Source organism: Limanda limanda, chromosome 3 (genome assembly GCF_963576545.1).
Source record: "Limanda limanda chromosome 3, fLimLim1.1, whole genome shotgun sequence".
Taxonomy (NCBI): Eukaryota; Metazoa; Chordata; class Actinopteri; order Pleuronectiformes; family Pleuronectidae; genus Limanda; species Limanda limanda.
Genome location: NC_083638.1, coordinates 27,720,512 through 27,864,690, shown reverse-complemented (window position 1 = coordinate 27,864,690; position 144,179 = coordinate 27,720,512). Strand labels below are relative to the sequence as shown.

The window sequence follows — 144,179 nt, the reverse complement described above, 5'->3', positions numbered from 1 at the left end:
ATGTAGAATATACAATATCAAGAGCAGATCAAAAAAGGCAAAACTCGTTGGCTGGCTTTTCGTAGCTTACTCAACTGACTGACATGAAGTGCCAACAAAACAGATTTTCTGCCTTTGAAATGTATTTCTTTTGCTTGTTTTTCTGTACTAGTCAAGTAGCTCTGCAGGATTAAACCTAATGTCAACGAAGTCTACACAGTACTGGAGCAGACAAAATCTACAGGAGACAGTGACAATGTTGGAAACAACTCTTGAGTCAACCAGATTCTTATAATTCTGATGTTTTCCTTGGATGCAGACCTCAACTTGTATAAGTTGTTAACTAAAATACAAAAAATCCTCCAACAAGAAAAACAGATTGGCAGGCCGTGATTAAAGAATTATCAGAACAATAGAACAACAGCAAAGTAATGTATTACTTGTGACGGTTAAGTGTTAACTTTGTGTGTATATGTGTGAGTGAGTGATTGAGGAAAAGCAGAAGAGGGACAGAGTGAGAGAATGGGAGGGGGAAAGGAGAAGGAAAGAGCAATTTGTACATCTCCGCCCACAGCAGCGCCAGCTCTGTGATGTGAGGGTCAGAGTGTGACTAACCTACTAGCTCTGGCTGGGTTGCCCTTTCTGTCTGGCTGCACCTGTTTCACCACATTAAACACTTCACATGTTCCTCGGGGTCCCAGCTCTATACTGTTCTTTACACTCGTGCACACAGCCTGGGAACAAACGCTCGCACACACACAGAGGGGAACGTAGGGCTACTATAAAATGGAGTGAGAATGAAGGTCGAGAATAATAAAGATGATGTATTGAGTAAAGGTTATCCTGTCTCCAAGATGCTAATTGTTCTGTCAAGAGTATTCATTTGCCAGGATTCCCAAAGGGCATTCATCCATTTTGTTTGTTCCAAGCAGATGGGTTCTCTTTCTCCCCTGTGTGTGTGTGTGTGTGTATGTGTGTGCTTGTGTGTTAGCTCCTTGGTGATTTGTGATTTTATTTACTCGTGTGCTCTGTGTTTGTGGTGTGCACATATGAGCATGTGTCTGCGACCAAAGAGTGCAAGTTCACATCTGCAAATGTTTGAATCCAGCAAACCAATTACACAACTCAAAGAAAAAGGCGAGTCTGCAACACTCACTGAAAAGTTTGTCATGATGGACTGAACTTTTCTCAGCGTAGACATGACAATGATGATACTTGAGCCTCCTGAGTACCACGCCACTTAGTGTATGACCAGTATGACCTCCAAAAATGGACACAGCCAACATAAGAGAAATATTAGAAACTTAAAAAAGCAGAAAAACAATGGCAATTAAATTAAATTAAATGTTTCCTTTGAGGTTTCGATTTCAATTTATCTACACAATTTCAAAAAAAGATATACTATTGTAACCATGGCAACAACGGTCCTCAAAGCGTGACCCTTGTTCTCATTTTGGTGCCTGAACCTAACCAAACCATGACACTGCCACAATCCTGACCGCATGTTAACTGTTGGGAAAACAATGACAAATGAATGAACAATTTGATGGAATGCACACAGTGGGACAAAAGCATATCACAAATACTATAAAAAAGGAATGTTATTAATTACTGGGATGTTGAAAAGAATACCTGGAGTAATATCAATACCGACAAAATTAAGATGTGATGGCTAAGGGATGGCACTGGTATGTTCCTAGGGGTTTCACTGGTCAAATGGTCCATATCCAAGAATAAGGAAATATTACCCATAGTGGTCACTTGGAAAAACAGCAGTTGAGGACACATCAGATCTATCGGGAGCGATGTGGAGACTATAACGTTTCATAAAACAGGACAAATGCCACATAACATTTGGTTTATTTCCACAAAGTTGACGTCCTCCGTTTGAGGTTTTACTGGTGCTTCTTTAACTATGTCAAGTGGCTGTATCCTCGGCTTCTGCACCAGTTTATGTCACACAACCAGAGAAAAAGAGCCACCAACTGTTTCTCTTGACATCACTCACTTCTAATATTTGCGAACGCGGTGGATGGAAATATTTTGGTGAAGTTCACAGTTTGCACCACATTTGGACGAAAACCTGCCTTTAACAGCGACTAAAGTTTGTGGCAGTGACAACATGTCGACATCCATGTAGAGGAAACTTAGGAAATCAGGTACGAGCGTGTCAGGTTCATTCATATTTTGTCAAAAAGGTCTTAACTCAAAGTCCACAAACTTGGTTTCTGTTTTTACATTTACTGAGGTTTATAATAGAGCAGCTGATATAAAATGAGTTGTAATTCCTATTCCTGCCTTCTTTTATTCAGAGCTCTTGAGCTCAGTGACACCATCTGATCTGTTGAGTGGTATAATTTAGAAATATAAAACAACAGGTGCTTCATTGAAACATATTTGATTCACTCTTCTCTCACTTTTGCATTTTCATCTTATCTCTTTTCAACATGAGTCTTCAAGAACAAAAGCTAACCTATCAGCCTTGTCCAGGAACTGAAAAAGACTCAGAGCATTATTCTGTAGCTTCCTCCGTAAAGCTTTCTCCTCTTTCTCCTAAACTGTCCATTATTGCTCAGGCTCTTTTTTTCAGAACTTTAGAAGATCACTTGCCAGTCAAACCAAAAAATCCAATGACTTATTTGGACTTTGAGTTAAATTCTGTTGACCGGCACTGCTCATTATATTCAATGATGGAAATATCCAAATGTATGTCTTTTATTTCCTGAGCATGTTGAAGTTTGACCAAATTCCTTTCATGTGAGGTGAGGTGATGTCTGGATAAGAAAAATATTTGAAACCTGAAGGCAGGAAGAAGAAAAAACACCACTTCCCTCTTTAAAGGTCAATAGAATATATACATGTGCTCTACATGTATATAAATCTCGTGGATACTTGAAGGAAAAGTGTGCAGATTAATGACAGTAAGACATAAGGTTGAGTCTTCACTTTGACGGCCGAACGTTCAGAGGCAGGGATGGAATAAATGGCTCTCGGTGGGAACAGTGGGCTAGTACCTTTGCCACAGGCTGGCTTTCAGTTAAAGAGCCTCCGCTGTCAGTGTGGCCAGTAATGAGGGGCACACAGAGACACAGCTCACACTTACTCTCTACAGTCTTAAGGTTAAATGATATGACAGGCTCTAACTAAGTCTTTTTTGCCTTAAAGGTCAGCTGAATATTTTATTGCCAGCCCAGCCTGGCAGTGTATTGAAATGGTAATGTAAATACCACTACAGGACAGCTTCAGTGAGGGAGGTCCCCTGAAAGGTCAGCCAGTCTCCCAACTGCTGCCTCACACACACACACACACACACACACACACACACACACACACACACACACTACATGTAGATGCGCAGCACAAAGGCACATAAGGGAACACAAAAACAAATTAACTTGTGCGTTCGTATGCGTGTACACTTTTATCAGTTTTTCTAATTTTCATTTCTATTACAATCTGTATTAAACTTCAGTGACTGGTTCATTTCTCGGCATCATTAGAGCGCAAGATAATTTCCTGCCCAGAGTCCGGTCACGGACATGAAATGAAAATGAAAAAAAAAGAAAAATACTCTCATTGGCTGGCGCAAAAAGATGTGTAAGTTTAAGGCCAATATCCGAGGTGAGGCAGTCCTTTAATGCAAGTGTGGCGAGGGAGGGAGAGAGAGAGAAGGGGGGATGAGGTTTGCAGAAAGTAATCCTGAAGTAATTTTAAAAGCCACATTTCATCACAGTGGGAAGGTTTCAGTGGTTGGCAGGGCAAGGGTAAGGGGATGCAAATACAGGCTCAAATTACTTGTAGGTGTTTATGTGCTGTTGCATTATTTGCTGGAGCTGCTTGATCTTAGTGGTTCATTCAGTCTGACGGGAAGAAACGATGACAGGCTCTAAATACTGGAGCAACAAGCTAGGCTATTAACTGGAGTCTGGAAATTGGAAAAAAATACGTTTGGGTCCTGAACGCACAATGGAGAGTGAGTTGTTGCCATACATGAATACAATTTTGAGTTTGCAAATGTACAAAGATGTGCAAAATGTATTCAGTAAACCTTCATTTTGCTTTTGCAGATTGTATTAAATTTGCAATGATAAAAATAATCAAAGTCTGTTGACCATATATGATATTCCATGAAATTGCATCACAAATGCATATATACTGTTTTTTGGGGGTATGTAGGACAAAATGTTGAATATCTCTTCTGAATATGAATATGGTGTTCTGCACAATTTAGGTGACCAACTACAAGTAGGTGTTTTGGACTTGTAATCAACGATATAAGCCGAAAATGAGGTTATCCTGAGGCTGAAGGTAAATCTGATTGGCTACTGGCTTGTATGACAGTACTATTAAAGCCATGTGGACCTCTCTGCCTTTTTAAACTTAATGCTCATTTAAGAATATGGGACAAGAAGGAAAATATTTCTTGTATGTTCTACTGCACAAATTAATGCCTACCACCAGTTGATGTTATTGGATGTTAGTGAGCAACAGCAGATGTTAGGGACATGTCTACCTAGGAGTCATCAGGGGTTTCGGCCTGTTAAACACAAGACACTGTCTTCTAAGGCACGCCCACCACAGGTTGATCACCTCCAAGTGCATTAGGAGATGTATACGACTAAGGGTTGGTTGGACACCGAGATGTTGATTTTTTTCATGGATGAATCCAAGTATACATGGATTCACAATGATTAGAAGAATTATCACCCTGGCTTTAATACATTTATTTAGACATTAATTCATTCAGTCGTAATTTTTTACAGTGTATTGGATTTGCAAAGAAAATACTATAAAACATTTCTTATACAGACTTACAGGTGTATTTAATCACACAATCTCATAAACGGTATGTCTCCATGCACTGCAGCTCTGAGCCTGTGATATATACATGAAGAGTGGATAAGGAGTAGACAGTAACGTGGTCGGTTTGTCAATAGACGGGGAATCATTAAAGTTTTACAGCCACATTTTAATCCTCTGAAAATGAAAGCTGCTGCCACCTCCTCCACACACACACACACACACACACACACACACACACACACACACACACACACACACACACACACACACACACACACACACACACACACACACACAGAGCTCTCCATTCTCCATCTTGCTCTTCATCCCTCACCTCCCTCCATTTGATTTTGTCTGGGGTCAGCAAAGCTTCCTTTGCTCTCTTCCTCATGGATGCATTCCAGACTGAGTTTCCACATATGCTAGGTGGAAGGGAAAGTTGCTGACGCTGGTGTAACAATGTGGAGCCCTGTAGAGCACATCTGTGATTTCAGCCCTCGCTGAAACCATGCAGTGCAGCAGAAATTAACCTCCTCTTGTACACACTGGTGGAAGGCTAGAATAACTGTAATGTATCCAGAACTATTTTTCAGTTACCACCAAGTTTGTCCATCTTTTTTACATTAATCCTTGTAGCTGCACTTGTAGAACTGGATCACTGTGAAGGAGGGCTGCCATGTTCTCTGGATGAATCCCTGGAGTCAGTTAAGGACATCGTTCACCTTCAGGAATCATTTAATTGAGTTTCAGAAGTAAAACTGTAACTGATTGCATTATAAACACAAACCTGAGCTTCCCAGCAAGCCTCTTGTCTCTTTGGTATCTATTCACGTATACAGCAGAATCACAGAGCAACTGGGAGGTGAGCACGATTACACTGGATTTATGGTCACACAGTTCCATGTGTAAGATTTAGGGGAAAGGGATCTATTGACCGAAATTGAATATAAAATAATCCTAGTGATGTTTTCATGATTATGTTTAATCTTTATTATTAAAATTCTCTTGACAGGTTTTCTTTCATGCTTGGAGGGGGAGGGTGAGGGGGGGGGGGGGGTGTCCAGCTGCAACATGAAACTACACCACTTTATGTCACTAAGTTCTACACACTGCAAGTTTAAAATCTAGCGGAAATGTTGCTTTTTTAATATTGTTTTGCCTCATAAATCTGCATGTGCACACAACTATGATAAATCAATAATCACCTATTCAAGATCAAATGGTAATTTACAAAGGACAATTGATGTGGCATTGACCGCCTTTAGTTTCACCTTTAAATGAGTGCTTTTGATTCTATCTGAATTGTAATCTGTCAACCTGTCCGATTTATCTAAAACTGTGGAGCAGAGTAACAGCACCCTTTTGTCCCTGCTTGTGTTTGATCACTAGTGGTGCTGCGGAGCGATGCTTTCATGAATGATCCTGGATTTGCTAATTCTGCCAAGTAGGTGCCCTTCTTTGTTTGTCTGTTAATTTTTAGCAAGATTGCGCAAAAACCACTGAGAGGATTACCTTGAAACTTTGTGGAAGGACACAGCACGAAACCCATCATATTTTCAGGCGCCTTCTTTTCAATGTTTTCCTTGATTTCTCAGGTAATACCAAATATATCTTGATGAAATAAATCAGGCAATTTGGTGCAGATCCAAATAAGAATCCTGATCTAGGGAATTTAAATGTTATTTCACAAGGGTTTTTGGGCCTTGGTGGAGGCATGAGCTCTATTGGTTTGTTTCCTGGTTGCATATTCTCCCCATTTTCTTCAGATACTCGGTATCCCTCCCATTGTCTTAACACATGCAGATTGGGGTTAGGTGGATTTAAGACTCTGAATTGTCTGTAGGTGTGAATGTGAGTGTGATTTGTGGATTTCCTCTGTGCATTGGTCCTGCAATATACTGCCAAACTGTCACCACGTATACACACACTGTCACCACACACTAAAAAATTGCTAGTGTGGATATGTTGCTGTTGATGGATCCACTGGTTCACCACAAACTTAAAAAAACTGTGCAGAACACTGCTGTAGTCCCCTGCGTTCATAAGTACAATTCACACTTTTTTATATTTATAATTTACAAGAAACAGTAATATATAAAAAAAAGTAATCAGCACAGCTTCATTGTTTAATAATACGCTAGTACAGGTAACGCATTGAAAACATTATTTACTTGTGATAACAATGAGTGTCCAAGTAACAACAGCACCCAAACCTCTTCCCACTTGTGCTTCCACACAGCAGCTCTCTTGCCACACATATTCAGATCAAAATGACAAATAGGAATGGGCTGAAAACAAAGAGTTTGCCGCCCAAGAACTTCATGAACCTATTTGTAACCAGGGCTTTGTCCATTGGAATAATGATCCCAGAGAGAGGCTGGGACATCTCCCCAGGCCGGGATCCATATCCCTGTTAAGGCCGCCACTGCCACAGCTAAACACGTGCCAGGAGCAAGAAAATAACCCCGTGCCCTCTGTCACGTCTCACACATTATTCAAACTCGCACCATGGGCTTCATCAATCTTCTGAGTGAAGGCGAGGTTGTTTGTTATTTTTTAAGCTCCCAAAACTTGACTTTATCAAATCTGATAAGTTCATTTAACTTTGGGGGAGACAGAGCACATGGTCGAGCAGAGACAGCGGTTTGGTTAATATGGAAATAAATAGCAAATATCTAATTCCAACAGGAAAGTAAAAGTAAAAGAAGGAAGTACATTTTAGAGGAATGGCCTGATGCAAATGTTTTGTTTATGCACATAGTAATGTGGTTTTCAGGAAAGACGAGGCACTTAAATATTAGCAAATTTGATAGATGGTCTCATCCGCTGGGCTCCCTATAAACCAAACGCAGAAAATTGAATTACATACTGTAGGTTTTTGTCTTTATTTCCATAATATGGAACATTTAATGGAATTACTTCACTAAGAGCAGGATTTTCATTTATCATTTGAAAGTCAGATGGGTGCATTGTAGGGAAACTTGCTGACAAAATTGAAACACATAAAAGTGAAACACAAGGCTGTTTCACCCCATTTAATTAGAGGCAGCAGTCGAGGACAGAGCGAGAGAGGAAGCATGAAGACATTCACAGTGTGCTTGCAGACGAATATTAATAATCACCCCTCTCTTTTTTTTTAACAGTGCTGTGTAAAATTAAGACTAAATACTCTGCTTGATCTCTATTATGTCGCTATCATTTATGTTGGGGCAAACACACTGGCAGACAAAGCTATTGGATTTATAATGCATCAAGCTAATATGGAAGCACAGTCTAGTCATTAAAGCCAAGGCCAAAGCTTTGACATATTGATCACGCAAGGATAGTTCATGGTTAATGCGTCTGCCTCATCCTCCAGCATTCTCTGCGTGTATAAATTCGATCAGTTTTAATTGAATTGTTTGAGATTTAAGTGAATTTTGTTGTTTTCTGTCAGCACAACTTTGCTAAGGTATAGTGCAAAAATGATTAGAGGGCGAGAGGTGATGTCAGAGGAAGGAGAGAGGGTTATTGATTTTGGTTATTTTGCAAAAGGGAGTGTTTGAGGAGGGTTTTAATATTTGAATTGCCCTTGGTTGAATTTGATCTTTTTCTGCATAGTTTACTGTGTGTACATGTACAAAAGAATATGTTTAACGCAATCATACAGAGTTAATAATGTAACACTAGTAAGGCACTTATGGCCCAGCACTACAACGACATCGCATTAAACTCGATATGGAATTTACTTTTGGATCTGCACCAAATTACACCGATTTATGAATATCAATACTTTAAACATATCGGATTTTGTTTTTCATTGAAAGATCCATGAATTATTTCCTCCATTGAAAATGTACAAAAAACATCAAATGTTAAAAATGTTAGAAAAAGTGAAAGAAAGATTCCCCTGATCCCGATCTGCACCAACATGTAATGGGTTCTTTCCTGACCCATACAACATTCTTCCAGGATTTATGTTAATCCATCAATTGATTTTTGCATAATCCTGCAAACATACAGACAAACAAACATATAAACTAACACAGACGTAAACATAAATTCCTTGGTGGAGGTAATAACGCAAGTTCAGCACAAATCTCCATGTTCCACTATTGTTATGTGGGTATTAGGTGTGGGATTCATGGAGATTAACCATTGGTGACTCTAATTCTCTAGTAGATGGGAATGTACCTATAAATTTGAGATTATGGGGAGTTTTCTTACAAATCAAGAGGATATTACAGTCCTGGTGAGGATCGCACAGTCACACACAATCCAATATGAAATACTCACCTTATACACCTTGACTTGAGGACTGTGAGAATTTTTTTCTCAATATGCCAATATGCCAATTTTTCCTTGCTTACATGTGGTAATGATGACTGCAGACACAAGCCACTGCTCTAAGTGATGACTCTTTGGCAACTCTAATCATATTTTTTGTCATAAAATGTATCCAGAACTTTGAACTGCACACATACACGGTGATGTCTTAATTGCAGCGTGCTAACTGCTCTATTCTGACAGGTACTTCAGTTCTGCCCTGCCGCCTGTTGCAACAATTCAGGGCACATCCTGCAGTCGTCAAAGTAATCATTTCGTATTTCCCCCCCCAACACACACACACACACACACACACACACACAAACACACTCATAGCGCTGCATTTACAGACACTGTGCCATGTAGACCTGCAAGAACACAATTAGAATTTAATTGTAAGGCTAAACTCTTTGTGCTCCGGTATGTGTCTCTTACCCTTGGACAATGATCACAGCGATGAGTGTTGCAATTCAGTCTAAAATCAGCATTTGTTGGAGTTCTTTTCACACCGTCCCCAGCCACACACCCCCAACTCCCCCCCAGCTTTGGACAAACCATGGGACTCATCCCATTTATTCTAAAAAGCAATCAAACTGCAATTATCACAGCTTCATGACATGTTATTAGTGTCTGGAGAGTGTTACTTGCTTCCCTCTCACTTTCTATCCAGCCCATTAGAGACGAGAATTTCTTTCTTTAAAAAAGGCACAAACTGAGATGATTTGCTGACTCAATCACAGACTCACTTCATTTTGAACCAAACTACAACTAAAGTCATGAAAGGGAGTTGATATGAGCTTCTGCTGTAACATAGATTTAAACATGTACCTCTAAATGGGCAAATTTCAAGTGTCCAAAACATTGACTAAGGAAAAAAACTTCCATCAACTAGTTTTATGCAGATGTCTGTTCAATGATATCACATGCAAGAAAGAAAATAAAGACGGAAAAGTCACGTGGATGCAGTTGTATGCGGTATTCAACTGAGTTTTCTACATCAGATATCATTTGTTTGTTTCTGCTCTCACCATGTGGTATTTTTGTTGACTACCTTCTTATCCTTTATGTGTTGCTCCTTCAGGCAAAGTGGAGGAATGTACTGTAGCTGTCGGGTGGAGCAGCAAACTGAGGCTGTGAAGCATGTCACTTCATCTGTAAAATAGTTTTCGATCAGTACTCATATTTCCTGTGCTGCTTTTCTTCCATCCAATGTCCTCACTGCACCTACCCAGCTAAAGTAATGATTGAGTTCTTAACTTATCAATTCTGCTTGAATTGTCAACACTAGAAGTTGCCAGTGTTAAGAGCAAGAACATGAGATAATACAGATCTCAGAGTTCAATTTGAAATGATGCACTGTTCCGCTGCAAGGAGTTAGTTTAACTGCTGTGTGTTTACAAAATATCAATGCATGGAATATTACTGTGGAAGGTCTCAGCAGATGGTTCGATCTTGGAGCTGACTTTATAAAGGTTAAAGGTTAGGGTCAAGGGAACACATTCTCCACGATGTCACCACAAATAACAGCGCTACAGAGACAAAAGTTAATTTCCCAATAAAAATCAACGTCATTATGAAGACAGATAGTTACATCATATGGGTTTTTTGATGACAAGAAACAGAATTGAACCCAAGAGCATGACAATCTGCAGTGCAGAAAAGGTGGTTTATTCATCAGAGATCAAAAAAATTGGCAGGGGTCGAAACCAGGATATCAGTCCGTACAGCAAACAAATCCGAAGGGACAGGCCAAAGGGAATCCAATATCTGAAAGGGGTAGTAATCAGGTCAGGAACAGGCAGGCAGAATACAGGAGCTGAATGCTGGAGAGCTAGGCAGGAACACACTAGACGATCTGGCAGGGAGTGAATGCAACTAACCAGAATATATACAGAGAGGAACTAATGAGGGAGCAGGTGAGTGGGTGGGTGGGGAGACTCAGAAAACAACATAACATGCCTCCATACTGCTCGTGTGGTGTCATCCAAGTGTCCGGACATTCATATTTGACTCGAAACAGAGTCATCTACACCATGTGTAGCTAAGTCTGCTAGCTCAGCCTCTGCCGGTGGACTTGTAGGCTTCAAACATGGTGTAAATTAACTCGCTATAAATATAAATATAAATGTCAGGGCTTGTGGACACTTGGATGACACCACACCAGCAGTATGTAGGCATGTTCTGTTTTCACTGTTGCTTTATTGCGTCTGAAATATAGGTCACTATTAACTTCAATTGTATCGGATTTGGCTGCTACAAAGTTTACTTCTGATACTCCAGAAGTGTTTTGTGGACTCAAACACAGCTCCCACACCTCCATCGGAATATTGGTGAGTAGATGATGAGTGAATTCACATTTTTCTGTAAATTATCACTATAAAAAATACCAAAGCCATAGTTTAAGCTCAATGTACCAAATAGCCATTATTCCATACAAATATTTATGTTAAAATGTTGTGTAACAATAGTAAAGGACATTGGTGGGGAAGCTGAATACCTTTTTTTTTATTCACCTGTAATGGCCATTCTAATTTCAGCCTTGGCACTGAACTCTTTGGCTGGCACTTTGCCCAGAGCATAATCGCTGATGCAGAAAAGATGTGAATGTGACTTTTAAAAGATGAAGCACTTATCTGGCTGAGGCTACACAAGCAGATATGAATGGATTCATGGTAATTTTTACATTTAATATCTGCTTCTTTTCATGCAACTTCCATGTCTACTTTTTTCCCCTTGGATTTAGTATCCACAATAAGCATTCATCGTGCCACCATCAATCCAGAAGTTTGGTCATGGTTAAGAGCTGCTTCTTCAAAACGGTTTGACCTTAGAAAACCTGGATAAGAGTCTTTGCAGCTTTTTGGAAACTTTGAGCGAAGAGGGGAATGGGTTTCAGAAGAACACATTTTTCTTCATCACCAACACTGTTAAATTTATACTCGATGATCACCATCACATTCCTATTACTCAAAACAGCCTGCCCAATTGGCATCTGTTGAGTGGGAGCCCCACTTTGAGTAGTTTAGAGGGTCCTGTGTGCCTTTACTGCAGCCTTGAACTGTGAAGTAGAGAGCATGTTTTATTCAGCTTTCAAACTGAGGTGGAATCAGGTTCCCTTCACTTCCATCTGCAGCTAGCCAGAGATTGATGCACAATTAAGGGAGCAGGGTTTCAATGTAGTGGAAAACATTTCTCACTCTCTAACCCCCTTTCTTTTCTCACCTCCGTTTCTCCCAAAATCAGCAATGTCTCCTGCTTGTCTACCTATCTTTTACCTCTCACACACCCATCACTGTAGATGGTTTCAGGCTGACTGGGGTTACTTGGGGAAAAGGGTCTGTGAGTGCACGCTGCTCATGTTGAAAGGAAACGGAATCAAGAGTGTCCATTACCTGAGAGAGAGAGAGAGAGAGAGAGAGAGAGAGAAAGGGGCTCTGGGTGTGGGGTACATCAAGAGTATAGGGGAGGAGGAATGGAGCCGAAGCGAGACAGGAAAGGTGGAGAAATGGTTTGGAGAGATGAGGAGAGGAGTGCTGTTGTCCCCAGGGACATAATTAGGTGCAAGAAGGCTAATCACTGGACATAAAATACAACCTCTCTTCCTGTATTAACACATAACCTCGTCCGTTCACTGCCGGGGGGGACTGAGGACCCCATAATCATTTATCCGGTGTCATATCACTTCCAAAGAGCCTTTGCAGAGGCCTGGGATGAAGTAGTTTGAATCATCTGCATCAAAAGTATCTGGGAATCAAACGTATTTCATGGGTTGAAGAAAAAAAAAAGTGAGATGGAGTAAGAAAGAAGAAAGGGTGGGTGGGTGGGTGGGTGGGTGGGGACCTATAAGAGCTGGCAAATTAGCAAGCCTCAGATGTTCCATCTTCCTATGAATGAGTTTTGTGTCTCAGTTCCTGTGCACCCCCGCTGTTTCAGCTATGTGTTAGGTATCAGACATTTGCCAGCTCACCGGGGTGTGTTCACTCGTCTCCGGTGGCCGTATTGGAAAATAAATGGCGTTGGGGGGTGAGAACATATTTGCAATGATTAAAACATGCAGCGGTTATGAAAGATTTAAATCACATTTTTGAACTTTCAATCCGTTTCGTCACTTCACAGGAAATTAATCGATTTTAATGATGCATGGACTCGAGATGAGTCAATCAAGTGTTGGAGATGAGCTGCTGTTGACCTGAATACTGTCTGCTGTCAGGGTCAACATAGCAGGGAAAGTGTAAACCTGATTCAAGCAGCTTTCTGTGTGTAGACAGCAACATTTGGCCTGCAATAACCTTAGCCCTCGCCCCCTCTCTCTCCCCCCCCCCTCCCCTTGATATCCCTCCCTCTCTGTGTCTGCTTCATTCTCTAGATACTTCTCTCCCCAGCTATCTTTTCCACTATCTCACCTCGCGGTGACTCCCTGTCCCTCGGCCCTGCCGCGTCTTTCACTCTCCTCCTCGTAAAATACAATATTTATCTCACTCTGTTTGAGTTCACTCACCCTTATCATTGGGTGTGCTCCCCCTGGCTCTGAGGTGGATTAGTCTAGGACTCATTGACATTACATTGGTCATGAAATATGCATATCACGATCAAAGGTGATGGCAAGAGAGAAGGCATCTCTACAAGAGCTCACAACCTGGAGTTGATGTTCCCCCTCATACCATAAGCACCAGCGGATCACATTGTGCACAGCTGAGATGTTACAAAATTATTAATAACTTAATAATAGCACATAAGTTGAGCAGTTTACATTTTGTGTGCAGTGCAAAAGGAGAAAGATTGAAAGAAAGAAAGATGATTCCATTCAGCCAGTTCCCATACATGTGCTCATAGTACTTTGATTTGATTTTAATGGCATTGATCGTTTATAACAGCCCAGCCGGAGGATAGGTGCAGTTATCTTTTTTTTTACCTGAGGCTTTGGACAGAGACGACTGCCAACGCTTTCATTTCCCACATCAAAGCATCTTTTAGGAGAATTATTAGGTTCAAACAAATAGGATTATAAGCTAAGGAACATCAATACATGCGCAGAACCATTGAAAATAGTTTATCAAATTTTGTATACATCTGCCAATACAAGGCCTGACAAGTAAAGAATGGACCACTGTGAGAGTTCATAGTCTCTTTTAATGTTCTGTCTGTACAGAATGTTAAGACAAAACTTAGAGAGAGGATGGAAACATAATCAACAAGCCGTGAATTCTCCAGACAATAACGGGCTCTACTCACACATCGGACATTACACAGCCTTTGTGCTTGGGACCTGCCAGGAAAAGTCTGTTTAATGTCTAGTTCAACTGATGCCAGCATTTGACGCTACGTAAACAGCTACTCTGGTTAATGTCTAGAAAGTTTCAGGTTTGCACTACATGTGTGAAAGCAGCTTCAGCCTGGAATGGCAGTCAGCAGAGTGCACATCTTCGCCGAGGCCTAACAGTCCTGTTTAATCCAATCAAGCTGCACTAAATTTCACACGCTCACAAATATCAGTTTTCTAAATATGTAGAATTTGTTTTTCATCTCGAAGAATTAATCCCTGGGTAAATGGTTAAACTGGATAAGCGACAACATGTACTGGGTTCTGCCCTGACCGATACTGCATCCCTCCACCAAGTTCCATGGAAACCTGTTCAGTCGTTTTTGTGTAACCTCGCTTACAAACATACAACAACAACCGATCAACAAACGGAAAGGGGTGAAGACAGAACCTGCTCTGCGTAGGTAATAAAAAGAAGACCAACGATGACTATTGATTTTGAGCAGGAAGAGTCGTCCCCTGTGTTTCCTGGGTCTATTCTCCTGCTAACATGAACTTTGTTTCTCTAAGTACCTGGGTTGTACTAATGGTCATGATGAGCTGCCACAGATGACCTATGGGCTTAATTTTTACAGAAGCAGCTTTCAGCACTAGTAGTGTTCAAAACAGCGATCAGCGCAGCTGGGGTCAATGTTCAACAAATTTGAGCGTTGCTCCCCTTTGAGTCATGCTCTCATTGTGGCTCACAAAATGAAGCCTCCAACGATAGAACCATTTCTGTGATTCCGTCTTCAATATTGAATTGTTTTTTGTGGACATGTGGACTGCCTATTACTCTTGTTTAAATTCAGTCGGCGTCACATAATAGTCAAAGAAAGAATAAAGGCCTTTTTTGATTTACTTTCCTTACAGTCAAAACCTTCTCTCTATGGAAGGGTTGGCCTACATAGCAAACTGCACCCATCTGTCACATAAGTAAGTTAAACTGAAAGCAAAAGGCAGTTCTGAGCAGCTCTCTGGCAAAGAGCTTTGCACAAACAGACACTACAAACAGTTTGGAGTGACAGTGCTGGTCTAAGTCATTCTGGCCTCGCCATAGTTCTTCTATCGATTTTTGTCTTTTCTTCTTTCAGATGCTACTTTAACAATGACACATGGCTTCTATAGGACTTTAGGAGGCATTGAATACATTGGTTTCTGAATAAGATTTAAATGATGCTGAAGAGCACCCTGCTACACACTTAGTTAATGAGCCAGTGTCTAGTGATTAGTTCCTAGTATCTGTGCACTACTGTACATGCTGACCGCTAGCGAATCCTTCCCGATTACCTCAGAATCTGCTGCTCAATGGCACATATCCAATAACTAATCATTACTTGCTTATTATGTACAGATTAGTTACTTTTCTGTGTTCCCTCCAGTAAATTGCTGCATCATACTGAGCCGTACAGGGGAACGCATCATTACCTCATGATTTCCCTTATTTCCATTACTTACAGTTTTTTTTAGCCTCCCCCAAGAGGAGTGCCACCAGCTCTCATTCTTTGTGAACTTATTTGCTTTATTTTGAAGTGTTGCCAACAGAACACAAACATGAAAATGATAAATTATCATGTCTCAAAATATTGTACCGTTATTAAACAATCTACTAGAAACCAGGAGTTTTCATGGCAACTGTGAGAGTCTTCAAGCTCAGTGAGCGATCAGGAGTAACATGCTGTTTTGACATTTCATAATCTAATTAAGGTCTATTATGACAAACCAAAGGCTCCTTGTCTCAGCTTTGTCGGATGAATGACAGAAACAAAACAAGTTTGAAAGCAAAATATTGGTTGATTCTTATGAAAGCAATTCGAAAATGAAGACTGATTAAAACATGATTGTCGGCTACAAGTGGAACATTCATGTGTGGTAATTGGGATTTAACCTAAGTAAAATACAGAGATACACACACTGAACTTGTCTGTCTTTGACACACTGTGGTAAACACTGCACTTCCTACTACTTTACTATAATGAGATCAAATGCCATGTAGACAATCAACAAATCCCATCCCCAATTTATTTTTTGAAGGATAAGGTACAGATTCCCCTGAATTTGAAATGAATAACAGTTGGTTACTCTTTGTGTTGTAGTTTGTAAAATTCTAAATGCTGCCGTTAAATTCTGAACAGACATTTATATTCAATATGTTGTCGGACTTTCTGCTCTTTCTAGGCATTCCCTTCGCAGCAGGTGAAGTAATCTTAAGTGCATATTCAATCCAATCCAATTAATAATAACAATTAGAAGAACTTAATTTAGAAGAGTGCTTTAACTTTCCAATTTAAGGTACAAAGTGCTGCACAACAGAAAACCAACGGCTAAAATACAGATAATAACAATAATAATAATAGATAAAACCAGAATAACCTGGCACCTTAAGTAAATTCAGGGATATGCCTTTTGACAGCATGTGGTGTGTTATATTGAAGTTCATTATTCCAGAGTTTGTCCAAAGCATCCTCTCACTTTCCACACTCACTACCCCCAAACTCTGAGTGAGGATTCCGCCCTTGGTCATATCAACCATAAGGGACAAACAACTTTTAATAATGTAAATTCCCTTCAACCAGATTCTCCAAACAGATAAAAGGACGAATGCAAAAAGGTGAGACCTCAAGTTAGTGATTCTTATAGGGGGCCGTGGATCAGCGGAAACAAACTGAAGCAAAAATATCTCATAACCCTTTTATGTCGATACAGCAAACTTGTCCGCATACGGTTGCCCACACATCCAGCAGATGCGGAACAACATTGGCATTTATTCAGATCCAGTTTTGAGTTGAATGTCAGTTGCTATGTGCCGGGCAAGTAGCAAACATTGTTTTTTTTGGGCCTGAAAAAAACAGTTGCCTTCAGCCGCTGAGAACCATGCTGCGTGAGTGGTGAGAGTGGCCCAAGACAAAAATACAAGGAAAAATAAAACGAAAGTTGGGGCTCTTCAAAACCTAAACACTGAGTTAAGACAAGATAAAAATAAGAAGATGGCTGACGGGGGAGCTGCAAAGGTGAGACATACATGTGGGTCTGTCATTACAGGGGACCCCTGTCACACTGCATGTACTGATCTGATCCATTATTAATATAGACATACTGATAAGAAAGAAGTCTCTAACAGCAGCACGTGTTTTCTTGTAAACCCATGAGGGTTGGACACACTGTGTGCAAGACATGAAAAAATATGGTTTTCACATAGATAGATAGATACTTGATCCCGAGGGAAATTTAGGAATAACAACCGCACCACAGTGTAGCCTTAAATGAAACATTGGTTATTGAAAGACTTTGGGACATTTTCGAGCATACAGAGACATTGGAATAAGATTTTAAAAAGGATATAATATGATCATGGTAAAACGCCTCGTCTACTCAGGATTCTTTCTCTGAAAAGATAATGAAAAGAGGAATCCCACGATGCCGTGAAGTTACTGTTAAGTAACCAGCTGTAATAACGTCAAACAGAGCGGTGTCAAACAAAGATTATCCACACAGACAGTCCCATGCATCTGCTCAGGAGACGGGCTCTGTCGTCCAGCAGGGTGAAGATTCCTTCATCCTGTGTGCAGCTGTGAAGGGGCCAGCCGGCTCAGGAAACGGATTTAGGTTCCAGACGTCATTTGGCTGAAGCCGAAACAGCGGTGCACCGTGGAAACGACGGGACAGTTATGGTGCAATTCTGGCAGCTGTGCTGTCCACAAACAGAGGTGCTAATTAATGCTAACTGCAAGATGGGGGTCAATTACACACTACGTGGTGCGTGATTAGGACCGTTGAGTTAGTGAGTGTTGCATCAAAACAACAGTTATCATCTCTGCTGAAATCTCAACACACACACACGCACTGGTCTTGAATTAAAAGGTGTAATAGGATTGATTTTCTCTTCTTTCCTCTTCCTTCCACATAAAGCGATTGTAATGTTTTCTCCAGGGGAGGGCCAGAGGTGTAACTCAAAACCAATAATTTAACAATTACTTGCATTTGTGCACAGATTTCTGGCTTTCAAAACTTACTTTCCTGCCCGCACTTGTTTGGAATAATAACTTTACACCCACTACAATGCCAGAACAATAAAGTTCCTATGAGCTTCCACCTCCACCCACCTGCATTTCCACCTGCTCAGCAGCTGTGGGTGCTGGAACAAACAAAGACTAAGTAAACAGATACATTGTCTTCCCTTACTAACTGTGTCTGTTGGATTTGTCACGCTGGTTTGCTTTCTCCTCTACATTACTAAAACATGTCTCTATTGTCATTTTAATTACAGGTCATATGCTGAGGAAACGGGCCGCAAATAAAAGTAAAGCTCTTACTGGATGTCAAAGTTTGCGAAACTACCGTTGGAAACATTGTCCCTCATGTCAACACAACTTTGAAAACTGCTTGCCGAATGAGTCCGACTGGCAGCTGGGACCATATGGTGTTTACGGGGTTTGGCGGTTCAGTGACCAATGGTGCAAACACAAGATTGGTTAGACCATTACACTGATTCTCTTTCTGCACAGAATATGGGCCCCTGGAATTCTATGTCTTTAACAAACTTTGAGAGGGTGAGCCTTTAATCATGGATGATTTTCATTATCCTTTGTTTAGGCCGGTCCAGTTATTCCACTACGTACATCTTCACCTGATCGCATTGTTTACTTTGATTTTCTTTTGTAGTGATGTTGTGGAACATTTCTCGCAGCAACCTCAGAAGATCAAAGTGGACTAAATTAGACATGTAAACACTGTTTGATGGAACTTAATTATAAAAAAGTTACCGTTAAGGTTATCCTGCCTGAATAAGTTCAATCATAATGAGGGGAATAATTTCATATAATAAAGAAATTGGTTTATTTGTAAATTCTCTTGGGACTTTGTTATCGAGAGGAAAGGTAAGAAAACCGTTTGTCTCAGAGAAATTTCACGGTGTATTATTTTTAATACAGTTTGGAGAGGCTAATGAAGTAACTTGAATTAATACAAAGTCTTGCTGAACAATGCTGTAAATTAGATTAAAGATATATAAATAATTATAGTCATTGTTAGGTTCCAGATTCGTGGTTTGACCTTCATATGATGAGATGTTTATTTGTTGTGCTATATTTTCCTTCTGGGCAAAAAGAGACCCCTAATTCACCACGTTTCAGTTAGATACTGTTGGATAAGTTAGTACAAAGTTTGGGAGCATTCACAATCACAAACGGATCAGGACTATAAAGTGACTGTTCACACAAATCACAGAAATGTATATGAATGTGTATGTACATGCAGCCAGTTGGAATTTTCGTCGCTGACGAAACATTGAGATATAAAATAAACGATGAATGAGGTAAAAAGAGAAATCACGTGCTTCTATGATGAGGGAGATTTTTTTTCTTTGTTTTAAGACTAAGTTGATTTCATTTGATGTAGCATCCTCCAGTGAAGCTTTAAGGTTTGCGCATTTCTTGCTCACCAGTTCTTTCTGTGGACTCAAATTAAAAAGACAAATCAAGCCAAAGTAAAATAAATTATATGTCCAAAACAAATTTTATTGTAAAAATGTCCAAAAAGAGTTCAAACGTCAAAAAAGTAATTTATTCATTAATTTATAGCGGAGGTCCTAACAGTTATAGGTACATGGTCTGTTTTGCCTGGCAAAAGTGTTCCTATCAAAATGTGCATTATACTCTTTAAGGATGTGGCTATTAAAACAGGTAACAACAGGGAGTCAATTATACGCAGTAACTACCATATGGCCTATGGAAGAGATTTGCAATGACTCATTTTGCAAATGTAATTTTTGTATGTATTTGGAGCTGGATTCTGCTACTGTAGTAAACATATAAATAATTCATTATTTACTACCATTGAAGAGTGTCCTCCTATGAAAATCTAGTTTTACAAGCCTCATTACTTATGTTGATACTGTTCTTACATGGTGCATATGAGAAATTTGTGTTTAATCAAATTACCGGAAACTAATTGGCGCACAGCAAACCTGGGGCCCGGTAGAATTCCACCTTCAGGCAAAATATAATTAATCTGCCAAGCCGTATGCTGTGTGTTTGATGGGCCCTTGAAGGGGTCCAGATACACAATACAAAGGGAGAGGAACAGGGAGTCAGCTGGGATCCACAGCTCATTTTTGCTGTAGGGCCCCCTAAAGGGTTTAATCTAGCCGCGAGAACAGTACAATGGTAAATAGGAAAAAAAAAGATGAAAATATTATTGGGTGGGACGGTTTCAACCCATGATATTCATATCTCAAAATCCAGAGGAGAAAGACGCTTTCTCAATTTGTATGCACCAAAGTTTGTTTGTAATTGGGGGCATCTCTGCCAGGCAACAGTAATTACAGTTTCTCCACCAAGAGAGCCAGAGCCACAGGCCTGCCTTCTGAAATCTGGCACATATCAGCAGGCAACAACAAGTGCAAGGTTGTCACCCGAGGGACACTTCCATTACGTGACAAAAGTGAGAAGATAATTTGATTTACTGTTTAGTTAGGCAACCTCTGTCAGACCTGCAGACATACACAGCAGTGGGGGAACATGGAGATTGACTACAAATGAGCCGCTGACCTCCCGGGGTCGCACATTCCAGAAAACAATTTGTGCTAACATTTAGCGGGAGCTATCGGTGGGTAAAATGTGTTCCATGGCTGATTTTTGACTAATGGATCAGGTACATACAGATAGCAGCTACCAGGTTTAACATGACTTCTAATCCCAGAGGGCAAATGTATCTGAAACACCAACAGCACGTTTGGAAAAAGGTGGATGCATGTTGCAATGTGGAATCATGTGATAAGATTTCTGATATTTCTGATTTCTGACATTAAATGTGTTTCATGTTTGTGACTACTATATTAATCAACAATAACATTATCCCTGTGTGTGTGTGTGTGAACTACAGGCGCTATATATAGACATAGTATTTTATATCTTTGACTTCACTGAGCCACAGTTAGTAATTGATTCGATCAAAAGCTTTTGTTATTTGTGAAAAACCTCAATATCAGATAAAGTGAACAGAAGTCTAATCTTTCCAGATTAACAAAGAGGAGATTGTTCAAAGAGGAATAAAGATAGGAATAAGGATTAGAGGCAAGAAAAGGGGGAATTGCACGATATCTTATCTTTGCTAATAAAAATAAAATAAAAAACAATCACGGATGAGTGTGATTGCAACACAACATCACAATTTACATCCCAAACTAACACAGTTACGTATTTTTCATGCAAAATTTGTTTTTCCCTTCGTACATAATTTCTGTGCGACTAGAATAACTAACTACGATTAATACACAAGCCTTATTTTTTCCTTTGATAAGAAACAGATGATGATGATGAATGTGATGAAGAAAGTGATTCATTGTGACCATATTTTACTATATTTATATGACTACTATGTTCCTATCAGTGTGACATAGTCGATTATATCCTCCTAAAAGTTTTGTTTGTCCCAACTTCATGATGTCAAACTCACACGGCTCACTGTTATGATAATATATTAATATATATACTCTCAGCAAGCAACATAAACTTTAAGAGATGAAACGTCGCCTTTCAATATCTGAGACATTTTCAAGCCAAGGAGGAGCTGCTGGAAAGGGAACTTGATAAGCATGTGACATTTTTTTTTCTTTTGAAGTTGATGCATTTTCTTATCTAGTTGCTGCTTTTCAGGTGCACTGTAAAGGTATAATAAATAGAATTTTGAGTGGGTTAAACCTCCATTTTCTTTCCGCAGCATCAAGGAAAACAGAGGAAACTGACTGAAATAGTATTCAAGGAGTGCAGGGTGAGAATATGCTCAGTGACTAAGTGAAGAACAGTCTGGGTGATATAACGGTACAGGGTGGCTGTTGTCTTTATCACACTGTTTTATGACACATAAATCTGCCAGATGTATTCAGAGAGATTCAGATCTTTCGACCTGCTGTTGTGAGGACCGCTACAGTTGTGCTTCCTCCTCTTAGACTCTCTTGGCGAGTTTTTTTCTGTGATGATCAAGGATTTTTATTTTCTGTTATGCATTGTTGCACCTCACTCTTGTGGTGTATTCACTTTCAGTCAAACTGCTTTTGGTGAAGCCGTTGAACATCACAATAAGCAGAACTGTATTGCAGGGTACACTGCTGGTATCTCTTTTAGACAGGGTACTCTTGGGGCAATTTACAGTAGCACAGGATTTCCATGAAGCTGGGGGACTCAAGCCAGATTTAAAAAGGAGCAGTTCAAATCTGAGTTACAAATGCCGAGGCTGGAGTTTTGTACCTACAGGTCTACATCAACCAAATGCAACCAACAACATCTTTTGTTAGATCCTCCATGACGTAACAAACTCCTGAGTCTTTCAGACTCTATACACAGACTTTCTTTATAAATGCAGGATCAAAAACCTGAGCTCAAATAACATTGATGACATACTGTACCTATGACATCATCTGGGTACATTTCTAAAGCTATTTAATGAAAGCAGGCGGGCAGCGGGTGAGAATCAAAGTATTTATTTTTTTAATCTGGAGAAATCAGATATGAAAGTGATTATGTTGTATTTTTAACATCTCAATCAGCTTCTTGTCCTTCTTCGTCTCTTGGTTTATTGCAAACAACAAGATGCATAATTCAGCTTTTATGACGCCTTGTCAGCTGCAAAGATTTATTTTATTGTGAAAGCCTGTGACACCACCTTTGACCCCTTCATCTCAACGCAAATAAAGCTGGAGCAATCAAATGAATCACATAAAGAAAGAAGTAGCCGGTGATTAATATGTTTTCAGTGGTTTTGCTGCTTGTAAAAAGTGCCACAGTGTATTAGCATTTGATAGCCGCAAGCTAATTATAACGTGGCAGAGGAAACAAATAATGAAAGCTGCAGGAGCACAGGTGCTGCGACAATTCACAGAAACACAGGCTATAACCTTTTTGATGATTGAGTGTGTCTCTAGCATGTGTGTTTAATCATGGGTGACAGGTCAGGTGGCGTGTCATATGTTAACGGGTCTGGATTTGACTTGAAGGTAATGGTATGTATTGGGTTGGGTCCAGTACAGAGCTTACGGCTGTGGGCGGGTGCAGTTAAATAAAAATTAACCCGTTCGGTGGATTGGTCCTTTAACAACATAATTTTATCATTGTATCTGCATGTTGTGTTTTCATTGACACCATAGTTGAATAAGAAACCACACCCATTCACAAATATTTATAAAAATATATTTCACAAAGTAGGAAACAATACAGGGTATCTTAGATTACAGTACAGGGAGTAAATAATTGAACATACACATTTATAAGCATTAAAGCACAGTAGAAAATATGATCTGCATGTAGGACTATTCCATATATATTGTTTAGTCTACCGAGAACTGCCATATAACTGTATCAGTACAAACTGAGTATGCACGCAGCTGTAGTGCCATTGAGATTCTCATTATGTGCAAGAGCTAACGTGCAGAGACAAAACCTACCACCTCATTGAAAGCTAATGACGTTAGCAGTAACTCTATGTACAGTACAAGTCTTTTTTATCTGATATCATACAGTGTAAGCACAATATGCACATGGTCGGGATTCGTATCTTCATTTTTCTTGGGCTAATGCAACCTTGCTAAATGAGATTTGATGTTCTGAGGGAGTCACATACTACAAGTAGCTAGTATCAATTTGACTATTGTGCTCAGACGGTCACTGTCTGTACCCCAAAATATATTATGAGACATATTTTACAGAGAATTAGCACGTTATCAGAAAGGTCCCATTTCCTGCAGTCCCAATTAGTTGATCATGTGCATTGTTACAGTAACGTAGAGCTCTTGTTGCCTGCTCACATCTAGTCTATGTCATCAACTGCAGTAAATTCATGATAAGGATTGGCTGTAATGAAATAGTGTTCTAATGGTCGAAAAACAGCTTAATGTGAAATCATCTAAACACACTCACTGGAAATTGTCAGCACAGAAAAAAATGATTTAAGAACAAATATACAAAAACTCAACAGTAATGAAGAATCAACACGTCTCTTGTCAAAAAACAGTAGATTACAATTGTATTTAATGTTGCTTCTGTAAAAAGAAGGCCTCAGAGTTTCTACATTTCTCTTTTTTGTCTTCATTTCAGTCTTTAATAGGCTAATAACACTTGCGACCCACACCTGAAGCATGTAAATACAAAGGGTTGTATAAAGCGAGCCTCTCTGGGCTTTATAAATGTGGCCACCAGAGAACATATCAAATGATAACAAATTCACCTTAAAGCCAATACTGGTTTGTCTTTTTTTCAAATCATACGTACATTCATTATTGTAATGTAGACCATATATTGCTTTTTCTTCATCGTTTCGTTTCTGGTCACTGGTCAGTGCTGCGGCTTCGGCAGCCAGACATAAAACAAAGGGTCCCTCTGCAGCTTCTGCAGTCCAGCGTGCAGTCCATTGTGAATGGAGTGTAGTGTCCACTCAAGCTTCAGAGAACACAATAATACCCATTATTTCCTTTGATTGGGCAACAGCAAAACCAGGGTTCTTCTGCTACTGGCAGTCACAGAATGACTAATACCCAAAATACTGCTAGACACTCCACAACGGAATCTAAGTAACACCCCACAAGAATCATGGATCTCCTAATAAAGACATTGTTTGGCTCAACAATTACAATGCGCTTGACGTAGTGGATGACGACTGCTATACCTCACTCTAATAAGAATACAAAAAAGTGGCTTCCCTTGATATTAACTTTTTTTATTTTTTTGTCTTTTTAAACACTTGTTTCTAAAAGCCAGCAAATCCCCTAGCGTTTAATAGACAAGTATGTGGACAGAAAAAGGAAATCTCAAAGGTCTTTTTTTCTAACAAACCAAAGGTCAGGTCTCGCGGTCACTCTCGCCCACTGAGTAGAGCTCCCCAAGTCTTCTGAAGCGTGGACCCCACTCTCTAAGATAGTCATAGTTCTGGTCTGAGTCTGATGATGCCGTCTCCAGTGAGCTGAGGGAGCCAGCAATGGATCCACGGCCCTCGTATCCATAGATCTGTATGGAGTCATATGGCGGTGCTGTGGCGTCATTATCTGCCTCGTGGAGCCGCACGTTGATGAATTCATCCACATCCACGCCGTTGGGGCCTGAGTGCTGCCCAGCTCGGGGCATGAACTGCAGGTCGGGCTTGATGTCCTTGCGTGGCAAGTAACCATTGATGCCGTCTGGGTTCTGCAGTGTGGCGATGTCGAAGGCCTCCGTGTCCTCCTCGCCGCCTCCTTCGTCGTCGTAACGGATGATGTTCTCTCTCACATCCTCATCATCCTTGATTATCAAAGGTTCATTCTTGTGTCTCCTCAAGGTGACAAATAGTACTACTATTACTGTGAGAAAGAAAGGCAGAAAAAGGGAAGACAGAAAGATAGAAACAAAGACACAAGGAAGAAGTCCAGGTCAAGCTGTGGATTGTCAGTCTGTACAAATATATGAAGGTCATCATCCACATCTGTAAATGGAATAATTATGAAACAAAAATATACCTCACCTAACAGCAGTATGATGCAGGCCAGGATGGCAATGAGAGCTCCCATACTGAGGCCGATAGGTAAGACGTAGGCCTCCACGTTGCAAGACTGCACAATGCCGTCCTTGCTGCACCCACAGACCCGAATGGTCAGGGTGTTGGTGCTGCTCATTGGTGGATTCCCATTGTCTGTCACAATGATTGGCAGGAAGTACACCTCCTGTTTCTGTCGTCGGAAAGTGTCATGCTTGGCTAGAACACTGATTGAATTGTCTGTTGGAGAGAGGTAAAGACAGAGATGGATTTTGGTGAGAATGTGGTAGAAAGCCATTCATATTCATGGTGGCAACACACTGAAGTCCCATATGTTAAATTGTGTGAAGATCAGTGCAGGATGAGGCTAAACTCATTTCACATCAATCGTCACTAAGGGTTTTTAGCCTTCTCGTATAGTAGATGGATTTTAGCCACCTTCTCTTTTTCTTGACAACCCAATTTGGAAATTCCGAAGAAAGGCATGTCCGATTTTGCGCTGCCCTTTGAAAGCTGGAGAAATGAGGAGACCATGGCAGGCGACACTGACTTAGGAGATGGCACATGTCGACCCAGAAAGGTGCCAGCTGCTCTTTGATGGCACTTCTGTGAAGCTGTCTGCTCATTAGCCGGCTCTTCTTACCCTGCTCAAATTATCAAACACTTGCATTCCCATAAGATTCTACTCCTGCTGATCTTATGGAAAATGTACAAGATTTCTGATAGTCTAACCTTTGCCTCACAGCAGGTGGTTACAATGTCATGAAGGGAGGAACATGGATCTGCTGATATATACGCTGTGGAGAGACAGGCTATGTTGAAACTGGCCGAGTTCACAGAGCAAACTCAATAGAATGCTTCATGATAAAAAGTTTGCTTTGCACAATCTGTAATTGATGGGAACATAGGCTCAGATTTATTTTCTTACGAGTGCTGCCACAAAGTGGTTCGCTTTGCTTTGCGAGTACCAATGTGTCCCATTTCATTTGGGCCACTCAGTAGTGCAAGTATCAATGACAGTAAAGCGTCAGGGCTTGTCCTCAAATAAGGGTCATCTTCTCTTTTTCTGGCAACTATTGATAATAAAAAAAAATAGAATTAAACATTTCTTGCTACAGCTAGAAAACTGCTATGTCGATAACCTTCAAACAGAATGAACTCACCCCGAGTCTCCAGACTGCTTTTTTACTATCTTTTATATATTAGGGCACATTAACAGTGTTTCATCTAGTGACTGATGGGTTCTGGTGAAAACACTGTGTACATTGAAATATTAATTCTCACCATGAGAAAAGAAAAGGCTCATTTGAATAAGCCTTCTGCTATAAATAATGTAAAATGTGGGAGGCTCCAAATGACAGGAGTGACAGCAGAAGTGACAAAACAGTGTGATAACTTTCCGAACTTCAGAAGTCCCTGAAGATTGTGAGTGACTACACACAGTTAATTTATAAATGCCAAACAAGTAGGACTTAAATGGCACTTATTAACATAATACCAATGGATTGGAAGAAGCATACAAATGCTCACTATTGTTAAGGTGAATTTGAATCAATTACTGCCTACTAATGGATGAATATTACAACCTCTTACCACACTAAGTGTGTCTGATTTCTTTACACCACTCATTGAGTGCATGTGGTAACATCTGCAGTTTTATTGTGCAAGTTCAAATGAAAGTGGCGCAGTTTTCCCTGTGAATGCCAAACATAAACCTGAAATAATTGCTCTCATGTGTTCTTATTTATCAACCACTCAAACAGCTTAAGAGAATGTGCTGATGCCATATCACATATTTCAGCAAGTTGCTTTTCCATTCTAACTCCAAAAGTTTTTCCTTTTTGCAGTCAAACATAATTATAAATCTTAATTTGCCTTCCAAACCTCTGACCAGGAAGGCTGGGTACTTTTTGTATTATTATGTTTTCTTTCGCGACACTAACACAATTAAAGCAAAGCTATGGAAATTGTAACAGAAAAAAAGACTATCCCAATTAAAATGTTATTTGAGTTATAGTGATATTTGCAGGATGTGTGTAGCACCAGACTTTTGGTTCAAAGACTGATTTACAGTACAGACCCAATGTGGTGCCTTCAGGAAACTAAGAAATGTCTCTCTTCTGTCTTTTGGTGCAAATCACAAGCCTATGTGCTGTAAAAGAGACAACACGATTCCACTTCTCCTTCAAAATGAGTCTTATTGGCTTTTAGTACACAGCAGCCACTGCTGCCACAAGTTACAATTACAGGAACATGCAAAAACATGACATTTTTTGCAACATTAGCATTAGTAGGGACGAGTCATTGTCACTGACTCAGTAATGTCAGTGACAGAGCAAAGGTTTGCTGTCACGGGACACAGCAAGGTACTGTCACCCCAGACCAAGACTACAGCTGCAAATCCATTCAGTTTATTGATTTGAACAAGGATTTGCAGGTTTTCATGAAACCTGGTGGAAGAATGTGGAATTGGTCATGCAAGACACCATTACATTTTGGTGTAGACCCTGATCAGGAGTGGCCCCTAGGAATTTGCAGTTTTTTCAAAATTGTCACTGTTTCCCAAAGGACTATATGTTGAAAAAAAAAAAATCTGCCACATTTAGGAAAAAAAAGATATTTGAGTGTGTAGCTTGATTAAAATGTAAAGTTACTGTTGGGCCTCTGCAGAGGTTTTCTCTCTAGTGAGTGCAAATCAAGTCACTTATGAGTTAATTTTTCAATTTATACAAGGGAAATTGTTTAATTTCTGACATTACACTCACTGTTAGTACTCACAATGGAATACTCTCCTGCAGCGCACATGCCAGACTCTTCAATATCTGACGCTGGTCAGAAACTCAGAAAATGTTCCCCCCCGAGGGCAACCCCCTAACCTCTTCATTGTGCGATCCCTACAATTAGATTGATCATCGCAAACAACGTCAGCACACAGAGGTTCACATGCACCTGCTGCTCTTCAATGAAGTGTCTCCCACAGCTGCCCGTTCAGATAGAAATAGACACTGAAGTGCTGGGGGATATGGTACGATGGGCTTCTTTCCTCTGTTTGGTATTATCACTAAGTGGTTGTTCGTGGTATGTAATATACAGAGCTGAACCACAACACATAATTACTTTGGTTTCAGGCAAGTGAAAATGCGACGTTTTTGCTTTTCGAACTAATGTAGAGCTACTTGTGAATCTGTTTGTCAGTATTATCATTTTAGGAAACTATTAAATGTCCTTTAAACAAAAGGGCAGGGTTCAGGCACCCTCTTGTATTTCCATGTTGATCCAGCAAATCTGAGCATGTTATGTCCTTATAGCCTTTCATTTGGACTCAAGATTTTCTGAAAATGTTTTTGTATGTTACAGGAAATAGATTTTATTTTCCTATAATCATCGTTTTATGTCTCAGATGGGGTCTCAGTATACCTAGCCAAGCTATTCTTTGAATTCCCTGCTGTTATTGCACGTCTCCTCCTACTTGCTAATGTACCTATATAAAAAGTTAAAGGTTTTTGTTTTTTTGTCTAAAGATATAGTCAAGTTGATGACCTGATTTTTAAGGACTCCTTCCTCCTCCTGCAGTAAGTTAGCCTGCAGGCTCTGTGTCGAAACAGAAGGCCAGTACCATATGAAGATTTCTTGCCTTGAGCTGAAAACATTACACAACGTCATGATGAGCACACAGCCTGTTCAAAGCATTGTATGGAGAGGGTTGAAGGAGAGTAGGAATTGGATGAACACAAGAGGGAAACGGCAAATAAACCGATGAGAGTATTTAGTAGATAAATTTAGTACCATCTGCCAGGCTGCAACAGCTCGTAGGAAGTCATCCTACATTGAGCTGCAAGACTACCAGGAAAAGCCATTTGGATCCCATTCATTTAGTTTCCCTCAAAACGCACTGGGGAGTAAAAAGAAGCCGGTGTCCAGACAATTTCACATCTGCTAATTGTGAGCTACACTGATCCACCAGATTTCATCTCCAGTACGGCTAACATGCCGCGGGTAAGAGATTGGACTGGAAAGCCATTGGAGAAATTTAGAGAAACTTCAGTCAATCTGCCACAAAAGAGCTGCTGCTGCTCCGTGTTCCTTCTTTCTTTTGTCTCCTACCTTGGTTGTTTTTGATGGTGAAGTTGGGGTTGTTGAGCATCTCCGGGACGAGTCGGTAGTCAAAGTAATGGCCTTGTATCGGGTCGTCTTTGTCCACTGCGCTGACAGTCTGGATCACCTGTGTTGAAAACAGAGAGACCAGGAGATTTACAGAGGAGGATTCAGAGCCATTAGAGGAGGCAGCCTATTCATTACTTTGTTTTTGCCACCCAGGATTGCCTCAGTGTAATACTGGCTGGATCACACCCGATGAAATATATGCCCTATTCATTCCTGGAGTTTGAGATTATTATCAATGAGGTCCTGTCTAGTCTGGCACACTTTCCAGCTCCTGGCTCTATCTGTTAATCTGTCATCATAGGTCTTATCGGGCCGTATGTCTTTATGATTGATTGGAAATTAGAATTCAGGCCCTGCAGGACAGTTTCTCTTTTTTCAGTTCCTCCCTTTTTTTCCCTCCACCTTTCAATAAAGCTCCCTATTGTACGTACGCAGGTCCCCTGAATGAGGTCGATTGATGAGAAGGAGAATGCTAAGTACTTATCCAGGAATTTTGGCTAAGGGACGTATTGTGCCATCTGGAGGAAGACATGAAAGACAGTCTTGAATTATGATCCACTCTGATCAATCCTGACTGCTCTCATTCCCCCTTTGCTCTGCGCACACAGTGTCAGGGGAGGACTGTTGCAGGGAAACAGGACCGCACTCCCACCTCTGTAGTTTCCCAGTGAAATAAATAGGCTATAATTCACTGTGGCCAATCATTAGAGGGGAGGAAAGAGAGTGAAAGAAAGGAAGAGAGAGAGCAGAGGAAAGTGATAGATCACTTACCTGTCCGGGTTTTCCATTTTCACACAGAAAGGCCTCGTATTCAGTGGCAAATTCGGGGGCATTGTCGTTTATGTCCATAACTCTGATGGCAACAATTGCCCTTGATATCTGACTGTGATTTCCTATAATAGATAGATAGATAGATAGATAGATAGATAGATAGATAGATAGATAGATAGATAGATAGATAGATAGATAGATAGATAGATAGATAGATAGATAGATAGATAGATAGATAGATAGATAGATAGATAGATAGATAGATAGATAGATAGATAGATAGATAGATAGATAGATAGATAGATAGATAGATAGATAGATAGATAGATAGATAGATAGATAGATAGATAGATAGATAGATAGATAGATAGATAGATAGATAGATAGATAGAAGAAAAGCAAAAAAGACAAAGATAAAAGACAGTGAGCAAAACATATAACCGGGAGAAAAGTATACAAAAAGAACAAGGTTACGCATGAACTCCCAGGTAAATTCTGTGACCTAGTTTTAATTTCCTTTATTTTCCATCTTTATTTCTCCCTTCATTTCCTGAGCTGATGGGAGGACAGATGATAAGCCACATCAATCTACGTTTCAGCTGGTATCAGCGATGCAAAACAGGATTCGAGTCAACCGAAAAGAAGAGGGAGAGAGAGAAAAAAAATCCATTCAAAGTGCCTTTTGAAAATCCCCTGTACACTGCAATGTTTAAAACATGAGGGTTAAAGCATGCATATTAATGAGTCATTGGTAACTGAAGTCTAAAAAGACAATAAAAGGCTATTTAGTAAGATTAGATTAGTTGATTAGAATTATTCATAGGTGGTAATTGACAGTCCCTTTCGAGAGTCCACATACACTGTTGTATTTATTAATCAGAGGTGCCAGATGCCAACTTTTAAAGCAATTATCAATTAATGTGGACACAACAAGGCTGTGTCACTACGGTGGTAAGGTTTTATGGAGGGCCTTGCAGACACATTATAGGACTTTATATGACATGTGATGACCATAAATACATCGTTTTGATGTTCTGGACATAAACCTATGATCTCCCAAGGAGGGAGGCTCTCATATGGAAAACAGTCGATATTTAATCAAATTAATCTGGATGGCCATAGGGTTTAAAACTGGTTTGAAAACTAAACAGTGTTTAAATGGTCATTATAAAATACAATTTCCTATGATCAATTAAATCAGCTGTTCGAAGACATCATATTTATCGAAGATATCCTAAGAGAAAATTGGAGAGAAAAGAGAAGAGCAAATGGATGTAAACGTATCTGCTTGAAAATGCCATATAACTGTATTTCTCTTACAAGCAAATAGTCATGTTCTATTTTTCTTCTTTTGAATAAAAACAGCACATGCAGACAAGATGTCCCAGGAAACAAAAGACCTCCGGCGGACCTGGCGACGGGTTGAGAAAGAGGTAAGCAGTGAGGGGACTGGAAATTGACAGTCTGATAGACAGCGTAGATGGATTAGGGCAGAGGGAGAGCGCGAGACCGAGTCCAACCTTCTGCAAAAGTGACTTTCCCCCAGCAGCAGCAGACAGGGAATAGAATCTGATTAGTCAGATGTCAACTGATGCGAGGCGGCAGAACGCGTCCCCGTTTGGGTGGCAAATGGCATCGGGACAGAACTGGGGGAACACATATATTCCTCTTCACGCCAGAGAAGACACCGGCTTCCCCTCCCCGCTTGTGAAGAATAGCAAATCTGCCATATTTATTTTGGCAAATTCCTATTAGGTGTTCCCAGAGACGCCACTATCTCCAGCCACAGTTACTTTGCCAAGAGGCATGAAAACACACTTTAAATGTATGGGTGGCAGACATGACAAGGCATCCGGCTTATCAAACGAGACACGTTCAATTCCTCCAACGGGCTGCTACCATGGTGGGATTTGTCTGCGCTGCACGGCCAACAAACAATGTTTGGTCGTTCATTTGTTCTGACAATTAATCTGTGTTTCCTATGATTAAGGAAGGAAAGGGATTGATATAGGAAGAGACAGAGAGACAAGGAGAGAGAGAGAGCGGAAAAAAGGACAGTGGAAAAAGAAGTTCCAAGCTGTGTAAATTTCTATTCCAATAGCCTTAAGGGGTACATTAAGCTTTATCACGACATACAGCCCCCCCGAAACAATCTGTATGCAAATAAAGCCTTACATATGGTTTGAGCTGTTGTATGTGGTGGCTGAAGCTCTGCCGGCAAGATTTTTCTCCGTAGTCAGTGAGTTTTGCGGTTCGCAGATGTTCTTTAATCTGTAATGGATGCTGGCATTGGGGCAATCCACTCCGGAGCATGTCTTTAAAACTGTTTATTTGATACGTCTTAATGTTCTTGCACTTCCACAAATTGACTACTGAGCTGTTTAATTCAATCAAAACTCAGCAAATTAACGTATTTAATGCCTCCCTGGATTCAAATGCTAATTGTTTGTGCCATACTGTTGGAGCGATTAAAAAGGGGGCTGGTTTACAAAGCGCTGCACTGAACAGAGGATTGTGTGCAGCAGGTCAGTGATTCCTTTGACTGAGCCCAACCATGGAGTAGCTCAGAGGAAGAAGATATCGCTACGTGTCCTCCCGCAGCTCTCGATTTTTTAAAACATGCGTGCCAACGAATGTCAGCCGCGCGCCGATTTCCAAAATAGGACATTACAATTCATGAGGAACCATGTGCGCAGCAGGGCGGGAGAGCAGCTTTAGTCTGAGGTTACTTACGGACTTCTGTGGCGGTTACTGTGATGTTGTGCCACATGTCTGTCTCCCGGTCCAGCGGCTTGGCCAGCGTGATCTTCCCGTCGTCCACGTTGATGTTAAACTGGCGCTCCAGGTCCGTGTGCCGATCGATGAAGTATCTGCAAAGACAACAGATCAACTGAAATTTGAGCCAAAACTCGTTTCCCGACGGCGAAAGCATCTTTAGTCGGACCCTCGGGTGCTGTGGCTAACAGACCCACATCCATCAGGAGGAACCTATAGATTAGTGCACATTTAAAGAGTCGGAAATCAATGATCATCATCTGAGGAACAACAGGCTTCACATGAGCAGCAGGGGGCATTAGAGCCCGATTAGGTCCAAGAAGCCCCCCCCCCCCCCCCCCTGTCTCAATCATATTGACGTCCCCTTCCTGCAAAAAAAAAGACCACTCGAACATGTCATGTCAGGGTGAGAGATGGGGTGTTGTTAACCCTGTTTGGGCTCTGTCAACACTCAATGGCTCCCAGAGGCTTTGCATTAATGAGTTAGGACAGCATTGTGTGGAATGGGTGTATGTGTGTGTTTGCGTGTGTGTGTGTGTGTGTGTGTGTGTGTGTGTGTGTGTGTGTGTGTGTGTGTGTGCTGGTGAATGTAATGGAAGTGATTCAGTGACTGTCATGTGTGACCTTGCATAACAGGAGACAAAATGATTGTTATCTTATTGCAATTTATATGTACTTGTCAATAAAGCAGCTCATGTCTGAAATGATTAAAAACTGTTTCAAAGTCAAATTTGAAAAAAAAACATATCTTTTCTTGATTCTATTTCTGTGCGACCCTGCCTGTGACACACTGATTCTTTTTATTACATGTTTTTGGGGACTTGTACGGTCTCGAAAATACGGTGGCAAGACATAAAACTACCCTGTAAGAAACTCCAGCAGCGGGCATGAAATTGGAATGCACATAAAAGGGAATTTTCCGATGCAACTCGGAGCTGTGAAATCGCTCTTTCATGTTGCAACACGCGCAGCGCCAAATTCTTGGGACGAGCCCACACAGAAAGGGAGTTAAAAAAAGAAATCTGTCATTACGGGTCACCTTTGGTTTCACACATTTCATTAGCCTTTATGTGCGGCTGTCACAAACATCCTCCTCGACCAAAACACAAGGACGCTGTGATTCACGTGAGCTAATTACACCCGTGTGGCGCACAAGTGTTTCCATACCTCCAGGACAAACTGTCCCTGTTCCTCTCTCTCTCTCCATCGCGCTCGGTCTGGCTCGCTTTCACATCCTCCCTCACAATCTCTTCCCCTCTTACTCACTAACAGAAACTTTTCTTTTTTCTTTTCCATCCAGCTGGGTCTCGAGCTTCTACCCAATCCAATCACCCCATCCATTTTATTCCTTCTTTTTATGTCAGACCAGACCCTGCTCCCCACACACAGACATCCCTCAGCCACCAGGCGCCCTGCTCACCCCGTCTCCCTCCCTTCCTAACTCTGGGTCCCGCAGTGGAACCGCTCATCCCTATCAGTGCCGACCTGTTGGCAGGAGCCCTGGAGTATTTATATTAGAGAAAGAAGAGCGAGACAGGGAGGAAGGAAAGCCGTACAGAGAGGTGAAAAGGGAGACTAGAGAAAGAGCAACAGAAAAAGACAAAGTCACAACAACAACAATTGATAGGAAGGCGAGTGCTGCTTGGAAGGGAATGAAATAAATAAACCACTGGCCCAGATTCCAATTGTTGGGGAGATGTACCGAGCCGTGACATTTCCATTTTTGAGATGAAATGGTGTAAAATCCTCTAGACGCCGGGCTGGGAGAGGTCCACGAGGACCCCCCCCCCCCCCCCCCCCCCGCCCCCCTCCTTTCTCTTTCTCTCCTGCCCTGCAGACGCAGAGCACTTTCAAGACAGGCAGACAGCAGCAAACCACCTGGGAGCGGCCTCTCTCCTGCAGACAGAGTGGATCCCAGTCAGACTCTGACAGCCTCACGTGGAAGCGGGAGACAGACCCTGAAATGTTCTGCCACCTGTCACTCAAACTGACAGCGTGATGTGAAAAGAATTAAAAGCAAATAAAAAAAAATGATATCCAGCACTGTATACGTGCACAGCGTTTCCTGAGTGTGATGTGTGCAAATGCGTGCGCGTGTCCGTGTGTGTCTGTACTTTTCACGAGCCTTTAAACGTCATTGGACTGACCTCGAGTCTAACAGTTAAACATCACGTAGACTCTGTTTGTGCCAAATATCTCACAGCAGAGTACCTCTGATGCAACTGGCATCTAGGAACAGTCTGCCTCCATAAATAACAAACATAATATGCTGCCCAGAGTGTGTCAGTGTGACATAAAGTCCTCCGTGCATAAAAAAACAAAAGTATAGGCTGTAATCAGTGAGATTGCTCTTCTGTTTTTATTCTTTCATTTATGATTCCATATGACATTGCATTGATGTGGTGTCTGTGCACTGCCTTTGACACAGATGACTTGTCACTCAAACCGGGACCCGGAATTCTTCTCTGTTAGAGTGTTGGTGATCACTTGTGGCCATCGAAGGTTTTCTCATCACATATCGGGTATTAAGTGGTTTTCTCCACTTTCTCACACAATCCATCAAATACCAGAAGTTATGGGGCGTGAGCTGCCGCCCCAATGAGGCTACACGCCGGTGCAGCGGCCCAGTTTGGATTCCGACCTGTGGCCCGGTGCTGCGTGTTGTCCCCCACTTTCTCTGCCCCCCTTTAACCGCTAGGTCTCTCAAAATATAATCCAAAAGCCCCCAAAAAATACATAGTTATAGAAGTTATAGCCGGCATTGCTGTTGTTTCTGGCGCATGTTAATCACACAAAGCAACAGTGAGCATGTGTAAAGTGAGATATGAAGTCTGTTTCCCACTCTCCATTCAACATGTACACACAGATACACAGAAAACAGAGTTTTTGAAAATCTGCACTGGAAATTTGGCATTCTTTGTTGTCCTGACTTAAAACGCTGTTTGCATGTGGACCAGAGACCCAAACGCAGAGGAAAATATCGGTGGAGAATTTTTTTTTATTGATATCTGGCCAGATTGATTAATGTCAGGAAGAGACAACGGCTTCAAATTTGCTTAAAGGAGGCACGAGTGTGATTGCTAACACATTTATCATCAGTTTAAACACCAGCTGTATGTCCTGTATTAAAGTTATAAAAAAACAAGGTAACTTTATAAATGTGTAAACCTCATTGGATCACTGTTATCATGTATAGTAAGAAACGGCTGCATTAGAGGCCAGTGCCAATATGAGTTTCCAGGAGCATGAGATACAATATATGCATTAATAACCCTTCATGTTTTTCTGGTAAAACCACATGAGGAGGTTAAATGAATAACAGTTCGCTACGATTCACATCTGGAAGGTAAAATGCATCATGGGACATGTATTTTTTTTTTTTTTTTTCGGGCTCTCTGCGCTCACAAAAGTTTCAGAAATTGCGGTTCTGACATCGTCTGACAACCCGAGTGAGGTAAGTGACATTAAAGCGAGCACAGCTGTAGCAGTTACCTGGATCAAAACAATGAAAACAACTCAGATTCAGACGAGTGTCAGCCTGCCCGCTAAGCTGCTCGCCCAGGCCCAGGCTGAGAGACGTGTGTGAGGAGCAAGGTTCTGCTGAGTAAGAGCCAGTATCACTGCAAGCGAGAGGTAAAGACTGACCTGATGCAACAGTGTTACACGAACGCTAAATTGTTTATTTCTCAGCCTCTGATGCTGCTCTACGTTTAGGATCTTAGGACCCTAGATGGAGCCAGGACAAAGGCATATACATCCAATGAAAAAAATGATTTGATTCTCAGGTTAACAGTTGCTCTGGTCAACAGGCAGACAGGATGACAGAAAATCCAAACCTTAAAAGACGAAAGAGCTAAACAAAAGCATGAGGTCAAACTGAGGAGAAGAACTGACAAAAAAGGACCAGGAGCACAGAGACCAGATACACAAGGGAGACAGATGTAATTGGACATGGGTGAAACCCATCAGTACGGGGGCAGACGATCGAAAAAGCAGAGAAACTAGACAAAGACAGCAAGTTCAACAACCGACAGATACACAAGGTAAGTATGATCAAGAGGCTGCCGATCACACCAGAAGCTGATAGAAACGGGAAAACATCTAAATAACAAAACATGTTTGTTTAATACAAATTTAAATGAACTCACATTTTAGGAGGATGTGTATCAGTAGCAGACAAGAGTTGATTAAAAAGACTTGGATTGTAAATTACACACTAGGGACGCTGGAAGTCAGTCAGAGTTGAAGTATATATAATATATTCACTTATTACTAATAATTTCAATGAACAACATTTTATATCAAATATTATTTTTTTGGCCATTTTGACCGACAATTACCAACAAAAATTCACGATCCTTTCAGTTCAAGTCATCTTTGTCACATTTGTGCATCACATAGGTTCCACAAAAAATATAACAGTATACAAAATAAAAATTGGTTGATGTTAGGCATGCTACTATGTAGAGAGTTTTAAAAAATGATTTTTGAAAACCCTTTTTCCCTCGTAGCCGCCTCAGCTAATGTGTAGATTCAGTGGAAGCAGATTAACAAAACTCCTGAGCGTATTAAATTGATTAGAGGTGTGTTTCACGGCTTGTAAATTTCCATTTCCATTAGTGAAAATATTCTTTTTCTTCCATTAAACGTTACATTTAAAATTGAGAAAATATGCGTGAAAAATAAAGTCATTAGTGCTCTCTGGTGGTGAAATTCTAAAAGTAAAATAAATAAATAAAATAAAATAAATGTTTTTTATACATTTCTTTTTATTGACTAGCATATATACTCTCATATTTAAACATTGCACAATATCAACCAAATATATTGCTCAGGTTCCAAAGTACGAACCATTGATTGAACTGCTGTCGCAGTCGTTTCACATATGTGTGATAGCGGGTGCTGGGTTTTGTGTCCGTTAGAGTTAAATATGTGCGATTGTGTGCGTCTGAATGACTGAGTGCCTGTGCAAGCTCGGGAAAGAAGAGGTGAAAAGCTCAAGAACAAGTTGTTTTTTTTTACACAGAGAACAAAATGCCTGTGTGACATTCCCGCTTGTTATTAGGTCAGTAATTCCTCCGGGAGCATCACTGATGTAGAACTAATTTTTGCTGTCCCCTGAATGCTGACCAGTGGTGTTTTAAAGCGACTTTTATTCAGGTTGGATCTCAGGCCTTTTTTAACAGGGCGGTGATTTTCCGTTAGAGTCCGAAGTAAAAAAAAGATTATCAAAAATAAAAAATAGGGGAGTAGGGGCCCCGTGCCTCCCTGACATTAAATTTCCATTAATTCCAAAGCCATCGCTTTTACATGAGTGCTTGTATTACCATGTGCAGTATGTGAGCTGTCAGCTGTGCTAAAACAACATAAGAAAGCCTGCAGAAAGAAACAAGCTTTACCGAATTCTATTACATCCCCACAGATCCAAACAATAAAAAAAAGAAAAGAATAAGGAAAGAGAACAAAGACAAAGCTGTAAACCCCAAAAAATTGTAAAATCTGGCACTGCTTGTCAAATTATCTATATTTTGGAAAAAAGAATAGAGCCACAGCTATTCCATGAAATCCAGCCGTTCGTGCCAGACAGCTCCAGTGACTGCCAGATGTCACATTGCTTTTTATTTGTGATCAGTCAGGTAGAAAACGACAGAACACAGGCTCCAGAGAGAAGCAATACTGACGGAGTAATTCATGGAGTGCACCTGAAATGTTGTTGGTTGGATGAATTAAGTACAGCTAAGGGGCTGTTTGTCTCCAGAGTGCAGAGGACGCGGGAGCCCACCAGAGCATTCGCCCCGAGTGGTTTTTCAACTCAGACTGGTTTGGTCTGGTCCGGCTGGAGGGGCTGATTGAGACGGGAGAGCGATTCTAATCAGAGCGCCCGACTTGAGAGCTTGTCCAGATGGTGATCAGCTCACACTGATGCTGCTATTACTGCCACCACTCCTTCACTTTCGATCTATTCTGCAGCTTGCTTTATGGGAGGCCCTTCTCCTTCCAATTTGTTAACCACCAAGTAGAAGATAAAAGAGAGAAGGAAAAAAAAGGCTGAGAAAAAGGACAGAAGGCGGAAGAGGAAAATTGCAGGATGATTAGTTTAATTTTCAGCTACTACAAGTGTGAAGACCAGCACCCTGCATGTGCTGCAACTGCTGTTTCCTTGACAAACCTTTAACAAATATATATATATATATATATATAAAGGCCTATTACTGATGAAGTTAGCAGTTTCACAGACAGAAGGTGTATTTTCAATAATACAGCATTGTTTATGTATTTAGAGCAGCAGCAATAAGATAGTCATCTAAAATAAAAAAAAACATTTGCAAATGATTGCAAAATCCTGTATTTCTTTCCTATAATTTTTAATAAAAATATATTTGCAGCTTCTCCAGTTGGACGATATGACAATCTTTTTCTTATTTGTATCACATTGTGGTGGTCGACTGACTTTTAAATAAAACATTTTTAGCCTGAAAGAAAATAAAAAACTGTGTTGCCTCAACTAAAGAATTCTTATTTTAGTCCAACTGAAGCAATATCAAGCTTATTTCATTAGAAAATTACTTTTTACAAATTCGTTCAATTACATTTTCTATCCATAGGCTACTGGACTTTTGTTTTTAAGTTACAAAAGTGTCTTTGAACAGTGTGTCAGGTCAAACAAAAGAAAACAACTTTCACTCTGGGAAATTGTGATTTCCACAATTTTCTGAACAAATTATTTATAGAATACTCTACAAGATTGTTCAATAATGCATATAATTGTTAGTTCCCTGTGTGTTCAACAAACTAAGTTTGTAAAGTATAAATATTAGGTTTATTGACTGGCGGAGCTTTACACTGGATTCTCCATTATTTACAACAGTCTTGTGAGCTTGTAAGAGGCCTTATTGTGGCTGCAGCCTTCTGCTGGCCAGTATATGTGCAGGATTAAAATCTTCCAGACTGTAATCATTTTATCACCCGAGAGCTCAGAGTTAAAGCCCGGCCCCAAGTAAAAATCAAACAGTCTTTTGGTGAGGGTGATGCATCATATTAAGCCCCTTCATGACAATAGTTTGTTTCATCTCATCCCCCCACAAAGAACACACTTGACATCTGTGATAGATCACGCTCATTTTGAAGATTTGCAGGGGGGGGGGGGGATTGAGGGTCTGGTAAAAAAAAAAGAGAAAATCACAGATATAAAACAATTTGTTGTGACAAAATGCAAACTGGCAAGTACAAGTCTGGTTGTGTGTGTTATCTCTGGGCAGTTATTTTCGCTGACGATCAGCAGTTTTGACTGGAGCTGGCAGTTTACTAAAGCAACATTCTATTAGTTACTTCTTGTCGTTCGTTGTCTTTCTCTTGGAGAATGAAATTGAAAGTTTGAGAATGCAGCTCTTTAGCACATTTGGAGGGGGGAAAAAAGAGTCTCTATTCTGTTTCAGCAGGGAATTCATTCAGGGCCTGACAGTCACGCAAAGCCCCTGAGCTACAATTCATTCTGAAAATAACAACCCCTCCACAAAATTATAAAATTGGTGATTAAAAGCATAATGAACACAGAGTGTTAAGTGAATGACCTCAGGAGAAATGTGCAATAAAAGGAATGGAGAGAATAAGACTGCCACAAAAAGGCAAATAACCTGGTGCAATGAAACCACCGAAGACTACGTTTGCTCTGTATCTCCCTCAGAACATTTAACAAGTGCCGGGATATGGCAGGATGTTGATATCTGGACAGTTTCCTAGCAGAGAGTTTGTGCGGAGAACATGTCAGCAGGAGGCTGCCGTCTGTATGCACACTCATTCATTATTTAGTCGCATTTTTTTGTCAATAATGATGCACTGAAGGAGGATAACAAGAACGAACACAAACATAACAGCTAACACTGCACATTCAGACGAATAGATGCTATTTTGAGATGATCAAATTTAATGATGCACTGGAGTTAACAAAACTTATTTTCTAAAAGTGGTAACGTTCGCTTTGTCTCTAAAACACTTGCATCGACAAACACGGGAGCGCAGTGACATGATATAAGAATAGAGAGGGGGCAGAAGATGTCATTTGTGAAATAGATGAAACATTTCTCTCTTTAATGGGGGTGGGACATTGTGCAACCTCGGGGCTGAATTCCTCCTGGCAATCTCATCACTAAACATGAGGATGCCACCAGAAAAAAGAAATAAAAAAAGAAAAATAACGCAAAGCGAACCAGCCCTGCTCTACAGCATCAGCCAATCTATGAAACCCAGCCCGCTCCCTGCTCGCCATGCAATTACACACAACCTGTTGAGTGTTGTCCCGGGAATGCGGTCAGCAAGTCGCTGGAGAATTAATGAAATGCCAAGATGGAGGGAGAGAAATTGCCTCTATAACCTATCCTCAAGGTGCCCTTGTGGTATTTCCAAGAATGAGTCACACACAAGAGGAGAAAACAGCAGGTCTGGTAACACAGTGCAGGAGAAAGTTGTGCTGCCTTCAACTCATACTCTTTTGTCTTTTTTTTTTCTCCCCTTTGTACATCTGTGGAAATAAGAGCACTCATCGAGTCACTTCCTCACTGCCAAAGACACAAAGCACAGTCTCCAAAGGTCACAGGCAGGCATAAAGGGATTTAATTGCATGCCTCAGTGTCGAACCTTTTATTAAAACAACTCATTATAGCCTGAAAAGACTAATTTGTTAACCTATTCTCTCCATCACTTCTTAGAGTTACACTAAAGAGCTTTTTTTCCCGTCTCAAGTTCTAGATTGCTCTGGTCAATGAACAGCAAATGGTTAATGAGGGAGAGTGGAGTGGTTCTCAGAAGCTTCACTGTTAACAGCGTTCACACTCATACCTGACAAGGCTCCCCGGGCCGTCCGGATCCCGGGCGGTCACTGTGCCTATGACCGTGTTGATGGGGGCGTTCTCATTCACCTCCAGTACGTAGATGGGTTTGGAGAAGACTGGAGGCTCGTCGGAGTCTTCCACCACGATCTTCACCGTGGCGGTGTCTTTGAAGGGGCCGCTGCTGCCGCTGCTGGGCTCGGTCTGCATGTTGCCGGCCTCCACTCGGAGTGTGTACGCCCTTTTGGTCTCGTAATCTAACGGCTGCATGTGGGGACACACACAGGAACGACACATCACACACATGTAATATACCGAGAAGCTCGTCAGTATGTATTCATAATGCACTCACACTCCTCATGTTTTACTTTACAGAATAAACACTTGAGCAGCTCATAAACTATGATGCTTTGTTATAGATTACAGGGTCACACACATTTTCATGACATTTTAGCGGATCCTGTCACCATGATAACCTTAAATCAGCTTGAGAGACGACAAAAGGAAGAAAGAAGAAGAAATCTTGTGATCTTCTCTAGCTATTTGAGGGATCTGGGTGATCACCAGACAGGAAGGATGTAAGGAAAGACACTTTCAAGTTTCACTCAAGGAAGACCTAGTTATTTTGAAGTTTGACCCTCGATGGGCCTACAGGTAGGGAAGGATCTTGGTCTCTTCTGCTTTGATGGAAAAGAGTCTCAGGCTGGTCCACCATTTTATAACCAACATAAATAAAGTGGGAAAAGTTATGAGATTATTTATTTCTATAAACAGATTCCATATGTGAATATGCAAAGTCTGGAGTCAAAATGTTTCTGGCCTGGAAGCCGTTACATTACTGTTTTAGTTTGACCAATCACGATTGAGCAGTCTTTGGTTGCTCGCAGGTAATTAGACTGTTTGGACTGGGACACAACTACTACTGGCTTTTTGATATATATATAGTGAAAAGCCAAAATGTGACCTGGACCCAAAACACCAACAAAGAGTATTGCTGTTTGTTGTTTGTGTAGAGAGACGTTTGATACAACATCGTTGGACCGTAAACAGTGTACGGAACAAACAGAGTCTCGGCCTGGATACCTGCTGTCTACAGCTGAGGCCCTGAAACAACACTGAAAAGGCCAATGCACACCATTAAAAATACAGTGGCCTGGTGCGTAGGAGTCAGAGAACATGGTGGTGAGAGAAGAGGAAACCAAAACACTGTCCTGTACTTGCAAAAAAACGTTATTAAGTGTACAGCGTTTGGGTCCAGTGGTGCTTCAACCCCCTTTGGTTTACCTGATGAAGGTCCACAGCGCCAAAAAGCTTTACACTTAATAATGTTTTTTTGCAAGTACAGAACAGGGTGAGGGTTTCCTTTTCTCGGAGGCCCCAACATATTGACAGTTGCCACCACAGACCTATTTGTCAGCAGATGATAGGTGATCGATTTTAAGATTACAGTAAAACAATGCTTTGGGAATACACAGTGTGTCTGATATTGTTTCTGAAATGCTTCTATACTTGTTCTTTTTCTTTATGAAACAGGTAACGGAGTATTTTTTACAACTAAATAAGACTTTACGTGGTACCGAACTATTTTCTTTCAAAAATCAGGCCAAGATAATAGTTTAAAGAAGCTGAAACTGTAAAAGGAAACACACTGGGTTTTAATCTTTGGAGACGGAGTTTGTGAAAGACTGTGATCACGTCACGTCAAACAGAAATTATTTGATCATCATTGTGATTTCTAGTCAATTGATCATGATAATTATAATTGTCAGAGCTGCACAACCTGAAAAATATTTCCCAGCTTTTATCGGCATGAAAGAACACAAATCTCGCTGCTAATGCTCTCAGTGACAGCAGATTATCAGAGCTTTCACACAGCTATCACAACCGGCTCGCATTAAATAAATGAGAACAGGTACTTATTCAAAACGATAAAAAAGAAGGTGTAATTTTCCCAAAAGAGGAGTAAAAACATTTTGTGCGGTACATGCGGCTGTGTGACTGACAGATCTGTTTAATCCCTGTTTTCACTCGCTATACAGTCGTATTTCCTTTAAAGATGGCTCGTCATTAATATTTAAGAGAAAGAGGAGAGCCACAATTTTACTCTCTTGGCATCTCCGAGGACACCCCAGACTGTCACAATTTCATTCTGTATCACCTCTGGTCGCTCTCATACTACTAGAATAATGGGATCACAGTCACTTCCACACTCCATAACCAGGATTTATAGGGAAATCAAAAGTGGGCCTTGCCGCTTGAGGGGATGAGGAGCTGGCTTGGGGAAAAAGAAGGACTAAGAGGAGGGAGATGAACAGAACAAGAAATGTATTGAGTTAGTCAAAGAGGGCCAGAGCAAGAGGAGTCGTCCCGGAGGTCCAGCGCTGAGAGCTCTGGGACCAGCCGGGGCAGGTGGGTGGAGGGGCGTCCGGGGGTCCGGCTGTCTCAGCAGTCGGAGGAGGGGGGGGCGGGAGCTGGAGAGACGACCCAGGGCTCTGACTCGCACACTCCCACACTCCTGGCATCAGGACACGAGTAGACAGACCTAAGCCCCTGAAGCCTCTCCAAGCCCCACTCCTCCACGCTCCGAGAAGCTATTGGGAACACTTTCATTATTAACCTCCCCCCCTTCATCTCCTCCTCCCCCTCCTGCTCACTCCTGACACCCAACCCGCCTTCCAATCCTTCCTCTCCTCGCTCTCGCTCTCTCTCTCTCTCGCTCTTTCTCTGATTGCGCTGTGCCGTCTGTGCTGAGAAAGTACAGAGTGTGGCCGGACCGCGAGCCAATGGATTACACTTCAATTCAGAGGGTGGCGGAGAGGAAGAGGCTGTGGAAGTTTGACGCTGGAAAAACTGAGACAATTAACTCACTATTAATAAATAAGATGTATATGCATTTGCTATCTTTTTCTTACTTTCTTCCTCCTGTGCGTTCGTAGTTCCTTCCTTCCTTCCTTCCTTCCTTCCTTCCTTCCTTCCTTCCTTCCTTCCTTCCTTCCTTCCTTCCTTCCTTCCTTCCTTCCTTCCTTCCTTCCTTCCTTCCTTCCTTCCTTCCTTCCTTCCTTCCTTCTTTTGTTCCTTCCTTCCTTCCTTCCTTCCTTCTTTTGTTCCTTCCATCCTTATTTCCTTCCTTCCTTCCTTCCTTCCTTCCTTCCTTCCTTCCTTCCTTCCTTCCTTCCTTCCTTCCTTCCTTCCTTCCTTCCTTCCTTCCTTCCTTCCTTCCTTCCTTCCTTCCTTCCTTCCTTCCTTCCTTCCTTCCTTCCTTCCTTCCTTCCTTCCTTCCTTCCTTCCTTCCTTCCAACCTTCTTCCTTCTTGTCCTCCTTCCTTTCTTCATTAGTAGCTTTGCAGGCTAAAGGCTGCTGATCCAAAGATAGCAATTGCATTTGCTATCTTTTTATTTCTTTCTTTCTTCCTCCTGTGCGTTCGTAATTCCTTCCTTCCTTCCTTCCTTCCTTCCTTCCTTCCTTCCTTCCTTCCTTCCTTCCTTCCTTCCTTCCTTCCTTCCTTCCTTCCTTCCTTCCTTCCTTCCTTCCTTCCTTCCTTCCTTCCTTCCTTCCTTCCTTCCTTCCTTCCTTCCTTCCTTCCTTCCTTCCTTCCAACCTTCTTTCCTTCTCCTCCTCCTTCCTTTCTTCATTAGTAGCTTCACGAGCTAAAGGCTGCTGATCCAGAGTCAAATGATTAAGTGGGTTAGTTCCATTAACTGACCAGTTTCACGTTGCACAGGTTTGCAGGAGGTGTTCCTGTTAACTGATTTCCCCTGCTGCACTTATACTAATATAGGAATGATCTCCACATATAATTCATGTGGGAACACAGCCTCACATTGCTCGGCATTTCACTTGTCAAAATCCTCCAGTGTTGTTCCGACCTGACAGCATGCAGAAACAACTCATTATATTTGTTTCCAGTGTCCTAACAGAGAGCTGACAGGGGAGGGGGGGGCGGATGACTCACTGTTACTGGCATATTTAATAACACCAAATCCACTTAAATGCTTTGAGGGAAACATTTTGGCAAACAGCTTCTTTGATGGGCCCAGTTAAGTTTGATTAGAAATAATTCTCAATATCAATTAGAAAACCAAATGAAGCATCTACAGCAGGCGCCCAAACGCTGTGTGTTATCCTCGCCATGGAATCTGAATGCAAGTCATATTTCTGACCCGTTCGAATGATTAATTCAATAAACGCACACACTGCTTTGAATGAGTAATCCAGAGAGAGTCACTTTGATTTGTATTAGTATGCATGGCCGTACGGCATTGTTGATTGTTAAGAGACTCGAAAGTGTAAAGACAAAGTGGTAGAGTCGTCTTTCTGGAGTCAAGGTTACACAGCCAGTTTACAGTCTTGTATCTTCCCTGAGTCCACTAGGCTGTACTGAATAAGGTTAAACCTCTAAACAGACACAACATACTTAGACTCAGCGACAAAAGGACATGCTTACACATGCTAACCTCTGCCCCTCGAACATACACACAAATACACAACCCTACTGTGTCATTCTTCTGTCCCTCTCAAGCGTTAGCATCAAATCAGTATGTACACAGGCCATTTAGAGACTTCAAAGTTTAGTGTTAGCTGCAGGGGTGAAAGCTCAGCATCCCACTAACATCCCTCGACAGGCCTGGGGGCTGGCAGATAAAAAGCTTAAACCCAAACAGCAAAGAATCTCTGCCCTGGTTAGCGCCTCTCCAGGCTCCGTCAGATCAATATGTTTTAACCTTGCCGCAAAGGATCTTATAATAATTTGAATTCCAGCGTCAGATGGCAGTTTATAGACACGTACAGCTGTTAACAGGGCCGGGGCGTGTTGGAGAAAGAGTTACTGACTCCTTTCTTCTGTCACCTTGGTTGTTGGATAAGAATGGTGCCGATTCAGAACAAAGGGAAAAGGCACAACAAGCTGCTGCTTTCAATTTGTCTAAACGTGAGACGCTGCAGTTTAGAAGGATGTGAAATACACTCGCTGTGCAAATGTCTTGTTACTTTCTGCAAACATTATCATCTCTCTTGCGTTAGCCGTGTAGGCAATCATCGCAGGGCCACCGAGAGAAAGTAGAGCAGACATTGGGGCGATGAGGGGGCTCTCGGCGGGACATGGAAGGGGGATGTTGCCTAAAAGACTAACACGTTTGACATTTGCTTTGTCAACAGCTGGAGGTTTCATGACTTTGTGTGGAGTTTGTTCTCCAGCGCTGGTGTTTTGTTCAGTGGCAGTGAACTGCAGTCCCGGCAGATTGCCTTGCGCTCTTCTACATTCCACCTCCCACACAGTTCATTGTTCACACTTTGACAAAGTCACACCACATGTCCTTGGGGTAATGTCGTTTTACATCACCACACAATGGCGTTCCAAATGTTGAGTGATGTATAGCTGCTCTCTCCAGACACTGAGCCAACCATGACTCAAGACATGAGATCGCCCATCCATCAATAATGTGTATGATTCAATGAATGCAAACATCCTCTACCTAGTAGAGCTTCTAGGTCCTTCTAGGTAGAGGGTGCTTCTAGACTTAAACAGAACACATACATATAACTTTTTTTTTTATAAACTACAGTCAACACTTACTAACAATACTAGCAATAGTAACAATAAATATGACAATTTTCATAAAAATAAAAGAAAGCACTATATTTTCAAAGATAAATTCTTTGCTCAAAGATTTAGAGCTAACAGTAAACAAAAAAAATGTCTTCAATGTGCACCTGCATGCATGTTGGACATGTACTTGGGGTAAACTGTGGCACCTCCATTGCCCCTGATCTGAAACAATTCTAGATCCAGCACTGGGCCTGGCATAATCAGTGTGTCTTGGCCTCTGTCATACTTTGAAATTCATCTGACGATTACAACGCTGCTAATTCCAACACTTGTTTCACCAACATCACATTGCATCATGTCATTACGTGCTAATGTGTTTGCCCCGAGGTAAAAACTAAAAAATTAGCCTTCATGACGGGAATGTTTGCCTCAGGACGGGTTTACCTGGGAATATCTTGATTAACAAATTTTATGTGTTTTGTCTGCTCTTTATCGGAACAACCAATGCCAGTGTACCCTTGAGCAAGGCAATTATCTAGCAACAGCTCTGATGAAGTTTTGTTCACAGTAAAAACTCCAGAACAGATATAGGAACGGCCCATCTGCTGTTATGTGTTTGTGTGTGTGCGAGTGTGTCAGCAAAACAGAATTTAAAATGACGGCTGAACACATTTACAATATGTATGTTTGCCTTAAGCTAGGAACGCTTCAGCTAATCAAGAGCATAATGTGAAAATAAGAGTAGGTTGTACGAAAACAACCACTCTGCACTTCTTATTTTTCACATAGGATTTGCCAGATTTGTTTGGAAGTCTGCAAAGTGGAAGTCCAGCTCGAAAAAAGTCCATAGTGTCACAAGGGAATTTAAATTGAATCTGACCATTTTTTCTGTCGTATGTTTTTCAAATGGACAAAAATAGGTTTTCAGGAATATTTACAGAAAAGCAAACGTTCCTTTAGCGCCCAAGCCACTGCGGGGGGGTTAGGCCACAGTGTTTTAATATTAAATGCTATGCTTTAAAGTGAAGCCTTCTCTCAAATTCTAAGGCACAGGATTTCACTAGAAGTGTTTCAGAAGAAGTGGGCAGAGAAGTTTGGGCCTTTTTAGAGCAGGCACATTAGTAGACCGTATTTGCCTATATTTTAAAGTCATGAGCTGTGGCTTGTTGAAGTAGCTGCTACGACTTTTTAAGTGTGTTTCTAGCAAACTATGGTGAATGCACCTCACAGCTCCTGCACCTTATAACCCACAGGCCTTGTCTGTCAGTGACTTACAAAGAGAGAGCTTGAAGAGCCACCGTCCAATGAGTTTCACGGACATACCTTTTTCAATCGGAGAATCCCCTCTTGCGTCTGCGCGTCCGTTACAATCTCAAACGTGCCTTGCTCGTCTCCCTCGATTATGCTGTATGTTGACTTGGCATTCTCACCGATGTCCCTATCGTTTGCCTTCACCTTGCCTCCCATCTTTCCTATCGGTAGGTTTTCCGGAATCACAAACTCATACAGACCTGGGGAGAAAGAGACAGAGCTCTTTGGTTTCCATAAATGTTGATCAAATTAGACTGAAAGCATATTACAGTACTGCATCATCATTAGACATTACAACATCGAGAGGAATTAGTTTCCGAGGAGCCTGTTTGATGAAATTTACTAAATAACATTTATTTTTCCCAATAATGACCAATCAGAGGTTGAGTCATTTAGAGCAGCAGTAATTTGTTTATGCTCATAATTTGATTGGGGATGTTTGAGGTACTGAAGTTACTTACTTTTGGAAAACTTTGGTGGATTGTCGTTGATGTCCATTAGCGTGATGGTGACTGTCGTAGTTCCTGACAAGCCCCCCATGTGACCCCCCATGTCCTTGGCCTGGATGACCACCAGGTATTCCTCTCTCATCTCGCGATCCATCTCATGGAGGGCAATCTTTATGGTTCCTAGAGGTGGGAACAGTTCATTACACATTAATGCAATTATACACATGACTGATATACTCTGCACATCATTTTAATGATGCACATGCGAGTATGCACAAGCACGCACAAGAAAAAAGCGAGGCGTACAGTAACCTTGACGCCCACCTTCTCCCTGGGTTACTACATGCATTATTTCAGACCATGACTTCACAAAACAAGGACTCCATACCAAGCAGAGATAAAGAATTCTCCGCAGGTTCCTTCTGTGAGAAAGCACAGTCTGTGTGAGCATAGCAAGGTGGTCATGACTGAGCTAGTTCCAGCACGGAGAATCAGCTGTGTTTGTTTTCAAATTGCGTTGTTTCGCTGTCTGCAGTCATTTGTATTCTGATTGAGTGTGAATTATGCTGTCTGTCTTGTATAATCTTGAATATTGTATGCAGAATGGACCTTATTGACTCTGCCACAGCGCTGAATATAAAAAGGGCTCAGCACCGGCATATAGGGATAATCCACTCAGGAAACAGAGGCCCGCAGGATCATCAAATGAATATAAAACCCCTCATAAAAGCCAGGCTTTGGCATGACACCCTGCCTTGGTCCTGAGCTGCCTCAGACAATGAGAATATGTTTGGCTATGATGAAAAACATATGAGCGGATAGGACGCTGTCTGTCACTGCATTTTCTATCGATTTTTCCTTTGAGATGTGGCACAATTTCAGGGTTTGTTTTGCTTTCACACGCACCACTGATGATGTGACAACCGAACAATGTAAAAGGAGAGAAGGTGGATATTTTAGTCAAAATAATGACCTAACTTCGGTGCAGGAGACTATTGTAGGAGGGAGAAGCAATAACCTTTGTGTTCAGATTTTTTTATAAATATGTATCTTATCCAATATAACAAGCTTTTTTATTTATGTTTCACCAGGCTTGGGGCATTTCTTTCCTCCACCATAAGAATTTAATGGTGTTATTAGCTTCATTCCCTATTAGAGTTGATCACATTGCAGCCATAGACCAGAAGCATGTGAACAATGTAAATATGTAATATTTAATGTTTTATATATTGCCAAAAACAGCTATTTATTGACATACATAATGTACAATCCATAAGCACTTTGTGGGGGACAGCATACTATTATATGGACATTTTTTGTCAGCTATTTATTCATGCTGCCAATCTTATGTTCTATCACCTCACAAAAGATTTTCTATGGATTCACATCTGGTGACTGGGGAGGTCACTGAACTCACAGGTGTGTTCATGTTCAGATGGTATATTGTGGCTATAAATTGATGCACGTGGTCAGCAACCCCATTCAGAGAAGCTGTGACATTTAAACAATGATTGATAGGTGTTCAGGGCCCAAAGTGTGCCAGGAAAACACTCCCCACACCAACACACTGCCACCATGTGATACTCTATCCAATGGAGCCTCAGATGTATGCTCTGCTGTTGTAGTTTCTCCACCCCAAGGCTCAACATGGTGATGATTTTCTGCTCATCACAGTTGTAAAGAGTAGTTATCTGAGTTCCTGGATCCTTTCTGTCAGCTTGAGCTCGACCAGCAATTCGCCTCTGACCTGTCAACAAGACGTTTCAGTCCACAGAACTGCTGCCCTACTGGCTGTGTTTTATTTTCACAAAATTCTGACTAAACTCTAGGGACTGTTGTGTGTGTGTGAAAATCCCAGGAGATCCGCAGCTTCACAAATACTCAAACCAACATGTCTGGCAGGAACATTCCCAGTCCTGATGTTGAAATTGTACTTAAACCAGAGTTTCTGACCTCTATCTTTACGATTGTGCTGCCACATGATTTTCGGAGTGAATAATTGCATGAATACACAAGTGTACAGATGTTCCTAAAAAAGTGCTCTGAACATCCCCTGTATTAAAGCTGCACTCTGTGACACCACAAAAATAATTAATTTTCTGTATTGGACTAATTGAAATGTCATTGGTCTGAAATACATTTTTAATTTTAAATTTGAATAATTATCTAGTATCATGGTGGTTGACTCTTTCCAGCCGTCCAACCAGAACATAGGACTATTTTTAGTTTAATTATCCAAGACATAGACAGGCTAAAAGGCATGTGCTTTAACTACATGCCAGAAGCCCAGAGAGGTTTAATTAAGCAGCTCTTGGAGAAAGAACACCTCACAGTAAAATGCATATTCTTTGAGCACTCTTGTAAATGTTACAGGACCAGTGTATAGGGCTTAGTGGCCACTAGTGGTGATGTTGCAGATTGAAACTTGATACCTCTCCACTCCCCCCTGCCTTCTTAATGGTTGGGAGAATCTTAAGAGGATTTGCTTTAAAAAAAGAAAAGGCCCTCTACTGAACCAGTATTTGGTTTGTCCGCTCTGGACGACTTCAGGGGAAGAACCCAGTCTTGTTCTTAAAACTTGTTAACAAACACAAGAATACTTACTTTGACTTGATTATACACTAACGAAAACCTAGATTATAGATATATTATATTAAATTTCTGTCCTTGGATACCAATAAATATACAGATTCTCAAAAAATGTGATTATGTTGGTTTTATTCGATTTCAGTGCAGGTAAAATTCTTTTAGCAGCACTCAATTCTACTATTAGTACACAGGACACAAAAAGAAAGTCTGAAGGACAAAGTGAGCGAACATCGACACAGCATCAGAAGTAGAACGTATTCATTGTAAAACAATGCCCAGTTACATAAAGAACTACCTTCCTATTCATATTTCTGCTCTGCTCACAGGAAACTTGCTGTGCAGAAGCAATGTTTAGACTCAACATATTATATTGTGTCACTAGTCGAAGCAGTAAATACTAATCGTGGTTCTGATTTAACCGAGGTAAGCTTACCTCCCCTCCACTAACACAAACAAATGAGTCCATAAATAAAATGAGCAACAAAAACAAGTCACACACACACACGCGCAACATTCTTCAGTTATCCTCCTAGAAGCAGCGCTCTCATCTCTGTTGATCATCGTTAATTATTCAAATTAATTCCTAATCACTGAAAAGGGAGGATAGACAAACACTAATTTCCATAGAAATTTGCCTCGATTTTTTTTTTCCACCGGCCATTAACCAAGTGATGAATTGGGGCATGATGTTTATTTATTTGTCGAATGCTTTTCATTTCCAATGTGGCGTTGTAAGTGTCAAATGCATTCTAATGGTTGTTTTCCCCTTACCTTTTATTTTTCATTAACATTCATTAAAACATCTGGCTCACTTGAATGAGCCATCTGCATGTGCTCGGCAAACACACAGAGCATGAATGCTAATCCTTAAACTGTCCGTTCAGCTCGTCTTCCACACACATGTTCCTGCTGCAGATGCTCCGGGTTCGCGGCGACTACAGAGGCGGTGGCGAGCGCCAAATTCTACGTGTTGAACTGAGTGCTCGTCCTAATTATGTACATAAATTTGGCGACTGCCTTTCTTCCAGCTTGTTTATTGTGTGCTGTTTTCCAAACTGTGAGCAGCCGATTTCCATCTCATTTCTTATTAATGTAATTTCACTATTATTTAATCATATTGCTTACAGACACATGTTAAAAAGTCAGCTGGAAAAGCAATTAAAGATCCAATCTGGAATCTGTTTGGAGATAACTTTATGCATGATGACGCTGCTGAGGAGTTTGCCTTGTGAAAGAAGGAAGTAATTATTATTATTTTGAATTCAGAACCCATTGGTGTTACACAGCAGCGTGTGAGTACTGGCCCCATTTATGCATTCAGGACGACCAGTCAGCTGATGAAAACACAGAGTGAAGCAAAGCTCAGCTCATATGAGTCCTATAATTTCTTAGTTTCAATAATGAATACCATGCAGCCCATTATTGAATCTCGGTGATATTGAGTATATCACTGACGATCAGATGACCTAGTTAAACCAGGGCAAACATAATGGAGGAGCCTTTGTATGTGTCTCCATGTATTCCAGTGATAGAGGCATATATTCTTTCCTCAGCCCACCTGCATGAGCATGTGTAGCCTGTACTTCCAGTTGTGAAAGGCTTAATGTGCGTATGAGCCTCATTCAGCTCAATCCCCACTAGATCATTATAAGGGCCAAGGTGGTTTTATTATGCAGATTCCAATAACCCGTGTGTAATATTCTTTGTATGAAATCATTTCCATACGTGGTGTCCTTAACTGTTGTCTGATTAAACCTGGTAAATATCTCTGTGAGGCCTTATTAAAATTACAGCCTGCCACTAAGACACGACAACAGACCTATTTCTTTTTCCCTCTGCTGTGTGGGTGCTTATATTTTTCTTATTCAATATTTTTGCTTTCTTACCATATCGTTGCATTATTTCACATTTTCCTTAAAGCTACACACGTTGAGTTTTAACTATAGCGCCCCAAGTAACACACGTTTTCTGTGTGTGTGTGTGTGTGTGTACTGTTTATGTTTTGAAACTCAGAGTTAGTGTGCAGCTGTGGAGGAACGGGGTAGAGAAGGGAGCGAGCCTGCGAGCCTGACTTAACAGCAGCATCATGCAGCGATAATCTAAAAGCATTTCTAAAAAACAGATGGGCTGAGTTACCTGAAGTCCTGTTGTTGTTGTTACACAACTTTTCAAGCCATAACCAACACTGTCAGCTCCCTTTTAGCGTGCATTTTGTAAATCTGTCCCCCCACAGGCTCGCTGCAATGGTGGGGAGGTTACATAATAGCGTCTGCATATACATAACAGTTAACTACACTCATTAACATAGTTGCCATGTGGTCTACTGATAAGTGCTTTTTTTTTCTTTTTACCACAAACCCCTTTTGTGTCCTTTCGGAATCATACGCATTTTAAAACCTAATGCACCACAACAGAGAGAGATGACCTCAGGTGGGCCAGCAGGTGGGGAAGCTGTTGCATTTCTACCTGCTGGAATCTCGGCAACTTGTAGCACCTGCAGGCGGGCCCCCCCCCCCCCCCCCACTCGCTGGCTGATGTCACCTCAGCCTCTGTCTTTCATTGAAATCCACTGTCCTGGCAGCCTTCATCAGCTGCCAACACTCAGACAACATTAGAAATTCATACAAACTGAACCATGCATATTAATGATATTTTAATGAATTATAAAGAATTTGTTTTAAAAAAGATCCTTTAAGCAGGAGGACTGTGCAGCGCGAGTGCCAGCGGGATATGGTTTCCGTAGATATACAGCGGAACGTTCATGTATATTCATGTAATCAGGATGTAGATGGCTTGTTGATGTTTCAGCTCGTGTTTAGATGTCACAGTTTACCGAGTAGCCCTCCGACTTCAGAGCCAAAATGGCAGACCTGATTTCCTCGTAGATCACAACCTTGCGTCTTGGACATTTTGTTTATATGGTTCTAAATTACCTCGCCAGTTACAGCGCGGTGGCAACATAATCGATGTCTGGATTATGTTCACGGGGAACATCATTTTTGAATGAATGATGGCTCGCATTGATTATCAGCAAGAGAGTGGCCAGGAAGTGGCTGGGGGGGGTGACAGGCAAACAAAGCTCTCTTCTCGCCCCTTTCACACAACCTGTGCGTGGCGTGACGGCTTTTTATTACGCTCCACTATTCTGTGTTAAAGGTACACACACCTATTAGTTGCATTGTTTCTTTTTTGCAGAGAGCCGCCGTTGTCACACCTGCTTGTCGGAAAGGCAGAGCCGGCATGGCTGACATGCCTCTGACTCTGGAGCTCCGCCATGCTATCTGAAATCACACACTGTGGCGGCAATATGTCGGCTCGTATTGCAGGGCTTGCAATAATTAACCAGGTGATGAATTGGGACGCGATGCTTATTTATTCATTAAATGCGTTTCATTTCCAATGTGGAGTTCTAATCATTTCCCACTGCTCAAAGTGGCCACAGCTGCAATCCAAACATCCAGGTTATATTGCTGGAGGTCCTGAAAGCTTAAAACAGGCTTCAGAGGTGAGGTCAGAGGTCACACTACACATTTACATCAACGTATAATAAGTCAGACACCTCTAAGGTAATGTTATTCGTGACTGTCATTTCGATGTACTTACCTCGAGGCTTGGTCAAACCCTGATAGCCCACTACTTGACCTGAGGTGACCTTGTAAGCTCATTTATCTCAGTCGAGGCAGGTAATGAAAAAGGACAATGTTTAAATACTAAAAGGTTCTGGCCTAATGTGCTTGGCCCCTGTCTGGAAGAAAAAGACTATTGAAATAATCCTTAGATGTAATCACTGTCTCACTGTAAAGCCAATTTCTTCCCTTTTCTTCCCATTATGGGCGTGGCGTCCATTGATTACATTTTGTAATACATTATGTTCTCCATTGGTTAGAAACAGACAAAGCATTTGCACACTGTATTAATAGCTCTCATTAAATTTAATGAAGCAAAGTTTCGATCTCGCAGAGATCTTCTTCGGGCTTTGTCAGGCAAACAATGAATAACAGCACAAAGAGCTCTGTTGGACAGTCTGCCCCACAGAGGTGTCGTCCTTTTGTGTCTCCTTTTTTAAAAGTCATACAGGATTATATTGGCCCCCTCTATTGTTGAGTGCAAAATCCTAAAACACCAAACTACTGTACTTACCAAGATTAGCGTCTACAGAGAAATATGGTTGCCCCTCTAATATACTGTAGACCAGTCTTGCGCTGTTTCCATACACTGGATCGTCGGCATCTGTGGCTGTTACCCGGGTAACTGTGGTACCTGTGGAACATAGAGAGACAACGTTATTAACTGTGACGCCATAGGAACCTATTCTTCGCTGGGGACTTAGATGAGACTATTTCGCTCTGTGTGCTTTTGATTTGTTCAAATGTCCAGTCTCATCTGTGCCATACTTTGTTGTGCTGCTCTAAATAAAAGCAGTGTAGAGTGAGTTTCATGTGTTTTTTTTTTTATTTTTGAAAGCAAGGGGCTGTATGAAAATCCTAATGATGGAGAGAGCATGCAGCAATCGCTTGTGCCCTATTGTTCATCACACTCTTGCTTTGATGGAGAAAATCGTAAAAACCCTCCCCCCTTGTATTCAAAATAATAAAACAGGGCTGAATTGGTACAGCTTGTTCAATCATAAAATATGAATGTGCATTAAGAATTTGAATCTGTGTACTATTTTAAACTTAATATGTAAATGTAATAATACATTTCACAATATCCAACAATTTCCCATGATAAATTATTGCAAATAGCCCATCCCAAAGATTGCAGCCATTCTATTTTTGAAACGAGAGCCACTGATTATTTATTACCGTCGTCAGTGAGTAAATGAGCTTGGCACAGGTGGACGCTGTGTGAAATAAAAAGGCTGAAATAAAACCTAATCTTTTCAATGCCCCTCTCCTTCGCTTATGGAAATAAAATCCTACTCTTACCCCCTTCCGCAAAATACAAACTAGACAACCCCTCTCCCCGTAATAACTTTGAGCAGTGCTGAACCGGAACGAAAAAGTAACCAATTGAACGTTTCAGTCTTCTTGAGCCGAACAACATGATATTAAACCCGGCATGTGTAGCTGGTAATGTGTCGTCCTTTGCCCTTAATTCTTCTCCCGATTGTGTGTGTGTGTACAGTTCTGTCGTCAAAGTGTCAATTGCTTGTGGCAAATGTGACATGACTCCAGATGAAATATGTTATAACGGGCGTCTGGCCTAACTGAGCAAACCAGTCATGTCAGCGCTGATTAGTCATCTAGCCTCTCGTAATGCTAGCCTCTGCTGGGTACGTTAGCTTGTGTGCAAATCAACATGACAGTGATGGATGTGGCACACACTTATTATAACGCAGCAGGAACCGGAACCGTATCTACTAATGGCCAAATTATGCTTTTACAAGATCTCCACCGCCGCTGGTGTTGGATAGGTAAAGAATGTGAACAATGTGCACAGCAGCAGGTGTATTGTGTCACCTGAAAACCCTGTTAAAGGCTACAAGGCAATCAAATGAACAATATAGCTGTTTTCAGACCTGCACTGAACCTCCTGAGGGGCTGTATGAGAGAACAAAAGTATCCGAGTGAGAGCCTCAGGACTTTCTCCGGAGGTTCTCCTGCCAGCCCCAAGTCAAACTCCAGATAATGACCAGATTCGACAGATGCAGAGATGAAAAAGACTAAACAAAAATGAAACAAATATTTGAGCATGGAACAGTGGAGCCACACACGAAGAATACACTGACGGAGATGTCAAGAGAGCTTTCGGTGATAAGTGCCGATGTCGATGTGTAAATAAAAACATGTGATCTCCGCTGCAGAATTGATACATTACATCCCGCCTCTCCTGCTGAGTTTTTCGCATGTGAAAGGAAAACTCCGGAGAAAGTCCAGACCCCAAACTTACGGACATTTATCTCTTAAAACCGCTTGTCTCTCTGAGCCCCACACATCAATACACAAAGGAAACACTTTTGCCAGCGTAGAGAGATTTGTCCAATTAAAAGTTTAGCTGTGTTAATGTAGGTGTTGGTACGAGTATTTAAAACATGCTAATTTAATATCACCACTCCTTTAACACCAGAGCAATCAGCTAATACTCCCACAGCAACAATACTGTACGTAGCAGCAACAAGGTTTTTTATTGAAGCAGCTCTATGAGGTTTGCAGGAAATGTATGCAGGGACCTTAATCAATATACTAAGTCTCAAACGCTCAAGGCAAATCAGAAAATAGATTAGTGTCAGTTCAATCCGCCATTGACAGCTCCATTACAAGGTATCAGGGAAAAACTGAATATAAAGTGACTATTAACTAATTAAACATATCCCTTTTAGTTCACAGTGACCCGGCTCCTCATCTGTCTCAGTGTGAGGGAGCGTGTGTCAGGGGGAGAGGGGGAAAAAGACGGCGAGAAAAGATGCTGACACGCTGACAGTGAGCCACGCGCTAGCAGGAGGCTACAGATGGTATGGTAATTGTTTCAGGGAAAGATGTTTAGAGGTGTTCTGACAACAAAGGGAGATGTCCCTCGTCGCAGACGGCGCAGGTCCTGCCACAGGCTTCAAAGTCTGTCCACCGCAGAGTGCCAAACAAAATAATAAAGGCTTGTAGTACCAAGTACCAAGTGCGAGTTTTAGCTGTGACACTGTGATTCAGAGGCTCCTGTCGTGAATTTAAACATGAAAATAAAAAATGCAGTGCCAGATGTGACAGAAACACAGTCCCTGCAAAGCACACAGTACTAACAGTGTGTAACCCACAAATCAGACATCTGTATTCTGTTGGCATATCGGCTTTTGCCGGCTCTACAAGCACCGAGACAACCCCCAGCTGACCGGCTGACGAATGTGGAGCACAATGATGACTAAAGATACATCTAACCTATATGGAATTCAAAACAAACTCAGGGAATACATATTTTATTAAGAAAAAAAGAGAGAACGAACATTTCAGCTCAGTGTAACCACCGCAAAACACAGAGGGCCTTTCATAAACAGGACTTCGCCGAAGATGTTTTTTCAGATCCGCATGGTGTGTTTGAACTTGTCTCCCTCTTTATGCCGTCAGCTACATGTGTCCACCGCTGATTAATAGTCACCACACTGTGTCTGTGGTCCTGTAACAGCAACACAAAGCAAAAGCCACCTTTACTCTCCAACCGGAGAAGGAGTTTCACTGTTGCAACCCAATTATTTCACAGTGAAAGAGCCTCAAGTGCTCCTCTGAGACAGAGGTGTTCTAGTAATTCATACTCTTATGATGACCTATGCTGTTATGTTGCCAGAGCTTACTTTGTAAATTTCCTACCTCTTGTTACAACCCATGCCTGCTGCAGTGTTTGGATCACAGCGGATCAATGAGCTCTTTTTGTTCCTGCGTTCCTGCCGTCTCTCAGAAAAAAAAAAGTGGACATTATAACTTGATGTCAGCTGCTGATAGACCTGAAATATTTTCTGCTTTAATCCATAAACTCACTCGCAATTTGCATGTGAGTATGTTATTACATTTCACTAATAGGCATTAGCGCCGCACCTCACTGCAATGACTCTACAGGCAAATAGAGTGCATGGGGTTTGGTGGAAATATCACATCAATACACCAGATGCTGGTATATAACACCTGAGTCGACTGTTCATAGCTCTGCCTGAACAAAACGTACATGGAAACTTCTCAGAAATGTGTTAAATAAGTAAATAGAATGTCCAATAAATCGGCTGAAAGAATGGAAGGAAACTTAATTGTATGACTTTTATCCAACAGATGTGTGCAATAATCCAAATTGGTGTACTCATGCAGAAACTCTGGAAAGCAAATTATACCCTGCCATAGGTGTTTGCCAATTGTCAAATGAATAAAATGAGAGACAGCTAAGGAAATTGCACGTCTTTTTTTCTGAGATACAGAGCCTTATCTTTCTTAAAGTTAAATTACTACCACTACATAGGGAGAAGGCAGCCATCTACGCATCCCTAATTATGAAAAGTACCTTCGTACTTCTAAAAGGTGTCGGACTATTGCAAACGGCCTTTATAAATCCAGTTACACTATGGATTGGAGTGGGGGTAGTGGAGGGTAGGAAAAAAAAAAAATCTTCATAAAAACAGTTGAACCAGTGAAGCATGAAATGGCTCCCTCTTTCTTCCCCTCCCACAGGGGTAAAATGCTCCTCACCGCCCATGATAAAAAAAATGAGGGATTAGGAAAGCCAGTGTTTTGGTCCTGTTTCAAGATTAGTTCATCCTTCCCCTTGATAATGCACAGAAATTCCAGGGACACTGCAGAAATGGAAGCAGCTGTAGGGCCATAAGCTCAATTGTAGGAGGAATATTGTCTCTGGCTTTTTATTTGAAGCCTGTAGCATTGTGGCAGTTACAATAATAGCATCACAACACCGATAAACTTCCAGGGATAGAAAAAGCTGAATGGCTCCTTCATAACAAAAGCTGCGCATGGAGGAATTAGCCATGTAAAAAGCCTACAATGGAACATATCTTCACATGGAACGCACATGTAGTCATGTGCGCCCTCCGGCTTTGGCAGCATACCTGGAAAGTGTTACTTACAGCCTATTCTTGGTCAACCCTGTTCGAGATGCAGAAGTACAGTCAGGGCAATCATGCTATTTCCAGACTAAATGGATTCGTCTCACTTGCCCAGACACTGAGAGATTGCATGTATCCTTCTCCTGGGAGAACCACTCTCCCTCTGTTGGTTCGGGCAGTAACCCACAGGGTGACACGCATCAAGCATGTATGAAAATACAGCCTGCTTTTACGCTTGTCTTCCCACACTAAATGTAATCTCATTAATCACGTCCGGAAGTTCACAGGATTTAATAGCATGCCGATAATTCAAACACACATCATTTTCAAAGGTGCCATTACTGTATATGGGCCACTTACATCAAATTTACAGCTGTAGTTTTTCGGTTGAAGGGCCTGTGGCTCATGATCGGGCCCCCGGAATAAAGACATGGGGGTCTAGCTTTCTATTTTTATCAGGTGACACAAACAATAGGCCACACACTTCCTATTTACTCTGTACACTGGCTCAGTGATAGGAAATCAATAGGAATCTCCGCTGGACCAGAGAGGGGATAAATTGGGGGATGCAGCCCAATGTGACACACCACGGCTGGGGAAGGACATTGCAGCTTATTTCTGTGACACACAAACCCGCCACACAGCTTCATCTGCGTATAGCCTGCTTATTTCCAGAGAAGTATTGCAAGGATAATGAAACAGTGGAAGGTCATAAAGATGTAGGTTTGAGCCGGAGCGAGATGCTCATATGCAGACACTTAATGTTCAATGCAGGGTGGCAGGGAGAGGAAATTAATTCGAAAAATTAAATACCACACCAGTCCGCGGCTTTATCTACAGCTAGATATTTTTGGAGGACTTGTCGGGAGGAAATCTCCACCATTAAAAATGCAACGTTTTATTTGACAAACATGAGCATGATAAAATGTGCAAATGTAAAAAAAATGTTAGATGTTAAACCCAGCTGGTGGCATAAAAAATGCTGCAGGATGATGAAGAGAGAATGAGGAACACTGCGTTTTCTTGCCAAATTAACACCGTTGTTTGAAACGGTGAAAGGAGACATGCGATGAGCTCCTCCACAATTAGGTGAATCAAAAATAAAAGATGAAACAAAACCTCATACGACCGCAGAATGCAAAAAACTGCATGCACACGACTATTAGAAAGTCCTCATTATAACATTGACACACACAAAGCTTTTTATTTTCTAGTTTATCTAACAAAACTATGAGCTCCCCTGTCACACAGATGCACCCCCAACCCACACTATTGCCCAGAATTCACCCTTAGCATGCTTAGCACATGTCAGCAAACTGCACCACAGGGAGGTCCTCCCAGCTCAAGCACCATCATACCTATAATCACTCAAAAAGACTGTGTCATTACAGTTCATTTACTATCGCTGGGATGCCACACTGTCTACAATATCCCTCCGTCCAACATGCAAGGCAGCTGTGTAACATCTCAGCTCTGCTCAGCTCAGACCAGCTCAGAAGCGTGAAGGGTATAAGACAGGGGGCATTCATATGTATGCGGGCGCTCAGCCATAGAGAAGGGATATAACCGAGGCATGGGGAGAGCTGTGGGTTGCATCAGGCGTGGGGCTAACAGTGCCCTGCTGTGAGCCCTACCCGGGTAAAACAATACTGTTTATGTCTGACTGGCTTTACACTGCAGGGGTTGAAAGAGAGAGGCAGGAACGCTGGGATAAATAGAGAGAGGGGGGCAGAGGGGTAGAGATGCAGGAGTGTGCATAACAGCGCAGAATTGTGGGTGGTTTGTTTCTACTGTAGGGTAAGCACAAAGCAGATATTAGATGAAACAAAGTTTTTCTTGGAAGAAAAATAGGGGATGAGTGGATCACACACACACACACACATACACACCCGGTCTCGTAGCCTAGAGCTTTTAGTCAACAGCGGGTGAGAGCAGCTAAAGAAGTAAAATGTTGTTGTCTCAGAAGAAGTGAAGCTCTTTTTGATAATTTCTTTAAGAAATAAATTATTAAATTTGCTTTCACAAAATATCAGCTCGTTACATACAAACTACTTGGTGGTTAAAATTTGTACACTGCTCTAAAAGCTACCATAACGTCAATGTCTTGTGTCACTCCCTTCTCCCTCAGTAGATTCCAAGCTTTGACCTCTGGAAACCACTAGCTAGTGCACATAATGTAGCATTTACAGGCTTAAGAGGCAGGCGTTCATTTAAGGGGACTGTGGAGACCAAAGCAGAGCTAAAATGAGAGAGAACAGATTCAATTGACTACATTTATTGAGGCACTACTGCAAAATGAATGCTTATGGTGGCTCCATGTCTACTGGATGTGTAAATTGGCAAAAACTTGCTAACAAGTTTTGCCAGATCAAGGTTTTCACATAACAAACTGTTATGGTATTATTAAGAGCTTGCTGCTCTGCCCTAAGTGGTCAAAGTAATCACTTCATTCCAATAGAAAAGTAAAGACGCAAGTCACAAAAATAAAAAAATCTGTTCCGCTTCATTTGAGCAATCTATGAATCCTTCACTCCACCGGTGTCAAAGTCTTGTCACTACCACGACAAACTACGAAAAGCTTGATACCAAACAAGTGAAGGATGTTTGTGAGCTTGTTTGTCAAGATGCACCGTGCACTGTGTCTAATGCTAAGTTTATGCTGTGGCAGAATTGATATTTTTCACACAGTTTGTGTCTCTCCTCACCGTCTCTGATGCGTTGGCCACACATGGCTCATTTCTAAATCTGTTTCTATGTTCACTGTCTGAAATGCAGAAAGACTGCAGAGCCCCTCACTGCCATTATAATGTTTACCCTCAGGTAAATTTGACAATGTATTGGAAAAATCTTCAGCGTGGATGTCTTCACCCTCCATCTGCTGTCAGTGGTAATTTGATTACTATGAACAAAAATAGACTTTTTGACTTTGGAGTGACATGATTAAATGTGGAAAGATAGTCTATTATTCAGAAATTGCAAACCTCCGAATACATCCATTGGCCAGTTAGACAAGTGTTCGACGAAGCCATGTAATAAATTATGTATACTGCATGCTTACTGTCCGTCTGTCGGTCAGAGAACAATTTTTTTCTGTTCTCCTAGCGATCACTTTTCTTTCAACAGCACATTGCAAACTAATTCAATAAAGACGAGCACTGTGAAATTGTATAATGCATCCCCTGACAGTTTAGAGGAGTCCAGCATTCACCTAGCCACTGTTCAACACCATCACACTTTCTAGGTCACGAAGACGGCGTGCCAAAGCCTTTTTCTAAAATGGCTGGTCTATGGGTCTGGACTGTCCCCTGATAGCGCCATTGCGGTGACAGGAAAGTGATTATGTATTGATCATGATCACATAGACACTGGTGTAGCTCTCTCTCCTGTCTGTGGGCAGAGAGGATAATAGCTCATGATCAGACAGGGAGACTGACAGCACATCTCTCCAGGCAGTGCCGCCAGCACTATTTTGGGCCTTTTTTTTCACCAACTATTTGATTGAAATGCATGTTCACACACACGGGGTACAATGCAAGAATTAAGATTAGCACTACATTCGTGTTGTCGAATACAAAGTGTATTGCTGTGCTGTAGTGTAGCAGGGCCAAAGCTCTTGATAACACAGAAACGGTTGTAACGAGGTGGGGAAACAAGCGTGTCGAGGCTTCCTTTCATCCATCCATCCATCCCCGTCCGTCTTTTCTCTCAGAGGAGAAGATGACACACTTGGAGGACCGCCAGTTGATTTTCCTACAGTAGTCAAAGCCAGTTTTAGATTCCAGTGCTGCAGATGGGCATTTATGGCAACACTGCAGATGGGCATTAAGGGAAACCCTTAAACAAATAAGCATGCTCGTAAGCAACTGGCACACGTGAACCTTTTGTAATTTGCCAGCACAGTCTCAAACCTCCCACCCCTTCATTTGTCACCATTTACACAAAACACTCATGATCTACAGCCCCGGCGCTGACTAAAAGTAGAGGCCCTCACGTAGACCCTCCTGTATGATGATGTTTTATGTTTATATCAGGAAGATGTTAGTATTTCAGATTACAGGGGGCCACTGTAAATAATTGCGCAGCAGGGAAAAACATGGTCTCCCTCCGCCCATCAGTCTTCATAACAGAACTAATGCATACTCGTGCTAAACTGCATGTTTCATCTGGTCTGCAGCTGAGATACAGGGCAAATGAATGAGAAACACCCAGAGGAGGGCAAAAAGAGATGAGGAAATACGTGTTTATATCAGGCCGTAACACACTTTTCAAAATTAGACTTACAACACAGGCCAGTGGAGGTCTTACAGAAGGGAAAAAATATATATATCTTCAAGATGAGATATGGTTGTCAGCATCCAAGAAATTGTTCCCCAGAGCCACAGATGGATAAGGGATGCTGCGCTTCTGAAGAGCAAGGGGACCATCACACATAGGCACTTACATTGTCATTGTTGTACTACAATTACTAGTATTTCATTAGACAGAGAGGAAGCCGTCACAGAGAAACAGGGGACAGTGTGTGTGTCTGTCTATAATTGTGTGTGTACAATACGTGTGCGTGTGTGTGTGTGTGTGTGTTTGTGTGTGTGTGTGTGTGCGTGGGTGTGTATGCGAGGGTACATGACATTGTTTTTTATAGAGTCGGCTACTGAGTCTGTTGCCTTGACAAGGCGTTTACAGGAACGGCAGGAACAAAATAATTAAGAGGGTCCTTTGTTCCCCACTGATGGCCGTGACATATGTCACCATTTTAAAGGGTTGTGTCATTGATTCACTTTAATTAGTTCATAGGAAATGTGTGCAACATGCAGATAGAGTTCAGGACTGGGAGCCGAGGACGGAAAATTGGGCACTTCACATGTTTAATTGCTCCCAAGGCATTTACAATGGCAAGGTAATAACAAAGAATCAGGCAAAGTATATTTTCTAATGAACAACTTCATCATGGCTAAATGAAGAAAATGGAGCCTAATTTGAGAACTCTGCCACAGGAGCAGGGGTGTTTAATGTGAATTATGCATCCTCGATTAAAAAGAAAAAAGGCAAAAAAAGAAGTTTCAGCATAATGCAAAACTGTGGTAGGAAATGAACTTGCGGTTCATATTTACTACATCAGCACGCGCTCATGAGAGTGGAAACCAGAGATCAAAGTTATTAGTTAATACCAGAAATGAATTACTTATGTATACACTCGAGCCAAAATGCCCGTAACGAGGCGTGCAGCCCAATACTGTTCCAGCCGAGCCGCTCGGTGGCCAAGAGCAGAAAACCCCCAGTGTGTGTGTTTACTCCTTTCTGTGTGTGTGTGTATGTGTGAATGCAGAGCCACTGTGCACGCTACCACAGGCGGTATGAAAGGAAACAAAACAGGATTATGGCCATGCCAAGCATCGAGAGGAAACCCATTACAAAATGAACAATGTGTTATGATAGATTGGATCCAGTAATACCATATGCTTTTGCTGGAGTTACATTTTTTTTCATTACAAAACACACACAGAACAAAGTCTATGTTGAGGTTAATCTGACAGAATCATGACAGAGAAAAACACCATGGAAAGATACTAGTGGACAAAATTCCCACTATAAAAATGTATATGTATATCAAGAATGGAATTAGAAAGTATCATGTTTTGCCTACTTAAAGATTCATGTTCAGACATACACTGCTCTACTTGCCTCCTGGTCTCAGTAGAGTGGTTCTTCAGCAAGAGGAAGAGAAAGGAAGAACGCTATCAACCTACAGTGCAACAGGGAGTAAAGTGCATTCATTTTCCAAAAATAAAGTTGATCTTGGCTTGTAATAATCTTAAAAACCCAGATAACTGATTTTCTCACTCAGCTTCCTACTCTAGTTAATGATAGAGTCAAAGATGAACACCTCACCCTCAGGAGATGATGACCCATCCCTGCCTCTGATTGGCCTACTTGGATTTTTTCATTATTCTGAATCATGGGTGTTGGAGTTCTGCAAATCCGTAGATTGGTTCAGACATTTTTTGTATTTTTTAAAATAAACATCTTCCCCAAACTTGAAATACAAAAATAAGTATGCAATATATATTTTATTATTGTGTTACTTATCAAATGAAATAGGTAGTAGGTAGGAGTAGATATTCCTCCATTTAAAGGCTGGAGGGAAATAGAGCAGTAAAAGTAATATTTGTCAGTGTTAGACTAAATAATTGCTTTTTTTTAAATCAAAAATTCGAACTTGAATTGTTGCATCATTTATTTCATAGTACTTAGAAAAATGTACTAAATCACTACTACACTAAAGTTAAAGTTCAAGTTTATTGGTTAATGTAGTCAGTAAAGTGGAAAGTGTTGGCCGAGAAATCACAGGTCAGCTCAGCAGTGCAATAAGAGCAATAATTCAATTTAAATAAAATAAAGACAAGAAGTAAAATTAAATACTATAACACTTAGAGGATGCAAGTGAAAAAGCAGAGTGAACAAACAAAGGATAAATCTCTGATCTGACTAGTCTTACAAAGGCAGATCCATCTCCCCAGCTCTGTATCCGTGTTGCAGAATGGTATGGCTACAAACATCATTCTGCTGAGTTTGCAGAAGGTGGATGCAAACACTCTCACTATATCTGCTAATTCCCTTCAAATGAAAAACAGAAAACCCTGTCGACTGTATGATAGCACAATCGAGTTCTTGCTATTTTCAGCGTGTAGGTTGCAGCCCGGAGGTTGTTGGTTGTTTCCTGTAGAGTATTTTGAAAATGGAAAGAGGCCAAAGGTGGAAAGAAGGAGAACACCATGAGGCACAGTGGCAGGCTTATACCTGCAGCCTACATCCGCTGAGTCAGGCTGTGATCTGAGTAACATGACCTGTTTGTGACTACAATTTGACTAAAAATAAAAACAACACATGAGAGAAGGACTAAATTCAAACAAAAATTTGTAAAAAATCTCTTAATATTAGGTAGATTTCATAATACCCTGAGGTGTTTTACAAAAATATTTGTAACCAAAAGTGGTGGATAGTCAATCCTTCTTTTTTTTTTTTTTTTGCAAACAACCTGGAGCAAGCACAATCAAATGTGTCCGCACTCTGGATCGTCTCTCAGCAGTGACTCCACCAGACTGGTGTCGTGCAAATACATTTTGTCGGCCAATTATATATTTTTCTATTCTTGCAGCCTGCAGAACTACAATAAAACCTCAAGCCTCTCAATGACAGTGGTAGCACACAGCCTGTGGCCCACGGCTCCAGCAATTGGCCCATCTAAAAGCAACGTGTGACAGAGGTCCTTCACCTCCCACACAACTGCATTAAGACGCTGAACTCCACTGAATCCAGCCATACTGCAGGTTTTAGCGACGAGCACCTCCTAAGTAATACACTCTGTCATCTGACAGGCGTCCTGGAGTGAGAAGGGTTAAAGCATTTTTTTTTTTCCCCCAGAGGAATGTTGAAACGTAGTACGTCTACGTGACTGGTGACTTAATGTCTCCGTCAGCCGGCGAGAGCGGTGCTATGCTGCCGCCTGACAAGCAATCCATCACGGAGAACACACAGACAGAAAGCGGCATGCCGCCACATAAAGTGTCCGCGCGGCAGACATGCCAACACACACATGCACCTGTATCCGTGATGGAGATAGACACACACTCCTCCTCTTGTTAACGTGGAACCACTCATAAAACACCGGAAGACAGACAGAACGCACTCCAGATTTGGAGCAAACACCTAACACAGCCTTAAACTCTCCAAGTGGGCGGCCAGCCCGGGAAAAAAGAGAGGGGGAGTGACAGGAGAGAACGACAGAAATAGTGGAGTGTGGATTTACTCCCCTAGTAATCCCAAGGTTTGTTTACACCAGAAGTGAGGTGAAATTTTAAAGGGCTATCTCTGCAGCGTGCTGGAGAGCAGATTCACCCAATTACACAGCAGCCCCCAGTGTGACATAGTAAACCTGCTGTAGGATTGACTGTGTTTGTGTTTGTCTGGTGCCTCCATGTGTGTGTCTGTGTGTATGGACACCAGACTGTGACTGTGGTAAAACCACAAACTGGCTAAATCCATAGTGCAGTGTTGAGAGCTGCCAGTGTTCCCATCCACAAACAGCCAGAGCAGAAGAAGCCTGTGTAATGGCACAAATCCGCCCGCTGCATGACAGCAGGACAGGAGGGTGAAGCTCAGGGAGCAACCATAACCGAATGAGGTATCAGTCTTCAATATAATACATAAAACAAAACAATTCGATTTAAAGTAATACCTGAACAAGAAAGAAAAAGAAGAAAAAGATTACAAACTAAATTACAAGAACGGTAATAAATTCGGATGACAAAATAAAGGCGGTGGCAGCATGGCAGACGAGTCTTTTTCTTTTTCTTTTTTTACTTCTCTTTCATTGTATCAGACAACTGAGGCGTGGCTGCAACTGTACAAGCCAGGCGAGGGCTTTAGTTAATGGGGACAGACATCAAGAGGCGGGCCTCGGCTGTATAGGAGATTTGATCCTTTCGTCTTATCAGCCTCTTTTTCAAATGACCTTGCTGTGCAGACTTTTATGCCTCTCCCCTTTATTCTCTGCCGGTGATTGGATGGACCTCTCCAGTCTCAAATCTCTGCCACCTTGATGAATGTGTTCCACCCCCATTTATGTTGCACTGACCAATCCCCTTCACTGCCAGCTACAGAACGCCACATGAATCTCGCGTCTGTAGCCACTTGAAGCTGTTCGCACACACATGCACACACACACAGCACATAAAGACCCTTCTTGTGTCTCTCGTTATATCAGTTTCTCTTTGTTTCTCTTGCTGTTAACTTAAGCCCTCGTGGTCTTTTGTGGGAGCCAGAGGTAACTTTTAAAAGTGTTATTATCTGTTTTAATGGGATGCAATCGCTGCTTTTAATTTTAGGTATGAGTGCCAGGTGCCTTCAGGGTCTAAATTGCTGTGGTTGGTGCCTCAGACAATTAATAATGCACACGTGGAGGGATGAGAGTACAGAGGATCCTGTTAATGCTGCTCGATGCTCTAAAACCTCCTCAAGCACCAGGAGGGTGCGTGGCCTCGAATACACAAATCCCACATTCACATTGACTTTTGGTAGCAGAGCTACAGAGAGAAAAAAGTTCTCGCTGTATATTTTTCTCAAGCCAGAGTAAGTGGGAAAGAAATTGTGAACAATCCATGGTACAGCGATACAGAGACGAAGAACAGCAAAGAGGAATGACTGCAAAGCAGGAAAAGTGTATCAGAAAAGGGACTACAACACTGCATTAAATATCTATAACTCTCCGCTTGAATAATTAACCGGCGAGCCGTGGCCGTGTACTGACGAATGTGTGTGAGAAAGCATCCTGGCATCTTAGCAGATATGAGTAAGCATTTGCCAAGTTGGAGGTGCGAACTGGAGCCCTCCTCATTTTGCCTGCTATAGGGATGATGCAGAGCAGACCTCCCACTCACCAGCATGACTTTGTCACTGGTGGCTAATATAACACACACACATACACACAACACACACACACACACACACACACACACACACACACACACACACATACAGACACACACACACACACACACACACACACACACACACACACACACACACACACACACACACACACACACACACTCTCACAGGAAAAGTTTGATTACTTCCATAAAAAATGTAAGTAGAACTTTTCAAACGTCATATTTCAGGAATCCCTGACAATGTCAAAAAAGGTCCTCCTTTCAAGATGTTGTAATGTTGAGCAGCATTGCATAGAGAAGTACACCTAATGATCCTAGATCAGTGTGTCGATAAAATATGATGGCAGATATGCAATTAGTGTGTAAGTGTATGACTGAGTGAGTTTCAGTAGATCTATCTCCAGCTGGATGGGATGTGTGTGTAGTGAGAACACTCCTCCTTCTGTTGTGTTAACCCTTAGGAGCTGCCACGCGTCCTTCTCACCTCTCACAATAAAAAACAAACATTGGCCAGACATGGAACCAGTGTCCTCAAACCCAGAGAGGCTGATGATCTGACATGATGACAAAAAAGAAGAAGCAGCAGGAAGTGAACATGCTTATGACATTGGCCCGTCAGCCTTGACACGATCCAAGAGAAGGACGAGACAAGGTTAAATAAAAAACTAGTGAAACAGAGATGTTCATTTCTTCAAACCATGAAATAAAGCTTGCAAAAGAAATTGATGAGAAAATTATACACATCATGATCAATAGACTTTCTCTCTCTCTCTCTCTGCCACACACAAACATGCTTTTCTGACGTGATATGACAATGATATCCCTCCTTCGCTGAATTACAAATATTCAGTTATCCAGCTAATATAACTCAGTAATGATTTAAACTGAAAATTGGTTCCCTTCAAGGCAGTGGATGATAACTGGAGATAAGTTGCAATTTGTGCGTGTCAGGGCTGTTCTCACCCATAATGCACGCCTACCCGTCGGTTGATAAAAGAGCTGACAGCCCTTTGTTCCTCTGCACTTTTGGCATTTTAAATAAATCGAAAAACTCTTTCTTTGAATTGGCTTTTCTTTCGTTTTCCTTCTTTCCAAATTCATCTCGTTTGGGTCTTTGTCCTTCAAAATTATCTTGCACCTGCTCACCATGTCTTTTTCACCCGTTTTTTAAAAAATATGTTTGTAGACTGGTATTCTTGCAATGTTTCTGTTGCAACCAACAAAATTACTTTCAAGGTGAGACTCAAGTCTGTAGAAAGTGAACATATCAGAGATGTATCTGACGACAACAATGATGGGCCAGAAGGCAGCAACCACAGGTCAGTCCTCAGCAAAAATCCTCTTTGACCTTAAAAATCTGATGCATCAACCCTGGAGTGACATCTCCAGGTCAGGTGATCCGCCTCATGAACAGACCTTCCTTGCTTGGCAATGGCTGTGTCCCAGGGAGAGAAAGACCATGATAGCATCAGTGTGGGTCCAACTAAAATGGGTCAAATCAGTTCCAACATAACACTTCAACAGCAGGGGAAACTATCCTTCTGCTGAATGTGATAAGAGTTGATGTTGGATTGTGATGTTGAAAATAAGTGATCAGTTTTTCTTCTAATGTCAATTTTATTCGTGTCATGTGTTTTAAAATAAGAGCAAACTCCCAATCCAAGTGTAGCATATGACACTATTGCTGTCAGCATCTAACAAGCTAATAACTATGTCTCCAGGCACAGACATAGTTTTAATGGATGCAACTCTGTGTTCCACAATTAATTGTATATGTGAAGACTGTTTTTGTCATCATCATCACTGTAGATGATAAAAAAGTCTTAAAGTGTGCCATTTATTGGGGAACACAGAATTACCTACAAGCAACCCACCTGCTCTAAAAGCAAAAGCTCTACATTGCGGTGACTTGTAAATTGTATAAAGCAATAATACATTCAAGGCCATAGTTTACTGTTTAGTGCTGGTGTGCTGGGGTCACATGCAGGCTGAAGGCCAGCTGTTGTACAGCACTGTTAGTATACTACATCTGTTATTCTGATATTGTTGCAGTTGAGGGCCTATGTGAAAAATAAACATGTATCTACAGATAACCAAACAATGTACACCAAATAAGTCTAAAGCATTAAAGATGTATGGCCCTTTAGGTTGTTTTGCTCTGTGTCAACTTCACAAAAGCTCTGGAGGACTTTTGTGAAGCCTGAGAAAATCTCCACCTACAGGCCACAGTTGTATTTTCTCTAACCTAGATCCTTAATTAGGCCGAGTGTGTGGTTCAATAGAAAGGTGATAACCAGGCAAGGAAATGGAACAGATATAATCCAGTAGATCTGTCTTTTGGAGATGATTCTACAATCATGAAACCCTGCATTGATTTTTACCGCTTTTTTAATTTTTTTTCATGTGTCTTCTTTGACTTTGCCCCTCATTTGGCTGCAGAGCCTCTTTTTTTTATAAATTAATACAATTTCCCACTAAAAGCACAGGCTGAACGTCTCAGTTTGAAATTATTCTTTCAGTGTGTGCCAACTGTCTGTACTGCCGTCAGTGACTGCTCAGGAATGAGCATATTCAAATTCAAAGCAAACAGATAACAAACCTTTAACACCCATTTCAACCTACCATAAAACCAGTCACGGTTACTATCTACGAAAGAACAAGGTGACATCTTTGAATTGGAATTTTTGTACTGTTGACGGGACATAACAAGCAAAGAAGGCAGCACAACTCACAGGCTGGAACTATAGTCAATTATTGGTATTTTTGCCCCGAAAAAAGGAAAAATGTTTAATCGATATCTTATTATTTGGTTATTAATCATATTTAACTTACAAATCAATCCGTCTGGTTCAACCTGAATCTACCTACCTAATTCGGTAGAAGTGTTTCTGTCTGTCTATGTGGAACGCATATCTCATTAACCGCTCATCTAATCAGCTTCACACTTGGCACGACTATTGTAAATTTCCTGGAGGAATGTAGTGCAGAGTCTGGGGGGGGGAGGGGCAGTGTGCCTTTAGTCTGAAGATCGAGTTGAACATGTCTTCTTCTAAGTCCTCATACAAACAGTAGCGGTTTGCAACTTGAAGACAGCGGTCTACTGTATCTGTCACCGCCAGATTATCTACATGATTTTCATTTCACCATATCGGACTGACTGATTTACAGGTGACGATTTCTGTCATTGGCAACACCAATCATACAATAATTTCTTCATTAGCAAGTTGTCTTCAGAGTAAAAGCACAACGTCCGTTTTGCTGCTGTAAAGCCTTATGTCGAGCTGAGTTGAAAAGCTTTTATTTTGGTAATTTGTGTCACTTGCTCAACAGCTGAAATAGCCGACATGCAATATAGGAAAAACTGTTTATTAAATCATTCAAAGTTATATATAAGCCACAACAGTAAACTACGGTTCAGCAAACGCAGTTTCATTTTAGGTAAAAACATCAATGGTAAAATCTTCATTGCAGATTCACCAGGTAGGGTGAACCCAAAGTTTTCTCACTTTACTTTGCACCATTGCTTGTTTATAAAAACCTCTACACACAATGTTCAGCACACAAACAATAAAGTAGTGACAGTTTGTTGTAACAGCCACTGCACTAGTTAATTTTAAGTAATGCTTTGTTGTCTATATGCGTCCATCCCACGTCACTCACTCACTCATCAATCTGCCCAACAGTGTCCATTAGAGGACACTGCAGTGTCTTCAGTGTCTTCGCTGTGGGAGCGGATCACTTCCACTCCGCCATTGCAGCAACGCTGAGGTGAGGATGCAGCGTCCTTGTTTTCACTCTCAACCCGATGAACTGACCTTGATACAATGATTAGCCCTGCTGACAGCATGACAGTACAAAATGAGACTGAACATGCATTTCAAAGCTGGGATATCACTGGTATTGAATTTACTAATTCCAATACTGCAGCTATTAATGTAAAAAAATGCATTCAGCCATACAGCTTTCATTTTCAACTTGAGCTTCCCCCATGTCTCATTGTACCACTGTTGACCCTGTTACATTAAATCAGTTGAATTCATCAACTCAGCGGTACTCAGAGGGTGGCCTCAGCTTTCACATCCTTCTCCTCATCACTGCATAAAAACGACAAAACAGCTTTCACACATGCTCTATAGCACAAATACACACACACTCTCTCGCCTCCTCGTTAACCTTCCTTTTCATGAACTTTGTTTGTTATTTTCCTCCTTCCTTTTCATTTTTCTTCTCTTTCTACTTCATGGGCACAGAAAAAAAGAAAAAGAAACAACACCGGGGCTGCAGAAATCTTGGGTTTTTTTTTGGTCTTTAGACTCATTGAGAGTCTTTTGCTATTCATTGGGGCAAGGCAGCGAGGGCAGCAAGGGAGGCAATCTTATGCAGATCACATTGAAGGGCTTCATTACCTACGAGCCAGCTACTTTTTTGTTCTCCCTCAAGGGAAGAGTGAGAGAGAGCATTAGCTTAGCAACAGAGAGAGTGATGACAAGAAAAGGAAAGGGAGAGCGAGGGAGGGAGAAGTACAGAGAGGGAGAAAAAAGTGTGTACAGGAGGGAAAGTGGGAGAGAGAGAAAGAGAGAGGGTGACAAAGAGTGCATCTCTGTGGACTACACATGGGAGCAGGGACAAATTACTCCTGAAACACAGCAACTTTAAAGTGGCAAGGTGGCTGTATATGCTAAAATTGTGGATATATGTGCTTTAGTACATATGTGCACTGATATCCACTTTTGCATGTGTGTTCATGAGCTATGCATTCATTCACATATACATGTGTACATATATCTGCCTGCAATAAAGCCCCAGGAGGCTCTAAAGGGCTTATATTACTGTATCTAGACCCATGACTGATGATATTACATACATAATTCAGAGGTACATTGGATAATAAATAACATATGATGAATAAGTTATACACATTTGTGCGTGTGATGATGAACAGACTGTTTTGTTGTGCGTGTTTGATGCGATTTTGTTTTTTCTCTCCTCAAACAATATGTATTTTTGGGGAATATCTGTGTTGCCATTTTTATTCCACCACAGGCGATGTTATGCCTGAGTGTGGAACAAAGAGAAGCTGAATTACCAGTGATTTTCTTCTATCAGCAGCTGCTAAAGCCACGAACAGTGAAGAAGAATGGACGCACACAAAGGAAAAAGGAGTCGCTGGGTTAGTGACACGTGACAAGTATCACAGAAACAAACAGAGGTGAAAAAAAACAAAAACCTATAACACCCACAAACACAGGAACATACACAGATGCACAAGTGCAGATGCTGTAGCCAAATGAGGTGAGATAGATCGGAGGAGCAGGTTATTTACAGAGAAACTCCAGCATGTCAGTTAAATCCTTTCAGCCTCGGAGGCCTGTCCTATCCCCATTTAGCACGGCCACAGCATAGGGCAGGTTGGCATGTGGGCTTTCTGGCAGTTAGACAGGCCTAAGAGAGTCAGAGCCTTGGCCAGGTTCACTGCACTGACCTCCTCTGACCCCCGCTCAGCCTGTGAGCCACCCACCACCATCACCACAGTCCCGGTCTGCCACGTCCCTGCCCAGCCCAGGAGCCTGGTCGTCAGATGTGCCCCAGCCCAGCACTGGCCCAGCTCTAGCCCAGCTGCCCACTATGTTAAAGGGCCAAGGGCCCCCTGCCACTCCGTCCATCTGCCAAGCTCCTGACCAGAGTCTAGGATCAGAGAAGAGAGAGCCACAAACACCAGACACTCACGCTCCTAGCTCTCTGCTCAAAGCTCAACAGAGAAATGCAAGATAAAAGATGCACTATAAATGTGCTTCTTTCACTCATGTGGGTTGCTGTGACCCTGAAATACTGCTAGGGTTTAGATAAATCAAACTGCATTTAATGCATTCACACTCAGACTTTCCAGAATATGTTCAAGATTTAATACAGAGATCAGCAAAGTACAATCATATTTTTAGGTTTATCTTGGAAGGGGATTTTTATAGAACATCTGGCCCAAGTGGAGCATGAAATGCTCTCGAAATAGCTCAACTTCTCTGTATTGATCTGAAAGATGGTGAAAGTAAGAGAAGAGTAATACAAATCTGTAAAAGATGGATGGATGGATGGATGGATTAATATAAGTATATATATATATATATATATATATATATATAGATAGATAGATAGATAGATAGATAGATAGATAGATAGATAGATAGATAGATAGATAGATAGATAGATAGATAGATAGATAGATAGATAGATAGATAGATAGATAGATAGATAGATAGATAGATAGATAGATAGATAGATAGATAGATAGATAGATAGATAGAAAGATAATTAGATAGATAGATAGACATAGAGACACACACCGAGGGTTTCATGCTTTGATGAAACACACAGTTGTTCTTAACAATGTTATCCTTCATGAAGGATTATGTTTCAGTGTATCACTTATAAAACTATGTGGATATTAAGTCACCAGCGATCACAGTGAGCTTTCTGCTGTTTGAATGTTAGAAGCATGAGACGATCAGCTCTGATAAAGGTCTGCATCGCGCTCATTTCCATACGTCCCCCCTTGATCAAGTCTGCTCATTTATCGTCCAAATCGGTGATGACAAGCCTTTACTTATTTTCCCAGCTGCCGGTGGTGATGAGAGTGTAATCAGAAACATCATTAAGGCCCTACATAGACGACGGAGCCTGTTAGTCCTGTTACCCACACCCATAATAACTCTGAAAATGCAAATCAGCTCCAGGTAATCTATTAATGTCACTTCAGTTTTATGTCTGCACTCCAATTTAGCCGATCTTGACACATTTGGCGAGGATCCGCGCATCCGTACAGGTACTCATTTTGGTCGGGTTTCAGAGAGCACGGCCCATGCGAAGGGGAGACGGGCCATCTGTCTACACGCCTGTTTATTAATCGCCCTGATAATGAAGCTCACTCACAGCCCAACGCTCCAGGGGCATCTCTCGCACGAGTTTAATCCGCCACAACAACTTTCAGCAAGTTGGTTTCGCAGCGTTGCAATTATTGTCATTTGCAACCCCACCTCCCCCAGTGCACGGAGGAGGGACTAGCGACCTGCTCCTAATTACCTGAGGCGTCACTTCAAGACTTTGTTATTTTCAACTACATCACAACCCCCTTGTTAGCGGCAGAAGGGTAGCAGAGCCTCAGACTTTCAGCATATGGTCGACGAACATAAGGTGTGAGTCTCTCAGCTTGTAGTGGCCTTAAAGTCGAAGACCCCAATAACGTGGAAACAGGATCCATGAATCCTGTGAGATCTGTGCAATCAATGCAAATGAATTACAATTTAAATCTTGGCCAGGCCTGCACAAACAAGCAACATACTAGCTTTTAAGAGGTATGTCAAATATTCACTTTATTAAGATGATTGATAATGATTTGGCTTTTTATCCTTCAATTTACAGAGGGATCACATGCTCCTGTATTTGTCCTGAAGATTAGAATTAAAAGAAATTAGACAACCTCTGAATTTGTAAGACATTGAAACAACAATCAGATAATAACAAAAATACTGCATATGATTAAGGATGCACAAATTAAAATGCATTACTATTTGTATACAAAATTATAAATGTATCAGTAAAATTGTAATTTGTAATGTATTAATTGTCCAACAACATACCTGTAACGACTAAATCATTAACAAACTTTTATTCTGATCTTTAGTCACCTATGTAAGTTAAATTAAGTCATTAAGTTTTTGTCTGCTACAACATTAGCATTTACACATTTTTACGGATATTGACTCCGATTACAGCACAAATGTAGCAAGTTAAGTATAAACTTTGTTTTCTCTCCAATAGCTGTCTCCAGTGGTGGAACTCTAAAGTTAAGTGGATGAAAATGAATATCTAAACTAGCATTAGATTTAGCTCTGTCAAAACACGGCTATCTCAAGGAACTAAAGTAGCTCGACATTGTCCAGTCAGTTTATCAAGTTGGTTGTCACGGCAGACAGTGCAGTATGTGTAGTGACAAGTTCTACAGCACACGACTTACCAGGCCAGAGCAGTGACTGCAGCCTGCAGTGACACAAAACCCAAGTGCAGCAACTGTGCATAGCCAAAGAGCATTTACTGAGCCTCATGTCCAGCAATGGCAGGTGGCATTTTTGGCAATTTGCTTTTGCAGAAATGAGCTGCAGTTAGCAAATTGTGTTTTCTTGCACAAAAACGAAACAGAGCAAAGAGTGAAAATGTATATATGGATATATATATATTATTGCTTATATATTCACCACATAGCCTGTGTGTGAATATGAATGACATGACTGCCACTCAAAAGTGAAGCCAAAGCATCAAAATTGAATATGTTAGTGGATGGGCCAAACTAAATATGTAAAGTACATGTTAAATAAATGTATAATTTAAGGTCATTCTTATCACAATGATAAATGTTGAAGTGCTAATTATTTAAGGATGTTTGGTTTTAATTTGTTATTTGATGAGTGAAAAGACAGGATTGACAGCTGAGACATGTGATTGGTCGGCGAGACCAGATACTGTCACAGCATTCCCCAATTGATACTGTGCAGACTCTGGTTCAAAATGCAAAAGATGGCAGCGTGTAACCAGGATATTTTGGATACATTTTTGAATATGGGTTGTCCTTCTTTATGTGCAGTCTATGATTCACAAAAGAAATCTACATTTTGTGTAAGATTGTTCCACTGCCCACGCGAAAGTGCCAAAACTCTATTGGCTTAAAAAAAAAAACATATTCCAAAAGTTAACATTTGTTGGATGGATCTTTTTTCCCCCTTGACCAGAGCACTACAGAAATACCGATTCAAACAAAGCAATCACAAATCTTAAGCCTTCTACTGCATGATTACAGTAATAGGATCAAATTCTGGGCCTCTCTCCTGCAGCACAGCCACCACCTCTGCTCTCCACTTCCTCTCATCGCTGCACTGTACTTTGAGAGATGATCCACTAAACAATCAAAGCGGTGGTCACCTTCATTTTCATCAATTTGGGGCAATGAAAGTCAGAGAAAAGTCAGAGAAAGCCACACGTCTTATCCGACTGGCCCTTTTAGAGGAAGAACAAAAGGTCTTTCTCCTTCGTTTCCCATTAACCTCTATGCTCCTCCGCACACAGGAAACGTGGCGACCTCAGCGGCCCATGTCACATATCTCATCCGGCTGTAGGGACCGTTTCCTATGGGGGGATGGTGACATTCAATGAGGGGGGGGTTTCTATCTAACCGTAGTCCTTGACAGATAAAACGTGGGTGTTGATAATGTCCCTGGTCTCACTGATACCAAGCGGATACACGCTTGATAAGTCAGGAGCTGGTAAGACATTGATGAAGTCTGGAGTGGAACTGACAAGCTCTGTGAGGGGATAACATCGTCAGGAGAACCAGCCTGTTACGCTGCGGATTAGATTTTTTGATTATTCGATGCAGGTGGGTTCACGCCGAGCAGGAATACATCAGCATACTCAGCAATGTCTGAACTCAATACCAGATGTAATGCGGCATTTCATAGCATGTGCCATAATTACATTTTAATGCTTTCCAGTTCCTCGCCGCTGTGGAGATTTGCTCATACGCGGGCGACTTCCACAACATCCGTTTATTTTACACTCCCTTTCCTCTGGACTTTATTAGTTATCCACTGCTCAGCACACTTCCGCTAATCCACTGAGTCCTGAGCACATTCTCATTTCAGTGCGATAAAGATGAAACACCACTGTAAAGGAACCCCGTGATTTACGAATATGAGGAGAGAGAGAGAGACGAATGACTTATTGTGGGTTTGGCCAGAGCCTCTAATTCTCCCCACAATTCCGCAGCACATGAAAACTTAACAAGAGGGAAACTAGTCGCTAAAAGAAAAAGCCTTTCAAGCAAACAACTGAGCATTCGTGAATGTTTAATTAATCAGTAGTGACAAAAGGGAACAACAGTCAACAAAGAGATTTTGATTTCCATTTCTTATGCATTATTCCCACTGGCAAATCACAGACTGCTGTCAGCTAGCACTTTCCTGTCGAGCCCATCACTGTGGCGGTCCCTGCACTGCACAGACAAAACCCTTCGGAGAGCTACCGTACATTTCAACCGAATCCAAATCTATGAGCTGCAAGGCTCAAGCAACAGAGCTCAGACTCCAAGAGTTCACTGTTGTTCTGTGTTTACATGGATAGTTTTGCGTTGTGTTTTGTATCTTTTTGCTCGCACCCGCAGCCGCAGCCAATAACAACCAGCGACATCGATCATGACAATCTGAGGCAAATCGCTGTTACCTCGAGGAGCTGAATCGGAGGGTGCATCCCACAGATGGGATTTAGGGAACAGATTCCATTACATAGCTAGCACCATCTGCCCTAGCATGTTTTGTCAGCTTCGTGACAGGTAACAAGAGGAAGCTCAATGAGGAAACACAATAACAAGTGCTTGTCGCCCAACAACAGACCCTGGTACCCTCGCTCAACTCCTCCAATGTCAAAACGGCATGAAGACACACTCTGATCTCCTTCCTTCTACAGATGGAAACATTTTCTACAAGACTCCTGCTGCTCTGGGGTCAGTGCCAGTGTAAAAAAAAAATAAACAGTGTACTGATCCCCTTGCAGGCCTCTGCCTACTCTACATGAGCTAGACATTTGAATTGTGTGATCAACACACACTGGCCATTTAAATACATGGATGCCATATGAATGTGAATATATGAATACATTAGCATACAGTTGAACAGAAAGTGTTTGCAGTGGTTTGTGTACCAGTCTGTGGGAGCTTGAAGAACGATAGCTCGTGGCAATTAGCGTCAGTCGGCGTCGTCAAGCTCAGTGACAGGGTGGCGCTAACAATTTGTGTGTTGTGAATGCAAACCTTTTATGTGCTTTTATTTGGCTTCTTGCGCTTCCTCTATAATTATACTAAAAATACTTTAACTAAAGACTTGGCATGCACATATTTATACAGTGAGGTACGTTAAGCTGCACGAGGCCCAATTCATGCTTCTGCATCAAAGCTACGCGACATAGTTGTGTGTAGGTGTGCGTGAGTAATGCTGCAATTACACAGCAGCAACGCTAGGGGCTGTAGAGTTTCTTTGCTGGTGTTGAGTGTCTTCTTGCTTCGGGTCCACTTCTTTACAAATTCTCTGGCGTCTCTGTCAGAACAATAGCGAATATTACTAAGAGGATCGTGTTGAAGTTGGAGATGACAGATGTTCAAGAGCAATTACTTTTTCTTAAAGAACTGCAATGAAGAAAAGTAATCTATGTTCATTTGTCAACTCAATTCAAAAATGGCGGCGAGTCTGCCTGACATGTGATGCTACCAAGTGGACCAATCACAGCTCTTGCAGTCCGCGTCGCTGAAATGTGTAGCTATATTTTTTGGTAGGTGCATGTCAAGGTATAGCATAGACACAGAAGCATGAATTTGGCTTTAGGAAGAATAAATGTTCCACGTCTAATTCTATATTCTATATACTAAATCAGGTAGTCGACAGTGGTTTCTATTGCTAGTCCCAATGGTCTACAGATTTTGCCATCAATAAAATATTACAGTCTGGGCCTTCTAAACTCTCCATGAATAATACTTGATCCTAGTCATCGCACTGCACTCATGAAAATGTAAAGAATGCAGTAAAAAAAAAAAAAAACATATTCCCAAATGGCCTACATCATAAGACAGCATGACCCTTGACCCATACAAAGAGGAAAATAGCATTTTGTTACGCTTGCCAGAAGTGCAAGTGTTGTATCTACATATGCTGATGTTGCTGCAGCACGTCTGAAATGTGCTAATACTGCTTTTTTCACCCCCTGCAAAACTCGAGTTGTGTGTGAAGAGCAGTCGGAGCATTTCCTGCTCGCCCAGTGTTGTGAGTATTTTCATCTTACAACACACACAGATTGTTTGGCTCATGTTGTGCATGTTGTCAGTTGGACTTCTTTGTGTTTGCAGTGGATGTAACATTTGCATCGTGCGGCCGTGCTAAGCGCGTGTTGACTTGAAGTTGCAGCGCCGAGCCATGGGTGAAGTTCTAGTGATTTGATTGGATTTATCATTCTTGTATTTTCATTTCGCCGAGACACTCGTGGCGGGCAGGCTTGTAAATAGGCATGCTCATTTCCTCTTATTCTTATTCACTCATTATTTGTATGCAGTAGCCCATTATAGATCTGCCGTCTCAGGAATCTCACACACTGATGAGTGCTGCGTGCGGCACGGACCAGAATTTAAGCTTGTCTAATGTGACTCACCAACAGCAGACATTTCTGGAATAGCAGCTCTGTACGGGCCTTCGATGAACTGTGGGGGATTGTCATTAATGTCCTGGACTTTGATGATGAACTCGGACGGCGGCTCCAAGGGCTCGTCTGTATCGGCATTAACAACCTGGGCTGTCAGTGTGTACTCGGCCTTCTCCTCGCGGTCCAGCCTCTTCATTGCGTGGATGTCGCCAGTTAACTCATTGATGGCAAAGATGGTGCCCGCGCCCTCGCCCGCTAGGACATACTTGATGTTCTTGCCGCCCACATCCAAGTCTGTGTGTAGCTGCAATGGAGAGACAAAGTAACAACAATTCAGTTTAAAGGTGCAGCAGAGTCAGTTTGATTCCACGGTGTAAACAGAAAACAAGGAGGGTGGGGGGGGGGGGATGTAATTAATGCAACTTGATAAGCTCAGCACATTCTGGAAACTATCTCGCCGTGTAAATGCGGATACGTTTGCAATATGACTGTAATGTGTTGTTTTTGCTGCTGTGCTTTGTGGCAACTAGTGTAGCAGGGACACTAAACGTGCCTCGACATAGCCTACACTTTGCTAAATGAGGCCCGGTGGGGACAATAACTTTATAAGTAGCACAGGAAATGGACCTTAGCCTACATTGTTCCTTGTTTTTATACGTCGCAAATACATCATAGAAACACACAATGTGGGGGGATATTGCTCCCTGCAGTCTGAAATTCCCAGCTCCAAGATGCTAGAAGCGTTCTGAATGTGCATTCCACAACACGGGCAAGAACAGAGAAGTATCAGAATCCATGAAAAATTAAGGAGGAATCTGTGAGCACAGTGGTTCATGCTCACGAATAACTAGCCCCTCAGTTACTGGACTACACTGCATGTTCCTCATTATTTTTGTAATTACAGTTCCATTAGTTCACTAAAGCTGCATTACGTGCTAGGCTGACTGGCTGGCTCCCACTCGCCACATGGGCTGAGTATAACTAATGAGTCTTACACTGCTACACGAGGGCCGAGGAAACATCTGTGGATGTAAGAGGTAAATTGGAAGGGCAGGAGACACAATGGTGCGAAAAGAAAGAGGTCATAGAACAAAAGAAGCACCGGGGCTCCGCGAGTGAAGCTGAGGACCTTGCTTTCTATTTACATGAACAGAGAGCGCACTTCTTTCACTGTAAGTCACCTTTCATATAAGCCTCTTGATCCCCAAGGTGAGTGACTTTCAGAGCAGAGGAGAGAGGCACCGAGCACAGCGAGCAGAACATTTACAGATCCAGCGATGTGCAGTGTAGCTGTGACACAGCTGGCAGCCGTCCTCTCCTCCGCTCGTATTTGTGTTAATATACGCGGCTCTCATAAACACACACACGCACACATGCACACGCACACACAGCCGAGGCATTCATCAAAACATCTGTATTCAGCAGCTTTAATTTCATTTCCTGCCTCAGTCTTTCGGCAGCCATTCCCGTGGGAGCGTGGCAAGGGGGCAGAGTAGCAAGGTAAAAAATCTGTCGGTGAAAATCCCGACCTCTAAACCCCCCGCAATGTTTTTATAAGCCGCCTTTTATGCATATGCCGTCTCTGAGGTGTTGTTTGCAGACACTGACAAAGCACATTCACTTAAATTGTCACACCTTGCACTTTTGTTTTCCTAATTGTGCCATCATTTCACATGAATGATGCAGCTCATTAACACAAATGCCTCACAACATCCTGCACACTGAGAAACTCTTTAAATGAGCTCAAATTAATGATGGTCTGTCATTGAGTTTTTTTGTCCTGTGTTGTGACTTCTTGTGTGTGGCGGTGTGCCCGCGGCTCGGCATTACAGTACATGACAGCATGTGGCTGGTTTCCCTCGAAGAGTTCCAAACTTGACTACTTCAGCTTGCATATTGGTTTTGGTTGCACCATATATCACGCAGTGAATATTTTAGCGAGGCAGCTACAATTTAATCCTGCTGTGCTTGGCACTGACACGCCACTACTTCACTTGACACTAACGCTGTCAGGGGAGGTCACGCTACAGAGCCAAAGTCTTAAAACATGTCAAAACAGGTCTGAACATCTTCATTCTGGATCTTTTGCTCAAGGTCAGAACGAACTGACAGGAGTGTTTAAACACCTGCACTTCCATGGCAACGAGCAAACTCAACATGCAGATGAGGAGTTTGAAATACAATCAAAAGCTTCTGGGAAAAGTCGGCCTTTCGTTGCGGACTGTTTTCAAGGTCAGTAGAGAACATGCACATTTATGTTGATGTAGTTACAGAAGCATATGCAGGCGAATGAATAAGAGTGTGCATTTCAAAATGAAATGTTTAGCTGGTGTCACCTTGAATTTAGATAATTTTACTACAGTTAATCTCGGTCTGATTATGAGTATAAATCAGTATAATAATATATATATATATATAAATATATTAATTTGGTTGTACTATGGCCAGGTAGGGTCTCAGCTAGACTGTGTCGCCCTCTATTAACCCATCGCTAAATTAAATTCTGTTAATAAAATATATGTTCAGTCCAACTCAATATGCTTTAAAGCTGGCTGACAGCTTTATAATAAACTACAAATACAAATGAAGTCTAATGTACACAAATAGAAATGGTAAAAGTGAACCAACAAAACTGCTTAAATAGATGACAAACCCTAAAAATAAAAAGTACAGCAGCTTAGCAAGAAAGAAAAAAGCCTGCTTCGCCGGGACTGTGGGTTCATTCAAGTCCGTCAAAGCGACCAGACCATGTAATGCTTTATAAATTAGTCATATCACCACTCCTGACGACCACACCAGAGGCCTCCTGCAACTTCTCAGTATAGGCTTGATTTTGTCCCTTATACCCTGCGCCATAGATCACTCGGCACAGAGCAGCAATACATCATCTGGGCACAGAGCAGCTGGCTATTTTATAATGCTTCATTTATGCAAAGTTAGGATGTAAAGTCATGCAATCAAGTGGTGAAACTGTAACATTTAACTGCGAGGATAAACACAGGGGGAGGAAGAGCTGCCTGCAACGGACAGTGGCGGTAAGCTGGTGCATTATTTCTGTCTTATATTTTCTACAGAAAAAAATCAAGACTTCATTACTGTACATAAAATTAAAGTAGCTGTTATCATTAGGGCTGCACTATTAAAAACAGAACCCACACTCGGAAACTGCACAAAGGACTCTGTCACTGTGTCTGGAATTTTTAGGGCATTGTGGACAGCTCTAACATTTCATATTATAATTAAGTTAGTACATTGCATAGCTGTCTGGGTATAAGCCACGGTGCATTCTGGCTGACACCTTAACAAAAACTGTAGGTGGATGAATACATCTTCCTGCTGCAAAAAAAAAAAAGGAAAATTGGCACACTGTGTGCTTTCTTTTCAAAACAAAAAAGTCAAACATTCAATCATCACTTTGCTAGAAAGTGGCACTTTAACTCCCCATTCCCTGAAAGTTGAGGTGAGCTGGCTGTAACCAGCTGCAGCTCCCAACACTGATGTCTACCCTAAATGCCCTGGTCGGCCACTTCTTAGACAGCCTGAGCACTGGAGCACACACACACACACACACAGTCATCACAGAGCTCAATTACTGACGGGCGTGGGGGGTTAAAGGAAGTCTGTCACAGGTCCCGGTCATTAGCTAAGTTGCCTGGGCAACCAAAACATCACCGACAATCAGTGACATTGACAGTGACATTCAGGAAATGGGCACATAATGGATAACAACATAGTGTCCTCATGATGATTATGTGCGACAATGCAGAGTGGACTCACAAAAACATCAATAGAGTATTTTGAGCAGAGTGACGGCTCTTTAGACCCATGGATCTTTGCACAGCCGGTTCTATGTTGTCCGGGCTGGTGGAGAGAGAGACACCTGGAAAATTATTGAAATGTTGCCCATGATGTTCAGTGTCATTCTAGTTGTGACCAATGTTAACAGTGATTGCATTATTTCATGAATGCAGACAGAGGCTATCATAAAGAAGTAATAAAACCATCAGTGAGTGCAGAGTGTGTGTGTGTATATATATATATACACACACTCACGGAAAGTTATTATGACTTAGTCGCTGTACTCTGGCTGTTGAAAAGAAAAAACATCCATATATTTTTAGGCTGCAGCTCCGGATGATGAGGAGAGCCTCAGCTGACTGAAGAAATGATCCCGTGGCAGTACTTTGCAGTGCTCCCTGCTCGGAGCCGGTCCTGTTGTGTGCATGCCCCCGCTCACATGTACGCGTACACACTCGCACGCACCTCTACTTGCCAGCCACACACCGCCCAATCAGGGGCTGCATGGGACTGCTTACCCTGTCAGCGGAGGAGGAAATATGTCAGTCCCCGCTGAAGAAGAGCTTTTATGGCAATCACTTGAACAATCACTGTGTTCTAATGAGGAAGGTTCCATACATTCCACTCCCTACCACCACATCCAACCTAGAATCCACATGGTTAATGTAGTCGTACAGAAGGGAACTAATGATTATGCTCCTTGTCAGGGCAAATGTTGGATAGGACATGTTCTCCTCCTATGTATGTACCAGTAGGACTGGAGGAGGCAAGGGAGACAGAAGCGGGAGCGAGGGGGAGGACATGCTGTCACTGTGATGCAGCTTGTCAGCTCCTGTCTTCTAGAACAGACTGCACAGAGTACGTCAGACTGCCCTCTCCCCAAATCTGCCTCAGATAGCCCTTGTGGGGGGTCAGAGATGACTTCTCTCCAGAGATCACTAATCTTAGGAAGATTCAGTCCGATAAAGACATGTGTAGATTTGTTATTTCAGTGGTGGAGGAAGTGATAGATTCTTTATTTGATTCACAGCACCAGTACTACAGTGTGAAAACACACTATTGCAAGTGCTGCCTTCGAAATTCGACTTCAGAACAAAAGTGCTGTCAGCAAAATGTACTAAAGCCATCAAATGTAATACTCGTCCTGCAGAGTAATGGCCTCGGTCACTCATGTGTTATTACATGTGACATTACACGTTTGTTAACACTGATGCAACAACGTGTAAGCTGCTTTGTCTGGATAATGATGACTTTTGTGAATCTTAAAAGTAACAAGCACCCGTGAGAATAATGGTGAGGAGAAATGCGTGCGGTGTTCCCCTCTGAAATGCAGGGGTAAGAGTACAAGGATTTAAAAGTGCAAGTAGTTATTTAAAATACTTGAATATGTACTTGCTATCCAACACTGTTATTTTTAATAAGACAGTGTGTAACAATAGATGACATTTACTGTAGCAAATTATGTAGAGTGGCAAAGACATACTGTAGAGCAGCATGAGAATGTTCTGTATAATGCATCACTGTGTGGACTCTAAATGTCATGTTTAGCACTCTCCCGATGTGGCGGATATGACAGGTTTGTTTAACCCAGGTTGCATGACCAGACCAGACTGTGGGGGGGAAATGTCTTGTTAACCATTAAATATGCAGCAGGCTGCGTGTTGTTATGTAAAATGTATGGGGACCCCTAGGCCAGGCGCTGCATGCAATGGTTTACATAGCACCCTTTGTAACAGCCAGATGTTGACCTTCTTCTATTCTGTTCGGTCCCTTTTATTATGGCTCAGCTCCTCATCTGGTCAGTGTGACCCAGTCTCACACTGAGCCCCTGAAAAATCATTTAAAAGGGCTTCATTTTGCAATGAGGGATCAACAAGGGCTAATTCATTGCCAAAACTGATAAAATTAGAGCAACCATTTTTTCTCTTTCCATCTGTACACCCTCAGGCAACCGCAGCCTAAATAGTTACTCTAGATAGATTCAAACGCGTCTGCAAATGAAGAGTGGTTTCCTCCCGTTCGGTGGATTTCGACTCTGTTAATTACACCTACATGAATAATCTGTAATTCTAAATATTGCAATAACATTTTGAATGTACGGAACAGATGGTGCGATGCATGATATATGATACTCTTAGCTATTCTTGGGAACATTTTCCCTGCAGTCTGTCTCATGGCACGTAGCATTTTATCAAATTGGACTGAAAAGTTCCCTTCTGGTGCGAGCCACAACAGACCTTATTGGAGGAAACCATATAATGAACGTCCCTGTCGCTGTTAAAAAAAGAAATTCATTCAGAAAAAACTGTAGCCTTAATTTTTCATCACACAAATAAGGCCAATTGTAAAGGTGTTAACTTTATGCTGATGTAGCCCTAAGATTAATTAATCTCTACTTCTCTTGCGAGCCAATATAGATTTTTCTCAACTCAGTTAAAATAAAACTCTTGAGAAATTGAGGTTATCTCGTGTTATTCTCCTGCAGCGTCCACGTGAGAATAAATTCCACGGGGATTTGTGGGCATCCGTTGCTATAGAACAATAATCAATACAGCTGTCCTGTGAGGTCACACACAGTATTCATGGAGGCCAAAACAAAGGGGGAAAGAGAGTCCGCATGTTTTCTTGTTCATTTATTGTCAGTGCAGATCCTGGGAGAGAGATGGTGTCATGACCCACATACAAGCCAAGGTGATGGTTTGTAATTGAAGCCAGCGCCACTTGGAAAAGGCACCGTAATTACAATCAGCACCGAGACTCCCAGCATTGTGCCTCCTCCGCACGGCTTTTGAGAACCGAATCATGGGCAAGCTTTTGCCTTCTGCTTCCATTCTGCTTTATTTTCCCCTTGGACAATCGCAAATTAATGAGACAAACAACAAACGAGACAATTTGCACTGGATTTGTGTGCTATCTGCACCAAGGTCAATCAGGGCTAATGTGCGCGCTGTCCATCCCTGCACTTTGAGCAATGGCACATGTGCTGAATTCACAGCCACCGGCGCATTATTGCTTCTGGAGAATCATTCAAAGCAGCTACCTTTGGTAGATATACAAGAGGGCAACACAATTAGATTTAGCCACCCATGAAAAGCCCTTTGTTTGTGGGTGTGGATGCACAGGAGGACGCATTTTAATCACGGGAGGATACAGTGTCACTGCGGAGAGAGAATAGGAAAGTAGGAAAATAAAACATCCAGGCTTTCAGCTACATCAGCTCTCACTTCAAGAATTAACTATTGTATGCGAGCAATCTCCAGTATAGATTTTTTACCACATGCCCATTACACCCTGTTGTGAGAACGAGAGAGCATTACATATTCAGTCTGTTCATTGTCGGGTGCCCGATACAGGCCTCATCTCCAAAAAGCAAAGGTAAATAAAGGAAAGGAACATGACTTCTGGTAGAGTGGATGGGCCCAATCCACGGCAGCTCTTCATGTATCCTGTGAAGAGCTCCAGAATTAAGCCTCTCCCAGAACAATCGTTGATTGGAGCAAAAACAAACAAACAAAAAGGAAAGAGAGAAATAAACGTCCCAAACAATAAAGACAGGGAGCCGTGAACGAGAGTAAATGAGCTCAGCTACGGGGGCTGTGGTGCGCACGCTGCGTGTTAAATAGAGGGAGATTTTTTTGCATTAACCTCGACTACTGTCATTACCCTACCTGTGGGCCCCAGACTCATCGGTACACACAGCATGCCGGAGGCGGGGGGGGTGTGGAGGGGCGCAAAACAAAACAAGCTTAATCAAGGAGCACAACAGTTTTCTCTTTCTTCTGTGCGGCTGACCTAATCAAATCAAGGAATGAGATTGATTTCACGAGGTGCAGATGGATCCTGTAGTAAGTCTAATTCAATGCGCCAGCTCTCCACTATGATGTGTATTTTCTCGGTCCAGATGGTGCTCGGGTTTGTAATTCATATTTCAACATTTTACTCCCCCCTCTCTCGGCTCCGCTCCCTCCCTCCCTCACGCACTCTTTATTTCACTCTCTCAGGCTTCTTTTTTTTTTATGCTGGTGGTTTAACCAGCGTGAGCGTGGATGTGAGTATTAACACAAACTGTGTCTGTCAAACATGTGATCCTGTAATCTTGGTAAATGTCACAAACAGCTCATGCCGACGGGTACGTTTCATGGTCAAAGTGTTGGAGCTCATGTGTGGGAAGGTAAAGCAGGAAACGGCGGTTGTAGCTACTGTGGGAAATGTTTGCTACAACATTTGAAAGTAGCACGACTGGAAGAAGAACTCAGTTTCTTTACGTTATTAAAGAAGTGTTCACAAAATAAAATTGAAAACATAAACATGTACAGGGGACCCCAATTCTGTCAATGAGTGAGGGGTTTGTAAATGTGCAGATGTACTAATTTAAAAATGTCATATATCATAATTAGTCATATAAGATTTGATTTTGACATATTATGCAGTTGGCGTTGCAATTATTTAAGTCAAGTGGACAGTTCATAGAAATCTGTAAAATGATTTAAACAGCAATTTTGAATCATTAGAATATTCCATTACAAGTAAACGTTAAATTTGAAATGTATTCTTTCAGATAAAGAAGTATTATCAGCTAAATATAAGGTACTCACAGTACTCACAGCCCTGTACATTGTAACTTTGCTTCTATCCCTGTTAAACAGTGAGAAACACTAGACACATTTCATGTTAAATCATCTACATTTGGTCCCATATGCAGGAGCAAAGATTTACATCCACTGTGAACTTTTGATAAAGTCAACTTTAATTACAGTCATTAAGAAAATAGTTAGCAAACCCCCCAGGGGATTGAAAATAACATTCCGATTTTCTTTGACTTCCCATAGGTGTCAAGAGGTGTTTCATACCAAGAATATATAGACATGCACACAATTTTCCATAATTGGAAGACATGCCGTGTTGGAGCCATTATTTGGGGCTTATTCCTGCATACTAATGCAGATGTGCTCCACAGTGCCTGTTCCAGCTGTCAAAGTCATTGTTCTCTACCTGAGGAGCCCAGCAAATTAGCCAGATTCAATGCCAAGTGCCACTGCTGGAGAGGCATGCATTGTTGCTGTTGGAAAGTGCAGGTGTACAGCAAGTTTTTCTGTACTGGGACTTGAATAATGGACTCTGGCAGCTTTGGCTAAGCGCCTTTGTTTGTTTTATAGCAATTCTCCACTTTAGGTCTTTTTTTCAGCATGGAACTGCAGGCTATAGCACTATTACACTAAAGGGTAATGTTCAATTAATTTCAATCAGTTGGATTTGTAAGTTTGATTTGACATCTAGAGCCAGATTGATATGCAGGGGGTGACGTAAAACAACAAACAAACAAACAAGACCTTGACCTGTATGTTTAATAGCAGCACTGATCTCATCTGCAGCAGGATTAGCAGCCTATAGCAGCGGCTGCACTGACTCCGAGCGGATTTGCATGTACAGTATCTGCCTCGGTTTTCCCTCATTTACAGCCAGCTCATACCTCTCAGCAGCTTTTAATATGCAGGTATTGGAAAACCGTTTTTTCTCGGGCCTAAGAACAAAAGTCAGTATAAATGAGGGCTTCATTGGGCTATATTAATAATCATCTGTGCCTTCTCCTTTGAGAGGCCTGTGATATTGAGTATCATTAGACATGCAAATAACAGCTCCATTTTCCCCGTCCCTGGGATTAGGAAGGAAAGAGAGAAAAATGAAGAAGAGGCATGGCTGTGGCAGAAACAATTAAGTCGTCCTCTTCGCGGAAGCACTTGGCAGCCGGCTTCAGACTGGTAAGGGGAAGGGGGGGTGTGGGGGGTGGGGGTCCTTTTGGCGAGGCAGCGACGTCAACACGCTTGTCTGAGCGAATGTGCAATTGCCGCCGAGCATCGCTTTAAGATGTCAGATCACCTTGGAGTGGACGGCTGCTACAAGCACAAGCACTCTTTCTGTGTGTCATGATGCCACTATACGTGTTTCACACTCTGTCTCTGGAACACAGGCCCGGAGACGGAGGGTGAGGCAGGGGTGGGGGAGGAGTGGGGGTGCAGAAGGGAGAACAAAGGAACACGGAGCAGGCAAAAAAAGTAGACAAGGGAGAGGAGAGAGTCGTCTGTGTTTGTCTCGCGCGGCGGACAGCGGTGACATGCTCCTTTTATCCCTTCCCTCAACCCACATGGGCGACCATGGAGTGCATTTCCATGTCACTTAGAGACAAACTCCCCCCAGTCTCCCTCTGCCACATTAGACAAATATCCAGGGCCTCCCTCACTTACATAATCGCATCCTTTGGCTAAAAAAAGGGTCGACTTTTACAGCCCGTTGCACCACTCAGATAGCACACAAAGCAAGAGGCAGCATCAGAAATGATATCAAAGCCGTCATGAAGTGCCACACGGGAGACGAAGTACAACACAATATTTTCATACATTGAAGTTAAAGTCATTTACTTTCCCCCTCGGTGCTCGGAAAGGGGGGAGTGGGCCTGGAAATTGCCTCTCATAACCCATTTCCCCTGATTCCCTTGTTACCTCCACTTCATTTTCAAGTTACCTGCATCTTCACACTTCTTTCCATCACAAAACAAAGATACCAAAGCTGGGGGGAAAAAATCAATCTTTGTCTGTTAAAAGGTTAGCTCAAGAAAAGTAAGAAAACAGGTTAGGTCTAGAGGGTATTAGAGCTGTAAGATGCAGCGACTGAATTAAAGTGGCCTTTTTAAGACCAATAAAAACAGGTAGTCTCTCTGTCAGCCTATAAAGGAGGGAGGAGGAAAAAAAATCACTAAACATGCCAAATCTCACTGAAATGAAAGCATGTGGCCCGCTGCTCTCAGTCCATCAACCTGGAGACAAAGACACATTGTAAGTCAGAAAGAGACAACAAGTCCAAAGTGACTTCCTGAGATGCTCACGTCTCGTCATGTCTTTCTCCTTCGCTCCCCTTCCCTCTTTATCACTCTGTTCCTCCTCTCCTGCTCTCGCTCCGTGTTTCTCTGGAATCGCCCGTCAGTAATGTCAACAGAGATTTCACGGCACAGTGCCGGTGCATCAGCCGGGCTCACATTTCCCCCTACCTGTGATTTACATCAGAGGAAGCGGCTCATGGGGGATTTTCCATGCCGCCGAATAGGAGAGGAGCGGCTGTGGGAGTTATGACGCTGGTAGACGGGATGATGGGTGCGTGGAGCGGGGGTGGGGGGTGGGGGGTGGAGCCAGTACCCTGGGGCTTGACAGAATAAGGCACTCTAACAATGGTGGCGTGGACCACCCGGCTGAGGGATGCTTTTACTGCAAAGAGAAGCTGCATGACTGCATTCAGGTACTGCTCCGTAAATGTCAGCATGCTCCCGACACAGCACACAGGTCGGAGTGGGGGGGGGGCAACACAGTTTGGGAGAAAAGGACACGCATGTGTGCAGGACAGCTGTCATGCACACATGTCTGACAGATATTTAAATTAACATGTGTGATGTTTTTGAAAGCCTGGCAGATTGTAAATGTTGTTGTTTTTTGGGGGGAATTCATGTTGTGGTGAAAACAAACACCACCTTGAGCAACATGTGGGGTCAGAAACCAAATATATGTCATGATCACCAGCACAGACTTAAAGGGCTTGTCTTAAACAAATGTGAAAATATCATAAATGATATACTGTACATTTGGTAAAACAACTAGGAATGTCTTTACTTTTGTTTTTGCTTCTTTCTCTGCAATAACGACAGATTATAATAATAGTGGCATCTATTACAGGATCCCTGACATGTGGCTCTCTCTGAGGTTTCTAGGTTTTTTCCCCTGTTAATGTTTTTTTTTGGGTTGTTTTTCTTTTCTCTTGTCAAGGATTAAGGGCAGAGGATGTTACACCCTATGAGAAATTTTGTGATTTGTGAATATGGGCATTACAAATAATATTTGATTGATTTATAGAAAGGCAAAATATAGAGTAACATGATGCCAGATCCACTTTTTTATCTAATCATCACAAAGAAACTATTTTCCCTTCTCACAGGGAATCTGGAAAAATGCATCTAATTCTGAGTCTGACCACTAGATGCTAAATTACTCATGAAACAACTACAACATAACCCCCCCCCACCACCACCACCACCCTCCAGACAAGGTGTGAAGTTGCTCTTCAAGTGGAACATTCACTCTGTCGTATACTGTAGGCTGAATATAAATATGTGTATTAAAAGCAATTTGTACACAAGATCATGTTCTGGAAAACTCAGTGTGGAGAGAAGGAGAAAACACGCAAAACCAAAATTTGCCATGTAATACACAAGTTAATTGTGGTTTAATATGCAGTAATTTGTAAAGTCTGTATTTCTAAAGATGCAGTGAATTGGTGTAAGGATGTGTTGAGAATACTAACTACAGACAGTGATCCGCTCCTAACTGGAGCTAAGTGTGTGTAGTAGTGTCAGACCTGCTGTGCCTTTGTCCGTGCTGAGTTGATTAAGATGAATAGCATTGCTCTTTATGCATTTTGAGCTGGATGGAAATCAGAATCATAATGAAAACATGAGCCTGATCAAAGATATGTGCAGTCATGTTCATCCATGCTGTTGGAATCGCTCAGGTTTGTAGATATCTATCTCTGAGTTTTGGGAATGATTGAAATTTCGTTTGTGATAAACACTGAAATGAAAACAATCGCACACAAATAAAAAAAGGGTTCAAGAGCAAAATCTATTTCAGGAAACAATACTCCACATATTTTTGAATAATCCTCCGAAAGTTCAAACATAACAGATCACTGCTCAATAGCAGAAAACATTTGAACTCATAATTTTATTAATAGCTCAACGTAGAAATGATGATATAGTTTGAGACCTTCATGCCATTAGAAATGACATTTACAGTTTAAAATCTATATTTTTTTACTCTAAACTAATATCTGCCTGTTATATGATATGTATCCCACTTTGTCCATCCCCTACATTATGTTATTTTTTTCATTGCACAAAATAATTGCTTATTTGCACAACTCACAGCATACGGAGCCAGTTGACTTGTGTACATGCTCTCATGGTGTTGGTGATTAGTGTTTTACTCAAAATTCTCCTATACTTTCTATACAGTCTATGGTACAGTCTGGATTATCCACCACTTTAATTGAAGTATTTTTGTTCGTTTACTTGTCCATTTATTTTAGTTGTCCTCTTACCTATAGCTGTATGCCTATTTCTATGTAAATACTGACAGCTTTTAGAACCTGAGTCCAATTTATTTTATGTGTACACATACATGTTAAATCCCAATTTGTGGGTTTTGCCTGTGCAGCCAACAGGGGAGGACACAGTTAAGTGAGAATGTGTCGCAATGGTTGTCATGTCCGGTGCTAACAAGTCAGGACGCAGGGTAGGTGTGACATTAGTCTCCCATAATGAGACCTGAGAGGTAGCAGACGTTTGAAGGAAGCCAGCGTTGCTACAACGACTAATTTCTGGAAAGACACAGTGGAGCTTGCTAAGAAGGCAGTCAGTATAGTGTGTGTGTGTGTGTGTGTGTGTGTGTGTGTGTGTGTGTGTGTGTGTGTGTGTGTGTGTGTGTGTGTGTGCGTGCGTGTGTGTGTGTGTGTGTGTGTGTGAATGAACGTGTACATACTTGCTGTCTTGTGTGTATATGACAAGATATGTGTGTGCATCCTTGCTTGCTCATATTGGTGGAAGACTCAGGCTGCACTGTGCATAGGTTTGTGTGTGTGTGTGTGTGTGTTTGTGTGTGCTGACTAGTAGATGGATGCTGGCTGTCACACCTGCCTGACTTTGTTCCTGCCAGATGCAGTGGGGTCACAGGGAAAGCGCCCAAATACTCATCAATCTCAACCATTGTCCAACATTCTTTCGGCTCCAGAAACAGCTTCCAATATCCATTTAGCCGCTCCAGATGCTGGCAAAACTGCTTACAGCCACAGAAACGGGGTGGCCAGACCTATTGACCTGCACTGTTGGTACGGGTGGATGAAAAAAAAAAAACCACTGTACGTCACAGGATCAGGAATAATGTGAGAGAGTGCTTGTGACAGATTAAAACGTTTAAGTTTGTGTTTGCTCCGTAGGGTCGTCGGCGTCATTAGGCCGGCAGTGAAAGTGAAATTGAATTTGGTGGCATCCCCAGAGGGAGCTGTCGAGTGGGATGCTGCGAGCAAGTCAGGGTGCACTCCCCCCAACCTCAGGTCTTTTCATTTAATAACATGGAAGCCAAATGGAGGAGCTTTGGAGTCACTTTGGAGGGCGAGGAGAAGGGACAAGGACACAGGTAAGAAACAAAACCATTCACGTGTCATTGCCGACCAGCTCCAGCTGAATTCCTGAAGGGTAAAAAGTTTGGCCGCACATCCAAGAGCCGGATAACGTGCGCCGCTCCGGTCACTTTGCCTTTGTGAACACACCAGACTCAATTACATTTGAAATACACTCCTGGCCTCATGCAAGTGCCACACAGAGAAGCCAGAAAAGTAATTTCCGTCATTCTGGCTCGCACCGAGTTTTTGCAGCTCCCTTGACAGGGAGAAAGCACTTGAGTAGCCAATCCGTTAATGGGAGGGAGAGAAAGGAAGATAGAGTATAAACCTGACAAATAAATGTCATCCTGCTGGGGTCTTGCTTTGTACTGCTCAAAAAAAAGTTATTTGATGAGTCTGTAGTGATTGATATATTTATGGAAGGATATGTGGTATTGGATGCAGAAGAAATGTCTGATGGTGCTCCTGGGTAAAGACAAGCCAGTGTGATGACTGTGTGGGTCACACAGTCGTATTCCAGAAAGATGTTTTCATGCAGCAGCACATCGTTTCTTTAACATGGCGTTGCAATGTGCTAAAAGTAAAAGTGTGAAAATCCAGCTCCCTCACACTCTCTCTCCCTCACTCCGTCTCAGCCACATCTCCTTTGGTGTCTTTTCTACATTTTCACCCCTCAGCCTTTTTTCTCGCATTTTCTTTAATTCCCCCTGTCCTCTTCTGGGCCTCCTGAGGGTTTGGAATAATGTACACAAAAATAACAAACAGGAAACGGGAGGAACGACGGTGTTGTTCACGGGAGGGAAGTGGGGAAAAAAGAAAAGAGAGTATAGGGGAAAGATAAAATAGAGAAAAGGGAAGAAATAATCACAGCGTGCGTTTCCATCCCTGCACCCATTTTAATTGCAAAGAAATCAGAAAGCTGGGAAGAATTGCCCTCAGTATGTAGATGCACTTTGATGCTGTCACTCACACGGCATGGGGCTTTTGGTTAGGCCTTGTCGGGTGCACTTTAGGCTCATGACCACACTTGGGGACCAGGAGCCATTAAAATCCAGAGCATCTCTAGCTCTCCCTCAGCTTCTCTTCGTCTCTTTGTCTCTCTCCCTCTCACAACTAAGTAACCCACGGTGAGAGACTTGATTCTGAAGGTAACGCGGCTAACGACGATTGCTTGTAATGAGGAAAGGGGGGGGCGTCAGAGATGAAGATTGGTTTTACAAAATATATAATTCATGCACATAATAAAAGAAACCAGCATGACTTACTCTCTCCAGAGACAGTGGATGTCGTAAATGCTTAAATGCATTTACTCAAGACAGTGGCAGATCTAGAATTTTTTTAAATCAGGGGCCATCAAGGGGCCACAATTTACACAGAGGGCTCAATTATATGTCCAATATCCATACAGAATATCTGATTCAGTAAGGTGGCTGTTGCTTATTGACTGTTAACGCTATAGCTTTGAGTGAAGCCACACATCATTGAATATATTTGAAAAAATTGTTTTCAAGATTAAGCACATTGTGTTATTTACAATACCACTGATAGTCCAGGGGCACTTAAGAGGGCAATCAAATGGAAACAAATAAGTCAGGAGAGAAAATTAGGGAGAAAAAATTGAAAAAAATTAAATACAATTGTAATACTAAAGAATACAAATATAATATGTAGATTCAATTAATGATAACAAAATAAATTAAAATAATAACAAAAATATCTGTGTTTTTAAATATACCGATACATCGGCAGTGTCTGAAATCTGTAGTGAGTGGGCACTGCCAATTTAGATCGAAGGTCAGCCGGACTTTCTCTTTAATGTGATTAATGCCAATCATATTTTAGCTGCACATCAATTTAGGGCAAAATCATACAATGTAAAATCCTCTTCAATAGACCGAATCGCTCTAATGGAATTCACCTCAGTGCATAGTAGTGTAACATGAAGGTCCGATGTGGGGTGGTTGGATAACTCTTAATGAGAAAACAGAATGTAAACGGATAACTAAAGCCACACTTTACTTTTCTCCATCATCCTCATCAACAACCACCCACTTCCTGCTTCTGGCTCTCATGTGAGTGAACTAACCAATCAGAAGCCAGTAAGGCCTCACACTGAGGTAAATGTGAGGGTCAGGCTCAGATTCAACACAACAACTGTTCTTACGGCGCAAATGTCAATAATTAAATGTGCAAATATGTAAAGAATACATGAATTTGTAAGTAACTTAACTGCAAACATTGTAAACACATATGTAGTAACTTAACCCAAACACTTGAATAAACTTAACTGTCAACAGTCAAGTATTAGCATACTGTGCACAATGTAACAGTCGTGAATGTTGTGAGACCTCGATAAGCAGAACAGCACTGACAACTAAAATAGCATTCATATAATTCTATTCAATTTATTCACAGCGGAGAAACAACAGTGCTGGAGATCAATGTGTTCTCACACACGTGAATCCATACAAGGACCATGAGTGAAACCTTTTTCTGGTCTTTTCATTTGTGCTGCTCCTCACCTGGAGCGGCTAAACCTTGAGGTTTCCGTCCTCTCGTCGGCAACAATAGGTGCTAAGTCGTTGCAACAGGTTAAAAAACATTTTTGTGTGAGCGCACGTTTAAGGAAGCGACAGCATGTCTAAAGATACAGCATCCATGTGCGACAGACACGCAAGGAACCACGGACAGAGTGACACTTGCAGAGAGGATGACACTTCCACTCTGCCGCCCACTCCTCAGCGCGACCACACTTCTTTCTGTGCCTCGCCCGGGGACATCTTCCATGCACGCTGGGTGTCACAGCAGACGGATGACTAGCTGCAGTAGCACCGAGCCATTTCCCCTTCTCACACTAAACTGTTGCACCCCCCCCCCCCCCCCCCCTCCTCCTTCACGTCTTCATGGCCTGCTGGGCCTTACTGCCTCTTGGCCTGAGATTCTTCCATCACACGCACATTCATTCACGCAAGTACAAACATGAATGCCTTTCTCCTTCTTTGTGTGATTTACACTCAGCAGGAAACTGTGGGGCCCGTCACAATCATCCAACGAGGAGACTCCATGGAGCTAAAGTGAGTAACTCCACCAGATTGGATTAACACTGTAGTGGTTAAGGTCACAGAATCAAGATCTTACTATTACTTGAAGTTGTCACAGGTGCATTGGATTTTTAGCTGAAAGGGCTCATTGCCACTGAATGTTGCAGTAGAACAAGCATCTCCAACACAAACAAATTCTACGTCGATAACATCCCTTTGTGCTCGGACCAAGCCTCTGGGATCTATGGATGTTGCAAAGCCGGAAGTGACTCCTTAACACACGACCACAAACACAACTGAATAAAGTCACTATGTGTAAATGAGACACCAAGGAATAAAAGCATTAAAATCCATCTAGCTGCTGTACACACTCAACAAAATGGATCCGTCTCATTGGTGCTCCTGTCGGGGTCTAGGCCTCCATGTGAGGTGCAGTGGCATGTGTGTGTTTCAAGGGGGCACCACACTATTAACAGAACCTGCATGGTGGCTAGCAGCTAGTTAGCATGGCAATACTCGTTGGTATACCTGTGACATACACTGTAAAACAGTAGTTGGAGCTGCTTAGTTTCTGGTTTAACAGGTGAGCAGGTTGACAGCTGTTTTTGTTCTTCTTGAAGTTGTGGTAAAGAGATGAAAATGAGTACATCATGTTTACATCGCAGATCAGAGCCGGAGCCATCTCCATTCGTAAAGCAGGGAGGGCTTGACGAATGTTTCATAGGGAACTGTTTCCTATGAAACTGTTTCAAAGGGAAAGACTTAAACCGCTCAGAACCAGCTACCGAAACAAAGAGCAGGATGCCATTACTCCACTAGATCTTTACATTGGCTGATATATAATATTTAAACTTACAAATGACTTACTAAATGATGACAGAATGCTATTTTCAGTTGCCAAAAATCGTTCAGCTCTGTGTCAACACCCAGTTTGGTTTACAAACGGAACACTCTTGACCCCGCATGACTGTTGCAACAGTTTATAAAACATAAATGAGAGATGTTGAGTGCAACAAAAACACAGATCCAGTCCTGCGTGCACTCACACCCTTGAGCTGTGTTGCCCGAGCGGATTCTACTACCAGTAATTATTGGGACAGTTGCAACCACGGCATGGGAATTATCATAAGCAGCCTTTTGCTGCTTTCTCTGCATTCCAATGATTGGAGAAGAAACTGGGGAAGAAAAAAAAAAATCAGGCATAAAACAAATGCTACCCCCAAGACGGAACACAATATATTCAATATGAGGAGGAAAGGATGCAGAGGGATGGAAATATATCTCGGCCAAATAATTCAGATAAATACAGAGAAAAACAGTGCACTTTTACTAGTAAAAATTTGCTCCCTGCTTTTGAGGGTTCTGAAATTAAGCCTGTGGCAAAACATTACAGCAGTGGAAATTTAAGGCTCTACAGGAGCTATGGATTATCAATTATTCCATGTCAATGCTCATGTATTACAGTTCATTTGCAAACTGCGTTATACCTCTGGTAGAATCTCCTCTGTCTCACCTTTAAATCGCTCATAAATCTCAGTGTCCCTCCTTCTACCAGTGTCATTGCAGAGCGCCGCACTTTTTCAATTTCTGGAGTGAGAAAAGGACAGGGGGTAAAAAGCCTCTTCCAGTATTACATCTTTTCTACTTTATTACCAGTCTTCTGGGAAAATGGGGGCAGCTTTGCAGGCCGGCTATCTGTTTACATTTTCTTTACAAGACTATATTGGAATTATAATTGTGTTCTATGGCGCCTTCTTTTGGTGCCTTGCTCTGTTTAAAGGTCCTGTGGACCTGGGGAGATGAAGAAAAATGGGACCCTTTTGAGGGATTCGATTACTGAGAAAGAAAATGCAGCTGCACACAGGCCGTTTTTTTTCCTTTTCCCTTTTTCTGCCTTCCTCCAGGTGCCAATCTCTCGGGATGCTCGATATTAGAGCCAGGATGGTGCTGACGCAGACACGCAGGCATCAGCGTGCGGGGAAACCATTTCTTAAGGTGGAAACAGACAATAGAAAATACAGCTATGAGATGAAACATTAGAAATTAGTTTTTGTGTTCAAGGTGAGTGGAGGTCAATGTGTTGAAGTGTGCCAAGGTTCGGGTTGTTTTGATGTTGCCTCAGTGCTGAAATAGTCCTGCACTAAAAACTGGCCTTAAGAAAAGAGTTGAATGCATTTACATAGCTTTTGAAACCAGCCTTTGATTTATAATTCAACAGAGGGAATCTTGTTGAGACAAACTGCACTCGGGTGTGCTGTGAGTAGAACATGATGTCCATCTAAATAAACTGTGAAGACCTCCTCACCTGATCCTTCCACTTCTATGTATACTGGAACGAGCAGTTTCTGATTATTTAAGCAGACTGAGAAATTGATTGGTTTAAAAAATATTCTCCAGCTCTTCAGTTTCGCCATGTTAAGAGTTAAAAAAAGCCTTTATTAACTCATTTCGACACAATGTGACATGCATTTTACAGAAACATGGCATAGATATTCCATCACAATATGGATAATTGTTGATATTCCTGCAGCTCAGCTACACTGCACAGAGCAGCGGAGTGAGACAGTGAATTTGTATCCTTAATAATGTTTGGAATTAATTAAAATGCAAAGCGACGAGCCCAGAGTGCAACCACAGGTGGTGGTGAAGAGAGCGCAGTGAGAAGAGGCCTGATGAGCGCAGCCCCCAATAACTCATGTCCATTTAGCTGATGATTTCTAATTTTATTATTGTTATTCATATGACTTTTTGCCTCCACTTCAATGAGATGACTTTGCCATTTTATGCAACAATTTCCTGTGTAATATCCCTCTGTCAATAAGTAATTACTTTCTTGGCAAATTGCTGTGCAAAATGTTCATCGAAGGGGAGAAGATCCATATCAATTGTTCATTTGCATAATGCAAATGAATCCACAGAGAGGAAAAAAATGCCATGGCTGACAGTTGGTTACCAGAGCTGCTGCTGGAAAAGCACAAGTGTCTTTTCTTTACTCCAGATCAGCACAGAGGTCTACAGCTTTTAGCTGCTAGGAGCAGGAAGATAAAGTGAAGCCTGAGACTGATGCAACATCATTTTTTTTTCTCTATTCAGCTGGCAGAAGAAAAAAAATGCGACCAATATTTGACAAGTGAAGCAGAGGTTTGTGAGCAGTTGTCCATTTGTTGCAGCTCAGGCATTAGCCGAGGATGAGCTCCCTGCCACTCCATTAGGCTTCCCCCCCCTGATAGAGTAACACCATTCTAGCCCCCCCCCCCCCCCCCTGTTTACTTACTATGCAGGATCCGGCCCCTTCTATTTGCTTCCAATCAACTGATAAGACGAAAGGCCTTTTCTAAAGCCCCTGGAGGATGAAAACCAAACTCCTAATGGTCATTAGTAGCAATTATGTTCCGTAACTGGCACACCCCTCTCTGCTTCTGCTGCGTTGGCTGCTCGGGTGCGTGTGGATCCCATGTGGACACAGGGGACCTGGACTGGAGTTCTTTGTCTCAGGATAAACTTTCACGAGCTGAGGCGGCCCATGGCTCCTGTTTAACGATGAATGAGTTCAGTTTCCTGTCTGATTGCCCGGTGATTGGGATGAGGGTTTTTTGTGCCACTGTGTTTTTATTTTGTATTTTCTTCTGTATTGTAAGAATTGTTACTGGGCCTCAATTGCTCCATGGCTCAAAACTCCCCTCTATTCTCCTCCACTCTGAAAGCATCATTAACACAATACTCTGACTTTACTGTAATTGTCGCGTTGTCAAAGGCATCTTGAGGACACACGGAGCTACAGTGGAAGTCTATGCATGCAGCAGCCCCTCCCAATTAGCTAACTCAGCTCCTTTGCTACGGGATTCAGGAGACTTGTGATTTTTATGCAAAACCACAGAGATCAAACAGCTTCTGCCCTAATCCCCGGAGTCAAACCTGGGGAGTGTGATCCTTATCGACAAACGCCGGGCCCGTGCAGAGCACCATCCAATTACGTATTCACTGAGACCTTTTTGACATCCATTCTCCCTCCGCACGAGTGATGCAACAAAGGCAGGAATCCCGCTCTGATTTTTGCATTGTAAATGTTAGCACACATATTGTGTGTGGAAATCCTGCTCAAGACATCTGATGTGAATACTAATACAGAGCACTGAGGTATCTCAGCTCGGTTAAATCCCTCCGTCCTAATTTCATCTATGTGTTGGACTGGATTTGATCCATTTATGAATCCCGAGAGATCATTTCTACGAAGTGGATGAATAACTGGATAAGAAATGGGATATCATGGATATTATAACTATTGTCGAGCTAAACCGACGTATAAATAGAAGCAACATCACACACTCAATCCGTTTTCTTTATCAGATGTATGTGAGCAGCTGCATGAGGAGTGTCTGTAGGATTCAGCTGTGTAAAAAGGACAAGAGAAGAGCATCACTCACACTTAAACATGCCCAGACACACACACACACACACACACACACACACGCACGCACACACACACACACACACACACACACACAGACAGCACTCCGTTACGACGAGGAAGGCCATTGTCAGAAAACTAATAAAGAGGCAGAGGGCTGCTGTGGTGTGGTAATTACATATCCCGGAATATCAGCATGGTATTTATAAAAACGCCGGGCATCAACAAAGAAGAAAAAGGTCATCAACTCAGATACAATGTTAGCACCTGTTATGTGCACACACATGCACACAGGCATAGCGACACATGCACATCTGTATGCACAGGTTCACAGGCGCAGCAGAAAGATAATGTCGTGTTTTCTTATCTGGCCACTCAATGAGAAACATAGACAGCGTGTGTTTGCGCCCGGAGGTGCATCTGTGTTTATGTGGCCGAGTGCGACTGTGTGCGGAGCGAGACGCTGATAAACACACGCCACATCTTGGCAAAGTGGTGATCCAAGCGGGCGCCGGCTTCTGTAAACACTCGGAGCACGCGGCACAGATTGAGATGCAGGCGAACGAGGACCTGTGTGTGTCTGCCTCCATCCAGATGGAGTCTACATTGGCTTTGGGGCTGGCCCAGGTCGTTTCTCCCCCCCCCCCGATGACAAACCAACCAAAGATCTGAGGAGCCATTAGAATATCGCTGCCTCACCGCAGCTGCTCCTCGTCCTCATCGGCTATTAGCGACAACGCGGCGTCCCGATGTAGACAAAGTGCAGAAAAGCAACATAAAAGGGCAGCGTGCCATTTGGCAGAGTGTTCTTCTTCTTAGAGGAGAAGAGCGTCATCTCAGGAGACTCGGGGGGGGGTTCCCTCCAAGATACAGCTCCCTGGGTTTTTTTTATCTGTGAAATTTAAAGTATCTTTACTCTTCTTATTTTCACCGCACACTGTTTCTAAAGAGAATTTCCTCAAAGGATAATATTGTTGACAACTTCTTTTTTTTTTTTTTTTTTTTTTGTTCAACGCGTTACTGAAATGGCATTCTTTAAATGCGTTGACTTAAGAGTGACTAACACATCAAGCGTTTATTATTATTTCCACTGTTACTCAGTGGTTATGTAAAAAAAAAAAAAAATTGCTTAAAAGATATCCCAATAAAACATTTAGAAATAAATGAAGCACATTCATATGCCCGTGTCTGCTCTGGTTTCTGCCCACAGGCAGCTCAGGTGAACTGGAAACTCTAACTTGCCCATGTGTGTGTGTTGCCTGTGTGTGTGTTGCCTGTGTGTGTGTGTTGCCTGTGTGTGTGTGTTGCCTGTGTGTGTGTTGGTAGATGAGCTCTGCCTCTTGAGCCAGTCAGAGCAGACAGGGACACACTCTGAACCCCCTGTGACCCTGATAAGGATAGGCTTAGAAAAAAGATACATTTTATTACAATAATCATAAAAAATAACTAAAATCCTTGGAGTTAAATACATTTCTTTTTTTTCCGACCAGTCAGAATATCTTGTTATATTTTATTCACTCCCCTACACTGACAGTGACCTCTCCATCAATGGTAGTAGGAAGTAATTGCTAATTCAATTTCATTGGTGCCAGTGACTCAGCAGGTGTTCATTTACCATCGTCCAGTTGGACTCTCTGCTCATATGCAGCAAAGCAGACAACACAATTCAGTGTGATTTAATATTGCTAAGGTACTGACAGAGAATATGATGTTTTCCAGTGCTTAGGGGAAGTGTCCCCTCCAAAGAATCAGTTTCCTGCTGCCACGGGACTTTGAGGCCTCGATGCAATTTCGAAAATTATGTAGAAAAATGTCTTTTATCCTGAAAGAAAATCATTTTTGATGAGAGTAATTCCCTTCAGTCTTAAGCAATCCACCGACACAACGTTGCTACACTTTGATAACTGAGGGTTCACTCTCCTCCAACATTACACCGGTCCAGCCTTTCATCAAACTCATCTGTGATAATGTTACACTAACTGGATGCTCTATTATTTATAACAGGAAAAAGTTGTTGTGATCCTTGAAGCTTTTGCATTTAGTTAAAAAACAATAAAGAAGAGCAGGGGGTGTTGGTAAAGATGTGTTAATATTTCATCAGATAGACCAGTGCTGCTGCGTGTCCAATCCACAAGCACAACAACAGGCGGCTAGGATAAAGGCAATTATCTAGACTTCAATAACAGACGGCTTCTAGCCCCTAAAAGCTTTTCACATGTTTCTGGCATCCTCCACTCAGTGTCCCTGAACACCTCATTTTGTTGCCATCGAGAGAGGAGAGCGAGAGCAGCTGAGAGCGGCCACGTAACGAGCCGGGTCCCTCTCCGTGCACGTGGCGCGCATACACCGATTCGCCCGATTCTTTGAGAACAATTTCAACATCCTGCACGCTCGGCCCTGATTCCCATTAAGCATTCATAATTCATCTGGATTTTATATTATAACGTTGTGAATTTTTCATGCATCCAGCCAACCCCCCCTCTCCCCTCCACATCCCACCCTCTTTTTCTGATCCGACAGGGAGGAGAAAAAAGAAGAATTAATCAAACATTGGAGGGGTAAAGAAAGAAAAATCTAAAGTGTCACTTTCACACACACACACACACACACACACACAAAAGCTTGTTACATCCCGGGTTTTTTCTTGAAGTCAGTTCATTTGTAAGGCTCAGGCTGGAGAGACAAACACGAGGGTGAGGCGCTGTTAGAGGCCTACAGGTGTTCATACGTCGAGTACATAGGGTCGAAGTATGAAGTAAAGGGTGTGTGTGTGTGTGTGTTGCCCATTTCTATCCCCCTTCTCCTCCCTTGGCTATTATTTCAGCAATCTTTTCATTCTTCCAGCAGAAGGGATCATTAAACCAAAATAATTCATTTGTGAGAAAGGTCAAAGCCACAGTCTGCTGGCACCCAGATACCAGAGTTAGGAGTGGTCACATTGAGAGAGAGGAGAAAAACACTGGATGGAGCCATTGATTCTTCCTGGTATTTTTTTTTTTTTTCTGTCAACTCAGTGATTGAGGTGAGCAGCCCGCTGCCTTTGGCTCAGCAGTGATGATAATCATCATCTTTAATACCTGTTATAGGTGAAGACACTGATCTCCAAGTAAATGTCACAGCGACTGTTTACTGAAGCAGCTTTGTTGTTATTATGTTATTTGAGGCGGGTGAGGAATGAAGGGAGGACGTGGGCAAGGAGTGAGGAGGGAGAGTCAGGAGGCGGGGGAAGAGGATTGAGGACTGTCATCTTTTAAGTGCCAGAAATAGGCACTCGCTCCAAAACTCCCTCCCCATTGTCTCCCTGGCTCCAGCCCACATGTGCTCTTTGCCTAACCATGAAGCCAAATGCACATCCAGCCGCACAATAACAACATCCATTCTTAACAAGATTACTACGCCAGTCCCAGTTTGGCTGATGGGACGTGTATGGGAGCAGAGGCGCAGGGATAAGCCGCCTGCAGCCGCCTGCAGCAGTTCCCATATACACGCTGGGCTCTATCTATAGGAGAGGAGCTGCCTGGGGAGAGGAGCCAAGCATGGAGCCCAAAAGACACACTGGCACAGGGAGCAGGAATCCTTAGCTGCCGCTGCCGCTGCTGCTGTGGCTTGTGCCTGCACCCACTATGTCAGAGGCAAGGGCCAATTAGCAGGTTTCAGATAATCATAATCTTTTGATTTGAATAATCTGATTTAAATAACTGTAACCTCATTTACTGCTACTGATGCTTGGCCGGCGTCTTTGAGTGGAAAACACAGAGCCAGATTTCAAGTAAACAGAATGTCCAACATCCGGCTCTTTAATGTTGACTTAATTAAGTCGTCTGTCACTGCCTGTTTAAAATATGATTATACACGAGTCAGTGTTTTGTCTGAGAAATAAACAATCATTTGAATGTCAGCGCGGCACAAAAAGCCGAGAGGTTTATAAGCCTGTTAAATTGCAAACGCGTCTCCTTTATGCTTTGAAAAAAGATATAATCCAAACTAAGGAAAAAAAATAACACTATTTTCAAAAGACACCCGAGTAAATTAGCCCGAGCTGGCACGAGCCGAGCTTTTCAGGCGAACTGCTTTAATTCCTATAAATTAGTTAGAGCAAAGTTCAAGGCAGAGAGCCAGATGATTTAGCCTTGCTAAGCGCTCCACCTCCGCACATCAGGCCCAGGCCAAGCCCGGTGAGCCAGGGAGCGGGAGGGGGGCAGAGAGGAGAGGGAAGGGCACAGCACTAAAAGGGAGGAGGGAGAGGGAGCCAGGTTGACTTAATGAGAGGTGGGGGGGCTTTTGCCGGATTTGCACTCTACGACTTTGACACTGTTGACTGACAAACACTGACGTGGGACAGAGGTAATCGTGGCGTCGCTGGTCCGAGGTGAAACCACCAAAGGGCCGTTTGCTCTGAATTAGCCGTGATGTGGAGGCTCAGGCAGAGTGGGCGACTCACTGTACAACATGGATTTAATGATTCGGAGCCGCAGATGTGAGTGATGGCGCGGGAGCTTGTTATTTTGCTCAGGGACTCTGAAGCCGTGTGAATGGATATGCTTTCCTGTTAAATTATTATTGCAGCTGATGCATGTACACAGGAGAGCTTCCAGGGGACGGCGGACAAGACGCGTCGTGTGCCTCCTCATGATACACTGAACTGAAACATGATTGCATCTCCCTTATGAAATTACACACGGAGAGAAATACAGTCGGTGATTTAGTGTGCGCGGCAGTCAGGGGGGGGGGGTGCGTGTGAGAGGGAATGACGGGACGTTGTGAGCGGCGTGTTTATACGCGTGGGTGTGTTTAAAAAGACATAAAAGGGGGCGAAACAGAATGAGGGGTATTTGAAAAAAAATGACACATGTGCCAATCGTGGAGTGTGAGTGCTCACTGTGGTACTTCTACAAAATGAGCACTGACAGCCGTGGTTTAAAAAAAAAAAAAAACCACGAAATTACTTTGCAATAACAGTTAAGATACAAGCAATTCTGGGAAAAGTAATAACGTCAGTGAGGTGGTCAGCTGTAAATTTGAAAAACCACAGATTTCAGACTGCAATTTCTGCTTAAAACCCACATACAGCAGTTTAGGGAAGAAACCTTTCATAAATATGGCCGAGCTGACAGCCCTGCAAATGTTTGCAAAGATACAGCAGCTCTAAAGCCTCGTGGACACACTGTATTTACTGTTGCCCACACAGCCCTCGTGTCTAAATATGCTCCATCCAAGCCTGTGTCTGCTCATCTCATCCTGGTCTGCTCCACTCCAGCACGGACTGTGCTGCTATGACACACACATGAACACACACACACGTAACGCAGCTTGTTAATAGGAAGCAGGACGACAACACAAAGCCGTAGACGACCTGTCAAGCGATTGGAGGGCAGCGCTAATGTGATCTCACAGCTCTATCAGAGCCACCGCTGGGCCCGGTGTTTTATTACAGACCGGGAGGGACAGACACAGGGAGAGATTGGAAAGGAAGAGGGAGACTGTGACCATGGCCCATTGATATACCGACCCCGCCGGCATTAGTGATATACTGTACAGGTGAGCCATGCATGGGGAAAGAGAGGGGAGAAGAAGCGAAGGACAGAGGAGTGTTAGCTGGATTTTTTTCTGAATCACACAATCGGGAGGGAATGGAGATCTGAGGCCTGAGAGACGGAGGAGCTGCTGCGAGGCTGCGGCTCAATATGGATCTTTGTGGCGCTGCCTGAAGAGAGATTACAGAGCTGTATTCCAGGAGCTGCTGTGGGTGTGAGAACCCAGATGGAATGAAATTAAGTCCAGCAAAACATTGACAGGGCCCTTCTTTCCCTGGATTGAATGACAGCTTTTGCTTCCACCCTCTCACTAATGCATGGGAACCTGTGTCTAATGGGAGCTATATTTGAGAATTTATTATATCCCGGCCAATGCGTGTAATTTGTGTGTCATAATGACTATCAATCACTAGCAATAATTCAGCTAATATTCTCGTTAACTCCCCCTCCTCATCCATCAATCAAAGGCCAAGTCTTATACCCACTCAATAGCTACTGTATGTATGCAGATTAAGGTGGCACGACTCAGTTAAGGGGGGGGGCCCACCTCTGATCTGTTGTAAACCAGCAGTAGGTACCTGTAGGTCGCTCTGGCAGGAAGTGGGAGTCTCAGAGCTCAATCCTGCTCAGCTGTGGCTCGCCGCCTCACACCACCCAAGCCAAACACTTGGAGACATTTTTAACAATGTCGTCGTACCACACCCCGTCGGCCCCCGGAGCCAAGCTTACTCTGGCTCAAGAGTCACTCTCACCATAATCGCCCCCATCATAGAGCGAGAGAGAGAGAGTGAGAGAGGCGGAGGTGAGGGGGACAGAGACAGAGAAAAGGCAAAGGCAGAAGCAGCTCTCACATCAGTATTTATAGACTGATGTTCCACATCTTGTACTCACAGTCCAAAGTGCAGAAAGCAACCAAAGCAACAAAAAGCAGCAAAGAGGACTAAGTGAATTTGGAAAACTCTCCCAGATAAAAAGAGTTTATTCAGGTCGACGTCGAGGTGGTAAACCGGGCCAAAACAAACAGAACCTCCAACCTTAAATTATATTACAGTGAGACGTCTTTTTCAGCTAAATGTAGCTCTGAAAGGGAAAGAGAAAGAGAATGATTGATCCATTTGAGACAAGTCATGCACTATCATGTGTGTGTGTGTGTGTGTGTGTGTGTGTGTGTGTGTGTGTGTGTGTGTGTGTGTGCGTGCGTGCGTGTGTTATGGAAACCAGCAAGAAGCTCTGCATTCTTACATTACACCCGCAAACTGATCCTGCATTGGTCTTTCTTGTTGTGAATCCTGTCTAACAGCTTGTTTGGAAGAACAAAGCTTGTCCTTCCTTCTCCTCACATACACAAAGTTATTATTCCTCTTTTTTCTTTCCAACAGATATATTCATTGTCTTTTCTGAATCGATAATCAAAGCCTTTTTTCTTTCCGTGTCGCTGTCAGTCCTTTGCAATCTTGCAGTTCAGCCAGAATCGATGAATATTAATGGTCGATTATCAATTCTCTTTGTGGGGGAAAAAACACATGATGCTGTGGCAGATAAAAGTGTTGGACAATGGGATGAGGGACCAGGGAATTGATCACATCTGCACTACAACTCAGCAGACTCGAATCCATCATTATTACACACCATATACTAAATGATGGCCAGGAAGTAAAAGGAATCTGGGAAAGTTACGTCCGAGGGTTGTGAGAAATTCCAGCGCTAACTGCCATCAATCCGACTAACGCTACAAAGAAAACACATTCTGCTTACTCTTTGGTGCACATACAGCAATTTGTTCGCTGTTTGTCTTTTGTTCTACGACAATGTTTTGCCTTTAATGGCCTAATTTAAATGAGTTGCTTCTTTGTATGTTTAAATAATTGAAATAGCTTTGATTGAAGCGGCAAACTTTTTGGGCGAACGCTGCAGAACGTCCGGATCGGACAGAAATGAAGAGAAGTCTCAGGACGAGGTTACAACCTAGAATTACCCAACTCTCACTTCATTTTAAAACCCCGGCTATACCGGCAAATCAAGAGCTGCTCTGCCTAAAATTACCCGCTCTTATCCTTCCAGTGGTCTACATGAGAGTCATTACTCGTCCAAGTGGTATCTCCCACTCGTTGTCAACAATGAGCAAACGTGCGTCACCTAAATTAGTCGGTTCAGGGCCTATCTACCTTCACACGCCGATTGCCTATTCCTGCTCCTAATGACAGGTTATTTCTGAACCGTCCCTGGCTGGTGATGAGTAATCCTCAAAATCCCTTCCAACTCCGTGTTCGTTTTTTAAGCTACAGCCCGAGCAACAAGCTTTCACAGCTGTCTCCCCGGCTTCACTTTAACAGGTACTGCACGCCTGCCTCCACCGGGACTGACGGGGGGGGGGGGGGGGGGGGGGCTGACGAACGCGCCGCTCAGTGAATCACAATGTCACCAAAACCACGCGCCGAACGAGAACAGTGAAAGGGAAGGGTGCTGTCACGCCTGGTGGCCGTCCTTCTCACTCTTCCCCACCTCCGTCTTTCCCTCGCGCCCCCCCCCCCCCCCCCCCCCCTTGCTTTCCTGCGTTTATGCTAATGAGGTGCTGGGAAAGAACACGGCAAACAGCACGTCGCTGAAAATCGATGGCCTATCTCTCTCTGTCCCTCTCACAAACACTGTCTCTCACTCTCAGTCCCAGTGTTGGCGTAGTTGAGGGGGGGAGCCCGGTCACCGGCAAAGATTGGGGAGTGCGAGTATAATTAAACCTCAGAGGGCACCGGCAATAAAAAAAACTATAGGATGGAAGGAGTCCAACCTTGGCCTGGACTTCTTTGATAATCAGCCCACAACCACAGATAGATGCAGCCTCAAACAGCGAAGGAAATTGTGCGAAAATAAAAAATAAAAACACAGAGGGCTGTGTGACCCATTTGATTCGCACCTCCCACCCATTTGTTTAATTTTTTAATTAAGTGTGAGAAACTCGGAGAAAACGGAAGCAAATTAGACAGAGGAACTGGGAGGGAGAGAGATTTATTCTCTTGAACCAATACAAGTTCCCATCTGGGTTAACATAGGACTTATCTTAGCTCTGCCAGGCGTCCTCACGAGCACTTAACCTTGCAATGAACGCAACCCATCATCATAGCCTCACAAACGGCAAGCCCCCCTATCCTGCACCCCCCAATCCCTTTGCATGGTCCTTCAACAGGAAGATGCTTAGATCTGTGACGAACGCCGCTCCACTCTCAAGTTTGTAGCGAAACATTAACTAAGACCTTCAGACAATTTCTTCTTCTTGTCTGAAAACCGTTTCATTTTGTGCAACCAGTTCTCTGTCGACAGTCTGCAGCACCACTCCCGCTCGGGCCGGAGGCACAGAGCACAGCACAGTGCGTGTGAAGCTTGTAGTTACGAATCAAAACTCTGTCATGAGCGTGTTCTTGGTCTTTGACTGTTGCCTCACGCTTGAGTGGTTTCCATTTGTGTCTTTTTTAGGAAACATTTTCAGGTTAAATCTTCATAAAAGCACAACATTTTTGCCAGGTGATCTGTCTTATCTTTGATGCTCAGTGTCTCACAGCTAAAATCTAACCTTCAAATACCAATCTCACGTCCGGTCACAGAGGCCCCGGTGAGTGCTTGTATGTTTCAGTCTTCTGAAGACACTGTCGAATCCAGCAGAGGCCGCCTAATTGACTCGCCTGAAACATTAATGCATCACTTAACAGCTTTTTTGTGTTTGTATGGTATTTAGAGAAAACACAGGTGGAAATCCCACGTGGTGACAAATGTTTAATTGATGCAGCCTTATGACAATGCTTGAGAAAGAGTCAGGACAAACAAGAAAATAAAAAAAACAAGAGGAAGTAAAATACAAAATATTTACTTGGACTATAAGTTAATTCTTTTTTTCGCAACCAAGCCGTTATGGTTTAGTGCCATTTCTGAGGGCTTGAAAAAAAAAGGGAATATATATATATATATATATATTTAATTCATCATGATGGCAATATGTCACAAACAGGAAAGGCGTACCCACCAATTATCGAATGTTAGGCACCAAAACACTGTTTGCAAATGCTATGACTGAACAAGATCAAATATTGTGCTTGATGGCCTGCATTCCTGCCCGTGCCAGAGTGGCTGGGTGATATTCTAGGGGAGGGAAGTGAACGTGGCTGCCAGGCTGACTCTCCCCAGGTGAGTCCCAGCAATGAGCTGTGAACAAGCTGCTTTGGCCGGGCTGGCCAGAATCCGTTCCCTCCCCTGAAACCTGCCTGACACTTCCACACAGGCCAGGGAGCAGGTGGCCCTCAGCTGCAGGAGAAGCCCACAGTTCTTTGTTTGTTTCAGAACCGTAATGGAGAAACGAACTATAGCTAAAGCAGCCTTCTTTGCACAATTCCTGTGTTCAACTATTCAGTGAAAAATGGATGTAGGGGAAAGAATGGGAAATTAAAAAAAAAGTGGGTAAGGGCATTTGTTGTCAAGTGTATTGTGCGGCAGAGAGTGAAAACAAATACACAACAACCATATGTGTGACTGCTAGATTGTTAGATTCTTTGACATCCAGAAAAAGAGATCAAATTTCACCACTGTTATTTGACGGGTGTTTAATTATTTCCAAAAGCATTTTGTGATACCCCCTCTCAACCACACACACACAAACACACACACACACACACACACACACACACACACACACACACACACACACACTCCTCCCCTTGCCTCCCTCTCTCTTGTCCCCATATCTCTGCTTCCCCTTGACAACCAAAACCCTCCCGCTGCCCATGGGAAGAAAATGGAAAAAAAAAAAAAGGAGAGAGCATTCAAATGGCCGAATTAATGTTTCCACACGATAAGCGAGCTTAATATAACGCTGACAATCACAGCACTCACCCTGCCAACTAGAATTGGATCTGGTCCAGAAAATTCCTCCAGCACAAACATTTGATTCCAAACCCATCCTCTCTTGGCGCGGCTCAGTAATCTTTGTCCTTCGCCAAGACCGCTCGCCACTGCTGCGGACCCACCAGTTTGTATACTTTTGGACTGGCCTGCGATGGGAGTCGTAGACACACGGGGAGCACAAGTAATCCACACCAGCAGCAAGGACATCCACAGATCCATGTGCATCTCCTCAGACCGCTTTGGCATCCTGTCGTCGGGGTGTTTTGTATTTGTTTGTTTAACGAGACTCTTCTGTCTCTGCGTCTAGTTTTCCCCCACTCTCGTCAGATCAACAGCTCCTTAGGTAACAAGAAAAGGTTACTTGTGTCCTCTTTCAACGGCGGAGCTTGCATTCATGGTGTGATAAAGGTCACTTGCATGGTATGCCTCCATAGCGATTGGTGAAGGGCTGAGGCACTCAGCACAGCATCCATTTGGCGTTATTCCGAGAGGGAGACCTATGAGGGAGCAATCACAGTTTGTTAGCTGTCTTTTCATTCCGCGAGGGGTTTTCAGAAGGTGGAGATGAAAGGGGGAGGAAGGAATAAGCGACAGGGGTCAGATAAACATTTGAAAAATCAGACGAGACAAGACAGAGTGATAGACAGAAGAACAAATCTGCTTCTAGGGCAAGAAAACAGATAAAAAGGGGATTAAAAAAAACAACAAGACACCAATTCTTGTTATAGGACAAGAAGTCAAGATGTCACTTCATCATCACGAGCGATCTCTCTGAAGCAGCCTTGACCCTTTATTCCGATCTGCTTTTCATATTATCCTGCTACAATTGAACCACAAATGGGCATGTCTGCACTCTGAGGCTATTCATCCCACAACATTAGATTGCCTTGCTTTAATCTGTTGTTCTGGGGATTATCCTGGAAAGGTTGTGAGCAATTACATCTTCAGTATGATTAATGTTTTCACATAACATTTTTGGGTGAAATATCCTTTTATGCCACGATCAGACGTCTTAGACGTCCATACGTGAATGTAATAATGTCAGCTCCAAACCGAGAGGCTGTTTGCAGGTGAGCTCTACAAAGTCAACAGCGCTGCAGCTCACGGATACAGTAATTCACACGGTTGCGATTAAATGTGAAGGTGTTCACAGGCATGTTTAATCACTGAATCAAATATGTAATAGTACATTGAACAACTGTTTTCTGTGAAGCACTGATTTCACAAAAAAACCCCGGAAAATAACCAAATTAAATATAACAAAGTGAACCTAATGTAAATGTTGCCCTTTAATCGAAAGTAGTTTTAGCCTAACATCCCTCTCACCAGCTCAGTGGCTCCAGTGTTCCACACTCTTATGTGCATTGTTCACCAGAATGCAAAAACCAAAGGCAAAAAAGCACAGACACAAAGACTTGGCTTTGAGTTGTCCCCAGATACAAACTGATGCAGGTGGACATGCTTTCACAGCACCGAGTGGTTTGCTGTCAGCACATGTGTCACTGTTAGTTTTGATAACTTTTCACCACACACAGTATGTCACTGTGTGTGGTGTGGAGTGAAGCAGGGATCCAGCAGCGCTATTCCAACGACAATAAGCTGCAATGTATTCCACCTGAAGGCAGCTGCAACATCACAAAGTGCGGAGCGATCCGAGGTACTGTGACAATCTCCAGCTATAGACAGCGACCTGGAGACTGAGGGATTAATAATAATAATAGTAATAATATATTTTAATTTATGGGAAACGAACGAGAGGGAAATCTAGACTTGTGTTAAAATACAAAATAACAGCACTGACATTAAACAGTCATTTCCCCTCGTATATTTTATTTCATCTTTTATTATCAAGTCTCAGTGCGTGCGGAAGCAAGCCGGTTTCAGCACCACGGGGCAGAGGACAGCTCCCCGCCGGAGAGCAGCCCGGGCTCGCGGCTCTGCAGCGGCCGCGGAGGAGCTCTCCAAGGTAGAAACTCCACAGAGGAGCTCTCCAAGGTAGAAACTCCACAGAGGAACCATGCGTTTCTGAATAAAGAAGTAAACCCACATATTAATCCATGAAGTTTGAAGCTGCCTCTTGTCTATTTACACATCTGAAATAGTCCGCAGCAGACACCGCCAGTGACCAAATTTGTCCTCTCTGTGAAGTTTTTTTTTCGGACCCTCAGAGGAGACAGTGTGTCCAGTCGGTCCGTTTAAGTGCATGGGACGTGGGGCTGGAGCGCGTAAAATATAACCGTACAGTATCCTCCGTTGTGTGTGTATATGTTTATGTATATATGTGCGCAAAACACCGCCGCGGACAAAGGCAAGTGTAATGTGAATAACGGAGGCAGCCTAAGTTGCGGGGCTGTCTGTAGACTTGCTCCGCGTCACCTCGCTCCTGCAAACGCGCCGGGAAACACTGACTTGAGCCCCGCGATGGGAAACACAGACACAGGTCCTGTTCCACCTCTGCACACAAACACCCATGCAGAGCACTGATACCTGTTAGGTCTGGCATTATGGCGGGGCTATACTTACTCGTGAGACTTGCATCCTTCTCCGCTGCTGCATCATTTCACCATTTTCCCCTCCCTTCAAAAATACGCACACATAAAAAAAAAGAAGTCTACGTGTTTCATTCGTGCCGGTGCTGGCAGAAAGGAGAAAAAATGGCAAAAATTTGAGAGAGAGAGGAGGAGGCTAGAAATCCTTCCTGCGGGTTGTCAAAGCGGAGTGACAGTGTTTGTGGGCTTGTGGTTGTAAGGAGCTCCGACAGGCTTGCTGGCTGACTGGGAAAGTGAGGAGGAGATGGAGGAGAGATGAGCGGGCGGAGAGAGAGAGAGCCTCCCCTCCGCGCGCTCATTGGGTTGATGAGGAGCCGCTTCAACAGGCGCACACATGAATGCGCGCTCTCCGCTCCGCACCGGCACGGACGCGCAAAGGTTATTGTCTCACATTGCTGTATACGGCTGAGGAAGGTATTAGAGAGCAGGTAAAATATTCAAAATCCGTTTTTTTTCCCCTCTCACATTCTAACTCTTCTCTCCTCTCTTTATGGAGGCATTAGTTGGTCCTGCACTTCTCTTTATTAGTTATTAGTGAAATGAAAAGAGCAGGGCCGGGCGCGCTGAGGCTGCTCGTTTACACTGTCATTTGATCGGGATAAGCAAGGAACAGATGGACACACACACACACACACACACACACACACACACACACACACACACACACACACACACACACACACACACACACACGCACGCACACACTCTTCTCCCCTGTTGCCAAAATGGAAAGTAAAAAACTATTCTACACAGTCAGCCTCACTTCCTCTCTTTACCTGCCTGTTCAATCGCTCAGTCGATTTGTATTCTTGATACATGAACGCGCACCGGAAGAAACGACAAGGAGCGGAGAAAGAGTTACACAGGTCTTGTTAAGACAGTTAGTGAAAAAGGTCATGTTCATCACGGCGTGGCAAATTGTTTATGTGCGAGCGTGCGTGCGTGTGAGTGCAGGAGGAGCAGCATGAGTGACAGCAGACGGGGTTACCCATGGAGAGAGCCCTCTAGTGTTTGTGTGGCTACTTGGCAGCAGCAGCCAGACAGGCAGGCCTTTGGGGGCGAGCAGCAGCCGTTATTAGTGCATGTCTAGTGCCCCCCCTCCCTCCCTCCTGCTCACACACACACAAACACACACTTATCTCTCTTCAGCTACGACAATGTCTTCATGAAACTCATTACACTGGTCCTCACAGTCCTTTGTTTTCATGCTGACGTCACACCCAATCCAGCCCAGCCCAGCGTGTGTCCACTGATAACACTTGGTACAAAGATTGCTTTCAGATCTACACTGAACTCCGGATAATCTCCTGACATTCTCCGGAGGGTCTGTGTGTTAAAGCTCAAAAGTGAGAGGCCTCCAACGTGCTCTGGAGTTTCTCCTGCGAGGGAGATGAGTGGAAATGATGCTGATTCTTGCACGTGACAGATGCAAAAGTGAAACAAGTAAAAGAATACAAACATCTTAAGATAAAAAAAGCAGTGCCATAGATGTAGAAAACGGCAAAGAAGAGTTCAGTGGAGCTTTTAGAGATAAGGCCCAAAAACACATTCTGTGAAATTAATAGATTTCAGAATGTGAATGAAAACTCTGGAGAAAGTCTGGAGCCGATTGTATAATCCCGAGTTCAGGTCTGAAAACGGCTTAAGAGTTTGTCTGAGAGCATGTCGTCAACCTTCCTACTTTAACACAATAAAATTGTTTTCTTAATGCTGTCGCCTGGTGGAGGCCTTTTGACCCAAGCGCCAGAGATCCCAATTAGCCAAGACATCAACTCTACCATTATTTATTTCTGTACCATTTAATTTTCCTCCTACTTAGGCTTTGATGTTGCAGCTGCGTTTCAGAAGGGAATTCTCCAATCATCTTTCTTAAAAGCTCCTGCTGCATAATACATTAGCCTGTAAATGTTGAGCTGTGTGTCTCGTGCTCAAAATGAAGATCTCACTGACAGACATTCTAAGCGTATTGGGGATGTATCGATTGAGTTAAAAATGCAAAGGAAAGTCCTTGCTCAGTCCCTAAAGTGAATAAACAGAAAAACAAAGCACATGACAGTAACTGGAGCCCTTGGTATAGCATAAACATTATTATTTATATATATTATATGAGATATGATATCTTATTCCCACACTGTCACACACATGCACAGTCTAACACAACACAGTTAAAGTGTCACGCTCTAAAGCAAAGCCAAAATTCATGCCTAATAATATATACTTTAATAAAAATTTGTCAGCGCCAATGATATTCATATCTCTCTTGTAAAGGTAGGATAAAAGCTCCATTTGACATCAGGTGAATCTGTAACTATCTAATCATTCAAAATCTCCTCCTGTGCGCCGAGTTTTGTGCAAATGAGACGGTTTCAGCTTTAAATTAGTGATTAATTCCATTGACATGGCCCCTGCCAGTGATCAAAATATCAGATGGCTTTGTAAAAGGCAAAGTAAGTGAAGGGGAAATGGTCTTTAGAACCCAAGCATCCTCAATCGATCATTAGTTACTGCTTTGTCAGTGGTATTAATCACAGAGATGGAGCAGCATGCGCCACAGACCTCCACGTCTGAAGCTCCACACAACCAGTCCCCACTGCAGGGCCTGTTACTGGGTGGAGGTTTTGTTGTTTGATTTCAATTTTTTTTGCATGTTCTTTGTTGATTGTCTGTTCATGGTTAATTTTAACATAGATTTATATATAAAGACTAGATGTCTCGTCTGCACATGGCGGCCATCTTGCTAGGGGGCAGCTCGCTCACCCATAACATTGTGTTGGTAGTGGTAAATAACCCTAACTTGCTCAATTTTCAACCGATTTTTAAACGGTTTGGTTTGTTATAAACGTCAGAGATGTAGATATGACACTGCATATTTATGAATAATTATGTTATTTTCTAAAAAAAATGAAAAATGTATTCAGTGTCATAACTACATCTCTGACGTTTATAACAAACCAGATCTTTTAAAAATCGGTTGAAAATTGAGCAAGTTATGGTTATTTACCACTACCAACACAATGTTATGGATGAGCGAGATGCCCCCTAGCAAGATGGCCGCCATGTGGTGACGTCCTCTTCCGTCGAACGAGATATCTAGTCTTTATATATAAATCTATGCATTTGAACCCCAAGCTTGTCCACACTTGGGGATTTTCACACCAGGAGATATCTCAGTAGCATATTCAGGCCTGTTACAGCAGGTGTCTACACCCTCTAAGGATCGTTAATGTAAATAACCCTCCTTGAGGCAGTGTCGCAGCCTGCAGGTTGGGATGCAGCCACCGTGAAGTGTGTTTCTAGCGTCATGTTCCTTCTTTAGGTTTGCCTTACTTGTCCTTCATCGCTGTCATTGCTGGTGAGCCCCCCCGCTCCAACCCCCACCCCCGCTGCGTGACCGCTAGCCTCGTCTTTGCAGGTACAATTGGCACATGGCTGGCCGAGCTCATCCCTGCTCGCACATTATGTGCTGCAGGATATTTAATACTCTCGGAAAGAAGGGGCCTGCAACGACATCAAATGGCATCAGGATCACGTAATGTCAGTTGGTGTCATTGTTTTCAATTCAGAAACTTGATTAAGTGAGTCACCTGCTTATCTTCCGATTAGCTTAAATAATACATCTACAGTCTTGAGTCTATTATGCACTATAAATGTTGTTTGAGAAAAGAAGTGGTAGCACATCTAACTAAGTCAAACTATGCAGTGTCTCATTACCCCCGTGTCATATTACAGCATCTTATTACCAGTGTTACCCCACGGCTGCCCTGGCTTCCTGTCAGACTTAGATCACTGTGTTCACCGCTCAATAGATTCACTTGATTAAAATGTATTCAAGTGCTTTCATTGCTTTTGTAACTCTGAGAGACTTTATGACCCCTGTTTTATACTTGAATTGGAGCTGAACCCTAACAATTGTTTTAATTATCCATTAATTAGCTGTCGGTCTGAAAGATCACAAACATAAACAAAGCTTTACTTATTCATTCTCTCAGGAGGACAGATGGAAGCATGGTATAGTTTAAACCTGCACAAACCTAGTGTCTGTACCGGAGACAACAGCTGCCATCAGCTGCTTAAAGTCATCATCAATCCCTCACCAAGTATTTCTAATTGTCTTCACTGAATCAGTCCTTCAGCAATAAATTGTTGGGTTTGTCATTTTCTGTAGAGTCATGGCTTGTTTTGGAAGGCAAAACAAAACTAATGTTGTCATACTCCATTGCAGTGATGTTTTGTTATCGAAGCATGAACATTGTGTACACACAATTGTGTACACATAGAGACCAAAACTGTGTAATATCAGTATCTGGCCCATCTGGTGTAATTTCTCTGCTGAGAACAAAAAAAAAAAAATCTCTCCCTGCAGCTTTAAAGGAAAATGGGACCACTGGGACCAGTGCTCCATGGATTCCACACGTGATCAAGCGATTGAAACTACAGTTATTTCCCTCCAGTCTGGAACATGACTTACTAATGTTTGGGCCATTGCTACCTTTAATTGGGGCAAAATAAATTAAATATCAATGTTTTTCAATGCATTTTAGGTGTATGGTGGTGGTGGTGGGGGCGGGGTCTAAAAGGACAATGCTCTAAAACCACCAGTGTGTTCATCCTCTTCTTATCCGTCCTCCTTGCCACCTATACTCCCCTTGTCTCTGTCAATAAAGCATTCAAATGACATATCTGTAAAAGCACTCTATAAAATCCGCCTGTGGCTGGTGGACAGGAAAGACTCAGAAATGCTCATTGTTCTTCATTGTCAAGTGCTGTCCTCTCCATTTGACAGTAAAATGTTAACAGCACAATTGAGTATCCAGGCTGGTTCCTTCGGTTCGGCTCCTTCAAAACCACAGACGCTGATTTTCAGGCAGGTTTTTAAAAAATTATTTATCTGAGCTGCTGTGAAAGGTTTAGATGTCAAAATATGCAAATTACTTCTGACCTCTTTTGAATCATAAAACACAGCATAAAATCAAACTTAAATTCGAGTCGAGTGTGAGAGAAAGCTGGGGGAAAAAATCTTATCCTGCTTTAACATTTCCCGTTCAGACAATATGCGCGCGCACACACACCCACACGCACACACACACACATACACACACACACACACACACACACACACACACACACACACACACACCACACACATGCTTTAGGATGCTGAGAAATTTGAAATTTGCAAAAAAATGTCTGACGTCTGTGTTGGAGCGGGCTGAGATATAAGTGCAGCATGTGGCACATTAGCATTCCTTAAAGTCACACTGTAATTGGTTGCAGATTAAAGTTAATTGATTTAGCTGATAGTTTTTAAGCTCCTGAAGATAATTAAGTGCAGTGTTGAGAATTCTGATATGTTGACATTTTGAGAATGAACAACCTGTAACGTGTGGGTACAACATAACATTAACTAACATCTTAATCATGCAAATTGAAAAACACGGCAGATTTAATTATCACCGGCCGAATCATTGGTCCTCATTAATTACATTTGGCTTATTTATTCACATTCGCATATCTATTCCACTTACTTCCCAATTATGCAGGACAGTCTTCAGACCCCTGCTGGTATAACAAACAGTGATTCCATTCCTGCTTCATTAAGGGATGCATGTAAGATACTGAGAGAACAAAGTATCCAGATAGAACAGCGGCAGCAGCAACAATTCAGAGCCTCAGAAATTATCATTAGACTCTATTAATGCTCTTTTTTTATACATAGTAGGACAGAGGAAATGTGTGGTGAGAAGGTTTAACTTGCATCTCATAAGTGAATTCAATTAACCCCCACCCGCCCACAAATATATATAAAAAGATGATTATCTGCTTTGCTAAAAACAGACTCTGCCAGTGGTGGTTGGTTCTATACAGGCTGTTATATACAGTACTGAGAGAAACACAGTAAGTGAACTTTACACAACAAGGTGGATCAGCAGATGTTGAATTAGTCTGAAGCATAAATAACCTGAAACAATTAGTGAGCCATATTCATATTACATTTGTTTCTTTATAAAGTCACAGAAAACAGCTGCTGGAAACTAAAGATTGTATCAACTTTGCCTGTAGTGTGTGTGTGTGTGTGTGTGTGTGTGTGTGTGTGTGTGTGTGTGTGTGTGTGTGTGTGTATTGAACATAGGTAGGAGTATAGGGAAATAGGGAAATAAATCTGAGATCTTAAGAATAAAGTTATAATATTACCTGAGAGAAATTTTAATTTTATGAGAATTTACTAATTATATTACACAACAAAGTCCTAATATTAAAAGAATAAACCGCAAATTTGACTAGAATCAAGTTGTAATATGATGAGAATAAAGCCATAATATTAGGCTATATGACAGTTTAGGACAAAGGAGCAAAATCTGAAAATCAGTCACGTGTGTGAAAGTGAGGAATGAGAAACATTTTGTTAAGTTAAAGTAACAAAAAGATCAATCTCTTGGCCGACCAGTACCATATTGTCATATGTATCAGGAGTTTATTCCAAAGAAAGAACCATATAAACTTGAGGGAAATGTCTCTTTATTGGAAGAGTGGAGTTTGGTAGCTGTTGATTGAGGGACTGTTGTTAGTATTCGAAAGAGGTTTCATAGTTTCTCAATAAACAATGAGTTTAATAATCAAGATTTAATCCAGAAGAAGTGGAACTCTAACGAGCACTCTTTCTCCTTGCTGCGTATTTCCTAAAAAAAAAGGAATGCATATTCATGGTGTTTTTTTTGTTCCGCATTATATCATTATCACCAAATTCAAGCTCAGTACTCAACACTAGAATGAAAGCACCAAATCAAAGTCAAATGAGGTGAAGCCTGCGAGTAATCCTGCGAGCCACTTCTGCTTCTTATACTTCTTCTATTGTTCAGTGCTGTCTAAAACAATATCACACACTGCTAATGACATGGACCATGGTTTGAATGATCCGGACCAACACCACCTCTTTTGGTTGAACTAAATGTTGGTCCATTGGTCCAAATAACTTTTAACACCTGTTTTGTTGGTTTAGACTAAACTCTGAGTTCGACCGTCAGAACCATCCAAAGAAGAATCCAGACACAAAGTCTATACGAGTAAAATTACAATATTAACTTTGCACCAAATAGAAAATTAGCCTCCATGGCCATTTATTAAAACAGCAAAGTGGGAACTTTGATAGAAAGGAAACAAAAAGGATTTTCATGAGCTCATTTTAAGGCAGCATTAAAAACTAAATCTTCAGTTTATGGTAAAGCGTGCTGATATTTGTGAATAGCACTAAAAGCAAAATAAAGATCAGATTGATGGGAATATGATTGGTTTTTGAAGAAGTGGACAAAGCTATTTTGTTAATGTGAGTAATTTCTTGGCAGTTGAGCCTTTTCAATTTGGAGCATAGCCGAACAGACCAACTGAATGGCTGACATCACCAATCTGAGAGCGTCTAGCATAGCCAGATACTGACCCATTGTTAAAAAGTCTAATGGACTGAACTGTTGTAGCCAGTGTGATGATGTGCAGCCAATCAGGTGGGCTGAGAGCAGGTGAAAAAGGTTTCTGAGTGACAGGTAGACAGACTTACCAGTGAAATACAAGTTCTTGTGTGAGGGAGAGAACGGCACTGAATGCAACTCCTGGGTACAACTGCAGCTGAAACTATGAGATCTCACTGTCTACGTGGATGGTAACAACTTAATGAACGACAGAGCGGTGGAGCACACTGCACATAACTCCTGCACACATAAAATACAGCAATGGATCGAAATGTTAGACGTGATAAACACTACGTTTATTTACCTTTAAGAGTTTATTCAATTTAACTTCCCAACTGCAACACACCATTACGTTTCCGCCAACAGACAATACACCCTGCATGCTTGACCTGTAGTCAAAGGATAGGGTCAAAGGGAAAGACTCCTTTACCGTAAAGTACAGAGTAGAGGGGAAATACATGTTAACACAAAACACCTAGTTTAAACACTCTTGAAACCATGAGGAAATAAGAACAAAGCGGGCTGCCACTGTCAGATGAAATTGACAGCACCATGGGTTTGATGACAGGCGTTACGTTTTTAAGGCAGTTATTTTTGGCATCTTTAAAGGGTTGTTCCCCCAAAAATTATAATTCACTCATTATCTACTCAGTATACTGATGGAGGGGTGGGTGAAGTGTTTGAGTCCAAAAAACCCTTTTGGGTAGAAACTGTGTTTCAGCCAAATCCAATGTTGAAGTGGATTGTGACTACTTCTTCATGTCCACTGCTGTCTGCATTCACATGTTGATCACAGATCAAATTTAGGCTAAAAACATGTTGTAAATGACGCAGTTTCGAATAAAAATTTGAATGTCGGGGCTTGCTATGTTTTTTCAGTTTTTTTTTTTTCGTCTGAAGAAGTGGTCACCATTAACTTCAATTGTATTGGATCTGGCTGCAAGGCTGTTTACCCCTGAGACTCCAGAAGTGTTTTGTGGACTCAAACGCTTCACGCAACCCTCCATCGGCACAGTTGTGAGTAGATAATAAGTGAATATTCATTTTTAATTATCCTTTTAACATGCAAGCGAAAGTCACATCAGAGCTGAATGTGAACCAGCTCTATACATTAACACGAGCCTGTCTCTCCATTTCTGTCGGCTGGCAGGTGTGATGCTTTATGACCATGGGCATATAATAGAAAAACTGAACATGGCAAACGAGAAGACTTTTGACATGAATGTGCGAGGGAGGGTACAGATGAAGACAAGTGCTCACAGAAGAGCTCTGAGATTAAATGGAGACAGACATCAATAGACATTGATGGTTGTAGTGAATAGACAGAGTGCTGCAGTAATGACACTTTACCTTTAATAGTGCTCATTATGAGGGTTAGCCACTTGGTTAACGAGGATGAGCTCTGCCATTTTTTGTCAGCCCACAGACAGAGGGAGGGTCCTATGAATTTCCTTTCTGATGAGAGGTGAAGATAAATTATGGAAGCTGAAGGGCTCTCATCGATGCGAGCAAGGGCGGGTTTGAGTAAAGTTCTACATTTGTTTGAGCCAACATTAAATGGTATCTTATTAATAGTTGGATTTATATTGAGAGCAAGAAATGGCAACTTTACGTATTGTGAATTGACTATAAATAACCACCAATTATATCTTCAAAGACACATTCTTCAGGACTGGACAAAGTATTGGAGTTAAAAATGTCCTGATTGTTCTTATGAGGACATCAGCTTTATTATTGAAAAAGCACTTCTGTGAGTCTGTGCGTGGAAAAGGGAACAAAGAAGAATGTCTCTGTTTTCTCCATAAAATGTCCAAAACATAGATCAACAGTGTTTCAAACTGTAGGATAACACACATGTGTATACACATTACATGTAAAATGTCTGTTGTTTTTTTATAATAACACATCAAATGGTCCAATGTGAAAATATTGGGTTGCTCATGATGATGAACACATCAGCGAGCTTATAATTCATTGCTTGGCTGTTTAGTCCACGATTGTACTGTTTTGATGCAAAATATTGTTTTCCACCGCAGCGGGCGGCTGCTCTACTGTAGAAAGTCTCTAAAGCCCCACTGTGCACCACCTGCAAAGCACAAACCATCAGACAAACACACTCAGCAACTTGCTCATCATCAAAGTGGTTTACGAGCCCAGTTTTCCCTCAGGAGTTGATAGAGATTAAAAACAGAGACAAAAGTCAGAGACTGTTGGACTTCAGGTGACCAGATGAATGATGTCATTGCTCCATGAATGTGTGAACTGTTGATGCATCTAATAAGACTCACAACTTGTTTATGTTGTCCCCAGGTGGCTAAACAAGATATTGCAGGTTTCCCATGATCAATGAGTAACTGTGATGTTGACTTATTTTTGTTTCTGGGTCACTTCTTGTGGAGCCACATGTTCTTCTTACATTTAGAATCAATACAGAGGGCCTCAACTCTCCAGATTCAAAGAGGCCTTTAAGACTGTGACTTGTACTTTGATGCTGACACAGGCTGTTAAACAGCAGGTTAATGTCACTGTATACACACACTATATATAATCTGGGTGAAGATGCTTTGATTTATGTATCTATACGTCTCTTGTGGATACTTGGCAGTACACCCTGCATTTGAAGACGAACTTGAAATGGCTTGCAGCTTGGCAACTATGGGACTACCTAATTCCTTTTTTTCTTGCACCAAGACAAGATCTCAGAGGGATTTCCAGTTTCTAATTAATAATTGGTGTATGTGGCTGACACTATGTGAAGTCATTAGAAAACACCCCCTCTTCCACAGAATCTTAGGAGAGAACGGAGGCGACTAGCAATCCTGCAGGGACTGTACAGCCACACCAAAAGTGTTTTGTTCAGGAAATTTAATTGCATCATCTACAGACTTGTCCCTATGAGTAATACAAAATAATGACTCTGTTCTAACATGAAATTAAAAATATTTTTTTTTCTCTCACCAGGCTGGAATCTTAATGGAAAAAATATTAACGCAAACAACCTAAGTCCTGATGTTCTCAGTGCCTCCCAGATTGTTTGATGATAAATTGCCACTTGTCCCGACTCTCAATCAAATCCCCTCTGTGTTTGGGTTCCATATCTTGTAGCTTTGACAGTCCAAAAAGCCTTCTCCCTTGGTGCTGCATACAGTCTCCTTTGTTCTCTCTAAAATTAACCAAAACAGACAGCCAAGTGCGAAGTACTGTTTGATGACAAACACTGGGAAATACTGTGAAATCATGTATCATGACAAATTAGCAGACGATGCAGTTTGCAACACTTTTAAGATCATGTCTGACAAATAATCTTAAAAATAAGATGTAAAAGAAGAACAAAGGGACGTGGATATCAAAGACAGCGTGTGGAGAATAGCAAAAACAAAAGAAAAGTACTTCAGGACAGGAGCATATGGAAGGGGCTTGAGGAGAATGGAAAGTACCAGGACAAACACATCCAGGCTATTGATTTATTGGAGGGTATAGTCTTAGAGACGGGTGCAAGATTGATCAAATGGAAGGTTATCCTTACTCACAGAGGAAAGCTGTTTGCCATTATCCATCACTGGAAACTCAAAATGGCTCAAAGGATCCTTGACATTCCCAAACACTGCAGAGCCGGTAGCTGACCAGGTTAGAAGATTCTCTGTGTGAGAAGGGATTGTTTTCGACTCCACAAAGACTGAGGGTTTGTACAATGTCCTTCATGGAACTAAACCCAAGGCTGGAGTCTTCTTAGCATCAGAGTATAAGTTAGAAAGAGGTTTATTCTTTTCTTGCCAGTAATTTCATTGATATAGTAGATACACAGTGTATTAAGGCTCTAGCTATACCTACATATCCTCTTTTTGATCAGTTTACTTGAGATGAGTGAAAGGGCAAAAAAGTTCTCACAATACCTTTTTTAAATATAAGCTGGTATCAATGGATATTCTAATACTAGCACAAATGGAAAAGGGAACGAGTCATGAAACCAGGTGACCTTTGTAGTAGATTAGATTAGTGCTTTAAAGAAAAAGGTGATTTCAAAAGGCTGTACCTATACTCCTATTGCTCTAAAGCAGAAAGTCCTACAACATCAGGATGCGCTGCACACAGTACCCGCCAGGCTGTCCCAGGGCCACTGCTGTTTTGGTTGTTTTCCATCGGGCTTCTGCTCTTTGTGGCGAGTTCATGGAACACAGCTTTGTTTTGGAGACAATGATACACAAGGGGGTCAAACACCGAAATCTTCTATTCATTTAGGACAAAGAACCTGGACCCTGCAGTGTGTAATACCCCAAAACGTAATGCTGAGTATCTCCAGGAGAAGCAGTGTCAGTGGTGCTGCTCTGTGCCAGTAAATTCAGTGATACTTTGTATTCAGAGCTGGTATTATAATACATTCATGAAGAAAAACCGAGTCAAGGATACCAAAGCTAAAGATGTACAATAAGTATGCGTCACTGAAAGCTCTCGACACAATAACATTATGGTTTCCCCCAGCTGCACCTTCTACTACCGCATCCCTGTCATAAAGAAGAATGTTTCTGTATAACTAAGCTACAAAAGCAAATCACTGTAATCACATCAAATGAAAGTCTGAATAATATACATTATTTGGCAAGTTACAAATATATTGACGCCGAATGCATTTTTCACAGCATGTATTTATATTTATATACATATATATTTAGAATGACATGTGGTATGATGGTGGCCATGTGACAAGCCTGCTGGTTCCTGGAACATGCACAGGAGAACACAGCCCTTTCCATTCAGCACCACATATCAAACAAAAACTCAAATACTGTGTTAATGTGCTGTGAATTAGTCAAACAGGAAGTACCTTTGGGGAAACTGTACAAAGGGTGAGTCTTTTAAAGTTCATGTTTCGTGTTGGAGAAGAGAAAAATTATTTATTGCTCTGTTATGACAAATAAAGACACTTGTCCTTGTGAACAAATATATAGATTGGCTTAGTTTTTTTGTTTTGTGTAGAGAAATCTATTTTATGGTGTACAAAGCTTGCAGCTCGTTCATCCTCATTGGAATCATCAACTTCATCCCAAAAGGCAATAAGTAAAAAAGAAATTGAGCACAACAAAGTTTGTTACGGCACAGCAACTTTAATTTTGTTTCCATAAGTATGCACCTGCCACACAGACCTCCCACCAGATATAATTTGCTGCTACAGAGCGAGCCACACCGGCTGTAGAGTCTCTCTCTCTCTCTCTCTCTCTCTCTCTCTCTCTCTCTCTCTCTCTCTCTCTCTCTCTCTCTCTCTCTCTCTCTCTCTCTCTCTCTCTCTCTCTCTCCTAGCTGCTGCTGTCACGAAGCAGTAGCGGCTGCTTCCTCCTCTCTACGCTGTTGGGTCAAATTCCGCAACTCTATATTCCGCCTCCAGCAGCGCCGCATATCTGATTCCAACATTACACTAGGAACCTGGATTTCTTTCAAATAGGTCGGTACTTTTATTTATTTTAGCATCGGCTCCTCCATCCACAGAGGCTGGAAACCTAGTGTTGTGGTTCTCCTTTCTCAGTGGAATCGGCAACTCCATCCTCAAAATAAGTAAATAAGTAAGGGAGCAACTGAGCACAGTGAAGTTTGATGCAGCGAGGCGATGTCAGCTCTGTCCGCGTGAGTGTGCCACACATCGCACCAGTCATCACTGAGCACTGGTATGTGCAGCAGAGCGAGCGTACTACGCAGTACGGCTGCAGGGCCACTCTCTCAGCTGCAGCTGTAACTGAGCTCCAGCGGTGGCATTGTCTTCTATATAGTGTCATATCTGATTCACAGCTGTGCTTTTTTTTGGCACAGGACAGGTATAGTTCCAACATTTTATCATGAAACTACTTCTCTGTTAATAGTAATTGATAAATGTCCTTGTATAAACAAAAAGGATGAAGGCCCAACGGTCCTCTTTAATTCAATCAATCCGCACCATATTTCCACACACTAACAAGTATCAGTCTCCTGGATAAAAAAGAAAAATACAAATTCATGCATACATTTAGATATGGTCTGGAAAATCTATGAAATTCCTCTTGAAATTTAAAAGAAAGTGAAATAAATTTCACTTTTACCACCAAGTTTTGGGGAAATCCGTTTGGTTTTTGCATAATCCTGTTGACAAGCACACGAACCAACAGTTGACAAATAGACAGCTGTGAAAAAAGTCACCTCCATGGCAGAGTTTATGGAGATTATCTTTTGAATAATAACAGAAACATCTCCGGAGCATGTAGGTGAGGGGTGGTGCATGCAGCAGGAAGCAGGACAAGTCCTCGGCATAGATCCCATACTTTTGTTCAACCACAGTATCGGCCCTCATCACTAAAAGCTCTCAAATTGTCTTTCAAAGGTGACTTTGTTGTCTGTGTTCTATATGTATGACATCTTTTTCAGCTATTTGTGATTTGAGATATTTGTGTTCTTTTCATTTATTTTTTTCAGTTTAGTATCGCATTTTAAAAATGAGGCATCAACATGCCCACAGCAATAAGCAGTAAGCCAGGTATGGAAGGCAAATATATTTTAAATATATGAAAACAAATGTATTTTGAAGTTCTTAACAAAAGTCACAAATAACAAAGTCCAATTTTCAACTCCTGACAGACCCTGCTCTTTAACTGCTCCCTGCTCTGCCGTACTCACCAGCAAATCACTTTGTCAGACTAACCTCTTTCATTTGATCCAATATTAATATAAAAAGATAGGTCAATGGGAACACCTTCCGGGGGTCTCGGGGGGTCTCGGGGGGCACCGTTGAGCCATTTTGCAACGCCCATTGAAAATTCCTTCAGAATACGTACATTTTCACCACTTTCTAACTTTCTGCAAATTTTGGTAAGAAGTTGAGCATGTTAAAGCCCTCAAAAAGCCAATTCATTTGCCTGAATAATAATAATAATAATAATGAATAATAATAATAATAATAAATAAATATACAAATATACGGAGGAAAACTTCAGTTTGGTTTTGTTGCATTTAATTGAAATTTGAATAAAAAGAAAGGAAGCGAAAAAGGAGGAAACAAGGAAGGAAGATAAGAAGCGATGGAGAAAAGAAGACAATACAACATTAATATTAACTAAAATTTTTAGGGCTGCAAAGCAGCACTGGGTGGGCCCGAGCACATCCATTTTGAAGCGTTGCATGCTTTTTGTCTGAAAAAACAAAAATAACCAGTTCTGAGAGAGAAAGAGACGTGACCTTTGCAAGACATAACGTTTCCTTTGATCTAGGAAGACTGAAATCAAAGGATTCATGGTCCATGTATGTCCGCGTTACAGAACATCGTGTTTTAATGGCGTGTAATCAAATTTTGACGCCACGCCACGGTCACACCGTGTGATTAAAAAAAAATCCGTCAGTCAGTTTTTATCTCCATCTTGTTGTGATGACACTCATCTCAATTTTAAGTTGATCCGATGAAAACCCTGGTACAAGTGCATCAAAGAAAAAATGTGGAATATGGCCAAAATGGCCACTAAATACAAAATATCAGGCTTCCTGATTTGTTTTTACAATTGCACCCAGAGACTTTTTTGTTTGTTTGGTCATGATACACCTGTATATCGATTTTTGTGAAGATAGGTCAATGGGAACACCTTCCGGGGGTCTCGGGGGGTCTCGGGGGGCACCGTTGAGCCATTTTGCGACGCCCATTGAAAATTCCTTCAGAATACGTAAATTTTCACCACTTTCTAACTTTCTGCAAATTTTGGTAAGAAGTTGAGCATGTTAAAGCCCTCAAAAAGCCAATTCATTTGCCTGAATAATAATAATAATAATAATGAAAATTCCTTCAGAATACGTAAATTTTCACCACTTTCTAACTTTCTGCAAATTTTGGTAAGAAGTTGAGCATGTTAAAGCCCTCAAAAAGCCAATTCATTTGCCTGGATAATAATAATAATAATAATAATAATAAAATTTTTAGGGCTGCAAAGCAGCACTGGGTGGGCCCGAGCACATCCATTTTGAAGCGTTGCATGCTTTTTGTCTGAAAAAAACAAAAATAACCAGTTCTGAGAGAGAGAGAGACGTAACCTTTGCAAGACATAAAGTTTCCTTTGATCTAGGAAGACTGAAATCAAAGGATTCATGGTCCATGTTTGTCCGCGTTACAGAACATCGTGTTTTAATGGCATGTAATCAAACTTTGACACCACGCCACGGTCACACCGTGTGATTAAAAAAAAATCTGTCAGTCAGTTTTTATCTCCATCTTGTTGTGATGACACTCATCTCAATTTGAAGTTGATCCGATGAAAACCCTGGTACAAGTGTATCAAAGAAAAAATGTGGAATATGGCCAAAATGGCCACTAAATGCAAAATAGCAGGCTTCCTGTTGTGTTTTTCCAATTGCACCAAGAGACTTTTTTGTTTGTCTGGTCATGATACACCTGTATATCGATTTTTGTGAAGATAGGTCAATGGGAACACCTTCCGGGGGTCTCGGGCTGTCTCGGGGGGCACCGTTGAGCCATTTTGCGACGCCCATTGAAAATTCCTTCAGAATACGTAAATTTTCACCACTTTCTAACTTTCTGCAAATTTTGGTAAGAAGTTGAGCATGTTAAAGCCCTCAAAAAGCCAATTCATTTGCCTGAATAATAATAATAATAATAATCCTTACAATTTCAATAGGGTCTCACCAGACACCTTTGATGTCTGTGCTCGGGCCCTAATAATAATAACTAGGGCTACGTTGTAGCACTTGCGGGCCCGAGCACCTGCACGTTGAAGCCTGTTGCGGTCGGGGGAGAGAGCGGTCGATGACCAAGCGCACGTCTCCGCGTTGGATGCGTTTTCATCTCTGTGGCAAGGATAAAAGCTTCACTTCCTGTAGCCACCAGGGGGCGCTGTGATTTAAAGTCATGATTTCTGTGTAGATGTAATCAGGCTGGGACTCTAGTCTTACATGTCTAGTTTGGACTCAATTGGACAATAAACGCTTCACTTCCTGTAGCCACCAGGGGGCGCTGTGATTTAAAGTCATGATTTCTGTGTAGATGTCATCAGGCTGGGACTCTAGTCTTACATGTCTAGTTTGGACTCAATTGGACAATAAACGCTTCACTTCCTGTAGCCACCAGGGGGCGCTGTGATTTAAAGTCATGATTTCTGTGTAGATGTCATCAGGCCGGGACTCTAGTCTTACATGTCTAGTTTGGACTCAATTGGACAATAAACGCTTCACTTCCTGTAGCCACCAGGGGGCGCTGTGATTTAAAGTCATGATTTCAGTGCAGATGTCATCAGGCTGGGACTCTAGTCTTACATGTCTAGTTTGGACTCAATTGGACAATAAACGCTTCACTTCCTGTTGCCACCAGGGGGCGCTGTGATTTAAAGTCATGACTTCTGTGTAGATGTCATCAGGCTGGGACTCTAGTCTTACATGTCTAGTTTGGACTCAATTGGACAATAAACGCTTCACTTCCTGTAGCCACCAGGGGGCGCTGTGATTTAAAGTCATGATTTCTGTGTAGATGTCATCAGGCCGGGACTCTTGTCTTACATGTCTAGTTTGGACTTAATTGGACGATATATGTCCGAGATACAGAGCCTCGTGTTTTGATGGCGTGTAATCAAACTTCGACGCCACGGTCACACGGACTTGAAACCATATGAAAATCTTCAGGGGGGGGGGCTGTTGATACACACATGTAGTTTGAGTGAGATAGAACCATGAACACTGAAGTAACAGCATTTTGTGTTTCACGGCGAGTTGATGAACTTTGACGCCACGCCATGGTCACACGGTGTGACGAAAAAACAATCCCTAAGTCAATTTTTATCTCCATCTTGTTGTGATGACACTCATCTGAATTTAAAGATGAACTGATAAAAGCCCTGGGACAAGTACATCAAAGTAAAAATGGTGAATATGGTCAAAATGGCCACTAAATTCAAAATGGCGGACTTCCTGTTTGATCTAACATATCGATCCAAGAGACTTATTTGTTTGTAATGAAAAGACACATGTCCCCATAGATTTTTGTACATGTCGGCCAATCGTAGTGCCGGGGCTGCCCTTTAGGGGGCGCTAGTCAGTTTTTTTGCCACGCCCGTTTCTTAAAACCATATGAATATCTTCAGGGGGGGGATGTTAACACACACATGTAGTTTGAGTGAGATGGAACCATGAACACTGAAGTTACAGCAATTTCGTGTTTCACGGCGAGCTGATGAACTTTGATGCCACGCCATTAATACTGTGTTTGACGAAAAGTCACAGTAATCTTATATCTTCATTATCAATGTCTTGAGACCCATTTGGTACAGTTTGACATGGTTGAGGTCAGTGGATGAGGAGAAATACATCCAAGTGTAAGACATGCAAAAAAAAGGACATTTCCTGTTGCCACCAGGGGGCGCTGTGATATTAAGTCATGATTTCAGTGCAGATGTCATCAGTCCGGGACCCTTGTCTTATGTGTGTAGTTTGGAATTGATTGGTCCAAATATGTCTGAGATACAGAACCTCGTGTTTTGATGGCGTTTAATCAAACTTTGACGCCAAGCCACGGTCACACGTTGTGACGAAAAGTTGATTTTTTAAGTCAACTTTTTTCTCCATCTTGTTGTGATGACACTCATCTGAATTTGAAGTTGATCTGATGAAAGCCCTGGGACAAGTACATTAAAGTAAAAATCGCCAAAATGGCCAAAATGGCCACTAAATCCAAAATGGCGGGCTTCCTGTTGCGTTTTTCATAATGCCCTTTGTGACTTTTTTTCATGATTAGTCACGATACACCTCTTGCCCGATTTTGGTGAAAATCGGTTATGTGGAAACCTAGGGGCTGGGTTCCAGGGGGCGCTGTTGAGCCATTTTGCCACGCCCATTTCCAAATACACCAGAATACGTAAATTTTCACCACTCTCTAATTTTCTGCAAAGTTTGGTAAGAAGTTCAGCATGTTAAAGCCCTCAAAAAGCCAATTCACTTTAGTCACAATAATAATAATAATAATAATAAGAATAATCCTTACAATTTCAATAGGGCCTCTCACCATTCGGTGCTCGGGCCCTAATAATAATAATCCTTACAATTTCAATAGGGTCTCACCAGACACCTTTGATGTCTGTGCTCGGGCCCTAAATATTGGTGATAGCAGCTTTAAGCAGCATTGTCTGTGTTTGGAAGTGTCTGGTTCCTTTTATGGGTAAACAGGGTCATAAATATCTAAAGTGGTGCCACATCACTGATGTCTTATCACCTCATTTATCCACAAGGGTTTTATACTTTTAAGGAGAAACCAAAACAATAGCATGCAGTGTTTTTTGCTCAATACACAAATCCTGCCGTGCCCGTTGTGAATAATGAACTGTCTGTTCCTACAAGGTTGTCCTGCAATATTGGATGGAGAACATTTTTTATTGTGTTTGTGTTGTTTAGTAATTTGGGCCTCTATTCTATGATGTTTGTTGTCTACTGAATATTTTTGGACTGAAACAGGTTAAAGCCGAAAAACACCAAATACCTGCAATTATGATCTCAAGTTTGAAATTGTCCATATTATGCTTTTCAGGCTTTTCTCTTTCCTTTAAGGTGTCACATGTGTCCATGTAAAATGTCAGTCTATGAAATTCCATGGCGAAGGGAGTACTTTCCCACAGAAACACTGCTCCTGAAGAACACAAAATGCACATGCTTTCACCATGATGGAGAAATTACCCATTCATTATGTTTAATTGAGTTAAGAGCACAACAAGGTACAATTTAAACATTGTGAAACGTCCTGCCCCCTGTCTGGTTTGTAAAGGTGGTTCAGGTCATCCTGACTTTCAGCATCACACTCGCACTCACTCACCCTCTGTTACCATGGCTACAACTGTGTTTACAGCTGATCAGGAAGCCCCTGGGTGAGGGGCATGACATTTTGGACACATGTTCTAAGTGGTTGACTAAACACAAAGGAGTCGGCCAGATGACCAATCAGAGCAGACAGGGCTTTTTGGAGGCAGGCCAAAAAGCCAAAATGGAGCATTTCCGACAGAGGGTGAACAGTGGTGCTGCAGCAAACAGTACTGGACAAAAAATGTGAATTTCGAACATTACAGAATCTAAAACTATTCAAGCAGACCCTGAAAAAAAGATTATGAACCTGTAAATGAATAAAATATTACCACTTTCAACTCCATCCATGAATTCTTTGAGTGAAATGAAGTTGTTTTGTTGAAGTTACATAACACCCAGCGAGATATATGGGATGCATGTGCTGTATTCAACACTTTGACCCAAACTGTGAGAACAAGTGAAGGAGAAAACCAACAAAACAATCTTTTAGTGCTGTGACGCTCACAGGGCTTTGTGCACTTACACTATATCCTGAATCGGCTCAGACTGCTCTGGGAAGTTATGGCCTGTTGAGCATCTATTAATTTGCATCTGCACTCATGTTGACAAGAATCACCACCAGGTTTACTGCCCTGATTGTTTCATCTGTTGGGGCAGGGGAGTAAAATGAGACACGATTAATTCCTGTGAACCAAAATCCACCCTGTCCATTAATCTTGTAATTGTAACAGAACACAGCCGCGGAGGCAGCGGTGGCAGCTTGACAAGTGGGAGAATGTGAAGTGAAGGAGACTCAGCCGTGCCACAGACTGACTGAACACACCGCTGAGCTTCCTAAACATGTTGTAGTTCCTCACTTGTGTTTTCAAAGTTTTATGACGCTGAATATCAGATTCAATATATGGACAAACCAAAATTTACATACACCACATCCATTCTGCAAATACGTACACATACTTTCATTAAGAAACTTACTATAATGTGCAGATAATGTACTTTTAATGACTGTAATCTTTTTAGTTGAATTACAATGAATTACTTCAAACTAGGCAGACCTGCCTGGGGGCCAAATTAAGTGCTTTAGCTAATTTGGTCTAATTTGGACATGTGATGATCAACTAAACTGAAAAGTCAAACTATGTCATATACTTTTATTTTAGCTAGTTCATTCCACACTGATGTATGCCTAAATGTTTGAATTAGTACTTTATGATAGAATAAAAACAGTGTAAAACTACGATGACTGATTGGTCAACCTTGTTTATCCCAGGGACCTCACTACCACAGCTCCACTCCCTGTGGCTGCAGCACAGACTCTGACTCCAAAAGGCGCCGGTGCAAGATGGCAATGTTCATATCAAGGATACAGTTCGAACAAGCTGTGGCTAGGGTTAGGGGTTAGGGTCTAAAGTGTGGGAGTATTTTAGAACCACTTCAGTCGTGCAATGTAAGTTCTGCACACTTGAAACATCATGTCACAGCATCATCAGGATTACCATCTCCAGGAGCTTGTTCCTAGGTAACTAATAGCCCTGCACTGCTGCTTATATGATGATTTCCTTAGTTTACTTGAACAGCGGATGTATGTATGCCAAGAACATGGACTTAACTCTTGATACTTGCCGTAAATAGTTTCAGTGTCAAGTGTGAAGGCTCTTTGAGCATTTCAAAAGAATACAGCAGCTAGTGAAACTACAGTCCAAGCAAACGCCTCATTCCAAACAGGCATGTTTACAAAGGGCACTGTAATATTGCTATGAATCCAAGACATCACTAGCTTGTTGCTGCATAATTAAATACATTTACCTTTTAAAAGAGCAAAGAAAAGGTAATTATTACACCATAACCTACCGACTCCAGCCAGATAAACCGTACAAAAAAAGGCCAGTAGATTATTCCACATGCACAAAGGAGATATGTTGGGCTTCAAAGTACAATACATACAATAATACATACAACATATTTTGATATAATTACATCCCTGCAGTTTAAACTTTGTATCTACTTGTATTTGTGACAAACAACATAAGTTATATATTTTCATGTACACCTTAATAAACAAAATGTAATAAATAAATTCCCTGACGTGTGTAATGAGTAAATGAATGTTAAAAATAAGTTAGTTTTTTTTAAACAGCCAATGCTAAAGATTGTTTAAAATCAAAGTGCTACAAATCCTTATTGTGCAATGGTTTAAATTGCAGTTGATGTACACAATAGATATGCTGCTGTCACTGCTGTATTTGTCAGTGCCATCCACAAGCGTCTCAAAACTGTCAATTGTAAGAAAAGATCTCGGAAAAACAAACCAAACTGTGTTAATGTTTTATGGAAGTATTTTGCTTTCTCTTTGAGGTTTAATTATCAGCGGCATCCTAAAGTCTTAGTCTGACATCAAACTCATATTTTGTCACTTCCTGTTAGTATAGAAACTGCAAATATAAAATACCATTGGGACTATATACAAGGAGTGTGTTAAATGTCATATATGTCTGGTATGTACTCCATGTAGCTGATGAAGATAAATCACTACTATATAATAGCTGAAAATGAGCAAAGTTTGACTGAGACATATGCTTTGAAAGGAACAATTTCTTCAGGAAACAGCAGCGCTAAAGAAAACCGTGTCCTCTGTGGATCACCCCGAGGAACTGGAACGTGGCTTTGACAAAGGACACATTGTTGTCGAGTCTTTCAAATGTAATTTTCTGATGCTTTGAGCACCGCAAACAAAACTCAAGTCCCCTACCTTGGTTTGCAGCTGAGGCATAAATCTCACAGACAAAAATCTCAGTGCACAAAACCAAAATTATCTGCATGGGTAGATACCACAATGGGGAGGTGATAAATTATGTTGTTTTCGAATTTGAGTGAAGTGACCCCTGAAAGAGACAGTGTTGTCACGACAAATCCGAGGCCTCATTTATAACCGTTGCGGGCGGACAAAGCTGGGCCTGAGAGACGCAAACGCCACCAAACATGCAAAAGCTGGGATCTATAAAACCAGAACCTGACGGCACCTGTACGTGACATATGCAGACAAATGCTTGTAAAACAGCACACAATTTCACCAAATATCGCATTCAAACCATCATACACAGTGTGGTCTCATATCATATATATCTCATATGGTTGCAGTATTATAACATAAACCCATGCCTTTGATTTCTTTATTTTCATCATTATTTTGAGCAAGTCTTTGAATGGTTCTACTTATACTACCTGTGTATTCTGTGTATGATTAAATTATATGTCCTCTGCACCCTGAATCTCCTATCAAAGCAAAGCGCCAGGTGTTTCCCAGAGAGTGTGATTTGTCATCTGCTGGTGTGTAGGCCGCTATATCATAGGAAAAGTCCCCCAGTTTCCACCGCAGGCGCTTGTGTCACGCTCATCACGTTTGACAGCTGTTCAAACTTCACCGCATCTGCTTATTTGGAGGCAAAAGTCTGCTGCTATCATTAGCACATTCACAACATTGCCATATTGCCCCTTTTTGCATCTGTTCTCAGAAGTAAACTGTAACTGATGGTATTATCTAAAGCCGTGATTCAATAATCTTGGCTAATCCTGTGGGACTTCTTAGAACTGGATGTTGTAGGACTGAACACTTGCTGTGCTCTTGGAAAAGTAAGGAGCCTTAGAGTCAAGAGTGGAAATTATGGTGTGCAGGATCAAACTGTGTTTTGGGATTAGGGATATTTCATTTGGAGAATTAATGAACATAGACGGCAGAAACGGAGGAAACTTTTTTTATGCGTGCATAAAGACGAACACAATATCAAAACTATGAACGATTGGGACTGAAATAGGTGCTTTTATCAGGAAACCTAAAGATTATTCCCATTAAACACAAAGAGCAGCATTTGCAGTGTGACGGCGATTTTAAATGCATGCTTGTTTAGTGGATGCGCTAGATTGGACAGCTCTATTGTGTTTGGAATGGGGCTAAGTTTAGACCGGAGGAACACTAAGGTCATAAGAAGCTTTGGGGTGAAAAGAAAACACACACACACACACTCCACCTCCTACCCCCCCATCCCTTATTCCTTCACATTTTGCTGCAAACCCTGCCATTTCAGAGATTTATAAATAGTATTAAGCCTGTTCTTGGCTCTCTCGTCGTTATGGGCCGCTCAGTTTGAGTGGCGGTTGTCACAGACAATTTCTATCATACTTTTATAGAAAAAGGCTGTTCACCGAGGAGTAGAAAATTCCCTTTGAGGAGGCAAAGTCTCGGTTGAAAGAAATTTGCGCGAATGCAGATCTATTTTGGCAAGTAATTGTAGTAAAAGGCATAAATATTCCAGCGTTGCCAAAGGTCTGCAAATGTTTCTGGATGATTGCGAGTGTTAGGACAACGATAAGTACGGTTTCATAACCAGCAGCAATTCTAAACTCCTTTATATCACTTTACATCTCATGATTTATGCATTTGCTGGTGGTTACTCCCACAAGCATGCAGAGAGAAAAAGTTTACTGGATTATATAAACTAACATATGGCATGTGGCATTTATACATAATAAACTGCAAGTTTGTCTAGTTTTCTAGTCTTTTCCTGTTTTTCCTGTTCACCTGTTATTCTGATGCGCAGTCAGCAGGAGAGAGCGGAATCAAGCCACAGTGATGTATTAATCAAACACTGTGGCGAGACACGTCGTGTGCCTAATTGCGACGGAGGTATTACAAATCCTAGACAATGGCGTAATGTATATTTTAGTGTTCAGTCGGAAGAGCTTAGGCAGTGGCTCAATGCACAATCTGTCAGGCATCCGGGAATAGCATCAGAAAAAGGCAAATCCCTTTTCGACTCGAAACTGGGAGAAACAAATGATGTAATTGTCAGAAAATGTCTCGGGTCTGAAGCTTTGTGTTTGCGGAGAAGTTCTTCATTCATTCTGACAGAGAAGTAATATGAATACACATACTGCAATAACTAAGAAATAGCCCCGACTCTGGGAGGCTGTGCTCAGTACCAGTAGCCCTTTGCCCCCTGGTCCATGAGATGCCCTAAGATCGAACACATACTCTAAATACATCACTCTGCTTCGCTATTTTTCAGCTCTTTCTGCCTCCAAGCTTCAGAAACAACACACACGGTTTCACTGATTACATCAACACCTCACACTTACTGTAAATGCAACATCCAAGAGGGTTTGAAATGATGAACACTTGAGATCTTTTAAGCAGCGAGGTGCACCCTTTTTGTGTAATGGTTTTTAATGAGTCTGAAACATAGCGTGTTGGTTTTGCACCACAGGCCCCTTACATTTACCTACTTCTGGCAGTTTGAAGGATGTTGCTGGTGTTCTCACAGCAGAAAATGGTCCAAGTCTGGATCCACTACCCAGTGGAAACGAACACAGCCGCACTCTTTATCTTCTCTTCTTGTCAAATTGAATGAAAACAGAGGAATAAGGACCTTACTACTTAAGAATAAGAGAAACCGTGAACAAGTTTGTATGCTTCACCAACAGATAACATGATGAAGAAAAATTTGGATTGGTTATAGATTCAAAAAATAATGCCAAAATGTCGTGTTCTTTGCTACAGTAGAGGCATGTCCCTGACCAGACATTTGCTAAACTAAGCCCTCGCCTGGTAAGCTTCCTAACATACATTGTGTTTACAATAGAGCAATGGTAGACTAACCAATCAGCACGTGTGATCCTTTGTGAACACATAGCCTTACAAAAGCAGTTTCAGGTAGATTCTCGATAACAAGTTAGGCTATCCTTTCTCCTTAAGGCTATGACTGAAATTACTCTTTAATAAATTGTCCACATCTGCCATGTGTCTTAAAGTTGAGTGTGTTAATGTATCTGCTATATAGTGTCCTTACAAAATCCCACGATGGAGTCATGTCAGTGGTATTCACCATATTTTCTGCTAACAATCCCAAAATGCAACACAGTACATTATATGGAGGTAGAAATTACCACAGGATCCCTACACCTTTCTGAGATGATGACGCAAAATAATTGATGATTATTAAGGTTCTGAAATCTCACTCCGACTGTGTGAAAACAACAAGACCAGGGAAATACAAACAAAAATAATGACGAGTCAAACATACTCAGCCGCAACACGAGAGAAGAAAACAGAGAAAAATGAAAAAAAAAAAACTCCCACCAGCCCCTTGGATTCTGAATCACCGCTCTCCCCCAATTCAAATCACTTGCTCTTTGGTAAAAGGACCCAGCCCTGCGAGGAGCGGGGGTGGTGATACCCCTAATGAAGATGAATATTCAGCGGCTTTAGAACAGCTCCTGGAAGGCTGCCAGGTCCGCACTTGCTGTTCCAGTCAAATTGGTGGCTCGGCAAGGGGGTGGAGGGAAAGGGCCCGACACACTGGCTAAAGTGGGGAAGTCGGGTGGTGGGGAAGGGGCAGTGGAGATGACTGGGGTGGCAGATAGACAGGGAAAGCATATGTGCTTTTGTGCTCCTGTGGCAAATGAGGAGAAAGTGAAGCAGACATTCTGCATCGAAACATGCTCATGAGCAAAGTCCAGTGTCAGAGAGGTAAGTCTGTTGTGGAAACAGAGGCAGTAATGCATAGGTGGGACTCTGAAATCTTCCTATGAATAGATATTTAATAAATAAATGTAATAACGTGATATATTGGCTTTATTATAAGACTAGTGGATACAAATATAGGAATAGTTTGACTAATAAAGAATAGGAGATAACACAAAGCCATAAGAAATATATTATATTTCTGACAATGGAATTATGCCTCTCTAAAGAAAGACACAAATCTCTTTCAGACACTCCTGTGTGTTTCTTTTATACTTCCACTGATGCGTGCCATGTTGTCTAAACAGAAGGTAAAGAAAATGTTGAATAAATCACACATAGGAAATCAATTGTGAGCACAGGGGGAAACAATAATTTACTCTCCGAAACAATCAGACCACTAGAGTTCTACAAGCAAACCCAGCTTCTTCATGCAATCGGTTCCAGACTAGATATACTTCTGACCACTGTGTTCATCTGGAAGGAAAGTGAATCGATCAAGCATTAATGACTGACTAGCAAATTTGATTTTTGTTTAATTGAGGTCAAGCATTTCAGCAATTTCATGTTACTACAGGAGGAAAGTGTAGGCTAGTGTGTAGTACATAGTCATAGAAGAAACACATGTGTTATGACAGCAAGTTGATTAAAAAATAGGAGAAGGTAGCAGTGGTTTTCCCAGTGCTTTCTCCCTTTCTCTCCCACAAAAATCTTTACTTCTCTGACAGTTCAACAATCACTTTTAGGCTAATCATATTACTGATGACCATGTTCTGCAGCAAACCCAGTGTAGGACGACACAGATGACAGCAGCAGCAGCCCAGCACATGCCTGCGAATTCAGAAAACTAGCCGTCATGCACAGGCGAGCTTAGAGTCACCCCTGATCTCAGAGGTCTGTCAACTCATTCGCGCTTGTCATATCGTCTGGTCGATTCGACTGCTCATGGCAGAGGCCGAAACGACTCTCAGGGTCATCGGGAAATGTTCTGCTGCTCCAGACAGGCTGTTGGCCACTAGATATGACAGTGATAGCGACACCATTAAACAAGGTACTACATCTGTGAAACAAATGTGACAGAATCATTTTTTTCTATTCTAACACTAACTGCTTTGTAGGTAAATGCCAGTGCTCTGTGGGGGATCATTGTTTTAGTAGGCAACTATGTTGGAATATGCTCCGTAACCATGACTCCCCTGACAGCAAAATGAACAGCAACAGGATGCTGGATCAATCAACTTGTGTTTAGGACACGTGGACAATAGTACAATATGTGTTTCTGAGACTTGAGAGTAGCACAGCTGGGTCCTTTTCCGGCCTCTGCCATTTACCCATAATACATCACTCTACATAAGCTTAAAGCCCAGAAGCATGATTTCAACTCATATAAGATCTGATGCCTAATTCCCTTTTATGACTTTCTAAGAATTCACACAGGCTGAAAAACTCGAAAATGAGC

At 42.0% G+C, this 144,179-nt stretch overlaps 1 protein-coding gene across 2 annotated transcripts; it reads right to left on the bottom strand.

Moving 5' to 3' along the window:
• Positions 1-25,215: 25,215 nt before the first annotated feature.
• cdh8 (cadherin 8) lies at positions 25,216-114,644 on the bottom strand. Of its 2 annotated transcripts, none has more exons than XM_061068204.1 (11): positions 114,387-114,644; positions 82,522-82,816; positions 56,452-56,571; positions 49,735-49,902; positions 49,286-49,473; positions 42,428-42,681; positions 33,551-33,687; positions 30,818-30,939; positions 29,987-30,104; positions 25,871-26,122; positions 25,216-25,709 (listed from the first exon to the last, which is right to left on the bottom strand). In XM_061068204.1, the coding sequence occupies exons 1-11, from the start codon at positions 114,642-114,644 to the stop codon at positions 25,216-25,218; spliced, it is 2,406 nt and encodes an 801-aa protein (XP_060924187.1). The 2 variants fall into 2 exon arrangements, with proteins under 2 accessions (XP_060924187.1, XP_060924188.1); XM_061068205.1 differs by having other exon boundaries at positions 25,216-25,703.
• Positions 114,645-144,179: the final 29,535 nt, after the last annotated feature.

Excerpts from the sequence above, each read along its gene's own strand:
- cdh8 (XM_061068204.1), bottom strand. The coding sequence starts at position 114,644 with ATGCCAAAGCGGTCTGAGGAGATGCACATGGATCTGTGGATGTCCTTG. Across the intron at positions 49,474-49,734 it reads TCCACCAAAGTTTTCCAAAA|GTCTGTATGAGTTTGTGATT; the intron begins GTAAGTAACTTC and ends CTTTCTCCCCAG. Across the intron at positions 25,710-25,870 it reads CTGCATCATACTGCTGTTAG|TAATAGTAGTACTATTTGTC; the intron begins GTGAGGTATATT and ends TCTTTCTCACAG.